Genomic DNA, 144179 nt, shown 5'->3' with positions numbered 1-144179 from the left:
CACAATGTGGTTACCAACTTCGTCTTTGGCTGCGCGGCTCCTGCAAATATATCGTAGTTAGCTCCTTTGTTTGCGTCTCTGCGCACGTAACATTCAGGCAGAGGTCCGCGGCACCCGTCCTCGCCCCAGAGCTCTACAGTGGTCGGTACATGGAGCTGGCTACCATGCCTCCCGGAGTCCAGGCCTCATCACTATCGGCTACAATTGGCGAGACTGCTCCAGTCTTGGAAGTCATTCACATTCACGAGCCTGGTCTGTTTTCAGGCTTGCACTGTTAAAACGCACTGATTGTACACCTTCCTTTTCAATGATAATTGTAACCTTCCAGTCAGGAGCGGACAATGTCTGTCGTATGCGCTCAAACCCATTTTTACTCTGTGAATTTTCTTCTTATGGTCAGGGTTCCATGTGATAAATTGGCCTAGGTAAACGTACTACTTCGCAGACTCTAAATGCTGACTGGGGATGCGGAACTCTTGTTTCCTTGCGCGGCTATTCATGATTATCTTTGTCTTCAGTATATTAATCTTCAACCCCACTTTTACACTCTCTCTGTTAAGTTCCTCAATCATTTGTTGTAACTCGTCTGCAGTGTTGCTGAACAGAACAATGTCATCGGCAAACCGAAAGTTGCTGAGGTATTCGCCGTCGATCCTGACTCCTAAACCTTCCCAGTTTGATAGCTTGAATACTTCTTCCAAGCACGCAGTGAATAGCATTGCAGAGATCGTGTCTCCTTGTCTGACCCCTTTCTACATCCGGTGAACTGGAACAGCCTGCGCGCGAATTCTTTTAAAGACTGACGCGCCGGTAACGGTACACAAGTGTAAATCCAGACGCGGCCATCCGATGCTGCAACCAGAAAGCGATGCGCACGTGTGGGTGTGAGATCCAAAAAGATCGTCTGTTAGACAGTAAGTGTGAGAAGGAGAGCAGACGGGGCCAGTGCAAAAAGTCGTCGTCTGAAGTAGACATGCGTAATCTTCCTTGAATAAAGCCAAGGTTTCTTTACCATTAGTTTGGTCCCCGCGCGAATTATCCGTTTTTATTCGAGCCCTAAGGTTTAAAGTTGTCGCATCATCGTTCAATTCGAAAACTACTACAAGGTCATTTATGTACAAACGCAAAATCGTAGCAGCCGTCATCGCGTTCCATCGTTCCCACGCGCTTCGCCCTTTCTTTCTTAAAAGCAGAATCAAAATGCTGCTTTCGTCTTTTCTTTTCCGTGGTCTTAGACGCGTTATGGCTTCAGCGACGCTCCGCCAACAGCACGAATTTGCTACGTCATGCGATAAGAGCCGCATGCACCGATACCTACACCACGCATAACGCCCTGTCGCGGGCCAGTGGCACTTCAGCCGGCCTTATTCATCCATCGCACGCTTAAGAGCAGCACAATACCACTGCGCAAGTGCCCCGTCCCGTGGTGTCTTTTCATATTTCACGGTCTTTCTTTGGAACGCGTAAAAAAGGACCACGTGAGATATATCGTGTTGGAGACAATTTATTGAGATGTTTATTGAGAGGCTCTACAAGTTTACGTATCGCACTTGAGGTCTGCAGCCAATGCTTAAAAAGCTCATAATTTTTTATAGCGTTTTACGTGTCAAAAGCAGTTTCTGATTATGAGGCACGCCGTAGCGGAGGAATTCGGAAATTTCGACCACCTGAGGTTCTTTAACGTGCACATAAATTTAGGTACACGGGTGTTTTCGCATCTCTCCCCCATGTAAATGCAGCCGCCGAGGCCGAGATTCGATCACGCGACCTCGTGCTCAGCAGCCCAACACCATAAACATTGAGCAACCACGGCAGGTAAACCTTGATCTCTTAAACATAACTAATCCGTTATTTAAGGGGAAAGTAATATATAGCCTGGGTAACGCTAGGCCAGTGCCGACATTATGCATTCAGTTCAACTCGCGTCCGGATTGGCTTTCATTTTTAAAATTTTGGCCAAAGTTATGCTGAACAACTTGTTTAAGTATTTAGCGTGATCTAGAAATTTACTATTTTAATCAGCAAATTCATTACGTGCGCATTTGCTAACTTTTCTTGTACGCGAAAGTTGTAGACATTCAAGTGCAATAGTTCCTGCGCAGTGAACATTCACCTATATAGTTATCTCAGCGCTTTGAATAAAATTAGATCTGTTAACATAAAGTAACAAGCGAATAGTACAAATCAGATGGTTTCTTACGATTTCCGCAAGAGATATTCCATCCTCTACAGTAATAACCAGTTCTTGACATATTGCTTGGGCAGTTTGTAAATGACAGGCATCCAAAGCCTGCTGCATCGCAAGCATTCCAATAAGGATACGCTGAAAGAAAACAGGATGAACAGAAATTAGCAGGCTGAAATTGTTGGTTTCGAAGGCTGAGTAGGAAACACTGTAGAATTCTTTCCAAGTTTATTAAGGCGGATCAGGTATGTTAAGTTTGTTTTTATTGTTTCCTTGGTGACTCGTATATACTGTGTCCCAGATACCATTCATTGCGTTTTTGAAGGAGACGGGCCATTCTACGCTAAGCTAACCAAGCGCGTATAGTTCACACAGAAATTCTGCAGACGTCAGTAACCTTTTGTTGATGCAATTTAGCGTTATAGTTATTATCAATTAGCTAGTTTTTATTTACGACTCTGAATGACTCGGTTTCACTGAAGAATTTGTACCAAAGATAAAAGAAAAACTTTGAACGGGGATGTTTTCAGCTAAGTTCCTTTTGCCCATTTACATTTTCCTTCTTGTAAAGAAACGTTGCGAGAAAAAAAATATCATGGAACTAACCGTTCGCCGTCATCTAAGAGTAGCGCCCTGCCTTTGACATGATTTTCATTCCGCCCAGCGCCGTTGAAATTTGCAAGCTCTGTCGTCATTGTAGAGCGGCACATTCCTAGTGAGGCATACCTGATGGCCCAAGTTGGCGCCAAAGTTGTCCATTGAAGGGCGGCACACACACACTGGCACATGCCCAGTGACCCAGATTGGCATGAAAAGGTTATCTGCCTGATTAGCACATACCCAGTCCTCCAAGTCGCCGTCATAGGCTTTCATGAAACAGCGGTACCTACCCCGTACCCCATCTATAGTGACGCCTGTCGGCGCGAAGGAGGTTTTTTCGAAGGGCGGTACATATATATCAGAATCAGAATCCACTTTATTCCCAACACATTAGTTGGGGGCCCCCAGGCAAAAAGTTGTCGCAGACAGCTTGACGGTACCTGGGGGCCTACAGAGAGCAGCAGGCAGCGGATTTCACAAATTGGAACAATTGTAAATACATACAGACATTATGAAGAAGAAATGAACTTCTTTCATACAGATGCAGCATACGGATTATGACATTGCAGCATACAGATGCAGCATACAGATACAGACATTATGAAGAAGAAATGAACTTGTTTCATACAAATACAGCATAGAAGGTGGACACTATCACAGAATGCATCAAAAGTGCAGGAAATGTCGCAGCCAGGGGAAAAGAGAAAAAGTTAATTGCTTCATCAGGTAATCACGCGCCTCCGATTTAAACGTGCCGAGTGGGGCACTGAAATTAATGTGATCTTTTAAGAGGTTGTATAGTGTTGGTATGCAGTAATCCAGCCTAGATCTACTGTGATTTGTACGTGTATGCGGCACTGGTATTAGCCTGTTACGTATGCCGTAGTCCTACGGGGAATGTTCTGTATAGTGTGGGAGTTTATTTTTATACATATAGAGAGATAGTTTATAGTCATATAACTTAGCCGATTTAAGCATATTATGTTTAATGAATAGGGGACCAGTCGGTAATAGGCTGGGGTGTTCATCAAAGTTCTCAAAGATTCTTAATACCTTCTTTTGGAGCCGCTCCAGTTTATTATAGTTGGTGGTTGTTGTAGTGCCCCAAACTAAAGTGCAATATGAAAGACGTGAGTAAAAATTAGCATAATATATTGCATTCTTTAGTCTAATTGGAATTAATTCCCTCAGTCTGTAGAGGCAACCAACTGCTTTGCCTAATTCAATCGTGAGCTTAGTAACGTGCATGTTCCAAGACATTGTTTCTTCGAACCAAACCCTCAAGAACTTTTCAGATGCAACGCGTTGCAGGGCCATTCCTTGAAAGTGTAGGGTGAGTTCGAAATCGCTTTGTTTGTTGAGAGGTGTAAAACTAATATATTTAGTTTTTTTATTATTTAAGGTTAATCTGTTAGAGTTCAACCACTGTTCAAGGTTAATTACGCAATTGTTCATTGTTGTGTTTAGGTGGGCTAAAGTTCGTGCGGAAAAGAAAATATTATTATCATCACCATACATGACCAGTTTGGTAGAATTGGGCACATCACATAAGTCATTGATATAAAGTATAAACAATAAGGGCCCTAGAATCGACCCCTGAGGCACTCCATGTTTTACCACAGTAGTCGCAGATGACAAGTCATCGACTTTCACACGCTGCTTTCTATTGTAAAGATAGTTCTTTACGAGATCATGGGCGACGCCACGTATGCCGTAGTCATGCAGTTTTGACAGCAGAATATTATGATTTACACGATCAAATGCTTTTTTTTCAATCAATGAACAATCCTACAGTAAAAATCTGTTTTCTATGTTGCTAATAATTTCATTCTTGATTAGTAATAGCGCCATTTCGGTAGATTTCCCTTTCTGGAAGCCGTAATGTGAATCATTCACAACGCGGTATTTAGTGAGAAAGTTTTCGAGCTGTGTATGAATGACATCCTCAAAAACTTTGGACAAGATGGGCAGAACAGATATTGGTCGGTAGTTTGCTATATCACTGACGGCTCCACCTTTGGGAACAGGGGTTATACGTGCCAGTTTAAGGTCAGAGGGAAATATACCAGTGTCTAACATTTGATTAATTATGAATGTCAGCGGTAAGGCTATAATAGACGCCACATGCTTAATAGGGACACCACTCAGGCCATCCAACCCGGCGACGACGTTGTTTTTAATTCTGTAAATGAAATTTGTGACTTCTTGTGCAGTAACCGGTGAAAGAATAATTGAATTAGCCAGTATTGTACGTGCAAACTGTGGTGTTTTAGTACAATTACTATGGCTATTCGGAGACACGTAGTCGCCAACGTTTGAAAAAAATTCGTTCATTTCTGTTAGGGCGTCTTCATCCGTCTTGCCTTGAGCAAAGGCTGCAATATTAATTGAGCACTGAACCTTACAGTTATTAGAAAAATTATGGATTTCCTGCCATAATTTTCTTGGACTGTTGTATATTTTAGCAAACAGGGACTGATAGAAGCAGATCTTAGCCTTTTTTAAATCAGCGTTTAATTAATTACGATATGATTTGAATTCTGTGAGCAAGGCAGTATCACGTGATTGAATGAATCTATGGTACATTTTGTTTTTGGCTTTTATTCTTTTATGCAAGTTGTTTGTAATCCAAGGCTTGAGTATTCTTTTGCTTCGTTTTGTGTTATGTATCAAACGGAAATGTTTTTTATAGCAGGCTATGATTTTTTTGAGAAAGCTACGGTAGGCCTGATCGGGGTCACTTTCGGCGTAAACATTGTCCCATGCTATCATTTCAGTATCAGAATAAAAATTGTTGAGCGAAGCGGAGTTAATGTCGCGATAACTTGGGTTGTTATTTTTGTGCTTTTTGTGAGCTACTGGTATAAACGTGAAAATCGGGAGATGATCACTGATATCAAGGGAAAAACACCTGTTAAGTACTGGTCGCAAGGAAGGCTGGCGATACTGATATCAAGAAGTGTGGCGCTGATTCCAGTAATACGCGTAGGTAACGTAATCAGATTTGCGCAGGCAAAAGTACGAAGGATGTTTTGAAAATGTTCACTGGATGCGTCACCACTGAGCATATTGATGTTCACATCGCCAATTACTAAATAGGATGTGCGCATTGAGTGTAGACTAGGCAGCAAAGTTTCCATGAACTCAAAGGATTCGGACTTAAGTCCTAATGGTGGCCTATAAGCTGCTGCAATAACAACATTCGTAAGTCTTACTACTAGACACTCTACACCGGCTGCAATACAAGTTCATCAACAACATCACAACCAATAAAATTTTTGATGTACAGAGATATACCTCCTCCACGGTTAGTGGACCGCGTAATTCCGTGATAATTATATCCTGATATATTTGGTGGGTTATCGTTTGCAGAAAGCCAGGATTCTGTGAACAATATGGCATCAAATTTTATCGATAGGCTATCGAAAAACATGCGTAAGCTGTTCATTTTATTTTTAATGCTACGAGCGTTTAAATGGAATGCACTGAAGTAAGTAGACGACACGTCAGTGTTGAAGTTTTCAATGTCACAGTATCTACATTCTGCCATGGCAGCCATGACTGTTAGGTTATACCCAAAAAACAAATGTTATATCAACGCCAACCTTAACGTTGCATTTTATCCAGATCTTCTCGGCAAGCAATCTTTAACAGATCTGATGATTCTGATTTCCTTGCTATGCATTGCTATACACTCAGTGGCCTAAGTTGCCCGACGGTAGGTTTCGAGCCCTGTTCCCTCAGCACACCGCATGCTCTAACCATTAAACCACGGACTACACAATGGCCCATGAAACCCAAATATAGGTAGATAGGTAGATTATAGCTTGTCAGCCCGAGAAAGTTCGTGAAGTATGCCCTAGAATGCTAACGCGTTAAAACGATGTGTGTTGCCTTCAAGTGGTGACCCGTGACGCTAAACATTTGGTACATTAGTGGCCTTGGTTTATCACATCGAGGTACTCCGGCTCCATCCACTCTACGTCTACGACCCTGCAGTGCGGTGTCCTCGGAGTGCGTCTTCCGGGCTTATCGCATCACGGCGCTCGCAACACAATTTGTGCGGCAGTTCCTGGCTAGGTTTTCGCAGTTTTCGCGATGATTACCTGGGGTTCCGATGAAGGACAAGCATGCCACCAATCAAGCATGGCGTTTTTACGCATTTTGACATAGCCTCTTCGCGCATCACTCACGAAAACTGCCTTGTGCCGCCTGCCCTCCAATGAACCTTGGCCGTTCCATACTGGACACTGCGTTTCTCCCTGAAAAGTGGAGTTTGTATCGCGTCCTCAATCAACGGTACTGTTAGATCCGGCACAGAAGCCCACTGCAGAACAACACCCAATTTGACAACAACCCAAGTGGTACCAAAATTTTCACCAGCATCAAGAAGTCCTTCCCGCGAACGACATCCTCGCGACTACTTTCCATCTGTCCCACAAGCGGACCACATCCCCGGTCTACTTGCATTACTTTCGCCAGTACCCGTACAGTCGTCTCTAGATCGGTGTTTAACAACCGCGAATGACCAGCGCCCTGTTTATTCTACAAAGCTACAAGAAGCAACTCGTGGGCAGATATCTTTCAGACCAAGTGAGATGTAAACAGCAGTGTCGTACGGAACGACCTATTGGTACACCGAGTTTTTTAGTGCGTCTATACAATTGCGGTGATTTACACAGTTTGCGACCATGGCACCCTCGAGAAGCGACGCGCCTCTGCACTCATGACCTGGTGAAAGCGAAGACACGAACACGCCTCATCCTACGGGACAGAACGATGCAATGTAATAAGGAGACGTCCAAGTAAAATCCATCACCTCACCATGCGCATCGCTGCCGATGTGCTCTATTCTTAATCATCCAGCACCTCTGCCGCTCTTCCAATAGCACTCACTCATCTGTGAATCAGACGATCAAGCAGATTCAGACAGCACGCCACTAAGGGCTCCTAGTCTCGCCGTGTGAGCACGATGACGTCATCAAATAACGTGCCCCCGTTGACAACCGTATCAAATTTCTGAAAATACTGAATTCCACTCGGTACTTTCCATCATCTAGTCCCACACGAAGCACCTCTCCGGCAAGGAGCTCTCCTACAAAATTGTTTCGCGCAATGATCATGAAGAAACATGATGGCGCCCCATCGGTATATCCAACACCCTCAGCACTACGAAACAATGACCCCCAGTCGTAGTCCCACCCGATCTGCTCAGCTCTCCCACACGTACCGAGCTCAAGCACCTCAAGGACATTAGGCGTGCCTTCGGCAGGCGCCGCATCGCTGGCGTCAATAACACAGCCAGCGCCTTCGTCACTGGCTTGTCGCCTTTTAAGCGGCAGCACACCCTGCTAGATGCTATGTTCGTTTGGGAGCGCTACAAGGACAGCGCGCAAGCGGGTATGTCACTTGATATTTTTTTTTGTTATTTCGCGGGCATCCGCAGTAAGCTGAAAAACACTAACACTTACTAGATAGAAAATTAGAAATTGCCTAATTGCACGTTTTATAAAGTGCTCTAAAACTTTCTAATCGGAATTTTTTGCCTTTGTTGTTTCAGTATGGCTAATTTTCGTGACTAATTAATCAATTAAGAAAAATACAAGGATAGCGTGACACATACAAAAGTGAACAACATGCATTTGGTCGCGTCGTCTTACAGTGCATAGGCGTATTTTTAAACTCTGAGTAATGTTCGATGAAACTGCCGGTATAAGAAAGAATGAGCGTGAAAGAGAGAAAGTTGTTTTCCAAGATGTGCATCAACTTTTCACATCGAGCATTGCGGAACCATACATTCCTCTACCTTGAAGTCATATACATACATATGTGTGTGCGTATGTGTGTGTGCGCGCGCAGGGTATTTTACGTAACTTAACATGTCAATGGGAAAATTGTTGAGCAACCTGAAAAAACTTCCGATACAGCTTTCAGTTGCTCAATACGTGCCACATAAAAGTATGTTTCCGAGCGTGAAAGAAACCCGCGAATACACGCAGAGTGCCTCGAGCGACCCGTCGCGCGACAATTTTGCGTGCATTTGCGGGCTACTTTCACGCTCGGAAAAACACTTTTATGTAGCACGTGTTGAGCAACAGAAATCTGTCTCGGAAGTTTTTTCAGGTTGCTCAACAATTTTTCTCATTGGCACTTTTAATCTATAATATTTGAAAAGTCGGACAATTATTGAATACTAATTATCCAAATAGGCTGAATGAAAATAAATCATTGGACTATCACCAAGCGACGGCAAACAAGATTACCTTGGTTCTATCCAGCTACATTGCATTCCCATATTTTAAACTCTGGCTGAAGTTAGCAGGGACACCCGGCATAGCAAACGTGTGTGAATGAGAGTTGTTCAAGAAGTGCATCAACTTTTCAAATAAAACCTTGCGGCAGCCATAGTTGCCTCTATCATGAAGTCATATATATATATATATATATATATATATATATATATATATATATATATATATATATATATATATATATAGATATATATATATATATATATATATATATATATATATATACCTAAAATACGTTCAAGGCGTTTCACGTAAAAACTTAAACCACAGACGTCTCTACTGGGCGGACCGTGAGCGACAACCAGTAACGTGAATGGGGCACATCCCCTCCCCCACTTCAGAGAGAGGGCGAGGGGCCAAGTCACGTAATTTGCACTATAGGCGCATCTACATGGTAGGCAGGGGTCACTGTCCCCCAGCCCACTAGGTAGATAAGTCTATGGTTCAAGGAACGTGAAACGAAAGGAAGCAGTAAAGAATGGACGCAGCATGAGATGAGGGACAAGAGAACTTGACATAGCACAAGGCAAGATGTATCCACTGAAAGATAAGCAGGGTACTGTCGTCAGCAATTTAGATGACATAGTAGAAGCAGCGGAAAATTCTATGCTAACCTGTACAGTCAACAGAGCAGCAACGCTACCTTCATTCGAAGTACTGATGAACAAGATACACAGGCTCCTTCTGTAACTAACGATGAAGTTAGAAGGGCCTTGCAAGACACCGACTGGGGAAAAGAGGCAGGAGAAAATAGAATAACAGTCTATTTATCCAGATGGAAGAGATATCGTTCTTGAAATACTTGCGGCCCTTTATACGCAATGCATGATGGCTTCAAGTATACGAGAGAACTGGAACAATGCAAATATAATACTAATCCATAAGAATGGAGACGTTAAAGAAGTGAATAACTATAGGCCCGTTAGCTTGATTTCAGTATTGTATAAACTATTCATCAAGATAATTTCTAACAGAATCAGGGCAGGAATTCACTCAACAAAGAGAACAGACTGTTTTCATGAAGCGATATTCCACAATGGACTACATTCAAGTCGACAATCAGGTAACTGAGAAATACGTGGAGTACAATGAACCACTCTATACGTCTTTCATAGATTATTATAGATCATAGTATTTCATAGATCATTAGTCGAGATACCAGCAGTCACATTCACATTCAATCAGGGTGTAGATGAGCCATATGTAAAAATACTGGAAGATATCTATAGCGGCTCCACAGCCACCGTAGTCCTCCATAAAGCAAGCAACAAAATCCCAATAAAGAAAGGCGTCAGGCAGGGAGATACAATATCTCCAATGCTATTCACAGCATGTTTACAGGAGGTATTCAGAGACCTGGATTGGGAAGAATTGGGGATAAAAGTTAATGTAGAATACCTTAGTAACTTGCGATTCGCTGATGATATTGCCTTGCTTAGTAACTCAGGGGACCAATTGCAATAATAATAATATTTGGGGTTTTACGTGCCAAAACCACTTTCTGATTATGAGGCACGCCGTAGTGGAGGACTCCGGAAATTTTGACCACCTGGGGTTCTTTAACGTGCACCTAAATCTAAGCACACGGGTGTTTTCGCATTTCGCCCCCATCGAAATGCGGCCGCCGTGGCCGGGAATTCGATCCCGCGACCTCGTGCTCAGCAGCCCAACACCATAGCCACTGAGCAACCACGGCGGGTACCAATTGCAATGCATGCTCACTGACCTGGAGAGGCAAAGCAGAAGAGTGGGTCTAAAAATTAATATGCAGAAAACTAAAGTAATGCTTAACAGTCTCGGGAGAGAACAGCAATTTACAATAGGCAGCGAGGCACTGGAAGTCGTAAGGGAATACATCTACTTAGGGCAGGTAGTGACGGCGGATCCGGATCATGAGACGGAAATAATCAGAAGAATAAGAATGGGCTGGAGTGCGTTTGGCAGGCATTCCCAAATCATGAACAGCAGGTTGCCGTTATCCCTCAAGAGAAAAGTATATAATAGCTGTGTCTTACCAGTACTCACCTACGGGGCAGAAACCTGGAGGCTTACGAAAAGGGTTCTGCTCAAATTGAGGACGACACAACGAGCTATGGAAAGAAGAATGATAGGTGTAACGTTAAGGGATAAGAAAAGGGCAGATTGGGTGAGGGAACAAACGCAAGTTAATGACAACTTAGTTGAAATCAAGAAAAAGAAATGGGCATGGGCAGGACATGTACTGAGGAGGGAAGATAACCGATGGTCATTAAGGGTTACGGACTGGATCCCAAGAGACGGGAATCGTAGCAGGGGGCGGCAGAAAGTCAGGTGGGCGGATGAGATTAAGAAGTTTGCAGGGACGGCATGGCCACAATTAGTACATGACCGGGGTTGTTGGAGAAGTATGGGAGAGGCCTTTGCCCTGCAGTGGGCGTAACCAGGCCGATGATGATGATGATGATGACATTGGTATTGCGTAATAAAGGAGTACAGGAGGCGCACGTGCATATCTGTGGAAACATCTAAAAAAATTTCTTTGCTACCTTGGTACTCCACAAGAAAAGTAGAAACTTACCTCTGAAAAAGGAGATCAGGCAAGGAAACACAATATCTGTACTGCTAGTCACTGCCTTCTTAGAAGTATTTAAGCTATCAGAAGGGGAAGGTTTAGAAATGAGGACAAACGGCCAATATTTCAGCAACTTCCGGTTTGCAGATGGCATTGTCCTGTTGAGCAACACTAGCGACGAATTACAAGTAATTGAGGACCTTAACCAAGTAAGTGTAAAACTGGGGTTGAAGTCGAATATGTAGAATACAAAAATAAGGTTGAATAGCCTGGCAAGGAAAGAAGAATTCGGAATCGCCAGTCAGCCTCTAGTGTCTGTACAGGAGTCTGTTTTTATTTGAATTTTTTACAGGGAGCCATTATGATAAGAAGGAAATGTACAGAAAAATAAAGACAGGTTGGAGTGCATACAGCAGCCATTACCAAATCCTGACTGGGAGCTTGATACTGTCGTTGAAAAGAAAAGTTTGCCATCATTGTATTCTACCGGTGCTAACATATGGGGCGAAGACGGAGGTTAACAAAGAATCTTCAGAACGAGTAAAGGACCGCGCAAGGATCGATGGAACCAAAATGTTATGCGTAAAGTTAAGAGGCAGAAAGAGAGTGGTGCGGATTAGAGAGCAAACATGGATAGACGATATTCTCGTTGACATTAACAGGAAACGACGGAGGCGGGCAGGCCAAGTAATGCGTAGAGTAGCCAGGCGGTGGACCGGAATGGGTGCCAAAGGGAGAGAAGCGCAGTCAAGAACAGCAGAAAACTAGGTAGGGTGATGAAATTAACAAAGCTGCAGGCGCAAGTTGCAGTCAGGTAGCGCAAGACAGGGTTAACCGGACATCGCAGGGAGATGCCTTCGTCCTGCAGTGGACATAAAAATAAGCTGATGATGATGCTGATGATGATGATGATCGAATGATAAAGCCAGGTAAGGCAGACATGCCGACTTCTCAAGGCGGCATCGCGATCGAAAGCAGTGCGATATGAAAAAAACAGTGCTGGACGGCGTAACTCTGGCAAGGAAGTGCATAATTTGGGCCAAATTTCAAAATCAACGCGGCAACATTTGGAAAGTAAATGTATTCAAATTTATTCGGCGGGAAGATGTCGGAGCTATATCGTCTGATGGTGCGGTGCTGTCGGTAGTAAGTTCACGCCGGTTTTAAGATCAAGAGATCAGACGGCACAACTCGAGGTTCTTTTTTTGTGAATAATTTTGATGACATACTGTAAGAAGAGCCTCTGACTGCTTGCAAATGAGGGCACCCGTGTTGTGCCTGAGAAGCAACTGAAAGACAGAACGATGCCACTTCAAACCTGATAGCAAGAACACGCTCGATAACTCGCCACTAGTATAAGTGCTGGTGCGCTTTGGGCCCGTATCAGTAAAATGCAGTGTCGATGCCAAAGCGCCAAATGCCCATCGAGCGAGAAAGACGGCGTCTGGCAACTGTAGTAGCCTGATACCCATTGGCTCCGACGCCACGGCACGAGCGTGCCTCGACGAAGCAGATGGTTCGAAACTGAACACCAGCGCGTCTAAAAGTCGCGACTTTCTCCTCCGCTTTCGCCCCTCCTCGTTTCTCCTCTCTTCAACGCTATTTCCTAAATCGTGGCGCCGGCTACTATGCTTTAGCATAGCAGATGACCTTTCTCAGAGTGAATGCACGCCTTGCTATAGCAAGGCGGTGCCATTTAATCGTCCGCGTTGGCTTTTTAGCTCCGAGTAACTTCTTGTACAGCATAGTATTTCTACAAGGACGGCTATAGAAATTCAATAACTGCACCTTTTTTCATGTTTTGACAACAATGTCAAAAAGTATTTAAATGAGCGCTAACCCCGTCCCCTGACGACTCCGAATGTATCGCGTACGCACAATTAGGTACGCAACATTTGTCAAGCACATGTCGGAAGATATTGTTGCTAATGCTTGAAAAACGATACGGTTTACGATCGTGCGTGCGACCTAGTATGAGCATTCATATCTCGACGTTTATAAATCTGTAGAACCAGCTTCCTGACAAGGTACTTGTTATACCTGATTATGCTTATTTGTACAGTGCTCTTGAACAATACATATTGATGCAATGAATGCTTAAAAACTCGAATTATCATGAAAGATGGTTGTTTTACAATTGTGCTCTTTGCTTTCGATTGGTGTTAGATTTTGGCTTAAGACTGCCCCCCTATGCAATAGTATTTGGAAGTTTAAACTTTCAATAAATGTTGATGAACTAAATCTAACAGCAAGAGCTTTTTTTTTACCTATGACTCCCATCGAAATGTGACTTCCATGGCTGGCAAATCAACCCCTCGTCTTGTGTTAGCCGCAGAAAGATATAGCCAGAGCGACAGGTGAACAATATTTTTGTCTACAGATTTTTTTTTCTTGCCTGTATGTAAGTGACATTTGGAATAAGCTTATCATTGCAAAAAGCAGTTTATTGTTTTTGATTGAATAAACCACATATGGTGTATAGTGGAAATGGAGAGATTTGTTCTAAAATCTCCGGGTGATATGTTCCTGCAAGTAGCATGGAATTTAATTACTTATATGGTAATCACAGCGGATACGATTATTTAAGTTTACACACTAATATATGTGATCACAAACTTATTAAAAACTTATTAGAAACATCGAAGGCATGAATGTTTCTGCACACTTGATCAGCTGTCAACGTGCAAGAAGTGCTTGTATTTCAAAGATATTGAGTTTCAAAGGAAGGGACGCACTGGCTTACTTCCCTCCACAGTTTTGATTTACTTTTCTTTAACGTGTCCTTTTCTACTGTTTATACCCACAAGAACAGGCTGTTTGCCTGCTTTTCGCATTGTTGCACGAGTTTTGCATGGCGCTGCAGGAGGGTACGTTGTCACTCTGCCACTTTAGCAAGCGAATAATTTACTTAATTTAATAGCTGTAGAGTTAATAACCTTTCAAAGCAATTGTTGATACAGGTGCAGTAAGGACGCAAAGTCCGCAACATATTCAATGTTTTTTTGGTTTCTGTGCAAGAAAAAAAAATTCTCGAGAGTACAGATGCAACTTAACGCACTTGTAATATTCGAAAACAAATGAACCACGCTGTTTATTCGAGCCACGGATGCAATGGTATCGTAGAAAATTCCTTACGATAGCCTACACTTTTGCTCTGTGAAATTTAATAAGTTAGGTACGATAACCTTTCAAGATGCATCGGGAAATTCACGCTTGAAAACCGACAAAAAAATGCAACTGAACGGTGCCGCGTTCAGCACAACGTTGAAACTTCGGGTACTTTGCTGTCTTGTCATTTGCTCTCTTGTCGTTGGGCTTGTGAAGGCACAGAGAATTGGGAACAGCCGGCGCCACGTCATGGGTGTATAAAATGAGCGCGTTCATGACATTCGGAAGTCTTCAAACGGTATAATGCTTTCCCATTGCCACAGGTAAGCAATACCAAGTGTCTAAATCGAATATTTTCCCCACTGTGACATTCCTAATGCCAACGTGTTATAAAAGAAAAATATTTTCTACCCCTGACGCACCGTTTTAAGCTTTACTTCGCTCGAACACTCACTCCCTCCTGCCAAGAATCACAGGTACAGTAAATCTACCCAACAATTGCCAATTCTATCACTCAAAGCACAACGCCTTAAAGCCCTCCGTCGCTTCTGGAGGGTCGTCTCCAATATGTTACAGTAAATGCATCATGCCCGAAGTGACTTTAATGGGAGGGGCTACGGCACTTCTGTTCAGATGTGTCAAGCACGAGGTACAGACTCCGACTTCCTTGAAACGCGAGAAGGCGTCCACAACACCAACCTTCGCTCCTTTCCACCTCTGTGACATTGGCGGAGGGTTGGAAGGGCGCAGTCAATTTGGCAGAAGCGTCTCTCGAATGGGTAGAAGGAAGGGGTCATGACAGAGCTTAGGTGACAGCCGAGGGAGGCATTGTGTGCATCTCAAGAAGCTTGGTGTGACGCAAAAGAAGGATGCGGCCGCGTGCACAGGTCGGCATGCCGACTGCCTCTCGAATCTTTCTGTAGGTGACGCCTCCACACCTGAGAACTAGAACAGCCGAGCCGGTACCACATCTAGGCAGACGTTTCGGTACAACTCGGAGTCAGGACTAGCCAAACCGGAAGAAAACACCGTCCCATACACATTCCTTGTATTATAAGATGCGAAGACGACACTGACCAGAGCCAGTCACCAACCTAGCATAGCGTTTTGCCACGCGCTTCTGTGTTGTAGCTCAAACTGAGCGCGATGGTACCTGCGGCCTGAAGAACACGCGCAATCTTTCAGTGCAATTTAGCAGTAGCGTCAAGAGATTTTACAAAATAAATAGGTGCTGTTTTTCTGTAGTTATTCTTCGGTTAGGCGAATTAACTTGAATGAACCATTATTTTATCGCTCTGAAGTTGAACTAGAACTGGGCAGTTCTCGGTGAATGGCAATGAACACAGGAACAATCAAAGAAATGAGATGAGTCACCTTCGCTATCAACGTGTAACATTTTACAGCTGTTGCTCTGTTAGAATCATCCCGATATTTGCTTCTTGTACGTCATAGTTATAACCGTTTTGCGATTGTACCGTTCTCACCAGTGCTATGAGCAACCGCTCACGTAGACGGGCAGGTGCTGGGAGGCGAGGGGTGCTCTCCTTTGCCGATGGTTAAAGTAGTCCAGGTTGATCTCCACGTTTACTACATGGTGCGCAACCACTTTTCTGGTTAAGGCCAATTAAGCACAAACGATATCCGCAGCTGTAATGGCTGGAGCGAATATTATACTGCTCACGGTTTGAAGGTGTTTGCTTCGCACACAGATTGAAGTGCTTATTTGAGTGAATATTGGGTGCTTAACGAATTGGCATCAGGACTGGTTACCATCGTTGTGCTCACTACTACTTGCTTACCCTTAGCATATATTAGGCATCGACGATGTCGAGAAGTAATATAATCTGACCATTCTTGGTGCACGACTATATATCTTCTGTAGGCAACATGTGTAGCCATGCTTTGCCATTTATTTTTAAGTATCAACAACTTTGCTACTGCATTGACAGTTTACGGAGACTCATTTGGGTAGAGGGAAGTTTCTAGATGCATACGTAATAGGAATAAAGTAGGTTTGCTTTTTTGATCGAGTAGGTCGTTCTTCGCAAAGGAGCAATGAAGTGCTATAAATTTCACCATTTGATTTCTGCGCCATTGACGTAATGAAAACTGGTGCGCCCTTATGCGCTCGCGTACCTGTGCTAGGCAATGAAGCATTTATTATACAGACTTGTGCAATTGTGTTTTTTAATTTGTAATTTTAAGTGTACTGGCAGATTCATGGCCAATTCCCGTTGTGGGATGTGTCATAGTATGAAAATCTTAATGCACAAAGTATGCATGGCGTTGTTATGATATGTAACTCCCCCTTTTTCGGCAATTCTCGGTTTTGGCCATGTGCCATTCTAGCGCACGCATCTTGGTTGATCAAAGATGTGGGTATGAGACCTAGTGTGGAAATCACAAAATTATTCAACCCGCGGTCATTATCCCCAAGTTAGTTGGCGTCGGCACGATATATACCACCCGCTTTTACACTTACTGCCCTTGTGGGTATCTGCCATGGTAAGAAACTTATCATCGAATTCAACAAATGAGCATCCTTCTTTACTGATCCCCCACCGTGGGTACATGTCATCGTTGTAGGTATGTGGCATAGTATCGGCATCGTAAACATCAACACCGGCAATAGTCGAAGACTGCTACTTGGTTTTACCACGAGATAAGTGTGTATTTGCACGTGCGGTAGTGGCGTAATACCCAACCTGGTAGTTTCATCCCATAATGCTGCACATCCTTGCATCCGGGGTTTTATTTATGAAGGTTCTTCCGCTCTGCAACTCCTCTTGGATCGGTTTTCTACTGATCACCCCTATACAGTGTCGAGAATCAACTGTATAAAGATTTAGGGCCAAACAATGAAATTTTCCTTACCTCAGTAAGGAAGCCTTCATTGCGGTGAGGCCACCTTATGTCACTCTGAAAGCTTCCTTACTGAGGGACCCTCGGTGAAGGCTTCCTTGATGCTTCCTCAGCGTAAGGGAGCTCCGAAGCTACCTTCATGCGTCCTCACGCCGCTCCTGGTCCTGAACGAACGCTTCACCTCACTGCTTAGCTACGTGACGCTTACTTGCGCATTCGCGCTGTCGCCCACCTGCGGAGAAGCGCGAGCTCTGTACGTCGTGCCAGGCATCTTCGTTTCAGTTACGCGTGTGGCATGATGGCGTTGCTAGGCGTTGCACGACGCCGACGTGCCAGCGTTGCTGAGCACATCAAGTTTTGCACTGTGATGTGGTACTTTTTTGCGTTTAGTGAACAAAACTAGAAGAAAGCGTCCACGCATCTCTATATTAGCTCTTCAATTTAAAAATTGTGCGACGATACAACATTTCTTTATTGAATAATGGTGTTAGCGTAAAGCTTTAAGCCATAATCTCGAACCCAGGCATGCGGCAACCGCTCCTTATGTGAGGACGGGCGAAGGGAGCTTTCAGAGTACGCTTGCTTCCTCCATCGGTCCTTCGCTGTAAGGAGGCCTCACGTAAGGTTAGGAAGCGCTCGAAAGAAAGGAACGTTTCATTGTTTGGGCCTTAATGGCTACGATACTCACACCTCCACTTCACCGCTTTACATTCTCTCCCCTGCAAGGTACCATTATGCGCATCTACAAAAACATTTTAGAGCGTTAGAATTCTTTCGGTAGTTCATGTACTTTCCGCGCGTTATGTATTTCTTTGTATGGTCGTCTCTATGTTTGTACCTACCGTTTCCCGGTCCATTTGGGTTACTAGGTGGCCTGTGTTCGCATGGCTAACCTGGTGAGGTAACGGGCTTTGAAACCAACCATCGGACAAATTTGGATCACGGAGTATGTGCTAATGTGTAGATACGTGCGGCTCTTCACGAAACCTTTTACTTCCGACATGGGTCGACAGTAAAAGGTTGTTGTCATTTGTTGACATCTGTGTGATAAATATAGCGATGTGAAGCCCCACAGTGCAGCTTGAATTGATTAAGTACTCGCGAAGTTGGGCGTTCGGAGGTGACGAAGAACCTTCCATGCGTTGGAAAATAGTTCGGTAGTATGGCTCGATATGTTGGGGGGACACGAGGACAGATGGGCTGTCGGTTCTGAACCAATCGAGGGTTGCGATGGGTAAAGCCAATGTGGAGGACTAGGGACGCACGCTATTGCACGGGTAGGCAATGAAGAATCATCATGATTCGGCAGAGGGCTGCAAGACAGAGCATCGGCGTCTTGATGCTTCTTTCAGCCCTGTAGGTGACATCGAAATCGTACTCCTGTAGGCGAAGCACCCAGCGACCCAGGCGACTTCATAAATTCTTTAGCGATGAAAGCCAGCACAGTGCGTATGTTCGGTAACGACTGTGATATAGAGGGTGTGAAGATATAGGCGAAATGTTTGCACTGCCCAAACAACAGCAAGGCACTCCTGCTCAGTTATGGTGTAATTCTTCTCTGCAGTGGTTAGTCTACCACTAGCGTAAGCAATTACTCGTTCCCGGAAGGTGTTGTCACGTTGCAGGTGAATGGCACCGAGACCATGTTTGCTGGTTTCAGTGTGAAGGATGGTGGGCGCCCGCGGATCGAAGTGGCACAGTGCTGGGTCCGACGTCAGGGCACGATTCAAAGCCAAGAAAGCACGTTCACATTCGTCCGACCAAAGAATTACTACTGGCGAGGAGTTGATGGTTCGGGGACGCAAGCGCAGCGAAGTTGCGTATTAAGCGCTGGAATCAAGAAGCAAGTCCTAGTAAACTGTGCAGGTCTTTTTGACGCCGCGGACGGCAAAATGCTAGGACGGCATCAAGCTTCTCACAGTCCGGTCGAATACCTTATTTGCTGACTTTGTGTACCAGAAATTCGATGGTCTTGCTAATGAAACTGCATTTTTATGTGTTGAGCGGCGGGCCAGCGTTTTCAAGACATGCAAGGACTTCATGAAGACGTTGAAAATGTTCTGAGAACGTGATTGAAAACACTACAGTGTCGTCGAGATGGCACAGACACGTTTTCTATTTGAAAACACGCAAGCCATTATTCATCATGCGTTCGAAGTTGGCAGGCGCATTGCAATGTCCAAAAGACATCACATTAAACACGTAGAGCCCATCAGGGTAGCAAACGCCGTTTTTTATTTGTCGGATTCGGACATCGGTACTTTCCAGTAGCCTGATCTAAGGTAAAGGCTAGAAAAATATACGGCACCGTATAGAGAATCAGCTGCATCGTCGACCCGTGGCTGGGGGTAAACATCTTTGGGCGTGATTATGTTGAGCGCACGCTTACCGACGCAAAAACGCACTGAGCCGCATATCTTCTGCACTAGAGCTAGGGAGGCCGAGGGACTCGAGGAGGGACGTATGATGTTTCCTCTAAGCATGTATGATACATTTCCCTCGATGATCTTGAGCTCTGTAAGAGACACGCGATATCGGCGCCGCTGAACAATGTGGGAGCCATCAGTCTGCATCCGGTGAGTAGCGACGGTAGTAATACCGAGGACGGGCGAATTTACTTCGAACAAGGAACGGTGTTTGTTCAGTAGTGCGAGGAGATCTTCACTCTGGGCAAGCGTTAGGTCAGGGCTCAAGGTTACCATCAGTGGTGTTGAAAAGGCATTACTTGGCGGCGATCTTGATTCGCGTGGGACTGTCGAAAGGGTCACAATAGCAGCAGGATCAGTGTCAGCAACGCAAGTGACAGTTGGTCCACGAGGACAAAGTTGGGGGTTGGGAGTTTGGCTTAGGCTATAAGCAAGGCAGACCCTTGAGAGAAGCGAATAAGGGCTGTGGTAATCAGAATCCCTCGAGATAGGGTATGGCCACAGGGCGGAATGAGTACGTCGCCATTCACAATGTTGCCAGGAGTTGACACTTATAATTCTCTTCTCTAGATGGCCAAAGAACGTAATCAGAGGAGGTGACGAGACGAATTTGTTCCTCCTGGTTAGGAAGAGTATTGCCGGTGGCATCGAGTTGTATGAGGCGCTGACGACAAGAGACATAAGCGGACTCGAAAGATAAGAAGTCCTACGCGAAGATGAGTTCGTGGGTACACTGATGAAATACTGAAAAAACAATGTGGTGGCGAATTCAACAAATTGGACTCTCGCTGCGGAGGAATTCTAGGCTGTCCAGTGGATGCAGTTTCCCCTCCTAAAACTGCATCGGGGAGTTTTCCGAGAGGGCGTTAGTGACATGAAAATCGCGTCAGAGAGGCGCCAACGAACAACGACGTGGAGACGGCGACGTGCGGCGAGATTCATGAGAATTCAGGGTAGTGTAGGAAGGAGAAGGTGACCAGCTATAAGGGGAGCGGTAAGACGTGCGCTGATAGCCCAATGCTGGATGGACACATGTGCATTCCTCGGGAGCGTATATAGCCACGTTGCGCATCCTGTTTACGCCTTCGATAAAATAGGCAGATCTGCCCTCGATAGCCACAGTAGTAGCAAATGGGCCTGGCATGAGGCGGAGTGTAGTAACGCTGTACCCGCACTGGCAGTGACGACGAAGGCACTGGAGGGTGGCCTCCTGGGGAGGTATTCTGTACGAGTCCACCTAGTAGACTGTCCATTTCGGCCTTTCCTCATTGGCTAGGGCCGCTCGTGTCCTCCTCGCTCTTACAGCTGCATCCAATCAGCAGCGGACGAAATGGACAGCCCGCTAGGCGGACTCTGAGAGAATAGCCCCCCCCCCTGGTGTAGGCGTAGGGGTGGTGATGGCTAGAAAGAGCGCTGCAGTGTCGGCCAAAGTTGATACCTGTTGAGTGCAGGGGCCGTCGGAGCACGGCAGACGCGATTCGGACGTGATCACTTGCCGAATGATTTCGCGCAAGCTGGTCGGTGGAGACGGCAAGGTAAATATACCTGGTAGCGAAGCTGCCCAGGTGCCTTAAAGTGCTTTTGGCCTGACCTGTGGGACGGTTTAGAGCCCTAGCATTACAGCTCCTTGCGTCAATGAGAGGACTCAGAATTTTAACTGTGTCTACTCTCTGGGTATGACCCGTCCCGTGTTGTCTGGGATTTTAATTGACATAATTTCTAAAGGCACAAGGGTTCTAACACCTTGTCTGCCCTGTCTAAAGAGCAGCAGCTCAGATTTATTAGGTGATAGCCTTTGTCCGGTGCCCTTAAGGAAGGATTCTGTGGTGTCTACGGCTTCCTGTAGTGTCTTCTCTAGTGCTTCGAGTGACCCCCTGAGGACCCACACTGTGATATCGTCAGCGTATATGACGTGCCCCAAGCTCGGGATTTTGGACAATTCCTCCGAGAGCCTGAGCATGGCAATGTTAAAGAGGACTAGAGAAAATACTGAACCTTGTGGTGTGCCACTTTTGGCTAAATTGTATGGATCGCCCGTGACTACACCGAGCTTCACCCGAGCTGTCCGATTAGCTCGAAAGGACCTCGCATAATTGTAAAAATTGCTTCCCACGTTCAAGGTTGAGATCTGATGTAGGATATGTTTATGTGCCACCGTATCAAATGCTTTGATAAGATCCAGACCCAGGAGGCCTTTTACTTCCCTGCTAGGGTCGTCAATAATAGCACGTTTGATCATGAGCATGGCGTCCTGTGTGGATGATGCCTTCCGAAAGCCTATGAGATTGTGCCTGAAAAGCTCCTGGTTTTCTATGTGTTCTATTATCCTGTTATGAATAGCATATTGTTCCGCTACCTTGCCAATACAGGATGTAAGTGATATGGGCCTGAGGTTTTCCTTTCTTAGTGGTTTGCCGAATTTCGGTATAAACGTTACCCTGGCCTACCTCCATTCTGGTGGGATGGAGCCGGATCTCCAGTGACTAATAATTTTATCGTTATTATGTCCATGACATCATCGTGCAGGTTTCGCAAAAGTTTATTTGTGATGTCATCCGGATACGGGGCAGATCTCCCGTTTAAATTAAAGAGTACAGGGTCGTCCACTCTTAGAATGCCGCTCCGGGCTGCCGGCGGTCCGCGGGGCGCCTCTGTCGGGCGCCGGAGAAAGTATTGCGCAGGTGCAGTGAGAGCAGCAGGCGGGGCTTCGCGCGTCGTCTGCTGCAGTGCTCCCTGTATTGCGGTGAAGTGGGCTTCCAATTTGCACTGCCTCCGCAGAACGCCGATCGGAGAAACGTTTCTGAATAAATAAAAGACTCATTAGAAGCCTATCAGCTGCTTTTATCCCGTTGCAGCAACCGTAGCAAAGTTTCCTGCATGCCTGGTGAAGTTGAAACACACAAATAAGCATACCGGAGAGAAAAGGCGCGCCGCATAATATTCGAAGCTTTATACTACTGCTGCAGCGCTACGATCCGCCAATATTTTAAATTTTTGGCGTCTTGCTGAGTAGCTGGTAATAAGCGTTACCAGACGACTGCTGTTGTCTGCTGAAATCTCGGCGCAACGAAAATTAATCGGAGCGGAATAGTAATAGTGGAGGTTGAGCTACATTTTCAGTCTCCTTTTTTACCTTACCACAGATAGAGGTAGACGGCCAGGTAGACTCATCAGCGTTCGAAAACAATCCCTAAGGTTTACCAGGACTTTAGTCTTCAGCTTTGCATGACTTTAAGTAGTTAATGAGAGGATATTTATTTAGGCGATAGCGTTTAATTGTTCCTGCTAGCGTCCGTCCGTTACATTTTAGGTCACGTGACCTTAATATCACGTGACATCACGCTGCAATTGAGTCGCAAACGGCTTTCGCCTTCCCGCAGTTAATAAACATCTAAGTGCCTCCAACGAATTTTACAGTTCACAGGTGGTCGTAGGAAAATATGCCGTACTGTGTTCCCGCTAAGTTCCAAGTATGTGGCTGGCGTATTGAAAGCAGGACATCTTGATTCGGGTATGTGGACAATTTAGACAGCCGCCTTTCAATCTGCCGCTAACATTTCCTCAGGGCTTTAGGATGAGCGCTAAAAGCATAACCTTTCCTTCGGTTTACCGTGACACTGCAACTTCCCGATTGCGAAATTTCTATGACGAAGGTTATATAAACACGTAAACCGTCAAGTCACCCAACTTTCGGCCGCCGAGTGCAACTGCTTTCGCGCGTCATTCGGCGATTAAGACTACAAGAACGTTGCCGTATCACCACTGCGGCCCGAAGTGTGATTCCCGCCTGTCTAGACCGATAGCGCCGGCGCGTCTGCTCGCTTCAATGTTTTCTGCTTGTGGGCCGCACTAAACCGAAATGTCGAGAGTGCCGGAGGACGAAAGACTTGTAGATTTCTGTGTCACAGAATTCTCACTCGATAAAGAATACTCAGAGATATGTAGTACTGCATCTACGACTACTCTGCAACGAGTCTTCGACTCTACTCAACAACGACCCTTCCGCAACATTTTAAAAATTCGATCCTATTGTATGGGCAGCTAATATTCACCATTGGTAAACGAGTGGTCTCATCTTGTGTGATCTCGGGGGACTGAATATCGGCGCTGAATAGGCATGAAAAACTGCGGAGATATTGTCTGAGTCGAATATGAAAACTGTAGCAAGGTACTCGCGCAATTACAAAAACAAAAAAGAGGCAAAGGTAAATACCAGTATGCTTTACTTCGCAGATATGCACAAAAAGCAACAACATAATAAGCTTATTCCGAACATGAAAACTAAAGAAGTTCCCGAACACAGTTCTCTTGTTAGCTCCGAAGAAAAAGCAATGGCAAAGAAAGAACAACATAAATAAGGCAGTCTGGAACCGACGGTCAAGCGAGGCACGCAACCTTGCAGCGCGTCTCGACGCAAGCGCGACGCTAAGTCGTACCCTTCATGGCCTAGCAGCGCGTAACATCACCGCCGGCATCTACGACAGCTCTCATCCGGCCAGGAAGGGAGTTGTAGAGCGACGTGCAGTGGTCAACATTGGCCCTTAATGTTTCCCAATGCTCTTGGACTGCTCTCCACAATTGGTCTGCCGACAAACCGTGCAGGTTTTGACCCGACAACGCAACTCTAATGTTCCCCCACAGGTTCTCGGTTATGTTGAGGTCTCGTGATTGTGGAGGCCAAACCATGACGGGAATTGCCCGGTTCTGCAAATACGAGGCAACCCTTCTTGGATGTGTGTATTGCGGAGCGGTCGTGTTGAAGAACGAAGTCCATGTCAGGAAACAGGCCGTCTAACAGAAAAGGCAAGGCCACATCATCCAGTATAAAGACAGCAGTAGCCCTCCAATATGAATCGTCCGGGTATTCGGACTAGAGGTCCAGGGCCATCCTTCGTCACGGCGCGCCATACAGTCACAAAACTCCTTGCGCTTGCGGCAACTCGTTGTATGAATTCCGGCATACACCTGCAAGAAAGATGGAGTGCAGGTACTATATTCTTGTTTGCTTTGTTGCCGTGAAGAAAACACTGTGTTCTAGTCTCGTAGAAGAAGTAATTGTCTTTTGTTACAACGCACTTGTTTCATGTAATATCATGAAATTTTGTTATATGCATACGTATGTTATGAGAATTATACACCAGCCATCCGAAACCAATTTTCATGGAAGGGGTGCTTCTGAAGGCATACTATGTATGAATTTTTTTGGGTCTGCAAACGGATCTGGTATTCCTACCAGCTAAGACAATTACCACAAGCAACGGGAAAAAATAATGGCTTGGCTGCTTTTTTAGCGACACCGTCTTTGCGTCAATCGGCTGCGCTGTCAAGTGGCTGAGAAACAATGAAAAAAAGAAAATTCAGAATTGACGTGCATTTAAACAGTTATTTTATTGAAAGTGTCATTAGGAAACTTGGCAAATATCAATTCTGAATGCTGCCTACACGCTTTAACCTGCACATATGCATTTTTGACCTGTAGTTTAGCGTGAGCACCTTGTGCACTGAAAAGTATTGCCCTCTAAGCAGTGCACAATGCACAACACAAATTTTTTACGCTGCCCGCAATCAACGCTTCTTGATAAGACAGTGGTCAAAATCGGAACGAGTTGCGCGAAACTGTATTCAAGCTTTAATTATATATTCAAGCTTGTTTTTACTAGCTTTGCACACATACACCTAAGGGGGACACATCGATCAGTCTTTGCCCGATATGGTTACAAAAAATGAGCTGCGGCGCATTTGAAAACTATATTACGCAAAGTATACACATTGATCAGAACGCTAAACTACAAGCAGAATAATGCTCCTAAAACGTTTTTGAAAGTTTCCACCCATTAATTTATAAGAAAGGTTTAGGAACAATGCCACGTACCTCGTGTTGATGGGGCGCCAGACTCGAGCTCTTTGGTCTCATCTAGTAGAAAAAGCAGACTCGTCTGTGACGACGACGCTCTTCCAGTTCTCAACCGACCAATCTGCATGGTCTTGGGCAAACTGCAGGCGTTCGCCTTGTTTTGAGCACGCAGCAGCGGCTTCTGTGCAGCAGTTCTGCTCTTAAGGCCACCTTCGTAAAGGCGGCGCTTGATTGTAGTGACAGAAACATGTTTCAAACCCAGCTCCACTTGCAGCTCCCGTACAGACGTCTTCGGGTTATCCACCACAGCAGCTACTAGCTGTCTATCTTTTTGATCTGTTGTCACTCTGTGACGAGGCTGCCGAGGGGCATCCTGAAGCCTGCCTTCATTCCGGTATGTATTAATTATTCTATTCATTGTGTGAATTGCTCGAATGGTTTCTGCTGCAATTCGTTTCTGCGAATAGTCCTTCAGACTTAACTCCACAAATAGCCGCCTTTCGTCCTCCGGCACTCTCGACATTTCGGTTTAGTGCGGCCCTAAAGAAGAAAACATTGAAGCGACCAGACGCGCTTGCGCTCTCGGTCTAGACAGGCGGGAATCACATTTTGGGCCGCAGTGGTGACACGGCAATGTTCTTGTAAGCTTAATCGCCGAAAGACTCGCGAAAGCAGTTGCACTCGGCGGCAGATAGTTGGGTGACTTGAAGGTTTACGTCTATAGATAAACTTCGTCATAGAAATTTCGCAACCGGGAAGTTGCAGTGTCACGGTAAACCGAAGAAAATGTTATGTTTTTAGCGCTCATCCGAAGGCCCTGATGGAAGTGTTAGCGGCAGATTGAAAGGCGGCTGACTAAATTGTCCACATACCCGATTCAAGATTTCCTGCTTTCAATACGCCAGCCACATACTTGGAACTTAGCGGGAACACAGTACGGCATATTTTCCTACGGCCACCTGTGAACTGTAAAATTCGTTGGAGGGACTGTGATGTTTAATAACTGCGGGAAGGCGAAAGCCGTTTGCGACTCATTCCACTGAGTTGAATTTGCCGCACTTGAATTCATTTCGTGACAGATGAGAAGAGCAGATAGTGCAAGCGTGGCAGAGGGATCATGTAACATCACGACGCGCTGCACCGTGATGTCCCGTGACCTTGTGATGTCAAGTGATATTAAGGCCACGTGACCTAAAATGTAATGGATGGACGCTAGTAGGGACAATTAAACGCTATCGCCTTAATAAATATCCTCTCAGCAACTACTTAAAGCCATGCAAAGCTGAAGACTGAGGTCCTAATAAACCTTAGGGATTTTTTCATACGCTGATGAGTCTACCTGGCCGTCTACCTCTATCTGTTGGAAGGTAAAATAGGAGACTGAAAATGTAGCTCCACCTCCGCTATTACTATTCCGCTCCGATTAATTTTCATTGCCCCGAGATTTCAGCAGACAACTGCAGTCGTCTGCTAAAACTTATTACCAGCTACTCAGCAAGACGCCAAAAATTTAAAATATTGGCGGATCGTAGTGCTGCAGTAGTAGTATAAAGCTTCGAATATTACGCGGCGCGAATTTTCTCCCCGGTATGCGTATTTGTGTGTTTCAACTTCACCAGGCATGCAGGAAACTTTGCTACGGTTGCTGCAACGGGATAAAAGCAGCTGATTGGCTTCTCAGCAGTCTTTTGTTTATTCAGAATCGTTTCTCCGATCGGCCTTCTGCGGAGGCAGTGCAAATTTCAAGTCCACTTCACCGCAATACAGGGCGCACTGTAGCAGACGACGCGCGAAGCCCCGCCTGCTGCTCTCACTGCACCTGCGCAATAGTTTCTCCGGCGCCCGACAGAGGCGCGCCGCGGAGCCCCGGCATGGTGAGCTTCTAATATGGTGGTGATGCTATAATATGCTGGAATATGGTGAGCTTCTAATTGTAAGAACGACAGAAATACGGAAAGAGAAACGACATGTTCGTTGGAAAGGAAAAAAGAAACCGAAAAGCTGGTGGAACAGGAGATACGAGAAGCGATCGCCGAACGGCCGAAAGCATCTCGAGAGCACAGGCAGGCAAAGAAGGCGCGAGTTGCCACAGGATGAAGTAACCAGTAAATGGGAAATATACCGGGAGAAAAACTCTATTGTTCAAATACTGGTGCAAGCAAAATTAAACGGTGAAAGTGAACGTTGGTTGTCAGAAACACGAGAGAAAAAGAAGGCCGCACCTAGAATATTTTGGAACCACATAAAATTATTAGGCAGGAAGTCAACAACAATACAACAACATATCCTAGACGAAAATGAAAACAGACTGGAAGGAGAAGCGGCAATAAATTACATCCGGAAAGCAACAGCCGAATCTTTCCATGGCAATGACGAGGTTGTACTTGATGAAAAAAAGAGCATGAAAGAGACCCAAGTGGAAAAGGAGCTGGTGCTGACAAATTTAAACTGGAAGAAAGCGGAAGAGAAAAGTCCTAAGCGCACAGCCACAGGGCTAGACGAGGTTCCCGTTTGGCTGATAAATGAACTAGGACCAAAAAGTAAGGAAGCTCTGGTGAAAGCAGTGGAAAAAACTTTAAAAGATAGACGAATACCCGACAGTTGGCGACAAAGTAGAATGAATTTAATTGATAAAGCTAAGGGGGAGAAACACAGAATTCACTCGTATAGACCGTTGGCCATTACATAGGTAATATGCAGGCTAGCAGTGCAGGCAATCAAATTAAAGCTTCAAGCATGGACAGATAGTAGTGGCATTTTGGGAGAGCTTCAGAATGGCTTCAGAATAGGTAGGCGTTAACATAACTCGTTTGTTCTTACTCAGTGTATTGAAATATCAAAAGCAGAAAGCAGACCGTTGTATGTGGCCTTTTTAGACATTAGAGGAGCCAACGACAAAGTAGACCGTAACATTTTGTGGGATATTCTGGAAGGGGAAGGCTTAGGTAACGATTTGATTTACCAAAAAAGATTTACCGAAAAATACCGTTTGCGTTGAATGGAAAGGGATGAGGAGCGAGGAGAAAGTTCATATCAACAAGGGACTGAGGCAGGGGTGCCCTTTATCCCCGCTGCTGTTTATGATGTACATGGTGAGGATGGAGAGGGCGCTAGAAGGAAGTAACATCACGTTTAACCTCTCATACAAACAGGCGGGTACAGCAATAGAGCAGCAACTCCCAAGTTTATTTTATGCGGACGACATTGGGTTGCTAGATAACAAGCAAAGTGATTTGCAACGTCTGGCTAATATCTGTGGGCAGGAAGGCAACAATTTAGGTTTGAAATTTAGTGTTAGAAAATCAGGTGTTATGGTATTCAATGAAAACAGTGAACAGACAGTGGAGATACAAAGCCAAGAAATACCTCGGGTAACAGAATATAAATACCTTGGTATATGAATAGACGAAGGCAATGGATATATGGAAACAGAGGAAAAAACCATACCAGTAAAGGGGAAGAGAAATGCAGCCATAATGAAGCACAAAGCGCTATGGGGATACAGTAGGTACGAGGTCCTCCGAGGTATGTGGAAAGGTGTAATGGTTCCAGGACTTACTTTTGGAAATGCGGTTGTTTGCTATAAATCAGGGGTACAATCAGGACTCGACGGGAACCAAAGGTCAGTGGGTCGCCTTGCACTGGGCGTTCCCGGGAAGACTACAAATGAAGCTGGGCAGGGTGATATCGGCTGGACTAGTTTTAAAGTGACGGAAGCTCGCAGTAAAATTGAGTATGAAGAACGGCTGAGGAATATGGAAGAAAGTAAATGGGCTGGGGAGAGTGTTCAGGTATCTGTACAGGAAAAACATTGATTCACAGTGGAGGAAAAGAACTAGGAAGCTTACAAGCAAGTACGCGGCCTGTAGGGTGGACAACACAGCAACAAAGAAGGTCAAGCGGAAAGTCAGAGAGGCTGAATTAATCTCATGGGTGGCGGCAATGGAAAAGAAACCTGCCATGAGTACCTACTTAAGAGGAAAAAACGAAATCAGGTAAGAAACCATTTATGATAACTCAAAAGGAAGCTCATTACTTTTCGAAGCGAGATCGGGATGCCTTAGAGCACACACCTATAAAGCGAGATATAAGAAGGAAGAATAAGCATGCGCTTGCTGCGGTAAAGCTAGGGAAACTACGGAGCATGTTTCATTAGAATGTGAAGACGTCTACCCAGCGGTCGATTTAGGCACCACTGGCCTCCTTGAAGCCCTTGGGTTCAGAGGGAGCAGTGGTAAAGCAAACATGTCCGCAATAGACATTAGTAAGAGGCGACTGGAGGATTGGGGGAAGAAAAGTAGGGAAACGACAAGAGACGGAGACGTACAAAAGCACAGTTCGCAATAGGGGATCAGAAAATTTGGGCGTGGTAGTTCAGAGTGTTTTTTTTTCTTTTTTCATTGTTTAACCTAGGTAGAATATTAGGCAGTATAGTAGCAAGAGCTTGGTGGCGCAACCAACCGCCCCGTTCCAAAGGGGACGCTGATAATATCCATCCATCCATCCAGCATAGGGTGCCTCGATGCGCGCACTTCCCTCCGACGGCGTGGAAGGTGAAGACATAGAGTTTCTCGCTAAATTACCTAGAGGGCAATCTGACGCTGCTGCGCTGTGGTATGCATGGTAATGCCGGTATATTGTGGATTCGGATTGGCATCGTTCTCGTAGAGACAGGACACCTTGAAGACGCGCTTGGCAAGTACCGTTCCGTCTCTCACAATGATTCATTTTCTACTAGAACAGCACGTGAAAAGCTGTTTTAGCTTTATTATTACGCGAAAACATGTTTTGTTTAACTATGAGAACTAGTTATTGTGTGTACGACTACATGTTACGTAAAAAGTACCAGCGGGCCGCTAAAGTTGGAGGACAGACCACAAGGTTCGCGCTCGCTTTGAAACAGTTGGTCGTCTGTTCTTGCTTTTCTTCGCTTGGTCATGCATCGTGGGTGAGTAAAGATGTAATATGCGTGAATGGAAACATTTTATGAAGATTTTACTTTGAGAACGCGTTATTTGCGTAGCCATATCCACGTTTTAGACGAAGCCTCTTACAACACCAGCCAACACGAGCCTCGCAGACACATATACCGTCATTCCCATGACGGCACGGTGCCCCCTTAAGAAACTCCCATAGACGGTGGCGCCAGATTACCCTCTAGGTGTTATAGTGAGAAACTCTATGGGTGAAGACAACCGCGTCGTCTGCTACGGCGTCCGCCATTATGATGCCCGCTCCGTAGGCAGTCAACGGGCGTCGCTCAGCTGCATGTACAGTTCGCTTTGATAGCGTGTGCTGCTTTAACGATATGTAGAGAACACGAAATTTTCGCATCAGCAGTGTGCAGGCATCAATTTAATATACTGTCATTTTTATTTTTAAAGCGGAATTTCCTACTGGACATGCTGGCTGCAGAAAGCTGCCGTCCACGCCAGCCGCGCAGACCTTAAAGGAACGTCTTGTTGGGCTAGCTGGTGACTGTTCACCTTGGTTAAAGGCACGAATCATACGCAGACACGAGTCCCGCCGTCTTTCGCTGTGTCTGTGTGTGAGTTTCATGCCTTTAACCAAAGCGTAAAGACCGTTGGGCGGCCAGCTGAAATCCGAATTTGTTTAACAAACCGCGTGCCACCACGGGACAAAAGAATAATCGTCATCGCACACCCTACTTTCAAATCTTCTTTTCGAATCCGTCATCAGTTAGCCCTTTTACGGGCTGAATGCTGCAACGCTGAGTAGAAAGCAATGATCAAAAAATCGAATAGCCACTCTGCGGTTGAAACGAAGCCATGTGTTAGTGATGTTCTACCAATGTTGAATGGTTGTTTCGGGGTCACGGAAACTGCAGTGAATGTGGCAACTTTTCATTTGTGTCTGTATTACCTGTCTGTCTTACCTATTTGTGTGTGTGTTACCTGTGCTGACATCTGCGAATTTTTTAACGTCGCATATTTCAACCAATATCACATCCGCGGCCTTTCTTTGTTATTTCGTATCATCGGGTGTGATGGATCCGTAGTAGAGGGCATCGAAAATTTCGACCACCTGAGGTTTTATTAATATGCACCGATACCGAACTAGTACACAGCACCATGCGTTTAACCTCTATAGAAACTCAGCCGCCGCGGCTGGGTGTCTCCCACGTCCTCAGGATCAGCAGTCGAGGGCGATGCCTACGGAGCCTATACGTCTGGGCCGCTTTTATTGCTTCATTGCAGTTCGAAACGCAATTTATATTTGTTCTGTGGGATATTACACACTAATAGTAGGAAATGAACCGTTTCTGGCGCATTTTTATGTTTAGCTTGAGTATATAGCATGCGCTTTCATTGAACGTTTTATTTTATTTTGTGGCCGTATTCTGTTTAGCAGTGCTTCCATAGTTATTCTTAATTTTGTTTTGAATTATTTTACATCACTGTAAATATGCAGATGAGGGTAAACAAATTATTGAATGCATACCAGATTATTTGGAGCCTTACATGTGGCTTATATAGCACTAATCACGACAATCACTTAGTAATTGACTATAAAGCCCTGTTTAGCTTATTTTTTGCACGAATATATTGTCAACTGGTAATTGCTGTAAAGCGGTCATCGATGCTGCTGAAATAAAGTGGCCATACGGCTTCTCAACACTGAGAAAAAGTGCATTCAATAGATAGCAATTTCCGATGTGATAGCTTCTTTATTTGGTCGGGAACCTTAAGGATTTCAAAAACAAGTGCTACAACTCACTGGAAATTAACTGCAGCGCATGTCTTGCTTCCATGCCGACTAATTCTCGCCGCTTCGAGCTGGCGCTGGTGAATGCGTAGCCTTACTCTTGCATAACTTGATACCAGCATGTGTTCCAGAGAATCCTTGTGTCGCTGGCATGCCTCCAGACTGCACTGAGCCCTCTTGATTAAATATTCTGTCAGAGCCTTTAGAGGACACTCTAGCATGGCGCTCTTTGGCCACACCTGGCCCTTGCGCCATTAAACATGATATATTCATTCATTCAGAGAAGACTTCAGGGTGAACAGGTTGCCAGTCCAGGACATGATTCCTTTAAAGTGCTCTTCGCAGGATGTGATCAAGCTCACAACTTCACCGCTCGGATAACAAAAGTTGTTACCATCATGAACACTCTTTTAGTGCTGTTAAATATGCATGCTCATGGCTCGTCGAGCCCAGAATTGCAGCCCTGCACTGCTCGCAGTTCTTCGTTTTTTTCAAAATTCCTTTCACAAGAAAGCCACTAATATGGTGTAAAATGCTGAACTCAACTGAAGTCAGTGCTTCAATGAAAAGAATTTCGCCATCATCAATTTCTTCTTGAACATCTTGAGCACACTCTCTTTTTCCTTGTGAAATCATGTCGACCAGGTACTCAGAATCATCCGTCCCATAGCTTGAGGTCGCTGATGTGTGCAAAAATTGACTGATACACACAAGCTTGAGATCACATTTCATGTCGTACGCGTTTGGAACGGGTTTCCTCTGGCGCACAACAGAAAAAAGATTCTCTAGGCAGTCCTGCAGCAGTCTGCCGGTGAGGAAGAACTTGTAGCCATCCATTTTAAGTACAGCATCTTGCAAACGAAGGACCACTGTCGTTGCTATCATGAGTCCTGCCTGCGAGGACTTCCTGGGACGTGCTGCCCATCTGCATGCCTTGAATTGTCTCTAATGCCAGGCGCAACGTGTCCAGGGCTTCATGGTACTTTGCCATGTCTCGCCAACTAAGTGCAACTGATGAATGTCGCGAGGACATCAGTTCGTACCACTTTGCGATGAGCTCGAGGAACCATGCTGTGGTTTCGGCTTCTGGCTTGAGCACTTTTTCTCTTATTAGGCAACGAATGGCAGCTGGTGATTCCTTGACAAACTGAACTGATATGCCGACCTTCATTTCTGTAAAATGTCCTTTGCTGACATGCACTTCCGAAAGTTTGGGCGCAATTTTAAGTTCTCTGTCACAGTCATATTCCACAACAGCACGCACATGCTCCAGCTTCACTTTGTTGGAGGGTATGCCATTGTGGCTGACAGTTGGATCGCTTAGTGTAAAGTCAATCGAGTTCAAAAGCTGACACCGAATATTTTTTATCACGTGTGCGGCATCCGCTGTGAAAAAGAGTTCCATTCCCTCAAGCACAGCATGGCGGATTGAGCACACCGTTGCAGAATTCCTGTGACTGGAAAAACCTAACTCGCGCCACATCGCTCTGTTGGAGGATCCCATGTCAAAGGTCACCGCAAGAACTCTGAGAGAAATGTCTGCGCAAAGCTGCACGATTGCGAGCACAATATCCTTGAGCAGACAGCCATTGAGAGAGGTTCCTGTAAAATGGTGTGCAATAATCTGCTTCCACCTTGTGTTCAAACCTCCGACCATAAACACTAAGCAATGACAGGCATGTTCATCTGGCTCTGCTGGGAGTGTTTTTCCTCCAACCATGACGTCTTCAGCACGATCGAGCTCATATCCCTGGGCAATTTCCATTTCATCGAGATAAAGTACGCAATCTCTTTCAATGTCTTCCATGCCTTCTGCTTTTACTCTGAGCACGTCTATCACTTCAGTTAAAATCTCTGGCAGGAACTTGAGCCCTTGAAGACGACGGACAAGAGTCCTATTGGAAGGCAGAGGGTGCCCACGTTTTCTCAGGGTTTCATAGCCTGATGTTCCACTCGCGAAATTCATCTGAAGAGCTTGTTTAATTGTTTTGGACGACCACGTGGCACTTTGGTTGCTTTTACGTGATAGGGCTTGCATTTGGTCTTCATTTAGAAACTTCAGTTTTTTTCATAACACCCCGCTGGCATTTTCCAACTTTTGAAGCTTCTTTTTAATTGACTGATTTGTAGCACTTGCCTTGCTATGAACTTCCTGAAGTTTCGCGTACTTTCTCTTCATGTCCTCAAGCTGTTTATTCACTTCAGCACCCGAGCTGTTACTGCACTTCTCTCCCAACCATTCGTCACGGGTTGCACTAAGTGGGCCGGCGACTTGCTGAGAATCTGTGGCAGGAACTGAGGTTTCGGGCGTGGAACTTGGGCGAGGCAAGTTGTTCATCTGACGTTGAGTCATCTCCGTGCCATCACTCGGCACTGGCAGCAATTCTTGATTTGCTGCCTCTGGTATTTCAGCCACGTCGTTGACATGCTGGTCTTGAATGTCTGTCGATGAGGTACCAGAAGCACTGGGTCGATGCTGCAGAGTATGTGTTCCTGCTTCTGCCGCAGGTGCCCCTTGTGGTAAAAGCCTTTCTTTTGGCGGCTTCCTGTAATTAGGCATCGCTGAAAAAAATAGACACCACCGATGCTGCATCTCAGCGGGTACATTCTTTTATCATTATGAACGAACATGTTCCGAGTTATGCTACATATAGAGAGAAATTAAACAAAATACGAAATTGTCAGTAGCATTCCTCTGGATGGCAGGTGCGGTTGATTCATATCTCCATAAAAATATAGGAAACGAGCTATTTCATTGACCGGTGGTATGAAGAGCATCTTGCTGTAATGTGCGTCTTTTCTGTCTCTGAAGAAACACCTGGATAATCGCTCCATGTGACTAAGGATGGCCGGTCATAAGAGTGCTAAGCTTGAGCAACAAACCGGCAAAGACTGCAAGAAGGAACAGGATTAAGAAACAAGCTTCGCAAACTTTAGTTAGTGCAAAAATATGTGGCTTCTTACCTCTGAACGAGAAGAGCGTTGGCACAGCATTGGGCTTCAATTTCTTCCAGCCGTCCGCCCGGTTCTGCTCGAAGGCGCTTTCTTCAAAATGTGCCTGCAGCACGGAAGCACGCAATGGTGACACCAGCTTATCATTGTTTAAATTGAAAAGGCTTCACTAACCTTCTAAACAGCCCAAAATAACTAATACACAGAGGGACTATCACGAACAGCGATAAGTGAAATTTAGGGGCTCGCTAAAATTTAATCAGAAAGAAGCCAAAGGCTGTCGGCTTTCTCTGAACAAACAGGGACAGTGTGAGGAAATTCTACAATATGAACTGAAGGCGTGTGCGCTTTCCAAATTAAAATATTAAAGATTCTTGCTTGTACTGACAGGTGGAACAAGGGTAGTAAGCTAAGAAATCATTTTAAGTATAAAAAGTAGCACCCTGTTATATTATAAGTATGCTCAAAAAGGCAATATTGTAGGTCAACACTGGCGTCATACTGTCCACAAAGTTCGAAGAGCACGAACACAACAGCTCTCTTTTTCGTCTAATTCTGTCACCACCCAAAATAAATTTCTGTCGTTGAATGGACATGTAGCCTTGAAATCCTCATCAATCATCTCTTATACGGTATTCAAATAATTCGCCGATCATCGGGTGGCTAAAAAATAGCGAACGCACAGACAATGCATGATCAAATTACTCATGCCCAAGACACAACTACGTGGCTTCTATACATAACAGTAACCACAAATGGAATGTCACTAAATCAGTCATGATGAGTCGTGACATGACATGCTTGTCATAACCATACATGCGCCATGCGTGGTCATAGGTTTCATCCCCCCCCACACACACACAAACACACGCATGAACACACACACGCACGGACACCAACTACCGCCCAAGTTGGACAGCTGCATAAGAATAACGCCGGGAAAACACGTCAACACGATCCGTATGTCATTACATGAATGGCAAGCTAAAAGCTCACCTTACCTTCTACTGCGCCATGCGTATGCTCTTCCAGCTAAGTACAAAATGAAATTGTACGAGGCGCCGGTCACAAAGAGCGCACAACGTATCCGGAATGTACACCTGGACGCTCTTGCAGCCGGTGTGCAACAAGCGATTAAAAACAAAGCATTTTGTGTTATCCACAAATAAAGAGGTACACACGCACGCATATGTGCCAGATATCAAGAATACAAGACGAATATGCTACGGGAAAAAGCACACAAATGAACGAATAACTACGAATGCAGAAATGGCATAATTTACGCTGCACACACACGACCGGTCCGTGGGTTGGCACTTGTCGCGCTTGACCTTGACCAGCGAGATGAGTCGTCTTTTCGATTCTTTAGGAAATCGGAACATCTTCCAGTTATTCCGTGAGTGGTTCGTGCACTGGGGCACGCTACACCCGGGCATTTCGGACCAGAAAATGTCGTGCACGTGTCTCTCTCGACCGACCGCAATGAAATGTGGGGAGCGCAATGGCGGCCGGCGGTCGGAAGGCGGCACTCATAGAGTTTCTCACTATAACACCTAGAGGGTAATCTGGCGCCACCGTCTATGGGAGTTTCTTAAGGGGGCAGCGTGCCGTCATGGGAATGACGGTATATGTGTCTGCGAGGCTCGTGTTGGCTGGTGTTGTAAGAGGCTTCGTCTAAAACGTGGATATGGCTACGCAAATAACACGTTCTCAAAGTAAAATCTTCATAAAATGTTTCCATTCACGCATATTACATCTTTACTCACCCACGATGCATGACCAAGCGAAGAAAAGCAAGAACAGACGACCAACTGTTTCAAAGCGAGCGCGAACCTTGTCGTCTGTCCTCCAACTTTAGCGGCCCGCTGATACTTTTTACGTAACATGTAGTCGTACACACAATAGCAAGTTCTCATAGTTTACCAAAACATGTTTTCGCGTAATAATAAAGCTAAAACAGCTTTTTACGTGCTGTTTTAGTAGAAAATGAACCATTGTGACAGAGGGAACGGTGCTTGCCAGGCGCGTCTTCAAGGTGTCCTGTCTCTACGAGAACGATGCCAATCCGAATCCACAATATACCGGCATTCCCATGCATACCACAGCGCAGCAGCGCCAGATTTCCCTCTAAGTAATGTAGTGAGAAACTCTATGGCGGCACTGACCCCTTCACAGAATGACTCCACCCTCCAAGAGGGCGCACGCATCGAGGCACCCTACGCCGGCAGCACGGAGCTGCATTCGAACTAAGAGTGGACGACCCTGTACATGCCTTATCTCAACCGCAGTGAAGTCACTGTCCAAGTCCGGTTGCGATCTTCTAGAGTAAGGTTCGCTTATTTCTTCTTCATTCTCATATTCATATTTAAGTGGAAGGTACATTTGTGCGATGTGGTTTGCAACGTCTCTTGCTGTCCGCCCTATAGTTATCTGTTTATTGATGAGTCTGTTTATGGCGAGGTTTGTAGTACCTCCAGGCCCCGCACACTGTCAAGTTCTAGCGATCACCACAGAGGGCGAAAAATCAACCGCGGCGCGTTCCAGCATAAGCGCGCATGTGGTGTTACTGTAATTTGGTCGCATACTTTAATTTTTATTTTTTCTGCTAGGGGCGCTCAATGCAGCTGAATATTTGATCTATAAATGTACGCATAATAAGCGTCAAACATAGTTAACCTGTAACTTTCTGAAAAATAAACAGAAAATTGTTTATTAAACTTTGTTATTAAAGCGTGTGCTTTATTACTTCAATAAAGGTTTTGAGAATTCACTGACGTGTGATAAGCAACAGCTCACTGGCACGGCCGCTCGATGAAAGCGCACAGGTGCGGCCTGCCGTATGCGGCGGAGACGGCGTAGCTCGCCTAGTGTTCCGGGCCACCGCAGCGGCGCCACCAGTAGGGGAGAGCAGCCGGAGATATTTGCGGCGGATCGCAGCGTGACACACTCTAAGAACAGTTTACACCCTTTGGCGTGCCCCTTCTGCCACACAACGATAATCGTCATCTGCCTTGATGCGTTTCCTTTCTTTAACGCTGCGAGCCCGGAACTTTCCGGTAACGAACGACACGTGCGTTATCAGAAGGGGCACTCCAAAGGGTGTAAACTGTTCTATGCTGATAACCCGCGTGCCGTTCGTTACTGGAAAGTTCCGGGCTCGCAGCGTTAAGAAAGGAAACACATCAAGGCAGATGACGATTATCGTTCTGTGGAAGAAGGGGCACGCCAAAGGGTGTAAACTGTTCTTAGAGTGCAGCGCAGCTCGCATGTTCTCGCCGCTATTTAAAGGGCGATAATAAATTTTTTACAGTGTTAACCATATTAGTAAGCGTGACTATCGAATGTACCAGGTCGGCGATGTTTCCATCAAAATATAGCAACTGTTCGTTTGTAACTAAAGCGGTTGCTTGGGCTAGTTCGCATTGTGCGCGTCTCTGTTTCCTCCTTCCTTGCCGTTGCGCTGTACACTCTCGAAGATGTTCGTTTATGCAACAGTTATTTCTGCAACAGCACAGCCGCTTGTTGACAAGTGCGCTTGTATTTACTGAAGCATTGTGTTTTTCACTCTAGAAAAAAGAAGACGAGCGAGAGCAACGCAGAAGTTATAACTGCTTTATTGTCCGTGTAGGAAAAATAATACTCTTTGTTGTAATCACTGGCGCAGTACTTTCCTAGCGAGAGGCTTTTGCGCCAGGCGTAGAAGTCGCTCAACTGACAGGTTAATATCTCCTGCCCAGTTTGCATGGGACCGATCGCAAGAGCTTTCTAAGGAAAACTTTGCACGCTTCCGTGGTACGGACACCTCCGCTCCGCAAGTCAGCTCACGGCACTGCAAAAGGTGCTGAAGAAAAAATTCTATACACCGCCGCTCCTTTATCATCTAAGTGGCGCCAATTTCAACAGTTGAATGGCCAACATATATATCTGTGCAGCGTTGAACGGCAAGGAAGCTTAAAAAGATTTCTGGATCTTACATGGTCATATCCTTTGCTTGAGCAAGCCTTCCAAATTACACATTCCCTTAGAATGACGTTACCACATTTAGGCTTCTTCATGCAGAAACTGCGGACTTGGTTCCTAATGAACTCAGCAGTCGTGTCGCCTTGTGCAGCACCATCGAGTACCTTCGTAAAATAACCAATGTCCTTGTTCTTTTAAAAAAATTGTGCGCGCTCCTCAGCTCCATCGACCTTCTCTTCAAGTGCCCGTAGCGTTCCTTTAACACGCGCGGCCTTCGCTTGTACGCGGCGCGTTCAAGCGAAGGCCGTTTTTTTCAAACTCGACAGAAGTTCGGCATGATGCATCTGCAAATGATGCAATTTCAGCACAGGTTTCAACCACTGGCTCGGTGTTATTAGACATTACGGTTTCATTGCTGTCAGGCAGTGAGCCGGCCATTTTGACTAACAACAGGCTCGTCATGTGAAGCAACAGTGTCCGCGCATTTTGCCCGTGACTGCGGATCATCCTCTCTTCTTTCCAAGCGCGGCCGCTTCTTCCTTGGAGCTGACGTGGTCCTCGTGCTCATGTAGCTGTGATAACTGGGGAACACTGTCGGCACCGCAGTTAGCAAAAGCACCATCAACTTGGCGGTCGCCTTGTAGTGGCGCTCTGTAAAATGCAGAGCACACACCAATGACCTGTCATTTGGCTGCCATATTGTTCCTTTCCCGCCAGGTCCCTCCCGGGAAATGTTTCGCAGCCATGCTGCCCTGCGTTCTGCGTCGCTAGGGAAACTCGTGGTGGCGGATTTGGGTGTTCTTCGAAGCATTCGTCGTACACAGCGGCACGCAACAGTTGCGCGGCATTGTGCCGCAAGCATAAAAGATCACGCAGGCGTGAACTATCTTGAGTGACACTGAACAGTAACGATGCACGCGAATTAAAAAAAAATGAAAACCACTGAGCTGCGCGCACTTTTTAATGCTCGCTCCTTCCCGCCAGTGCCTCGCGCGGGTTCTCCCTGACAACTAGCGCCCTCCTCGCGAAGCGCGGCGACAACTGTAAACTCCGTTTGCACGCTCTCGCCCATCGACGGCGGCGCGACGCGGCAGGTCGCACCTGTGCGTTTTCATCGAGCGGCCGTGTCACTGGTATCGATTGCAGTCCGTGCCGTTTATCGATTCAAATTGTACGGCGGTTATATTTGCGAGCGGGATGGTCGTTTCCTGTGTGCAGCATCACGCAGGTTCGTCTTAATTAGCCAACAATATCTCAGCCAGTTTATGCATCCGACATTCGATAGCCGCTACCAGATGATCGTGTTTAAAGACGGTGAATTTTATCAGCGGCGGCGTGTCACTGGCGTAATGGGTACATACACGGCTTCCGTCGTCAGTGGTCTGCCGCGTCTAGCCGCGTAATGACAGGTTGCTTGAAAAAAAATGTGCTAGCTAGCGTGAAAACTCGTCGCTGGAACCGAGCACAGTCTGTCTGGGCCTACCCAAGAAAGCGGATTAACCTTGTAACTTCTGGGTGTGTGCACCGGTGAGTAAAAAAACACTGCTTCGCATTTTCAACTTTCAATTTCTTCGGGTGCAAGGCGGGTAAAACAGATTGCTGTAGTCATTTCTTTTCAAAGTGGAAAATTATAATAAAGTTATGGCTCTTCAAACGCAATTCAAACAAGGCTCTTATTATTTTGCCACGTTGCTAAAATTCCTAACACGGAGTACAGTATAAAAAACAGATAGTTTTGGCTGTGTCTGCATGAATGACACACTGCGATATATTCGCAGCAAATTAGTGCAAGTGTACTTTCGGTAATACGGTTGGATTAATATCATTTGGTACGCAATAAGATTACTGTGTTTATTGCTTTGTAGCTGGCAAAAAAAAAAATCGAGGCTTCAAAAAGCACAGCCCGCACAAGGACACCATTGAAAGAAATGCACACTCAAAACAGTATTGCATGTGTGTGTTTTCTGTCATGGAGCGTTTTGTGCACTGTTCTTAGTCATACATGAATCACAAACTCACCCACGCTTCCACCATAGTAACTGAGGCTTTCTTCTTTTGCCTCCAGCCTTCAAGATGCTTTTCATATTTGATCAACACTTTGGACTCTATTGTCTCTGGACGTACAAGTCACCAGTGAATGTGTCACCACTGAGGCAGAATTCTCGCAAGGTATGTTTTTGAACCCTTCAACTAGAACTGTGGTTTGTCCATTTATTGGACAAACTTTTGTTTCACCATCCTTTTCTTGCATGTTTGTCATGGTTTCATGATTTTTCTTTTCAGGACGGACAAAAGAGAGATTATTGGTTTGCAAGCTGCCCACGCCAAGCCATAAGAAGCTCAACGGACGCCATAATGACAACAAGTCCTCTTGAACTACGGGCCTGATCATGAAATGTTTGCAAGTTTACCAGATAGAGGGCTGTGAGCCCTATCAGGAAAGCAACAGTCTAGTTTTGTATAGCACCGAGCGGGAATGCTAAAATTTGACATAAAAGCTTGCTTGATTTTAAGGGCATTTTATGACAATCGGAGAAGTAACAAGTTGAGTCCCAACTTGTTTCTTTTCTTGTCATGTAGCAAGCTCCTACTTGGTAATGCACAAATTCTGTCATTTGCTATCTGAAAATCAGATTGACGGGCATAACCAACAAGTATCACATGCTCCTTCATAGTGTTAATTTGTTACATGAAATTGCAAAGAATTTTAAAGCCTTCAAAACCGCTCAGTGCAATATTGAGGAAATTATGCTTCATGTTCACTGAAACTGTGGCAGTCACTCCTCACTTTATTATTCTATTTTTTATTTAAAGTACGATCAGAGCCGTATGCCATTGAAGAGGGCAGTTGTTACAAAGTAGTAGAGTAAAACATACAAACAAGATCAGTGAGTTTTGGTAATACAATGATTCCCTTGATTATACAATGTTAGCTAATGTATTGCAAAAAAAGTTTTTTATCAGTGATGGCTACGACACTTGAGAGAAGGTGGTTCCATTCGTGAGATGTACGGGGGATTAAAGATTGAAAGAAAGGCTTCGTGTAGCAAGAACCAATCCCTGCGTTACTGCGATGATCGATGTAGTTTGAAATGTACTTGAGGCCATGGTATGAAGTCGTCGTGAAGTGTGGTATGACGGAAAATTTAATGAAATAGCGAAACATGGCGACTAGCTAGCGGAATAAGTGCTGGTTAACTTCAGTAAGGTTATACTCGCAATATAGCTATAGTTAGAAAGAATGGTACGAGCAGAGTTATTTTGTAATTGTTCAAGTGAAGTAGTAAGACCAACGCAACTGGGATCCCATATTGCAGATGCATATTCAAGTTTTGACCGCATTAGCGTCTTGTAAAGGAGTAGCTTTAAAGTAGACAGCGCTTTGGAAAAGTTGCACTGTAAGTACACGAGCAGGTGAATTGCATTGTTAATGACACAATCTATAATGGTCCAATTGAATTTATTTGTAATCTGTACACCAATATATTTATAGCACATGATGAAATCTAAGGGAACATTATTAAGATGGTAAGTGATAGGGTTAGAATTAGATCTGAATATTGCATTTTTCATTTGCAAAAATCGGTAACTAGGCTAGCACTGCACCGTAAGAAATGGCTAGAACAGGCAACTTCAAACAACTGGCCTCCTCCACACTTCTCAAACATGACGAACCAATAAAATCAATTTTTCTTTCTCTTCAAACAGCAGATGACATACCTGAGGACAGTGTGTTCACAAAAAGTTTTTGAAATATACTCGAAGTTTGGCTTAACATTCAGCCAATCGACAGTGGACGAGCAAGGGAAGCCTTAGCGTGGGAACTTATCTTCGTCACCGCCCTCACAAATATGTTTCATTTTTGAAACTTTGGCTACAGGCTTAGGCTTCCCTTGCTCACCTCTGTTACTCAACTGACGTGTTCATCTCCTTGCAACATTTTTGCATTGTTTGAACACGCAAACCGAGATGTTTTTTTTTCAACATGAAACCGTAAATTGCATTTTAAAAGGATCCGTGAGCATGAATTGGGCATACTTATATGTTTATTTAGTGTCCTTGTTTGCACACAATATTGGCAGAGGTCCTTGTAAGCACTGTCGTCTCCATTACGTTCCTCGCCCTCCTACGAGTACTCCACTTGTGACAAAGCCTTTACTGCTGCAGCTGAACACTAAATGTGCAGTAGAAATATCAAGAACACACAATATGTGATCTAAAATTTAGCATAACGTTTATTTTTCCCTCTAGACTTCTCGCCTATCGCCTGTGTGTTATGAAAACAATGCGACATTGCGGCTCGAGCTTACCTTACTGACAACACATGTTTGCTGAGCACTTCTTATGTTTCTTGTTTTAATCTAGCTGATATCGTCGAAGGCAGACAACATATATATAGTATGGAACACGTCAAACAGCACTGTATGCAACAGAAGTACTAGTGTAGGCGAGCACGATATCATTGTCCTTGCTTTAGCGGCACGTCAAACGCGATGAGAAAACTTCGCCCGAATTCAGCTTTCAATTTCGTTAAATAGATCACTATCTGTGTTTCTCTATGTTTTAAACTCAGTAACTGACAGCATTAGCTCCACCTGACCTGTACAAAAATTGTGATCATGTTATGCTTGATTCACGATTGACAATAAACGATGTAAGCTTACTTGTCTGACGTGTTTTTTTGCCAGTTGAGGCCTCTCGGTCACCTGGTGATATAATAAAGGTATCGATAGTCATTTTAGAGTATCGTACAAACGAACACCGCTCCGAAAGCGGTCGCAAAACACCCAAAACCAGCGAGCGAGCAGCACAACGAACCCCACCAGCCGCTACCGTAGCGGCCATATTGCTCTCTACGTAATGATGATGATAATAATGCCAGTGCCATCTCTCAGTCGCATACTTTAGTTCGCAACGCCACCGCTACTCTTATTTTCGTTGCAGTGTGGAAGGTCCGGCTTCCCTTCTCTAAGTTTGTATGGGTGTGCTGTGGTACCTCTGGAGAGCTTGTCATTAAATAGGCTCTTCAATAGATTCCATTAGCCTCCTCTGCGCAATCTGCCGTCTGTTTCTCAGCAAGCTTAGCCCATTGTTGATGTGGGAGTTGAGCCGCGTAGGTTTCGATCAAGATTAACTTGGCTGATCTTGGCTCTAAGTCTTCTATTAAGTCTGTGACTTCCATCTGATTAGAAGGTAATTGTTCGCTTCCAGCTAGCTTGGAGTCAATTTTCGGGCCTTCGATTTCTGTTGAGTCTGCTTTAGTAGCTTTCTTATTCGTTGCCTTTAGTTTATCTAAAAGCTCCTCATAAGATTCGCCATCCATTTTGGTTTCCTTACGCAACTTACGAAAGAGATCCCAGTCCACGTACTCATATTTCCTTAGTGGTGGTGGTTGCGTCTGCATGATGACCTCAGTTATGTAATGATCACTTCCTAAATTATCCTGCAGATTGTCCCACGAGCCTTCGATTCCCCGAAGGAATGTTAGATCCGGGGTTATATCTCTGGTAGTGGACGTACAAGTTCTCGTGGGGAAGTTAGCATCTGTAATAAGAGCAAATTTTAACTCACTGGCCGCGGTTGCTAAATTAGTACCCTGGACGCTATGATGTCCATAGCCCTATTCTTTGTTGGAAACGTTGAAGTCCCCAGCCACTACGAGTGTGGCTGTGTCTGCCTTATTAGAAATTCCGCCCAAGAGGCTCTTAAAATCCCTTTTCCTATCTGCCGGAGAGCTATAAATCTTAGCTATATACACGTTAGCTGCTATTTTGTTCTTCATTATGAGTTCGGTCATTTGTAGTTCAAGACCAACCTTGTACTTGGGAAGCTTGTGAGTTTCATAGGAGGTACCCATTCGAACCAAAGTCGCTATTCCCCGACCCCTGGAATGATCAAGGTTTCGGAGTTGTAACCTGCTAGAGAGATATCCTTCTTAGCTAGTGTTTCCTGTAAGAGAATAACCTGCGGCTTAACTTTCGCCGATCTAATGAGCTCCTGCAGGGGAGCCTTGCGCCTTCGGAAACTCGCACAATTCCACTGCCATATTTTAATGTTATTGCTTTTGTTTGCCGCCATTATGATCCGATTGGTTGACCACCCGAAACCCTAGAGTCCGCGCTAGGGCTACTGTTTGTGCCTCCGTGGACTGCCGATGCAGCCGCTGCGCTTGCTTTTGCCTTAAATTTGTACCTTTCTAGTTGACTCACTCGAGCATCTAGATTAGTGATCAGCTCCATGATTTTCGCCAGAGTCCTGTCTATTGTGGCTAACCTAGCGGCTATTCTTACTTTTTTGGGTTTGGCTGGTGCCTCACTCTCCCATTTCCTCTGCCTCAGGGGTTTCTAAATCTTCCTCCTCCGTTTCGCCAAAGGGAACAGGGTGGGGGCCTTACGCTTCGGTTCGCCGGCTAAGAGATTTGGAGCCGTTGTCTCCAGCTGACTACGCGGCGCTGCGGACACTTCTTTAAACGATTTGAAAGCCTCCCTGAGCTCAGACAGTTCTTCGCCGCTGCAGCTGCTCTTGTTCAAGTGGTGTAGACTGTTCAGAAATCCCACATTATCACGTGGATGTGGCATTCCCTGCTACTTGCAGTACGTGAGAGTTTCATGAGCCAGCAAAACCAGCACAGCACTACACGATAACTACTGGAACGTGAAAATTCAGGCAATAGACTGGAGAAAATGAAACCTTTCGACAACTCGCATGGTTGTCACGGTTTTCTTTTTTCTAAATATGAAATAGAACTGGACATTTCTTTCATCGTACACTGCAGTACAATTAGTATCTATTACAAGTGGTTGATATCTAGTGACAGTTATGATGAGTGCCTTTGTCATCAGTCTAGTACTTGAATGTCCTGGGGGAGTCTGATCGTCTCCTGCTCTTACGCAAATTTCTCGATTACTAAAGCTTCGTTCAAGATAATATTGATTATTCGGCACTAATTTATCACTTCAGCTTGGCGTAATATTTGCTGTAGTGTCCTTTAAAGCATGATGCCTATTGACAAAAGTATCCTGTGGTAGTTAGAGGAAATAAACAAAAGCGTTAGGTTTTGGGCGAGTTGGTTGTACATGGTTCTCATTAGCCTTTTTGCGCGCACAAAGACAGGACGTCATATGAAGAAGGGACACACAACATGCGCAAACTTCAACTGGCTTTTATTGTGACAGCGAGATATATATACACTTCCACAATCAGAAAAAAAACGGGATGGCAAGAAAACAAACAAAACTACGTGCAAAACTGCATAGCCACATGTGCCGGCGAAACCAGACGTTGTCACTGTCATACCTTTTCACCGCCCAGAAACCTCACTTCCCTATCACTTAAGGGACACTAAAGTCTAGTACACAGTTGGCGTGGACTGTTTAAATACCATCCCAGAAACCCCGCAGCGCTTGTTTCATGCCAAGAAAAGACTTGGGTTACGAGAAATTTGCGTCTGAAGCGTCCGAATGCCTTTTACGAAGTTCAAATCTCCTGCGAAGTGGTGACGCTGCGCACGACATCACCCTTTGCTGCCTGCCTTCGGTAAGTAAAACGACGCCCGATAGATGGCGGTACCGAGTAAAGAGAGAGCGGTGGGATTCGCCGCTGCAGCTGCTTTTTGCTCAAGTGGTGTGCAGCGTTCCTGTGTCTCGCGACATCACATAGAAGTGGGATTCTATGCTGCTTGCAGTTTTTGCGAGTTTTACGAGCCAGCAAAACCCAGCGCAGCACAACGCAATCAGGAAAATGCTGAAACGCGAAAGCGTGGGCGGCACACAGTCGAGCGCAAAAGAAACATTTCGACTGCGCGCGTCATTGTCAATTTCAATGAATTCCTTTTTCTAAAAATGAAATAGAATTGGACAAGTAGCCTTTTATTTTATCTTATAATACAATAAAGGAATGTTTCTTGCAACGAGTAGTTGAGCACTAGTGACAGAATTTTACTGAGGAGTGCTGTCGTCATCGGGCAAGTGCATGAATGTACAGGGAGAGTCTCCAATCATGTCCTGCATTTGCCTCAATTTCTGGATAATTAAGCCTCTGTTCGCGATAATATTGGCGCCTTAGTGATTCTCGAGCACTAATCTATCACCTTAGCTTGACTCAGTATTTGCGTTTAGTGTTCCTTTAATGCTACAGACGGGGCATTAACACAACTCTGATCATGCCGAAGAATTTCTCTGGCCTCAACTATCTCCTTGGTTAAGCAGTTTATGTGAGAAAATAATATTCTGGATCTGTTAAAGATAGGATAACACCCATTGCATGACTAGCAGTGTTCTGCATGTGGCCTTCGATGCCTTGCTTTACCTTGCGGTGATGTCTGGTAGCCTCTCGTTCACACATCAGCTGGTTTGATAGATATAACACTTCCATTTCATTTCATTTATTTCATTTATTGTACCTTCAAGGTCCGAAGGCGTTACAGAAGGGAATGTAACGAAATACAGAGCATGTGCCGATAACCAGGGTATAATAATTAAAAATATTACAAAGTGCGGATTAACAAAAGTATTCTTCTATAGTAGTTCTAAAAGCAGATGTATCGGTTATGTTAACAATTGAGGCGGCAGATGATTCCATTCAATGGTAGTTTTAGGAATAGATGAAAAAAATAGGTTCGTGCGACAGTGTGGAATGCTCAATTTATGCCGATGGTCACTCAGTAGGAGATCATATACAGTGAACTTCAAGGGACCGAAGGAAATAGTTCACTTAACTGAAAGTTCACTAAACTGAATATTCACTAGACCAACATAAGACATGGCATACAGAGTCAAAAGTTAATAATATTTGGGGTTTTACGTGCCAAAACCACTTTCTGATTATGAGGCACGCCGTAGTGGAGGACTCCGGAAATTTTGACCACCTGGGGTTCTTTAACGTGCACCTAAATCTAAGCACACGGGTGTTTTCGCATCTCGCCCCCATCGAAATGCGGCCGCCGTGGCCGGGATTCGATCCCGCGACCTCGTGCTCAGCAGCCCAACACCATAGCCACTGAGCAACCACGGCGGGTAGTTTGAAGTTCAATTCATGGAGCAAAAGACATGGCATCCATAGTGTTAGAAATGTGTGAAATGGAATTTGTACATATCAATGAAAAACACACCATGTGGGTCGTTTGCGTGCACACGCGGAACCGACGAGACTGGAAAGAAAGAGACGACGACCATTCCGCGACTAGTCGGTCGGAAAAAAAAAACACACCACGTGGTTAGTCGTGTGACAGATCGCCGCTTTGCTCTGGCGGCGTTGTAAGCGCCAGCGATGTTACTGTGTTCATGGCTTCCGAGATTACATGCTTGCTCGTTTTGTGCGGGTGATATCGGAGGCCATGCCTCGTTGCCGCTCGTTTTCCGCGCCACCGCTTTGCCCCAGGGGCGCTGTAGCGCCAGCGACGTTACATTCCCGCTGGAGCGGCGGTTTGATGAGGGCGGCCATCGGTTGCGCCTGCAGCGCAGTGCAGTGCAGTGGAAGCCTTGGTCCTCTGAGCGTGTTCGTTAAACTGAAATATTGACTGTTCCGAAATTCGTTGAAGTGAAACATTTTTGCATAAAAGCTATAAGAAAACTGCCGGGGATATTAAAAAACTTCGTTATTCTGAAATATTTGATAAACCGACATTCGCACAACTGAGAGTTTACTGTATATGCATGTTCGGACAAAAGATCACTTTTTAATTCCGGATTGTAATAATAAATTTTGTGCAGCAGTGATAAGCGTGCTAACTTCCTACGGGATGAGAGGAGAGGGAGGGTTAAAGTAGCCTTCATAGATGTTACGCTTGATGTCCGACAATAGTAAGAATGAAACGCGCGCTACGATTTTGTATAAATTCTATTGCATTTGTTACGTAATCGAAGCCAGGGTCCCATACAGAAGAGGCATATTCAAGCTTAGGACGTATTAGTGTTTTGTATAGAAGTAGCTTTAAGTTAGCGGGCGCCATAGAGAAATTGCGACGTAGGTAACCAAGCGTACGGTTAGCATTGTTAGTGATGTGGTTTATGTGTGTTTGCCAGGAAAAATTAGATGTTATGTGGACGCCTAAGTATTTATAGGAACTGACTTCTTCGAGTACAGATTTCTTCAAGTGATAGTTGGATAGTTTAGACGAAGCAGTATTGCGAAAAATCCTCATTAGTTAGCACTTTTGGCTGTTAAGTCGCATTTTCCATGTGTCGCACCAGTTAGCTACCTTGTCTAGATCAGATTGTAGTTTTAGAGTGTCAGAATTTGATGATATTACTCTGTAAATGACACAATCGTCTGCAAATAACCTTATGGCGGACGCTACACAGTTAGGCAAATGAGAGAAAGCAAAGGTCCGAGAACAGAACCTTGCGGCACCCCGGAACTGACAGGACAACGCGAAGAGTCAAGCTGAGACAAATTGTGTTCTATTGGATAAGTGTTCAACCCATGAGATAATATTACGGTCAATGTTAAGTGTATCTAATTTTAGACAAAGTAATTGGTGAGAGACGGGATCAAATGCTTTAGAAAAGTCAAAGAAGATGGTGTCAATGTGAAATCCATTATCCAACGTGGCACAGATGTCATGTGTAAATGAAATAAGTTGAGTATCACAGGAAAACGATTTACGGAACCCATGCTGACCAGATGAAAACAAAATGAGTTTGTTTCCAGGAAGTTGATGAGATTAGAGTATAATATATGCTCTAGAATTTTGCATGGTACACTTGTTAGATAAATCGGCCTGTAATATAAAAGTGATTGCACGTCGCCAGACTTAAATAATGGCACCACCTTGCCGACTTTAAAGACCTTTGGTAATGAGCACGACAAAATAGATTGCGAAAAGATGTTGCACAAATTTATGGATGAGTACACTTCGGTATTTTTCAAAAATTTATAATTAATATTGTCTATTCGGGACGATGACGAAATTTTTAACTTACGAATCAAGTTCACGACACCATCGTAATCAATTAACAAGGGCTCCATCTGAGGAAAATTCATCTTAACAACTTCAGGTAGAGAAGCACAGGGCAATACTTTATTCAAAAATTATTTAGAAAACACTTCATTGAGTCCAGAACAACAGTCTTCTTGTGGAACAACAGCACCATCTACATCAGTTTACGATATTGCGTTACATTCGGAACCCTTGACAGTTTTCCAAAATTTTTTAGTATTATTAATAAGCGGAGATGGAAGTGTATTGTAAAAGAAAACGCGCTTAGCTTTTTTGACTGCGTTTTTAAACATTGAAGCAACCTGCTGATACGCACGCCAGCTATCAGTTGTGTTCGGTTTTTTAGTTTGGCGAAACAGCCGCTTCTTCCCGTTGAAGGTACGTTTTAGGGATGCATTAAACTATGCTGCTCGATGGCCACACCGGACAACTCGGACGGGTATGTATTTTTCTACTAAATTATTAACTTCATTTTTAAAATGCCACCAGTTCTGTTCAACGCTCCGAGCGTAAAGGTCTGGCATATATTCTTCTACAAAAGCTTCAAGTTGTGTGTTCATTGATGCGTAGTCGGCTTTACTGTAGTCTGGAATGTATTTTTGTTTGCTATTGGGACGGTTGACGTATTCCTTAAGCTGGAAACGAATAAAACAATGATCGCTGAGACCTGGCAAAATAACTAAAGAATTGACAAGCCCCGGAGCGGTAGCCAAACTAAGTCAAGGATGTTAGCACTGGTTGCTGTAGTTAGAGTTGGTCGAGTAATCAGCTGAGTAAGATGTAAATCAAAACACAAATCGAGAAATGCCTTGCTATCACTGGATGAGTCGGATACAGTTGGCGCAGGATAGGACCACAGGGGTGCGATCGCGCAAACAGCTCGCTTTTCCGTTCGTTCGGTCTGGCTGCGACGTCACAAAGTGGGCCATCCGCAAGAGTTGTGAGAACGGGAGCGAGAGCACAGCCAATAAACGAGCGAGCCCAGCCCCGGAAGTTTACGTCACCAATTTGGGCTTCGATCGGGGACGATATATTAAGTGCAGAATGTTTGTGATGCTATAATAATTAAACACGTAATATAAGAAAAGAATTCTTACTGTTACAACATATAACCTGCCTCGGAAATGTCATGCGAGAGAAGAAAACTAATTTAAGCGGCACATATTTTGGTTTAGTCCGCTAGGTGGTATCGCACATGCCAAAACAAATTGGCGGGAGCGCGCAGTTCAATTGGCGTTCATTGCTCATCGACTGCGAATCGTTATGTCGTCGCACAAAAATGTAAGACTTGGCCCGCACGTGTGGCCTCACCAACGCCAACTGTTGCTCGCGTTCATGGAAGGCCACCCGTACCTTCTGCGGACCTCGTGCGCGCTTGCCCAAGAGTGCACGGTCGAGCGTAGGCGTCAGCTCTGGAGCGAGCTTGCCACCCTGCTGAACGCAGAAGGCCCGGCCACGAAGACAGCGAACAATGGCAGGTGTTTCGGCGGAAGGAGGTTTTCTCTCGCGCCGAGATGCCGCCGCCGCTTCCGCAAGTCAAAGGTAAGTGCGAGGAGTGGTTCTGTTGCTCGCTATATTTACAATGCTGTCCGTAATTGCAGCGGCACGGGTGGAGGCCGTGTGTGGCCGTGTCCTCCATTTGGTTGGCACCTCCACGGTGACGGGAGTATTCGAGCCGTTTTTTCAACCGCTCGACGAGGTAAGCCGCTGACAAACGCACCAAAAAACGGGAGGACGCGCCAGCAATTTACTGTAGTTGCGTCGTGTACACTGCGTCGGGTAGGCAGTGTTATACCCCAGTCACGCAGGGCGCTTCATTCGCGATCGCGCCCATTTTGGATAGAATTTCTCGACAACGATTGGCTCCCTTTCTTCATTCCGCGGAAGGGAGGCAATAGAAATCGAGAAGTTTTGCCCCGATCGGGATCGATTCAGATCTAAAGTGCCTGTGTGACACTGGTATAACAGATATAGTTTTTCTCACTTTATGTGCATGTTTTTCTTGCTGGCATGCAGAAGACGGTTTACTACTGGGATTTCACGAGATTTTTTTTTCTGCTGTCATAACTCTACGTTAGTTGCACATTGGGAGGAGCAAATTACGCGAACTTGACAAAACTGCTTCTTCGGGTCTTATAGATAAAGCAGCCTGCCGTGGAGGTGACTGTGGCGACGGAATCTGTGGGCACAACCGCTGGCACAAGCGGCCTTTCACGTGAAGGTAAACGTTTGCTCTTCCCTGTTGCCTTCTTGTTTGTGGAGTCTGTTTCGTCTATAAGGAACGCAAACTCTTTCTACTGTAACCGTTTAGTGAATGTACCCTTTATAACCAGTATAGGAGCACTGTAGCAGCCAGTAGTCTCAGCCGAGCCACTGCCCCGAAGCCCTCCAGCTACAGCACAGCCTGCAGCTGGCCCTAGCGGAGCGAGAACCAGTAAGTGAAAAGGAAATATCCTGCAATGTCACAGCTTGAATGCACTGGACGTAACGTAGTTGTGTGTTTAATTCATTACAAAGTGGTACTTTTTCCAGGCTACCAACCCCGCGTGCAGGGCCGGTCTCGTGGCCCTCGTCGGGTCTCCCACCGGGAGGCCTTGATGCAGCGCTTGGCTGACGATTATGCCAAAAGCGTCGTGCAGAACGACGAGACAAACGAAGTGCGTGTGCCCTTGCCTGCTTTATATGGTGGAGCATAATGGAATGACAGCAGAGAGGTGTAATACTTTTTTTATGAATTTGATGAGCTGCGCAGAGGGACACTAACTCACATACATTGCTAACACATATTTCAATAGCTGAACTGAAAAAAAAAAACGAACAAAGGACTAAGGGAGATGGACGAGAACGTCATCATACATTATGTATATGGTCATAAACGCGGACACTTGCAATCATTAACATGTAGCAGCTTCATCCACCGCCATCACTGCCATTAGCATTTATACAACAGGCAATGATTGGGTGGACTAGACAACAGGGACACTTGCGATTAATCACACAATAACAGCTTCATATATTCCAATTTCCACTAAAGCTCTTCCTTTTGAGCATTTTCACAAACATGGCAAGTTGCCTGTAATTAAATCACGCGTTTCAAAACACTGCCCCATATAACTTACTCGTTTCAAACCTTGGCCGCACACTTTCAAGTATTAGCTAATCAATTCTTTTTTTTGCATATGCTGTAATTGCACCACACACACCGGATTGCGCATGCTGATTGTGATAGTTCTCCTCCTTCACACAAATAATTCATGTCTGAAACTTTTCTCCCAAGGCAGCGGGGTAAATTGAGTGGCATATGTAAAACACACCTAAAATGCTCTGGGCCCGTCATCTTCGTAATTATTTGCAAAGGCTGTAGCTAACTCACAGTTCAAATTTAGCCTGCACATCGCCGTAAAGTTTCCTTTATTTGGCCGCACTTAGAAACACTATCGCTTGCATAGTTCATTGAGGACGATGGAGAACACAAACTCCAACAAACCATTGAAACAAAAAAGGAGACGAGGGTTGATTAATGAGTTGCAATGGTTGTAATTAAGGCAGTAACAGGAAAGCTTTGTCACACAATACACTGAGGACTGTGGCTATTTTCACAAAGTTTGACGTTGCTAACTTGTTGTGGAAGGCTGGGAAACGTCACGCATAATGGCAGTGCGACAGCTTGCAATGTTTGAATAACACTTTATATATACGGTCCAATGCAACAAAATGCAACATAGGGTCTAGCATTCTTTGGTACAGTGATACATGTGATCGTCGCTTGCTCATTCGCAACCCCAAACTCCTTGCTATGCCATCTGTTAACTTTCCAGCGACTCGATGGCTTAAAAGTACAAATGGTATTGATATTTCTTTGAACTACATGAAAAGCGACAACAAAAAACAGATACAATGGTGCAGACTGACAACAACATAGAAAGTGTTTTTCCTTGTCCCCATAACTGATGAACATGTGGTAATCTGAATGAGCATACATGCAGTTGAGCGTCTTTATACCTAAAATGCTTGGGACCACCAAAATCATCTGTTTTACAGCTCACTTCTTTGTAAAGTTCGTGCACAGCACGCCTCACACTAGGAACCGACCGAACATATTTACTTATTCGTTATACAGGTTACTTTTTTTGCTGTAGAGGTGCTTGACCGATTGTGCGGGAATGGATGCTGATGTAATGTTTTTTTTTTCTAACTTCTTCGTGGTATCCGCCAGGGCGTGGACCGGCTGGCTGCTGCTACTGAGCGGGTTGTGGCTGCTGTCGAGCGGCAGGCTGACCAAGTTGCGGAGGCACTGCGGCCAGTGGGCCAGCTTTCGCAGCTCCTGGGCCAGCTTATGCAAGAAGCAGTGGCTGCAAGAAGGCAGCAGCAAATTTGAAGCGCAGTGTATTTCTTGCCATCTTTGTTATTTAGTTCAGTCAAACAAGTACGTTTATTAGGTTTTATCTACTCATTCATTTACATTCATTATAATAACTTTCATCTCAATTTGTACATTTAAATACTTTTTCACTTATCTCTAAAGTTTGAGGTGTTACTCGAAGATAGTAGAAATAGTATGCAATTTCTTGTGCACATAAGGGAAATAAGGTAACTGTTATTCTATTTCTCTAACATTATCGTTAGTACGTTTTACTATTTTTTAGCAAGTGTCATTAATATGTTTATGGTGTTTCAGTCATATGAGTTAGATGGCAGTCATGCTAGTGTTCGCTCTCCCTCTACTTTGCGTTGTTGCATTGAGATCCAATTATTTTTCGCAAGGTTCCAATTCCAGCGTCTAGCGTCTGCGTGAAATCACTAGACGGCTGCTTTAGAATTGTGTTACACATTGCATATAGTGAAGCTCACTCTTGAACGGAAATCTTTATTTGGTGCCTGACGGGGATTCTCCAGCTAACAGCTGATGCCTTGTATGCGGAGAAAAACAGTATTATTCATATTGTTTTCAACTAGATGATGTTATCCCTGCCATTTATATCGAAGTACAGAGTGCTAGTCAGGCTTGCATGATGCTTTTTATTTGCATGCTTATCACTTTGATAATGAGAGGGTAATAAGTGTTGCATGAAGCACTTCTGGCTAGCCACATAGGCTCGTGCTGTGATATTTTTTTGCTACTACTTCCATGTAATTTTATATTTGCTAAGCTGCAGCTATAAAGTGCATTACTGCACTTGATACTGAAGAGTACTTCAAGGAAGGAAGGAAGGAAATCAACTTTAATCAGGTCCTGCAGGCCACGAGAGCTTTGGGCTCTCATGGAGTGGGCGTCTCCCACGACGGAACCGGGAGGTTGAGTTTCCTGGCGGCGTCGTGGACCTGCTGGACGGCCCAGAGTTGGGGAGCGAGTTCTTCGCTTCGGATTGCTTCTTCAAACTTGCGCTTGTCCTGTTCGTAGTTTACGTGAGCTTGCGAGCACGGCCAGAGTAAATGATATACGTTAAGGGATGTGCTGCAATTGGTGCAATGAGACTTGTCGTAGAGCTCAGGCATGTAATGGTGTACTCTGTTTTGAGTGGGGTATGTGTCTGTTTGTAGCATTCTGAGTGTAACCCCTTGAGCTCGAGTGAGCGTGCGGTGTGGCGTGCTATACTGTCTGCGTTGTAGATAGTAGTGTTTAGTGATTTTATTGTATGTAGTGGGCGCGTCCTTATTCTCCGAGTGGTTGGGTGAAGCCGCGCGGTCTGTAAGCGCGCGCGCAGCCTCGTGTGCCGCCTCGTTAAGGTTGGGGACGTCGCCGATCTTTGGTCCTAAGTGTGCCGGGAACCAGAATATGAAGTGGTTCTTAATCTCTTTCTTTGAAACAATTCTGAGAGCCTGTGCGCAGACCGTGCCCTTTTGGAAAGCTCTGATAGCGGCTATGGAGTTGCTGTAGATATGGGAAAGATTGTCTTCGGTGAGCGCAAGAGCGATCGCAACCTGTTCGGCCTGTTCAGGCTTCCTTGCAATGTGCTCTGATATGTGACGTACACACGTCCTGCAGGCTGCCTGCTACAGCCGCACATTAGTCCAGCTCATTGTGACATATTTCATCACTGTTACTACTTCAGAAATGTTGTATGTGGGGTGTATCTGAATGCAGAACATGTAGTGGCCGACATTTATATGTATAATTCTGGGGGTGGCACGAGCATGTATACATAATTGAAGCCATGAAGTACATCAAAGTAATAACATTTTCTTGAGCTACGCCATGTCCTGGCTTTACTGCATGCTCGCTGAATATACTGCATAAACAATGTGCCCATTGCAGTGTGAAAGGAAATGTTCTTCTGAAGTTTCAATATAGTTACCCAGCTGGCTACAGGCATGGACAAAAATGTCGAAATGGCTCGACATGTCTTGATGCAAAACATACCTCTGTGTGTATTGTATTCATCATTCCCTGTTATAACAGGGTGTTGTTTTATATTTTGTGTTTCTAGTTGTTTTAAGAATAAAATTACAAAAGTAAAAAGAACTCGGAAAATAGACGCAGCAGCTCAGGTGCTTGTGCTGTTCTTTGTTTTCTCCTTGAATTTTCGTTCCCATCACGATTCAAGTTGCCCAGCAACACTTGGTTAACGTCTCTCGTCCACTGTTCCTAAGCCTTTTGTTAGTGTGACGCACTCTGAAAATCCGCAATTGAGATTTCAGTATTAATCAAAACAAATATTTTTAAAAATGCCTTGCATCCTTCTGATCGAGGGTAACAATTTCAATTATTCAATAGCATTATGAGATTTGCCTTTCCACGCCTATGTAGGAGAACTCACCTGACTTTATGGTTGAGCCGCGCGACGAGCCTGCTGTTGCTTCCTCAGCTGACGATGCAGCGCACGCAGATGAGTTTTACGCCAGGTAGGGGCCGCAGAGAACAGGTTGACAACCGGGCTCCTCACCTGCTTTGCCCAAATGTGCAGCTCTCTGGGCGTTTCTTGCCGGCAGGTGTGGTGCCCTTCGGACACAGGCAAGCCCTGTTGCAGCGGTGGCTGGTTGTCCTCGGCCTCCTCATCGCTGTCTTGCAGTTCCAGCTCCCCTGCCTTCAGAGCAATGTTGTGGAGAGCGGCGCAGGCTGCCACAATTGTGGCTGCATCCTTGGGCTGATAAAGAAGGGTCGGGTACCTTTGAAGGCACCGGAACCTTGCCTTCAGGACGCCAATCAATACCTTTCTCCACAACGTTCCTCATGGAGGCATGGGCCCGGTTGTAGCGCCCCTCCGGAGTGTCAATGCCTGGATGGGCTGGCACAGGTGTCAGCAGCCATGGCTCAAGAGGATAGCCCGAGTCTCCTGCATGTTGGAAACATAACTGTGTAGTATACTTCACTGACTGCAACATATCTGCAGCACTCACCAAGCACCCATTCTCCACGTCGCAGGTTACTTGTGAGGCGGCCCAACTGTGGTGAGTGCCTCCACACGTAGGAGTCGTGGCAGGATCCAAGGAAACGGGGATCGATGTCCACGATGCGCATGTGGGCATCACACACCTGGAGGACAGAACAAACGAGCAGAAAAAGGTTCAGAATATTCAATTTGAGCTGGAATATTTTCGTTTTTCACGTCATGTTGACAGATAAATAGTTTGAATGAAATGTTATTGCACCAATATGATTTCGTCATTCTTTCCCAGACACAGCTGCATTCTTTCTCGCACTAGTAAAAAGCAATCTCCAAAATATTTCTTTTAATTATTGCAAGAAATGTGCAAGAAGCTATTTTCACGAGAAATTTGTGAATTACCGCTCATCATAGCCGCCTTAGTCGTTCAATACGTACTCTTATACCCGTACCGCAAGGGCACTATCGATCGCGATCGATTTGATTCGGTTCGAAATTATCCACCGCGATTACCTCCCTCCCGCAGGTTAAGCAAATCAGTCATTCTAGACCGAGAAATTCAATTCCGAACAGGCTCGATCACGATCGATATTGCTTTACGTGGTACCGTATTGTACACACTACGACGACATTAAATGAAACCGGTAACCTACTATAAAAGATGAAATCGTGCAAAAAATGGGAGATTGTGAGTACTTACGATCATAGTATTCAATCCATGGAATCCTTTTCTTGGCATGAAGCCCGCAGTCTCGCCCGGACTGAGTCCTTCAGGCTGTTTGATCGCTATGAGCGTCCCGTCTACACGGGCCACTACACCGGGAATGCGGCCGCGATCCGCAAAGGCTGCCTTTGCACTAGCCTTGCCAGCCGTTCTCAACGGGCAGCTCACCCAATCCTGTTGCCGGCCCACCTCGGTTATTCCTTCCGCAACCGCGTGAATGCTCTCGCTCACGGAAGCCTGCCCCATGGAAACGAATTCTTCGCTGCCGCTGGATCTTTGGAAGCTCCCCGTCGCGAAGAAACGGAGACCACAAAGCACCTTGTCTTGCGTCGTGATGCCACCGGTCCGAAGGCTGCCGATGACGTCTTCCATTTGCTCGCATAACCACCGCACAGTGCTCTTCGAGAGCCTGAAGTGTTCGCGAAACGCTTCTTCTGTCAGCTCGTCAAATCCGTCGCGAAAGATGCGTCGCCGAGGCTGTCCGAGAGAGTCTGAAAGCGCGACAATAAGAGCGGCCACCGTGACTCGTGAGCGCCAAACCGCCGAAAGATGAACGCGATTCTCTGAGAACAACGTGAAACGGCGAGCATTCTCGACAAATGCGCTCAGATCACTCAACATTAAAAAATGAACACCATTTTTATTTATCACAGCGCAGGAACAACATTTAATTTCACTGTGATCACAGTTGTTTTTAATAATTACCATCGCTAACGTTCTGCGATGGCGGATCGCGTCTTAATCTCGAAAAAACTGTACCCCTGTAACGGCCATGCCATGTTAGGCGAGCGACGACATTACGAGCAGATGACAGGCGCATCATCTGCTCCTAGCGCTGCTATGGCACGGCCTTTCATTCTTCGAAACGAATGTCCTTGTCGACCGTAACACGCTAGCGGCTGATTCCACGCGGTTTTGAAATGATTCACAGGAGTGTGACGTATGCGCATTTTGTGGTCCCGCCCCGGCGCAATGGCGGCCGTGACGAAAAGCGCGGGCCGCAACGAATCACGAGAGGGCAAGCGAAGGAACGGAAAAGCGAGCTGTTTGCGTGATCGCACCTGGCTCGTCCATGCTTCCCGAGTGGCTCGGTCAGATGGGAACTTGTGCACTCGGGCACTTGGTCCTCCGTCATAAATGGACTTGCAGTTTGGTGCGCAACAACAGCCAGGCATCGCTGCGCTTCCGTGTACGACGAACGACGCACAATCGAAGAAAAGCAATCGCGTTTACGGTGCGGCATGCCCCACCAAACCACCAAAAAAAACGCTCCACGCGTTGCGGCTCTAGCGTTGCAGTCACAGAGAAAATTTGTTTTCCGAACACGCGCAGCGTTGTAAAAACGCAACGTTCCCCCATCCACCGCTACCATGATGATGATAGCAACTTTATTGTACCGCCGGATAAGGAGGCCCCTACTCCCCGTCCCCGGCACACAGGCCTTGGGGACGGGGGCCGGAACCTCCGAGATTAGAAGCAAGCAAAGAGGTCTTCACTCTTCGCGGCTTCTTCCGCCAGGCGGATGGCGTGTTGCTGTGGAGTAGGGTGCTCGCTCCGCAGCAGGGCTTCCCAGGCCTCTCTACAATTTATGTTTGCTTTAGCCCCTGGTGAGCTAGCGCATTCCCAGATTATGTGATCGAGGGTCCCTCTCGCCCCACAGTGTTTGCACTCATCGGTTTCTCTATCATGCATAACATGGTATGCCCAGACCGGGTTTATGAAGTTCCCAGCTTGCAGGCGCCGCCATGCGACTGCCTCTCTATTGTTTAGACTTTTATCCGGTGGTGGCACCAGTCTCCTGCGTAGCCGATAATTTTCGACAATCTCCGTATAATTTTGCAGACGCTCGTCCATGTTCCGGCAGTCGGGCGGTTCCACAGCCACCCGGAAGTAGAGAGCTCGGGCTAACTCGTGTGCCGCCTCGTTGCCAGGAACGGACGTGTGTTCAGGGGTCCAAATTAGGCTAATTTTTCTGTTCAGCCGTCTACTGGCCAGAACCCTTGCCGCTTCCGGCGAGATCCTGCCCTTTCCAAAATTCCAGATGGCCGTTTTGCTATCGCTAATTATGAAATTTGCTTCCGTTCCCACGCAAGCAAGCGCTATCGCAACTTCTTCAGCCGTTTCCGAGTTGCGGCTTCTAATGGTGGCGGCCGATACGGGGGCACCTCGGCCGTCGACCACCGAGGCGACCGCCGCACCCGACTTGCCACTTGCCGCGTCCACGTACGCAACCGACTTACTGTTCATTGAATCAAAGCGTTTGATTAGTGCTTCTGCTCTTTTTTCCCTCCTCTCAGTGTTGAATATGGGATGCATGTTACGAGGAAGGGGGGGAATGATTATATTTTCTCGGCAGTCCAGCGGGATATTTGTCTTGCCTCGTAGTCCCCTATCTGTTTGCAGGCCTACCATGTCGAGGATAGCTCTGCCCGTGGTCGTTCGGCTTAATCTTTCAAGCTGTGAAATTCTGACAGCCTCCGCTATTTCGTCCCAGGTATTGTGCACCCCCATAGAGAGGAGCTTTTCTGTGGAGGTGGTAATTGGTAAGCCTGCGGTCCTCTTTATGCACCGTCGAATGAGCGAGTCGAGTTTCCTCCTCTCCTCTGACCAGATGTTTAAGAAAGGCGTGGCATAGCACACGCGGCTTATTACGTATGCTTGGGTTAGTTTAAGCAAGCTTCTTTCCTTCAGGCCTCGTCCTTTCAGCGCGACCCTTCTAAATATGCCAAGTGCTTGCGCGGCAAAGCCCTCTAGATTTTTGATTGTCCCATCATTATATCCGTTTTCCTGTATGAAAAGTCCTAGGATTCTGATTTGGTTAGCCTTTGGGACTGGTTTCCCCTCTATTTTAATGTCAAATTCCCAGCTACGCTTGCACCGGAGCGACTTTGGGTTGTAGACGAATAACTCCGATTTTTGCGGTGAGCACGACAGACCCCTACCGGCAGCATAGTGCACGACAGTATCCGCAGCCGCCTGCAGGCGCTCCTCGATGCTCGCATCGCTCCCCTGGTTGGTCCAGAGGGTGATGTCATCCGCATAAATAGTGAAATTTAGCCCCTGTATGTTTCTCAGAGCTTCGGGGAGGCCCCTCATTGCCACGTTCAAGAGGAACGGGGAAAGAACCGAGCCCTGCGGCGTGCCCCTGCTTCCTAATTTCAGTGTTGGAGATTCAATATCTTGGAACTTCATGCAGGCAGTTCTGTCTGACAGAAAGTCCTTGACATAGTCGAATGTTCGCGCGCCAACCCCGATTTCTTGGGGACCGTGGAGTATCGCTTCGTGTTTAACATTATCAAAAGCCTTTGTCAAGCCCAGGCCGAGGATTACCTTGGCGTCTCTAGAACGTGAGTCGATTATGTCATGTTTTAGTCGGAGCATCACGTCCTGCGTACACAAGCCCGGTCGGAAGCCGATGATCTCGTGCGGCCACAGGTCGTTCTGTTCCATAAAGTGCGTCAGTCTGGTCTGGACTACGCGCTCCATCAATTTTCCCATGCATGAGGTTAGGGAAATGGGTCTTAGATTTTCTAGTTTAGGGGGTTTGCCCGGCTTTGGAATTAGGATCACGTTTGCTATCTTCCACTGGCGTGGCAGGTGGCCTTTAGTCCAAATTTCTTGCATGTACTCCGTCAGAGCGCTGATGGAGGCATCGTCCAGATTTCTTAGAATTTTGTTTGTTATCCCGTCAGGGCCTGGGGCTGATTTGGTTTTTAGTCCCAATATTACTGCCCTGACCTCCGCCTCCGTGATGGGTGCGTCGAGCTCCTCATTGGGAGCTCCGTCGTATTCCGGGAGGGGGGTGCTATGCGTATCGCCAATGTACATGGTGATCAGTTTGTTCATAAATTCCGCGTCTGTACCCTCATACGCGTGCCTGGCTTTTGATAATCTAATTCCCGATAGGGTTTTCGAATTGGTCGGATCTAATAGGTGTCTCAGCAGACCCCACGTTTTGGAAAGGCTCATGCCCCTCTCCATATCGTCGCATCTGCTGCACCAATTCTGTTCGCATAATTTGATCGCGTAATTTTCAATTTCTTTGTTATGTCTAGCAATCCGCCTTCTAAGATTACGGTTCCATTTTTGCTTCTTTAGTCTGCGCTCCATGCCACGTTTTGCCTCCCACATGTGAAGCAGTGTGCTATCGATTATTTCCGGGGCATCGTCCCCTTGAATCGTCTTGGTTGCCTCTTCAACGTGACGCGCGATGACCTCCGTCCATTTCTCTATGTTTGTGATTTTCCCTAATGCAGCTTTCTCTCGTTTCTCCCTAAATAATCCCCATTCGGTGATCCTCGGTTGACGCACACGACGCGTCTTCACCCCTTTTTTAAGGATCGAGGCCAGAATGAAATGATCACTTCCGAAATTGAGCTCCGAGTTTTTCCAATTCAGATCGGTCATATTTTTTGAGAAGGTCAGGTCAGGGGAGGTGTCTGCGCACACGCTGTTACCCACCCTGGTCGGACAGCTAGGGTCCGTGTGTAGGGTGAGTCCTAGCTCGTGCGCGTCCTCCCATAGCTGCCTACCTTTTGGATCTTGTTTAGCGTAACCCCATTCCGGATGCGCTGCATTAAAGTCACCTACTATTAGTAAGGGATTAATCCCGGCTGCCTGAATAGCTTTGCGAAAGAGGGCCCTGAATCGCACCTTTCTCTGCTGTGGAGTGCTGTACAAGTTTAATAGGAACACGCTCGGTTCCTCTTTTCGTCCCGTAATAATTTCCAGAAGCACTGCCTCAATGTCTCTCGAGTTGATTTCGTGCACGATTGCCGCAATATTCCTCTTAATGAACGTAGTGACGCGAGATTTCTCACCCCTGTCACTTGAAAAAGCTTGGTATCCCGAGAGTTGTGCTGCTTTGCCCGTCTCCTGCAGGGCTATAGCTAGCGGTTTCTCATCTAATAGCGTCAAGTACTGCTGCACTAACGCTCGCTTGCGTTGGAAGCCGCGACAGTTCCACTGCCAGATTAAAGACTCACTTTGCGCGCCTCTGGCCATGTTGGAGGTGGTCGAGTTGTTCCTCTGGTTTTAGTTGCCATTCTCCGATGGCTACTAATTCTGCCCTTTGCTTTTGTACTTCACCCGTAAGGGCTTGGATCTGGCTTTGAGTCTGCTGTATTGCTCCCATAATTTGGGCCATGAAAGAATCAAATTTAGCTTCGATTTTGGCTTCTAATCTTTTCTCTAGTGCCACCAACGGATCAACGTCTTCCCCTTTGCGTTTCATTGGGGGTGGTCTAGCCGATTCGATAATCATATTTTCCTCCTCCGGTGCCGCAGGCTGCGTGGGAGTCACAGCCATAGGGACCGGGCGGATTGGTTTCGATACCAATTTTGGTTGCGTGTTGTGGGTGGAGGGGGACCCCGTACAAGCCTGTGATTTTGGTCTATGCAACTCTTGAGTGAGCTTATTAATGACCTCTTTAAGCTCCCCAACCTCTTTCCGTAATTTATCGATCTCCTCATCCTTCTTATCTTTTGCCTGGGAAACCCCACTGCCAAAGCTTACATTGTTTCGGTCCCTGCTCTGCTTCCGCTTCTTAGTCCATGGGTTCGCCGGGTCCCTGGAGCTTGATCTCCCCCTTTGTCTGGATCCGGAGCGGCCCCTGGTGCGGGACCGCGAACGGCCACGCTGCTGGTGCCCTCCGGTGGTCTCCTCCAGCCTCGGAAAGGAGTCGGTTCTGACGCGAAAGTCCTCGTTTCCGCGCCTGACCTTGGAACGACTCCTGGGATTCACCTCGGCTGTCGCTCCGGCTTGCTGCTGCTTCTGAAGTTGCTGCTGCTGTATCATGTTGGTCTTTCGTTCCCACTGCCTCTTCTTCACCTCGTAAGGAACACGGTAGAGTTCTCTACATTTTCTGTCACCGAGCGGGTGTCCTTTCCCGCACAGTTGGCACTTGGGTTCACATAAATGGTCTTGTGGTGGTTGTTCCATGCCACAGCCACGACACTTCACATTCGCGGGGTCCGGGCAGACGTCCTCGCGGTGTCCGAGCCGCACGCAGGCGTTACAAACTTCGTACTTCTTGCGGTAGATTACGCAGCGTTGCGCCACGGGCGTAAGTCTCACCCACCGCGGCACCTCTTTGTCTTCGAACAGTATAAGAACTGTCCTCGACGTTCTTCCGAGTCGTCGTACTCCCAGGACCGGGGGATTCCCGTAGATTTGCAGCCTTTTCAAGATCTCTGCGTCGGAGAAGGACAAAGGGACTTCATGCACGACGCCTTTTCCGCAGTCCTCCGGCATAGCGACGTACGTAGTCATTTCAATTTTTTCCCCTTCGAAGACGAGGAGCTTCAAGTCCGCGTATTTTCGCTTCCTTTCCGCGCTGACAGTGGCGACGAGAATGGAATGTTGCTTCACATTCATCAAGATGACGTCCTCTCCAGCGGCGTCTGGACTGACGCCAGCCGCCTTAAGTATTACGTCTGCCAAATACGCACTTCCGTATTTCATTAGACGTACGAGACCGCCGTGCGGCCTCATGACTACTTTCTCGGCGCCATCCGGAAGTCGGGCAAATTGCCTCTCAACCGACTTAGCCGCCATCTTCCTCCCTGCGAGCTTCTCGGCGGCTCGCTGCCGTTCCATATGGCGTGCCTCGTTGTTCACTAGGGGGGCCGCTTTTCCTTTCTTCTTTCTAATGTACCATTGCCCCGGCACGTTCAATTCTTCCGGATCGATCTCCGTACCTTCTACGGTCTCCATCATAGTCTTTGAGCTGCGCCTCCACCGCCGCCGCCGCCGGTGGCTTCTCGTCGCTATCTCGAGCCTTAGGCTTAGCTCACCATGCAGCGCGTAGAACGCTTCAAAGTCTCGATATCGTGGGAAAACGAGGGCCCACCTTGCAAAAATTGATATCCTCGGTGTCCGTTCGTCGAGTGCTGTTGATTCCAGCTAGAAACCAAGACCGTCGAATCCAACTTGTGTTCGAGCGGCCGTTGTCGACGGAGCCCATCGCCCGCACGTCTGCTCGAGCGATCGTCGTCGTCTTCCTGTGTCCACGTCCCACCGCTACCATCCGACTCTCGTGACGTATTGACAAGGAGAGGAGGTGATGAGGTGGCCTTACATTTTTTTCTATGTGGCGTTGATCTGGGTCTGAGGACACACGCGCACGGAGTTCCCACTTACGTAGGTTGGCTTTCTACTTCATAATAATAGAAAATTGGAATATTTCCCTCTCCCTCCCCTACCCCTTGCTCCCACCAAAGCATTATAACCTGTGCTCAAATTTCGATTCATTTTGCCGTATATTTCCAATTTCCACTTATTTATTATTTTCTTCATTTCTTTAGCGGACGTTCCTTTATTTTGCTTATTCTTTTCCTTTGAATTTGGATTTTCTCGCTTTGGTAATACTCACTGATAGCGACAATTAAAGGGAATCAGTGATAAAAGCTTTAAATTTTAAGCTTACTACCGATCTGCGATCAGTAGCAATTTTGGCTGCGATCATCATCATCATCATCAAAAAGAGAAGATCAGGAGCCTCGTGGGCATGTGCCCTCGAGCGCAGAAGATGAAAATTCAACGCTGAGAATGGCTGCCGCGTAGGGCCTTCGTCCCTGTCTCCTGGACACCTCAAGGTAAGTCCAATGCCACTAATTTGCCGCCATATTGTTTGTAGTAAAGTTCCTAGATTTTCAGCTCTTGTTTAAGTAGCGGAATCGCCTTTCATACGCAGCCGGCGTCGGCTTCGTGTTGTTCTGAACTTCCTGAAGCGACGCGCCCGCGTAGATCGCACGCGACAGTCAACGGCCGCTGATTCACCGCATGAGTCAAATATAATTTACAGTCACGGTGCCAGACAGTCAATACGAACCGAAATGCGGCTTAGTACTGCACTGGTGAGGCCGAACGCGAAATTTCTCGCAACAATTGTGACCCGTACTTACTGCGCGTCTTCCATTTTTGGAGTTCTAGCAGCCCGCTGGCAGCCAGAATACAGGCAGCTATAGTTCCGGTCTTGATAGGGAATCACGTGGCCTGGAATTCCAAGACAACGCGAAGCTGCCTGCAGTTGACAAAATCGAGTGCCGGGACAGCTACCCAAATGCAAACATGTTACCAGCATGGCCACGCCCGGCGAGACCAGCGCGCGCTCGGCGTAGTCACCCCATTTATGCGTTCCCAGATTGAAAATATACAGTTGCATTTAGGGATACGATAACTTTCGCGAAATCTCGCGCCTGTGGGCACAACATGCGCACTGCGCCAACCTCCCCTTGCACAGTGCAACAGACGGCCCCCAACGCATCGGATGCCAGCACGCGAAATCGCACGTAAGCGATTGCATCCCTGAAAGCGATCGCTCAAATATCCCCGCTCGCAGCGATCACGTCGCCCACCAGCCATATTGATGAGTTGGCGCTCTGTCATCACTTGACTAGACATGCAAAAGGATATCGGGTACGTCTTTATACGCATGGAATTTCGTGCCGACCTGCTTGGGCTTCGATTTGAGAACGTTTGTTTCGGTTGATGGTGCTTCTCATTTTGGCCCTATGGAGCTGGGGATGAGCTGCCGCATGAACACGCACGCCGCCTCTGTGACCAGCGAAATGTTTCACACAAAAACAATATTGGTCGTGATCATGAGAGCAATAAGCTAATGTACATGTGTTTAATGTACTACGTGTGCCTATTAATCTACCAGCGCATTCCTAACATCAACGGCTTGCACTTCGAAAACATCGATTTCGAGCTGCAGCCCAAGCATACGGCGGAGAGAAGCAGTGAACACGGGCTATCTGCAACGTCTTCGCTAACTGCAGAAAAAAAAATATCGCCGCATACATACGCAACATATTTGAAAAGGAATACCGCCAGAGAAATATGAACAGAAATGGTACCGCAATGTGCGAACGAGCTTCTAGAACTTGCGCGGAACGCGATGCAGAGAACATGCGCGAATGAGAGCGCGGAGCAGTTAACACCGCCACGAAGACGCCTTCGTGGGACAAACGTGCACTTATAAACACACAAAATCTTCAAACAGCTCACCACCGCTCGTGTCGCACCGCCTCGCAATGCGGAACGTTGCGTTAGAACCCAAGAAGTTGACGCTAAAATGCTAGAAGTAAGCAAATCCGTCTCCACCCACCTTACGGAGACGCCAGCCACGTTGTATTGTGGCCTCGAGAAACGTCTGGCCGCGTTTCTACGGTCGCGCCGTCGCAGAGAATTCTTCGCTCAAGGAAAAGACAAAAAGGTAAGCGCGCACAGAAACATGGCTCGCTGCGTGCAAGTGACTGTCCCCGCAGTAACTTGCATGACTGCGGGGAGAAACAGCATTAGGAAGAACGTGGCAGCCAGAAATGAGCGCCGCCCAATGTGATTCATCGACGGTGCTTCATAGCTTGTCATTACGTAAAGCGTGGTCACGGTAAGCGCAGAAACTTCATGGGGTCACATATGGGTGCAGTAAAGATGGATTACGTAGGCTTCGTTGTAGTCTGGCACATCGAATCCCTATTAAAGAGCAGGGACTCTGAAGGAAAACATCAGCTGCTTTTAATGTCATAGACTGCTGCCAAGTACCACTGAAGCGTCAGTTTTACGGAGAAGAACGCATTCGTTCAACAATACGGCAAGAAATCGGAACAGAATTGGTGCCGCGATTGCGAAAGCACTGAACTGGGTCCGAACTAAAGAGGAACGGCAGATTGGGTGAATCGATGGTTTTCCATATCATTTAAAAACAGCGCTACCGACACACACACAAAAAAACGAGATGGGGACACATACGGCATGTGTTCCAATCTATTTTCTGTGTCACTAGCGCTCTTTGTTGAATAATATGGGTCCGAACATTGTTCTATGTTTAATTTATAATTGCTAAATTTAGTAGGGCGTCACAGAAACGCGGCCGACGTGTGACCCGAAACGACAGGCCTCGCGGCCGCAGGCATGAAGAGCCTGAGTGAGCTAAAGTACATTTTTTTTGTCGCAAGTTAAAACACGCACAAAAGGAAGACACTGTTGTTGTCAGCACGTGCCAATTTCCGTAAGGTCAATTTCACCGCTTCCTAGCACTGTTGTGAAGTCCGAGGTCCGTGCGGCCAAGAAGGTTTCCATCGATGGTGCCGTGCCAGGTGCCGCGAGAACAGGCTCCGAGCGCCGTTCAAGAGAATGAAGAAGGAATATAAGCAAAAATGGTACATGGTTTAAATTTGCAAAACAGCTCAAACTATCGGAGCACACTATGGTAGCGTCTTAGTATGTCCGATCGTCACACAGTTTCCGAGCGTCATCCTCCTCTCCACAGCCGGCTGAATACGCTTTTAATGCCCAGCGTCGTCATTGTTGATGGTTTGTAACAATCCGGCGTCAGGAGACAGATGGCGTCAAGAGACCACTCCCGGCGTCGGGGAACCGATGGCATCTGGGAACCGGTTGCCCTTTTCGTACGAAGGGGTCACGGTTGGAAACGCGCGCACATTGCTGGGCACAAACAGGGCAAGGGGGAGGGGGGGGCACGCACGCTGACTCTGATCCCCGGCGTGGCCGGGCCAATTTGTGCTGGTGAAAGTGTGAAGAACCGTATCATGAGGCGTGCCAACTGTAACTCAATGGGGCGGCTTCCCCGCTCTGATGGACCGCCGGGAGCCTTCGTGTGCGCGCAGCTGTTGTGTAACAGCCGATGCGCAAGCGGAAAACACAAGTGCAATCAGCACGCGAGAGAGCCCCACGTAGGAGCAGGCGGGGGGGGGGGTTGCGTTCCTGCCGCGAGGCGATGGTCTGGGAGTTGCACAGTGATGCTTCGCGTAACGGCCGTTTTGGTGGCGTTAAAACTCGTCTCCAAGTGGGTGAGGGGGAAGCGCTCACCGTGCGCCTCCTTGGCGAGTCCGCCTCCTGGTTGCCTGGTAGTGGAATGTGTGCTATTCCATGGTGTGCCGGCACCCACTAGAGAACCAAGTCGCAGCTTTGGTTAATGAGGTGTCGCAGCTTGCAGCTCACTCGAAGAACAAGGGGCACTCCGACGTAGTCCCTGGCCAGCATGCAGAGCGTCGCACGAGAGTCACTGACGATAGCCGCCGACGTGACGTCGCGATGCTCGAGAAGGTCGGCAGCGATGTCGATAGCGGCGAGCTAGGCCACCGTGGACGACGCGGCGAAGCCGAGTCGACACTGGCATGTTTACGAGGTGTCCGGTGCAGTGCAAGCCGCAACACCAGTACCGTCAGGCGTCACCGAGCCATTGGTGTAGACGAGCAGGCGGTCTCCCAGTTGCTCGTGGAGTAGGGAGGCCATCTCCTGTGTCATGGCACACACTGCGGTTCGGTGCTTTGACACGACGCCATGTAGGGCACTGCTCATAGCGAGCAGGCTGGAGAGGTACGGGAGGGAGGCTAGCTGTGGCTACTACCAGACGAGCTTAGAGAACCCGGTAGCGCACATCTTCTTACCCGAATTCGGCAGGGAATAGTCTGCTTGCCCGGTGGTGAGAGCCGCAGGCGCTCAATGTGGCGAAGCGCCTACTTTCACGCACGAAGAAATGGCGGACAGTTGCCCACTTCCGCGAGGGTCGCTTCTACTTGGGATGAGCGAGGGAGGACATATAGTTCTCGCACCACATCACGGTGCTCCGTGTGAATAGCTTTCCAGTTCGCAGCTCGGGCGTTAGTGAAAGGGAGGGCGTAGAGTGCCCTTCACGTGGCCACACAGTTGTACACTCGCAGGGCAAGTTGCGGCGTACATCCGTGTCCACGCGCGAGGATAGAGCGCATGGCACTTGCAGCTTTCTTCGATTGCCCGCAGATGTGAGAGACAGCCGCGTCGATGTTGAGGCAGCAGTCAATATGCAGGCCAAGGTAGCGGACGCTCTTGTACCGCGCGAGAAGGCAACACCGCATAGTCAGCGGTGGCGCTTCCTGACACGCTGGCGTGGCTCGTGGGTGTAACAAAAGTGCCTCGGTTTTGTTCGCCGGCAGCTGGAGGCCGATGCTTCCCATGTACTCGTCCACAGCGTTGAAAGCAGGCTGGACAGACGCGCGCAATTGGTAGCCGACATTCGTAGGGTCACACGCAAACAGGGCGAGGTCGTCAGCCTTGATGGCCACCCGTACTTCGTGCGAAGCCGCCTTTGGAATGTAGTCGGGAAGCCGCGCGAGAATAACATCAAACAAAAAGGGGCGCAAAACACTGCCCTGCGGAGCAGCAACAAACATACTGCGCGGTTGGCTGAGCACACCACCGACCCGGTCACGAACCGTGCGATCACTCAAGAAGGCTCAGTCGTAGTCGAGTAGCTGATTCATGATACCTAGATCGTGGAGCGCACTGACGATCGTAGCATGTGGTAGCCCATCGAAGGCGCCCTTTACATCAAGCAGGACGAGGTAGCCGGCCTGAAGACGGCTTCCTCCTCCTCGAGCGTAGCGACAACGTCGGCATGTGCGTCAGCGTGTGTACGCACTGCTCAGAAGCGAATGTGTATAGCGGCGTTGCGATCTATTCCAGACGGCGAAGTGCCACAGCGTCGAGTGTCTTACCGGCGAGAGACCTGAGTAAAACCGAACGGTACGAGCTCACATTGCTTGGGGATTTGCCACTCTTGTGGAATGGTACAACGGTGGCTTCTTTCCAATCAGGAGGGACGACGCCACTGCGCCCGACGCGGTTGTATACCTCCAGCAGCGAAGGGAGCTGCCTGTCGTCGATGTTTCGGAGCGTCTCATAGGTCATTCCATCCGCGCCCGGCGCAGAGCGTCGCCTCCGAGCGTTGAGCACGATGCGAAGCTCGCTCAAGTTGAAGTCCTCCGTGCACAGCGTTTTGCAATTCCGCTCCGTGCAATTCCGTGCAACTCCGTGCAATTCCGCTCGTCTGGAAGTAGTGCAGTGGCTCCAGGAGAGTGGCGGCGTTGGGCTCTGGAAACTCGCAAACTGCGCCGTCAGGATGAAACAACGGCGGCGGCGGCGTAAAGGCAGCAGTGAACACATCCGTGAGCTGCTCTGCGCTCAAGCCCCGTGCCACCGCGATGAAAAGCGAGGGACAGCGAGGGAGCTTCGGTCGAAGAAGGGCGCCTAAAATGCGCCACGGGCGCGACTTGTTGCGCGTGTCGTTCAGCGACACACACAAACTGCTCCAGCACTGGTTGTGCCACTGCCTGGCATTGCGGTGCCAGGCCGCGTCAAGGCGACTGTATAGTGCCCAATCCTCTTTCCTGGCGCTCTTGATGACTCGATGTTCACCACGGCACCGCACAGCTCCAAGGTTAAGAGCTTGATGTCGGGCACCGGCGTTCCCGCAGGCACAGAACAGTATTTCGTTCTGCGAACCTCCCCCCCCCCCCCCACCCGCGCAGTCACAGCCGCGCACTCGATGGCACTGTGCACGATGTCGGCAATATGTACGACGGCGTGCGCGAGACATGAGCGAATGTTAACACCTTTTCACCGGGCGAGAAGGAATCCGCGCGCGGCGAGCCTTTACTTCACTCTGGCTTGGGCGATCCGGCGCTGCGCTGCTGGATGTCGCGTGCTGCGGAACGATTTCGAGATGTTTTATGTCGTACTTTCTGAAATTTACGCAATGTCCGTTCATATACGGTCGTCCGGGAAGGTTTTCGGTGCATCGGTAGCTACAGTACACGGAGATATCTCTTGGAGGCGCCAAAAATGCGACTGGCATTATCAGCCGCGGTGTGTGTATGTGCTGCGAACTATTTTGCGTATGTTGATTTTAATTCAACGAAGAGAAGGGGTGTCTCTGTATTACCAGCATGAAATGGTTAATCTGCTGACTATCTGATCGCTTGGCGCAGGGACTAAAACATGAGCGCATGCTCGTGTACGGTCAACGCAAGGCAGCCACGAAGCATCAAAAGAGTGGGCGACGGTACGGCGCCCTGTCGAATGCCACGTTGGGGAAGGTAGTAGTTTGGGAATGCGACGCCTCCTAAGCTGAGACAGTATGTACAGTTGCGAAGAATGCAAAGGACCTAGTTATATAGCCTGGCTCCACAGTTAGTTGTTTGGAGCTCCTCTAACATGCTTTCATGATGCACGTTATCAAAAGCATTTTCGAGGTCGACTGCAAGAATTGCCTGCAGTTGAGTGGTGCTGGGGGTGGCGAATATTGCTTCCTGGAGTTGGAGAAGCGCATCCTGGATTGAAATACGTTGTCTGTACTCAATAAGGGAGTGGCGAGAGGTGTTGTGTAGTTTCCAGGTTTGTGTGAAATCGGAGGAGGATTACTCGCTCCATAAGCTTACCTGCAGAGGAATTGAGGGAAATGGGTCGAAGATTGTCAATGATATGCTGTTTGCCCGGCTGGGGATAAAGATGATTGTGACCGTCTTGCATTGTCTAGGTAGTGTACCGGAATGTCAAGCACTATTCATCAGTTCAAGTAGGTTATCGTAATCTTGGTCGGCTAGGTTGGGAAGCTGGTGTACAGTGAGTATGTTAGGGCTTGACGCCGTGTTTACAAGGGTTTCTGCCACAGCATGTTTGAGTTCGGCTAGTGTGATGTTCGCAGCCAGGGAGGTGTCGTTAGGTTCGTGCCCAGTGTAGTCCTTGTACGCGGGTTTCGTAGGAGTGGCGGTATATTGTGCCCGCAGGGCACGGTAAAGGTGGTCGGGAGATGCGTATTCGACCAGAATTTTGCTTAGGGTCATGCGAGTGGCGGTTTTAGTTTGAGAAGGATTAAGTAGACCAAGGGCCATACGCCACGCCAACGCAAGGTGCAGGGTGTCGCTGAGTTTATCGCAAATGCTTTACCACTGCTCCGGTGCAAAGTAGTCCTACTAAGTCGCAATTTTATAATTGAGGAGGGAGATGCGTTTGTGCAGGGGGCGTTTGCATTTGCCCACTCTCCACCTTCAATTAGATCTTGCCGTTCAGTGCGGGAGTTGGCCGACGTTGAGGAGGATTTTCAGAACTGAAGGTTTATTTACATTATTTACAGTATTAACACTCATCTGGAGGAGGCGGGTTGTTCTCGAACGACATTCCAGAGCCGCGAAACAGCATTGCTCGGGACCAAGATCAACTACTGGGAACCGTGCCAGCCTCCCGTTGCACTTTCGGGGAGAGTCAAGAAGGTGGGAGGGGGGGGGGGAGAAAATAGCTCTACGTGCGCCGCATGAGGTGGAGGTCGCCAGCCTATATGACGGGTCTGCTAACGTGGTAGACGCGCCCTGGGGCACCATAACCGGAATGCGACGGCGATTGGCTGTGGTCGGGGAACTTGAGAGATGCCAAGAAAAGCGTTCGTCCATATCCAACAGCTTCTCCTCGCCCCGGCAGTTCGAATTAGCCCGTGAACTCAATTCGCTGGCCATGAGGAATGTCAAAATCAACCCTGTTTTCTTTTTGTTTTCCCAATTTTGATAAAGCAGTTCGAACGAGCTTTCTAAACAGCTTCCCATATCTCCCTGATTGCCGACATGGCCAGAGGGATATTCTCGTTGCAAAAAAAAAAAGAAACACGAGAAAGTTAAACAAATAATGAAAACAAATATCATAAATAGACACAAGCAAAGTTTTGAACTACAAGTATGGTTCCTTGCAATCGAATTCAATTTCCTATATTGCACACATGGACGCGGCTCTATCCCGCTCTCCTCTACGAGAATCCTCGGGTAAGCGTAATCAATGTCTACTGGCTCAATGATTCCCAAGTCAAGCATTCGTTTGATCTCTACTTCTTCAGACGCGTTTACCACCATGTTATCAACCTCTTCCCTTCCACAATAAGGTTTCATTGAATTGCAGTGGTAAATCATACCTTTATTCCTTTCTCCGGGAATTTCTCGGGTGTAGTTAGTGTCCGATATGTTCTGGGTAACCTTTACGGGTCCGTCCCACGGTACCTCAAGTTTGTTTTCTCGTAAAGGCCTTAGGATTATGACTCTGTCGCCTACCTTAAATATTCGCCAACGTGCATTTCTGTCATAGTACACCTCGGTTTACTGGGCCTCTTTTAGGTTTTTTTCAACCAGCTCTCGCGAGACACTTAAGCGATCCAGCAATGTTAAAACGTAACACCACAATCTAGCTTTCACCTGTTCCTTCCCACACTTCTCTTAACATTCTGATTGGGGACGCATCGTCCGACCGTACACCAGGTAGGAAGGAGTGAACCCCGTTGCCTTATGTGAGACAGTTCTCAACGCGAACAGGGTTGCGGGTCAACAGTCTTCCCAGTCTGCTTTGTGGTCATGGTACAATGCACGTAACACTCTCTTAAGCACCGAGTGCATCTTCTCAACGCTGTTTGATTTTAGATGGTACACGGAGCTACGTATCAGCCGCGCACCACACCTTTCTAGGAACGTCGTGGTTAAACTAATTGTAAATACTATCCCCTAGACAGGGTGAATGTCTGCAGGAAAACCGATTCGCGCAAACGCCGACAATAGAGTGTCGACTATCTCGGTGGAGCTCAGTTCCTTCAAAGGAATCGCTTCAGGAAACTTTGTCGTGGTACAGAGCATGATCAAAGGTACTTGAGCCCTGGTCGGCTCGGTGGCAAAAAACAGACTGTGCCGATCAGCAACTGACGGAATGGCTCCCTGATTAAGGGAACCAACTTTAATAGTGCCTTGCTTTGCATCTCCCGGCTTCTCAACTTGCTGACACGCGTCACAGGACGGTACATAATTTTCCACATACTTATAGCGTCCTGGCCAGTCATATTCTAACAAAAGCTTCGCCTTCGCTTTGTTCATTCCTAAATGGCCCGAGCAGCCATTTCCGTGACACAAAGTCAGAAGATCCGCCCAATACCTCTCCGGAACGATTAACTGAACGAGGATACGGCCCTTACGATCTCGGCAGTGTCTATACAGCAGTCCTCCCTTTTCGTGGATGGTAACGCTGCGCCTACCTATAACCTCTTTCGCGTTGTAGTATGAACGTGTCAGTCTGGTCCCTCTCTTGCTCTACGCTGAGCGACTCCCATCCAACTGGAGAAGCCTGTCAAGGGCCCTAGAGGCAGGTGAAAGTACAGAGCTTCTCTCCCTTTCTGTTACTTCCACTGACGACCGTTCTTCGCTACGCGAGTTTTCTAGCGAGATCATTTTATTTTGCACCTCTGCTGTCATGCTGTTTTCTTTTTCCTCCGTTGTCCGAGGTTCTACTAGGGAAGGCGCTTCCTGGCGTTCCGCCACCGGTGCACTGGGGTGGTCGTTCAGTTGAGCGCCGATTTGGCATGCTTGCGAGCGGGTTAATACCTGCACCCTGCCTTCCCCGAACTCCTGACCACGATAGAGTAACAAACGCTTCGAACAGTTTGAAAAGAGACATGGGTAGTTCATTGGTAGCGCCTTCGAAACGCCTGCCTCTGTCTCTAGTTCTCCGAAAGGACCGGAAATTGTCACTCGTGCTATTGGCAGACACACGCTGTGTTCCTATACCAATGATTTGATCCAAATTACCTTCCATGTATAGTCCCTGGCGTTTAGAAAAGAAGGGTGATCTAGGCCCATGAATGGTCCACTGTGCCTTAATACCTTACAAATTTTTTCGCTAATCCGTAGCTGCTGGAGGTATGGATGGAGAAGCTCTAAGCTTTCGTCGCTTCCGCCCTCGTAGGAAAGAAGGACTAGGGACGCCGCCCACCTCGGACGATTTTACCGTCGGCTCATTCCAACTAATAAAGTTTATTCCTCCTCCTCCTGCCATACGAGGCATAGTGACTGTAATGTGTGGTGCGTGACATAGTGCAGTGGTCGGGACGGTCAGGAAAAGACGACAAAGAGTGCGCGCGCCGAGACGAATTCCGTGCTGGAAGGAGAAAAACGACAACGCCGAGGAGCGTCTGGCACGTGAACGCGCGGCGCAAGAAAAGCAACTAAAAGAAGAGAAGCCAACCAATTAAGAAAATCCACGGAGCGTCAACCAACCAATGAGAAAACGACCAAACCGCCAGAGAGACGAAAAAGCATGGTGCGCTGGCAGAACGGGGAGACGCGGGGGAGACGCCGGGAGAGTTCCAGGAAGCGACGCCAGGAGAAGGTCGGCCACCGGACCGGGAGTTGAAGACGGGCCGTCGGGTTCCGGACCCGAGCCACCAGGACTTCACTCCACCGGGGCCTCCTGCCAGCCCGTTCCTGTGCGTCGCCCGTCTACCCGAGCGTGCCGCCAGCTGCTCAAGGCCGGTGAGCTTCTGCGCCCGTTGGCAGGACGAGACCAGTCGGGCTACGGACCCGAGTTCTACGCCAGCTGCGCGGCCAGAACGCCGCCCCGTCTGTCGAGCCGCCTGCTGCCCGAGGCCGGCGTTCGAGCGTCTGTGCCCGTGGGCAGGACGAGAGCAGTCGGGCTACGGGCTCGAGCTCTACACCCAGCTGCCCGGCCAGAACGGCGCCGCCGTCTGGTCGTGCCACCCAAGCCGCCTACTTTACCTATCCAAGCCCGAGCTGGCGCGCTCCGGTCGCCCGGACAACCAACTTACACCACAACCTTTGGTGAGACCGGCGAAACTCCTTTCGTCTACTTGTCGCCGCGTCGCCGCGTCGCGACTGTTACGTGTCCCTGCCATCGTGGCTGTCCCGGACTCGCGCACTAGCTAGCTTCATACTAGCCCCAAATGTCTGTCTTACTGCCGTGATGTCTATTTGAGTGTTTATGTTATTCTTTCTATTTCTTTCTATGATTTATTTTACGCTTCTAGTTTGGTTAAAAGTTTTTGTGTGTGTGTTTTTCAAACCAACGGCTTTGTCCTCAATTGGGTTCTCAGAGGCTCCGCCCAAGAGAAGCGTTAAAACCTTTGAGTACACAAACCTTGCATCAGAGTGATCTAGGCCCTGGCAGTGATAACATCGGACCGGTCGCCTCTTATCGACCTCTGGAGTATCAGCGTTCTTTGTCCCCTCCTCATGAGGGCTGCTAACTCCTTTATCGTAGCTCTCTTCCTGAGTTTTTTCATCGACTCGGCTCTCTCGGTAGCTTTTACCTGTGTCTGTTTTTTGTGGTAGGTATACCTTCTCAGATTATCCCTACCATTAGAACGCTCGTCGTCGGTAATGAGTTTCGGTCGCGTCGCGTACTCCTTAGCTAGCCGAGCCGCCTTATCTACAGTGTCTGTGGCATCTCTATCCTGCACCAAAAACTTCACTGATTGTGGAATGCTGCGGAAGAATTGTTCGAGACAAATGCACTCTATAATTTTGTCTCGACTTTCGCATACTTCGGTACCCTTAAGCCATTCAACAAGGTTTGTTTTCAAACAGTACGCAAACTCTTAGTAGCCTTCGTCGCTCTTATTGCTCGCTTCTCTTAATCGTTGCCTGAATGCTTCCGGGAAAATTCGGTACCTTCTCAACAGCGCTGCTTCTGCTTTCCCGTAGTCTTCCGCGTCATTCGCCGTTAATCTTGAGATTGTGTTCGCTGCCTCACCAAGCAGCAAATCCAGCAATCGTTGTGACCAGGTGCCCTGAGCGAAATTACACCTTTCAAAAGTTCTCTCGAAATAATCAAGATTAAGGCAATATCCTCTCCAATCTCGCACGGTTTTATCCACAGTCCGTCCGACATGGCTCAACCTCGATTGACCTGCTACGGGTGTCCTCTTCACTGCCTAGCTAACGTTGGAGGCGGCAACAACGTTGATCCCGCGTGCACACCGTCATTCATGGTGCGGACGGTGATGCGACGTGCACTGTGGAGCTCCATTTCCAGGCGTAATTCGCCACACCTCCCACCAATATGTTACGCGGATGTTAGGAGTATATAAAGACTGCATTTACAATATATATACAGGATGACTGAGCGTAGACAAGATGGCTGGCCACCGACAACATGCAGCAGCCAGCGTCTCGTGGTCTTCTTCCTCTGTCTTCGTTCATCCTTCCGTCACAATATATCATTAAATTCAAACACGAGTTCATCTCAGTACGGCCCTTTGATTGGGATACAACTGTGCCTGCTCTACTAGCTTGTCAATTCTCTCGTGCATTGTCTCGTGCATGTGCAACGCCACGATGGCGGAAACAAGCCGCCGTGGTTGCTCAGTGGCTATGGTGTTGGGCTGCTGAGCACGAGGTCGCGGGATCGAATCCCGGCCGCGGCGGCCGCATTTCGATAAGGGCGAAATGCGAAAACACCCGTGTACTTAGATTTAGGTGCACGTTAAAGAACCCCAGGTGGTCGAAATTTCCGGAGTCCTTCACTACGGCGTGCCTCATAATAAGGAAGCGGTTATGACACGTTAAACCCCATAATTTAATTAATTTAATGGCGGAAAAAGGCCGGCGTTCAGCCTCCCACTGCAGGCAACACTGTTGTGTGCAGTCGTAGTCACCAGCGTTCCTGCTGATGTGTACGCGTCTTGTTCGATCAACAGCGTCTTGTTCGACCGACGGTTCGACGTACTGGCGGACGCGGCCAATGCGCTCCGACGCGCTCCGCGTCTAACGCTTGCCCTTTTACGTACGTAGGCATTTCGCAGTACTAGGCAGTTTTAGTACTGCGTACGTAGCGTACACCAACGGCGTTGCGTACGTAAGATCGCTGCGTTCTGCAAACTGCGCATGTGCAGAACGCAACACAAACGGTACGAGATGCGTACGCGGCCGTTGCGTACGCACGCATCCGATTCTTGCGTGCGTACGTAGGGCGCCTTGCGTGCTGCTCTCGTGGTTCTCGTTTGTTCGGGAGAGCGCGAGACAAAAGAGTTTCCCAAGATGGCAGCGTCAAAGGCGACTCGCGGAAGGCGGTACTTTCAATGGCCTACGATTTGGCTTTGCTGCGTGAAGTGAACGCGCAGAAGGCATTCCCAGACCCTGCACATTGGGAATGCATAGCAAAAATAGGAACTTTGTTTTTGAGGAAGTGTTCAGTGTGTGCTGTTTGCGCGAAAGGCTCGACCTGGTTTTGGCGCTGTTTGTCGCAAATGACCGTGCCAGCCTGAGAAAGCAAGTACTAGTTTTTTTATTTTTCTCGATATGATTCGTGCATTATATCCGCATTAAAAGTAGAGTCTCTTAAAGGCCTAAATATAGTCCGAGGAAGCGGTAACGCGCCCACACGTTACATCACGTTAGCGAGATCAACAGCGTCTAGTTTGGCCGACGGTTCAACGTACTGGCGGACACGGCCATACGCTCCGACGCGCCCGGCGTCTAACGCTCGCCCTCATACGTACGTAGGCATTTCGCAGTACTAAAAGCCCCAACGCGACACGCGCTCCTACGTTCCGCAAAGCCCTTGCGTGCTGCGTACGTATCGTCATGACGCAGTACTAAAACTGTCTACTAAAAGCCCTAACGCGACACGAGCTCCTACGTTCCGCAAAGCACTTGCGTGCTGCGTACGTATCGTCATGACGCAGTACTAAAACTGTCTAATATCTCACTAGCTTCATGCTAATGGCGATGGCAGCGCCTCATCCGGTGCTACATTGAAAAGCGACGCCTGCAACTTTACTGGCGGCACTCCTACCGGTGAGCGTTGTAGGGCGCCTGGTTGCTGCCAGGGTGCGGTTACTTCTGCCCAGCAAGAGTTGGCTTGCCGGCGTTGGCATCCGGTGAGCGAAAAATTGCCGTGTGTATTCTATACAGCAACAAAGTTTTTCTTGTAATACTGAAGTTGATCATACCTTGTGTTACATCCTTTACAAAGGGTTCCCTCAGATTTATCAGAATGCTAGCCAACAAACAAATATTATGAAACAGTACGCCGGCAGTGCATTCCTATTATGTTAAAACTTCTGAGATTGAATTATGAAAAGTGCGAAACAATAAGGAGGATTGGACCCGCAAGAGGCCCTGTTTCTACCAGAAAGCTCGCCTTCGTGCATACCGTTCGCCGCCAGCGTTTTGTGGCGAGCAATGCGGTTACATCAGCTGCAGTCGACGGGAAGCGTGAGAACCAGTCGGGCAAGTTTGAATGCTATCGGCTTCCACTCTTCAAGGTGAAGCTTAAGCGCCCCCCAAATTTTTCATGTGTGGCGCCAGGCTCGAATTGCATCTGCATGCAACGGCGTAAAGCATTTGTACGCAGAGTGCCACAGCAGTTCCGGTCACTGAACAGTTGTATAGCGTGTGATTCAGTTTCCCAACTAATGAGTCAATCTTCGTATGCTCTGAAGTAGACTTCAGGTGTTGCGCTTTTAGTTAAACACAGCATTTGGGAACATGATGAATCCACATGTTGGTGATACTGATCCGTTTTTGCAGATCTTCAGGATGTGGGGATTCGGCGAGTTGAAGATCTTTCTGTTCAGCGTCGATAATTCCCGAAAAGAAGAGTGCAAACAAGTGGAAAGGTATGGACCTCTGAGTAGCTCCGTGATTAGCACAACCAATGCTACTTCCGCCAAGAAGTTACCTGGAAACATGCGGACGAGAGGCAGTATACATAAGATAGACAAAATAATATCAATAAGTGACTAAAAAGCGACATCTCGTGTCAGCTCAGCAACTGCCACCATCTATAGCAGAACCGCTTGGCCTCTTTCTCACCAATTGTGCTGGTCAGTGGCAATATTACCAGCTGTATGTAACGTCAGAAATCTATTAATTTTCATCGGAGGCAGAGCTATCCATTATATTACTGCTAGTTGTTTGACAATGATAAAAAACGTAACATCAAAATAAAACGAAATATTTTTAGCAGATATTTTAAAGCTGCGTTTTCGTCTTGTCAGGCAGTCAGGGTCAGGGGGATACCTTAGGAGAGCGACAGTCGGCACCGGACTTTTTTATTTATTTACACCTTATAAGTGCGTGCAATCCACAAGACCTTTAAAAGGAGGAAAATATTTTGCTTTTCTATCACGACACAACCTTTTCTCTTTTTTTACACGTGGAGAAAAGGCGAGCTGGTTCCAGTGCTATTCCTCTCTTTCGGTAAGATATACTTTGTTACAGGCGTTCCCTTGTCTAGTTGACTAAACTGAGGGCTACAAAACAATTTGAAAATAAATTATCAAGCCTAATATTATCAATGTTGTATGCGTAGCTGTGACCAAGCGAGGTTTTGGTGTTTCAGATGTACCGGGTTTGACGGGAGGTCTCTGATGCACATATGAAAAGACACGGACACACTCTTAAGGTGAAGCTGTATCTCGACATCTCCTATATGTTTACATGATAGCAGAGAATTAAATTTTCTTAGCATCTATGGGACTGACTCTTGAGAGCTCTGTTGCATTAAAAATATATATTAATCTTTATCAGGAAGCTGATCTTAGTTTTAGTAATTTTTTCGTAATTAAACTGTAAAAATGGACGGCCACTCGTCCACCTTTAATACGTTGCAAAACCTCAGTGCCTTCCGAGATCCTTGCAACATTTGCATCTTCAAGGTTGTGTGGAAGCATAATGGGTAATCGCGACATTGCATCCGTGTCTTTCATAAAAGCTCCCGGGCTATGGGCTTATTCAAAATTAAATTGCTGCAGTTGACCCACCCAACGAGCTATCTTTCCTTTCATTTCGGCCATCTTCAATATGTACGTTAGTGCTTCATGGTCTGTGTATACCTTGAACTTTGCACCTTCCGAACATGAACGGAAGTAGCGGATGGCTTTTAAAATGGCGAGCGCTTCTTTATCTGTTGTGATACAGTTCAATTCAGTTTTGTTAAATGTGCAGTTGTAGTATTCAACTGCACGCAGCTGTTGGTTTGCTGGTCGTGATGAGTCTCTGTGATATGAGACTGCTCCCGTTCCATAGTGAGAAGCGTCGGTATTCAATATGAAGGGCAGCGCGAAGTCTAGTAAGCACAACACAGGATCAGAACAAATTATTCCGAACAATTCTTGGTAGGCGTCATCACATTCTTCTGTCCAACAAAAGGGAACATCCTTCTGAGTCAGTCTTGTCATACAGCTACTTTTGAGAGCATAATCTTGAATGAATGCTCAGAAATGGCCCGCCAAGCCTAAAAACACGCGAAGTGAGTGTACATCATAGGGCATTACTTGTTTTGCTATGCGAGCCACTGATTCTTCTTTCGTATTCTTCGTTCTTCCGCCCAAAACTCTGCCAAGAAATGTCTCCTTAGTTTTGCAGAACTCACTCTTATTGAAGTTACCTGTTAGCTTAGCGCCAGATAACGCTCACATAATATGACGCAGGTGTTCCTCATGCAGCTTTTCACTTTAGAGTATATGATAATGTCGTCCACAGTAAACAATTGGCATTTGGGAACCTTGACAATTAAGTTGGCCTCTCGTGAACGACACAACACGGTTCACAAGTGTTGCAAGTGTCCGCCCATGATGAATAAAAGATTGCCATGTCATCGAGATACGGAAGTGCGATGTCCTCCATTCCCCGCAACAGCTAGTCCATAAGGCTAGAGAAATAATAGGGAGCATTCTTCAATTCAAAGCTGAGGAATTTCGGCCCAAAGGTTCACATCGTGCAAATGCACTTTCGGTCAATGGAACCTGCCAGTGCCCTCTGACTAAATCGTGCGTAGAGATGAAATTAGCACTGCTCACTTTCTGAAACCTTTTATGTCAGGTCTTTCGTGATTAAGTTGAGCCGGTGGTAGTCAATACACGGTCGCCGCTCCTTTCCTAGGACCTCAAGCAAGATGAGAAGCGAGGTCTAGTTACTCTCTGTTGGCTCGATTGCACCTAGCTCAAGCATCTTGTTTACTTCAGCGGCCATGACTTTATGTTGACGAGCTGAAACGCGATAAGCTTTCGAACGAACTATGTCCGATGAGGTTAACTTGATATTGTGATCATTCGCAGTGGCCCTGTCAGGTGTGTCTGAAAATATTGTTACGGGTATTTAGGAGTATATAAAGAATATTTACAATATATATACAGGATGAGTCAGCGTAGACAAGATGCCTGACCACCACCAACAAGCAGCAGCCAGCGTCTGCCGATCTTCTTCCTTTGTCTTCTTTCATCCTTACGTAAAAGGACTCCCGGGTGGTAAAGCGCCGTCTCGGTGCACAGTAGGCGAGGAACTGCGATCTAGGTATGGCAACAGCCGCGAAACGTGCACGACGTCAACATGCGTCTGACTTCAGGATGCATCAAACTGTAGCCGCGAAATCTCGTAATTTACGTCGTTAACTTGACGTAGGATTTCATAAGGCCTTGTATAGCTAGAGAAGCTTCTGGGGGAGGTCATTCCGACGACATGGTGACCAAAGTAGCACCTGGCGCGAACTTACCATCGCGATGGCACCGGTGATAACGCTGTTTTTGCATATGCTGCGAGGCTAGTAAGCGAGATCGCGCGAGTTGACGTGCCTTGTGAGCGCGATCGAAGACTTCACAAGCGTACTCAGTTGCAACATGTGGCACAGAAGGAAAGATGGTGTCGAACAGCAATGTGGGGCCGCGACCACAAAAAAGATAAAAGGGTGAATATCTTGTGGTGTCATGTCGGGACGAGTTATACGCGAACGTCACGTAGGACAGCGTGGCGTCCCAGTCACGGTGATCTTTGGAGAGGTACATCGACAGTATGTCTGATTGTTCGGTTGAGAAGTTCCGTAAGATCGTTCGTTTCTGGGCGGTAGGTGGTTTACAGCTTGTGCTCAGTTGCACAAGAGCGGAGGACGTCGCCGAGAACTCGAGACAAGAACGAGCGGCCGCAGTCTGTAACTGTCGAGGCGCACCATGGTGGAGAACGTCATGAAGAAAATCGGCGACGTCGGTTGCACCACTAGTCGGCAACGCCTTTGTTATCACGTAGCGTGTCGCGTAATCAGTAGCGACGGCGATCCACTTATTCTCTCTAGTCGCCGTCGGAAAAGGGCCAAGCAGGTCAAGGCCTACACGAAAGAACGGTTAAGAACTGGGCACGGTGGCACTGCCAGTATGCGGCACGCTAACCCGTTTGCATTCATTGTACAGCTGTCCTTCGGCCTGCTGCTTCATGCCGGGGATGGAGGCACTGCGCAAGCCGGGGCAACCAGGGCGGCGCAGGAGCTCTACGCTACCCAATGCCACGTGCTGGATCCACCGCCATACTCATCGTGGAAATTGCACCGTCAACGCCGGAAGATAGCATGCTCGGAGATCTTGGCCCGTGATCTGCGTTCAGCGCCACTGCTCTCCGCTGCCTTAAATAGCCTGCCTGGGATCGACTCGGCCACTGGGCACGGTGGCACTGCCAGTATGCGGCACGCTAACCCGTTTGCATTCATTGTACAGGAGAGAAAGGATTTTGGATATTGCATCCGCTCAAGCGACCCTTTCTTGCTAGTGCTGCCGTGCCCACCGTTTTGTATCCTGGTTTTTGATGTCGCCTTGGCCTTGACAAAATTGCTGCTATTAGGTGGTGATATAGAAACTAACCCTGGCCCCGATCTAACCCAAATTTCAAAACAGCTGAAGGATATTGCAGCCGACATCAAAGATATTAAAGAAAAACGTTTAGTAGATATAGAAAACAAGCTTGACCTCCTTGCAGTCCTTGAAGATAGAGTCGAATCCTGTCAACAACAAATCGCCTGTATGAGCGAAGTAATAGACATTCTTCAACATAAAATTGACGACCTTGAAAACCGCAGTAGGCGATCTAACCTAATTATCTATGGCCTAAAGGAAAAAAAACGATGAAACTAGCGAGTCGTTAGAGCAAACTGTGAACAAAGACATTATCGAAGACACCCTGGGACTAGAAAAAGTTTCCATCGAGCGTATACATAGGTTGGGGAAACGCGCCACAGATAAAACTCGACCGGTAATAATGAAGTTACTTGACTACAGACAAAAAGTGGCAATCTTAAGCCGATGTTTCAAACTAAAAACAACTGACTACTCAATTGGTGAAGACTTCTCTAAAAGAATAAGAGACATCCGGAAAAAACTTTGGGATGGTGCAAAACCAAACCGTGAAAAAAAAGAAAAAGTATCACTTTCTTTTGACAAACTTTACATTAACAAACGCGCATATATTTGGGACGAAGAGAAGAAGGACAAAGTACCGATGCAAAAAAACGACGCAGAAACAAACCGCCGAATAACCCGCAGAGCCGCACAAGCGGCACAAGCCACACTATCAAAAGATTAACATTGATAAATGTAAACGCCCGCAGTGTCCTAAATAAAACAGAAGCCTTGGAAAGCCTTCTAGTCGATTACGAGCCCGATATTGTGGCCATCACGGAAACGTGGCTATCACCCGCTATATTCGACCACGAGATCGCCCCGCCAAACTACACAATCATCCGAAAAGACCGACCTTCACGAGGTGGAGGAGTGGCCTTACTGATAAAAAACTGTCTTCGCTTTGTCCTTCTTCCCTAGGTAAACAACGCTGAAGCCGTTTTCTGCAAACTTTTGTGCGACGGGACGTCAATCGTAACCGGTTGCGTTTATCGGAGCCCTTCCTCTGACAGTGCATGCCTTTCAGCAATACAAAAATATATGCAGCGTCATGTCCATCAATCCAGGATTATTCTTGCGGGCGACTTTAACCTAGCTGACATAGACTGGTCCACAATGCATCATACGTCAGAAGCCTCCGAAGTGCTAATAGACTTAATGCTAAATTTTAACCTACATCAACTTGTCACTCGTCCTACCCGCGTTCAAGGCTCGACGAAAAATATCCTCGACCTCATATTTCTTAGCAACCATTTTACTACAAGTCAAGCACAAATAGACATTATTGAAGGAATATCTGATCACAGTATACCTATGTGTACATTCCAGCTTGATCATTGTACTACTACCCAGTCTACACTAAAAAGTTTTAACTTTCATAAAGCAGATGACGCCAGCATACTAACTTATCTGTCGCATGAATTCGATTCCTTTTCAGAAAAAGCATCTCGGGAATCTACTGATGTAGATGCATTGTGGCTACATTTTAAGAGCATTGTCCTGCACTGTATAACTAATTATATTCCTATGCAAAAGAAAAAACAGCACCTTAAGAATCCATGGATCACACGCGAAATCATCCATGCTAAACGGCGCGCAAATCGGCTTCGTAAGGCAAACAAGGATAACCCAAAACCATCTACAACCTTGAAGTTAAAACCTGCAGTTATGCATCTCAAGCAGAAACTAAAAGATTCGAAACAATATTACTACAGTGTCACTCTTGCTAACTTCCTAAAAGATAACCCACAAAGATTCTGGAAACATCTGCGCAGTACCGAGCAGACAACAACCAAACTAACTGAAGAAGAAAAAAGTGCAACGGCAAACAAATATAACAATTTCTTCAAATCAGTCTTCGCGGAAGACAATGGTACACTCCCCCCTCTTCCACCATCCTGTACGTCAGTGCTTGATCGGTTAATAATAACGGACGCCGGAATCCACAATCTTCTCCTCAACATTGACCCTAAGAAATCAATCGGGCCTGACGAAATTCCAAACGAATTCCTAAAAAAATATGCTGAGTGGTGCAGTAGATATCTGGGACACATTTTTCGTAAATCACTAGCAACTTCTAATCTACCACATGACTGGAAAAAGGCTAAAATAATACCGATCCACAAGAAAGGAGACAAAAATAATGTTGCCAATTTCAGACCCATATCTCTCACCAGCACTTCATGCAAAATACTAGAACACATCATTCTAAAACACATGACAGTATTTCTAGAACGTGAAAACATCATATCGCCTCACCAGCATGGTTTTAGATCTGGTTTATCAACCATCACTCAACTAACAGAGGTAGTTCATGACCTTGCTCTTAGTATTAATAATCGTTCTCAAATTGACATGATTTTACTTGACTTATCTAAAGCTTTTGATTGCGTGAGTCACACTAAGCTAATTGCAAAAGTGGAGCATGCCATCGGGAAAGGAGAGGTTTCTGCTTGGATAGCAGCTTTTCTAACACACCGCTCACAATTTGTTATGTTTGACCACATGCCATCTAACGTCGTTCCTGTCACATCTGGAGTACCACAAGGCTCGGTACTCGGGCCGCTGTTATTTCTGATCTTCATTAACGATATTACCAATAATATAGGATGCAAAATCAAACTCTTCGCGGATGACTGCGTAATATACAAAGAAATTAACAGCTATAACGACCATCTCGATCTTTCTGATTCCCTTAACACGCTAACCGAGTGGTGTTCCCAGTGGCAAATGTCTATTAACGTCAATAAATCAGTGGCAATGACAATAACAAGAAAAAAGCAACCCTCTCACTTCACCTATATCGTTAATGGCACGCCTCTTTCCATGGTTGAGCAACAGAAATATTTAGGGATAACGCTGACATCAAACCTCAATTGGGAAACACACATTACTAATATTACAACTACTGCACTACGAAAGCTATTTTATCTAAAAAGACGCCTAAAGATCGCTCCAACGAACATTAAGCTTCTGGCCTACAAAACATTTGTGAGACCTATTTTAGAATACGCTAACACAATTTGGTTTCCTTACACAGCAACTAACATAGCTAAACTTGAAGCTGTACAAAGAAAAGCCGCAAGGTTCATTCATAGCAAATATCGTTCTACTGACTCACCTTCACGTCTCTTAGCTTCCTCAGGCCTCAACACATTATCCACGAGAGCGAAACAAGGTCGACTAAAATTTCTGTTTCAAATGCTGCACCGTCACTATAAAATTGATATCACCCGGTACATTTCATATTCGCAATCTAGGATAACACGGCATCAACACGAACATACGCTAACCGAGTATTCCTTTTCTAATGACTCATTCAGGTACTCATTCTTTCCTCGAGTAATCAGAGAATGGAATGAACTTAACTCGTCATTAACAGCGACAAATTCTTTATCCCTGTTCGTTTCACAACTGGAGCTCATCACAAGAGATTATTAACGATTTCTCATCTAACAACTAACAGTGCTTAGAAAAAAAATATGTATACACTTGTTTTTTTCCAAATACTTCACGTTTTTGCTTTGACTATGATATGCCCCGGTTGTTGTTCATTTTATTCTCCTTTTTTTAGTGTTCTGTTGTATAGCTTATCTACCTTATCTTTTGTATTTTTGTTGAATATTGTTGCTTTTTCATTCTTTGTGTAACTCGCACATGTATTTATGTCGGGAAAAGAAATGTTCATGCCCGTCTGCTAGGCTCTCGGCTGAGAGCGGCAGTATTGTAAAATAAATAATAAATAATAAGAGGGAACTTCAATTGGATGGAGTCGTCCGACAGGTGGCAGGGGTGGTTTTTCCGGCGCTGACACAATTCGCGGAGTGCGACACAACAACGCACGGAGCGGCAGAGACCCCGCCAGAAGAAACCGGCGTCGTACGCGATCGTATGTACGCCAAACACCAAGGTTTCCCGCCGTCGGTTCATCGTGCAGTTGTTCTAGAGGGATGGATCGCAGATGACGAGGAAGGACAAGGAGCAACTCAGGGCCGTCAGGGGTCATATTTCGGCGCTAGAGGATGCCGTGGTGCAACACGAACATGCGGCACGTGCCGTCAGTGCTGCCAGATTGCACTCTGGCGATGTTGGACTGTAATGGTTCGACGCGTTGTTGTTCAGCTCGCATGTCAGTCATGTCATTAAAAGCCATCATGCAGGTCACCGGATCATGCGCAGCAGGATCAGGGGATCCACGGGGTGACGAGACAGGCAGTCAGTGTCTTGTGGAGGCTTGCAGTCTCGTAATTGACAATAAATGAAAATTCCTGGAGCCACGAAGCCCACCCATCAAACCGTTGAGTTGGGTCCCGAAGAGAAGACACCCAGCAAAGTGCGTGGTGGTCTGTGACGACCGAAAACGTGCGGCCATACAAATATGGCGGAAACTTGGTGACAGCCCAAATTAAAGCCAAGCACTCCCTCTCACTGATGGAGTAATTTCTCTCGGCAGGTGACAACGGGCGGCTGGCGTAAGCTATCACGCACTCGGTACATTCTGTTGTTGGACGAGAACAGCGCCGATGCCATGGCAGCTTGCGTCAGTGAGGACTTCGGTCGGTGCAGACGAATCATAGTGGGCAATTATGGGATGAGTGGCCTGAAATCCGATGAGGGTGGCGAACGCATGGACCTGCTCCGGGCTCTATGAGAATGGCGTCTTCTTTTTTAGATCTGTCAAAGGCCGAGCAACGTCGGCGAAGTTTTTGACAAAACGGCGAAAGTAAGAACACAGGCCGACGACGCAGCGCACGTCAGAAGCAGAACGTGGCACAGGGAAGCTGAGTACGTCGGAAACTTTTTCCGGGTCTGGTTGAAACCCGGATACGTCAACCAGGTGTAGCAACACCTTAATCTGACGGCGCCCGAATTGACACTTCATGGAGTTCAATTGGATGCCGTCTTTCCGGAAGACCGTAAGAATGGCAGCTAGTCGAGTAATGGGGCTGCCGAATGTGGGAGAAAAAAGAACAGCGTCGTCAAGGTAAAAAAGACAGGTGGTCCATTTATAGCCTTGCAGAAGAGCGCCCAACATAGGTTCAAATGTAGCAGGAGCATTGCATAGGCCAAAGGGCATGACTCCGGCGGGATGAAGGCCGTGTTCTCGGGGTCCATTTCATAAACTGAAATCTGCCAGTAGCCGGATTGAAGATCAACGGACGAGAAGTATTTAGCTTCGTGCAAGCTGCCTAGGGCGTATGTCCGTGGCCTGTGCCGAGGTTAGGTTAGGTGCAATCATTTTCGCGATGTCATCCGTTAATGAACCAAAACTGTGAGCTGCAATTGGCGCTAAGAAACCACTCTCGGCATGCAGACTCTCAATGTAAATTTCGGAACCACTAGAAACGGTGGCCAAGAACATGCCGGCCGGAGTCACTTGAGCACAGAGGCTGAAATTCAGAAGCAGTTGAACAACATCGGTATTGGTAACCGCAACCAGCGTATGCGGAACAGCAACGTTCTGGTTCAAAAGCAGGTCGACGATGGGGCGAAGCACATAGGTGGCTGAGTGGTCAAAGTGACGTAACTGCATCGTGTACCAGACGCACATCGTGAAGCGAGTACAAGTGCGGTGGGGCGGTGCTTGGAGCATCGGCGGGTTGAGGTAGTTCTCACTGAAGAACGCCGGTCCCGCAGTCGATGAGAACAGAAGGAGTGGATAAAAAGTAAAATCGAAGCATAAACGTCATCAGGGCAGTTGTCGATCACAGCAAACAGAAGATAAGTAGGTCGGCCGGCTATACTTAAACGCGCAGCACACATTCCAAGAACAACCTGCACGCCGCCATTGGCCACACGAAGCACTTCGACAGCTGCTAGGGTGAGGACCTTCTTTAAACGTCTACGTAAGCTAGCACTCATCACAAAAACGTGGCTCCAGTGTCGGCGAGTGCTTGGACAAGGACGCAGTCTATTTTAACGTCAATTACGATTCTCCCAGTAGGCACCGACAGAGGATTTGCTGCAGTAGTAGGCAATGCAGCACCACCTCCGAGGTTTTTATTTGTTAGTTTTCCGAAAAGTTGTGGCCAAAAGCCACAGGGGACGAAAGGCGACGTGGCTTCGGCGAACGGGAAGATGGGCGATGTGTTTACGGTGAGCGCGACTGGTGTCCGCACGGCGAGAATTGCGACAGTATCGGGCGACATGGAGAATGCGGCGACAGGTTAAACATATCGGCTGGTCGTCCGCAGTTCTCCACTCATTCGGGTTGCGATAATGCGTAGAGAAGCGTCGGGGTAGAGCGAAAATAGTAGAAGGGCGTTCGTTAGCTCTGGGACTGGCGACAGCACAGGCAGAATGTAATCCATTGTTTTCAAGTTTCTGGTGAAGGTGGATTGTACGAGGGGAACCGAAAAGGGGGTAGCATCAGGGCTACGCAAGCTGAAAGCTGCGGGTGCCATCGCATCCATTTCACGTCGAACGATTCGCACCACGTCCTCTGATGGCGACGCGTGCGGCTGTGTGGGTTGATCTTGACATGTCGACGTTGCGGCAGTATTGGGAAGCCTGGTGAATTTTTGCAAGACGCGTCGGCTTTTGGCCTGCTCGAATTGTCGGCACTCTTTAATGATTGCGTCAACTGTAGAAGAACTCTTGCACATGAGTAGAATAAAGGCGCCGCCAGCAATGCCCTTAAGCACGTGCCCGACATTCTCAGCTTGTGTCATGTCGCGATCGGCTTTACGACAAAGTGCCAGCACGTCCTGGATGTACGAGACATAGGACTCCGTGAGGGATTGGGCACGAGAGGCCAGTTCCTGCTTCGCGGCAATTTTACGGCCGGCTCGTTTTCCAAACAACTCTGTACACTTTTCTTTGCATTGGTCCCAGCTGGTGAGCTCCTCTTCGTGGTTTTCGTACCACACCTTCGCCGTGCCTAGTAGGTATAACCACACGTTGGCTAGCATAATCGTAGTGCCCCATCAGTTGATTCGACCCACGCGTTCATACACAGCCACCCGCTCTTTAACGTCGGAGCCATCGGTCCTGCAGAAAGTTCCTGAATCCTTGGGTTGCACAAACACAACCGAAGGCGACAGCGATGTAGGTGCCGACGGTGACGTTGGAGGCGGCAACAATGTTGATCCCGCGTGCTCACCGTCATTCATGGTGTGGACGGTGATGCGACGTCCACTGCGGAGCTCCGTTTCCAGCCGTGGTACCACATACCTCCCACCAATATATTACGGGGATGTTAGGAGTATATAAAGACTGTATTTACAATATATCTGCAGGATGTGTCAGCGTAGGCAAGATGGCTGACCGCCGACAACACGCAGCAGCCAGCGACTCGTGATCTTCTTCCTCTGTCTTCCTTCATCCTTCCGTAACAATATATCCTTAAATTCAAGCACGGGTTCCCTCAGTACAGCCCTTTGATTGGGATTCAACTGTGCCTGCTCTACTAGCTTGTCAATTGTTTCGTGCATGTCTTTTGCCCCTGATATTCATGTTCGACAGGCATGTCCTCAGGTTGGTAAAGGGACATGTTCACAATAGCCTCCCTCTGCCGGTAGAGTTTAAGTAGATTGCTTTGGTACACTTGTGGTGTTTTTCGCTTTCCCGGTACTGTGAATACGTAGTTTGTTTCAGATAATTTATCCCACTTAAACTGTAGTTTGTTTTTCAATGAAGGTTTCAGGATCATTTTCTTTTCCCCATCTTCTAAGCGTCGCGGTCGAGCCGTCCTGTCATAGTATACCTTAGCATTTCTTTGGGTCCTGCGCATTTTCTGCACTGCTAATCCTTTAGATGTGTGCAGTGGGTCTAACAGCTCTAGCACGTGGGCCACAACCAAAGGATCGTCCGACCAGCCTTCCCAGGCTTCTCAAAAGATGCGAAGAGGGGACCGCAGGCAGCCACTTTAAACGAGCTCTTAAGGTGAAAAACCTGTCGATTCGTGCGGTGGAGTTAAAAGCGCGAACATTGCTGCAGGCAAGCAAACCTCCCAATCGGCTTCGTGTTCAAATCAAAGTGCCCGCAAAAGCAGGTTCTTCACTGAGTGGACTTTCTCTACTACGTTTGACTGCGGGTGGTACACTGGGCTTTGAATTATTTTAATACCGCATCTTTCCAGATACGTCGAGATCAGTGCGCTCGTGAAGGCGGAACCTTGATCTGACTGGATTTCTGCGGAAACCCTACTCGCGCGAAGATAGACAAAAGCGCGTTAAACATCTCCACCGAGCTTAGTTCTTTCAGGGGCACTGCCTCTAGAAATCGCGTTGCGGAGCATAGTACATTAAGAATATGTCGATAGCCAGAGTGCGTTGCAGGAAGTGGTCCCACTGTTTCTATTATGAGCCTGCGAAATGGCTCTGTGATAATGGGAACAAAATTCATTGGCACTTTAGCCTTATCTCTGGGTTTGCCTATGCGTTGACATAGGTCGCAGCTTCTTAAGAATGCTTCTACTTCTCGAAAGCAGCCGGGCCAGAAAAATTCCTGAAGTAAGCGGTTCTTTGTTTTACGAATGCCAAGACGCCCTGTCCAAAAGCCCTCGTGAACCAGGAGCAGCCGTTGCTCACGATAGGGATGCGGCACCACGAGGTTGGGGAATTACATTCCCTTTCGACTAGTGTACTTCCTATAGAGGAGGCCTGCCATCATGACGAACTTTACGTCCAGTTTGGCCACACCGTCTTTAGGGTCTGGCCTTAGGTTGCGCAAGGGGGGAATATTATTCCCGCTCAGCCATAAATGTGGAAGGGCTTACATTCAATAACTTTTGTCTACATTCTGCCTCATGAGACATTTCAGGCTCCGCTACTTCCTTGACCACTTCATTTGCTGGTGTACTTTCCGCATTATCCCCTATGGGGCTACCCTGTGTGAAGCTCGTTCACGAATCCTCCGTCAAACCTGTTGCTTCCACGACTGGATACTCGTACACTGCCTTGGCCGCGAGCTCCCTTGCCTTGGAACTTGTACGGGCTTGCACTATTCCTTCACTAAACCCGAATCCACAGCGTCGCAGCATACCCTCGGATTTGTTAGAAAAGAAATATGGATACTGTGGCGGGAGATGTGCCGAGACGGCGGCTTGAGTGTCCAGTGCTGTAAAAGGGCCCTCAATGCGAAATTTGGCCACAAAGGAGAAAAACACTGGAGGTCTCTACAGCTTGCCGCATCCAATCACATTCTCCCATGAACTGGCCTTCCTCTACGTACGACGGGTGCACCACGTCCATTCTGCTTGCCGAGACGCGAGGCACCCGACACGTATTGCCGTTTACGACGAGGTCTCGAATGTACGGTTCCAACAATTTCAGATTTTCATCGTTGCTGGTTAGTGACCTCAACACCAGTTTGGGATTTCTGCACCGCACGGAGATATGTGCCGTTTTCTGGCAGTTCTAGCAATCTACTGGTTCCTTTGCCTTGAAACCTTTATTTTCCCTTTCTACCCTATCTTTGGGTGACTTCTCCTTTCCCTTATAGTTCTCGTTACTAATTTTCATTGAATCTGACCTTTCCTTGGATTTATACTGACTCGACTGTGACCATCGCGCTGGCTTGCTGGGTCTGTAGTTATTCATCTCCTTTTTAGGAGCTTTGTTGCCTTCGAACGCACGGTGGCTTGGGTACTCCTCAGCGAGATCGGCCGCTCTCGTGATAGTGTCCACGCCTGGCCTATACTGAACCCAATGCTTGATGTTTTCTAGCAGCCGGCGGCAGGACAGTTTCAAAACAACGCACTACATTCTTTCCGGCGTCGCCGAGTGTGCCCATTTCTCTGAGTTAGTCTTTCAGGTTTACCTCCAAGGTGTATGGGGAATGTGAGTATGGCTCACCTTTGGTTTTCTCGACCTCCCTGAATTTTCGCCTGAATATTTCTGCTGATATTCTATAGATACTAAGCTGATTCGCTTTGACGATACCGAAGTCCCCTGCTTGTTCTTTCCCCATCAGGACAATGATATCAGCTACCTCACGTGGCAGTAACGTAAGCCAGCATTGCAACCATGTGCTTCTTGCGAATTATGCCTTCTCACACGTGCGCTAAAATTGCACCAGAAAAAAGATCTATGTCCCCTCCTACTGCGTAAGATGCAATCAAGCCTGTCATTCTGCGCTCCCTTTCTCGTACCTCTTTGCCGGGTCTTTCAGTATTTTGAGCCTTCAGAAACTCAATATCTTGGCGCATCATATGGAGGTCACGCCCTTCTTGGACCTCACGTGCTGCCCGCTCGCGTTAGGCGCTTACACTCTTCGTTTTCTTGTAGGTGCCTACACTCTTCCTCCTTATCCGCTATTCTCTCTGGGCATTCTTTCAGTTCATCGTCGTCTGCCCCGCTCGCTTCGATAGCCTCAATAATGTCTGGCTTTCTCTTTGATTCGGCAATTTGGAGGCCCAATTCTCTGGCCAAACTAAACAACTCCGGCTTCTTTAGTGCCTTCAAATTCATGGCTGCCCTTAGTGCTAATTCTTCACTCTAAAACAACATCGACGTATTCAAAAATTCGGTCAACGGTTAAATAAAAACTACTGCTCCGTACTTCCCCAAAAATACGTAAAGCAAGCGAGATCTTAGTGAAGAGGAAGCCATGCACTCACCATATGCAGTTATGAATCCTGACACCTTCCTTCCGAACGTTGTCGCCAGGACGAAAAGGAGACGATCTCTTAGATGTCGTCCAAAGCTGGGATCACCAGGAGTGTATCCCTCCGTTGGCCATCAGCGCGGCGTTGTTGCAACGCCTGTTTCTCAAACCTCGACCAGCGTTACTATTCGGTAGCGTGGCGTTGTCGGCGTGCTCCAGGCGTCCAGTTTCTCAAATCTCGACCAGCGTTACTACAGTGCTTTAGTTGAGTGTCTTTATGGTACGCTCCGCTCCGAGTTGCCCCGCTAAGCCACAGCGGAGCGGCGGGCGATTTTCACGTTTTAGTTATACGTTTAGCGTAGCCGAGCGGACCTTTCGCAGTTGAAGCGCACCCTGGTCAAATTAAGGTAATGAAAGAAAATAAATACCCCTATTGGTCGCTCTTATAGAGCAAAACGTATATATTTATACGTATAACTTCTTTCTCCATTAAGTTTCTTGACGTGCGCTTGTAATGCGTAACCGGTCCATTTTATCCAATCGAAAATAAAGTGCCGTCTTGCGGAACGCCACGTGATAGCCAGTGCCCTAGCTTTCTGCAACCAATCCAATTCTTTCTGACGCCAACGCTAGCCAACGGGCTGCGTGGCACGCTCCGCTCAGGCAACTTCTTAGCGGACCCGCTAGCCCGTTTACGACTAAGCGGACGGCGCATGCGAATTAGCGCTTGCGCTCCGCTTAGCTGCTCAGCGGAGCGTAAACACGCTCAACTAAAACACTCTGCTATTGGGTAGCGTAGCGTTGTCGGCGGGCTCCAGGCGTCCGGTACACCATGGCAACCAGGCAAGGACGAGATGATTTCTAGTGCGAAACTTGCAGTGTTCATTCAATCGTTGGTGAAGGATAAAAAGGAAAGAATGAAGTGAAAAACTACATTGCGGGGCCCCTTAAGTAGGCGCACTAAAATTGTAGGCGGGGTTTTGCTCACGTCAACGTTATGTGACATGCACTGAGTCTGGTCAGGGATAGGCGGGAGATCCCTTCTCCCAGGTGAGATTGCACGAACCAGCTGCAAATGGGTATCAGCTTGCAAAGGGAAACTCAGATGAATTGTTGTCAAGCAGATAGACTTCTAATTATCATAAGGACATCTTTATTGAAATTCCTTGAAATAAGCATTTAAATGTTCTGTGTTATTAAGACCTCCTGTTAATATAAGGCCGCTGTCTTTTACAGCCTCCTAAAATAAAACATCAGTTATGAAAAATAACTTGTTGCGATAAATGTGTAAACGCAGACGCAAGAAAAGGCCTAGTCCGTTTCCCAGTATTCCCCCCATGGAGATGGCCACGTCTATACTCTCACGTTTGTAGTAATGGGGAGAAAAAGGCAGTTCCAAAAGCGAGTCACGAATCTAACTCATTATGAGGTAAGCTTGCGCTGGAGAAGAACATAACACACAAAGCACAACGGTGGCTGTACGCATAGTAGTGCTTCCTCTGAATCTGATCTATGGATCAAGTCATCCGTTCATCAGATTGGAATGCTCGTGCTCGTTTATGAGCAGAACAACCAGCAACAACGCGTGTCGTGTCACCCACGACATTACAAGCAAATTTCACTTTCAAGACTAAGCACGACCTAACAGCGGAATCGCACAACTTTGCGTGGGAGGCGCCGTCCGTAGCCGGTAAAGAAAGCAAGCCGAGATGCTAGGAAGTCCACATATGGGCCTCGAAAAAAGAAACATTACAGAGAAATTTACGTTCATTCATACACGAAGGAAACTGATTTTTGTTCCCCTCGCAGCGGTTACGGTTGCCATACTCGTGACCCCTACAATTGTGGGAATACCATAAACATGGGCTTACTGCAAAAGTTAGAGGACAGAAATTTTAGAATAGCGTTACTCGCCTTACACATTCTCAAAGAAAGCACCATTGCAGCATGCACGGTGGCCATCCCTTGAAAGGTGAGACGTTAACGCATGCATAAGAACGTGTTAGAAGACAGGGTTCCGTCTTGGGCCTCGTGCCAAACATACAAGGACGTTATATACTTAAACTTCTCGATTACCAGTCCCAGCCGCTGCCTACGGTAGGGCGTCAAGCCGGCGGCGGTCATATTGCTAGTTGAAAAGGAGCAGGGCTAAAACAGTACGTGGCCGCGGTATACGCGCGGCGCTTCCTCCGCTTGCGGCTCGGCCAGGAAACGTAAATTAATACCCTTTAAAGAGTATATCAGTCCACCATTGTTTGTTACCGTTGTAAAAAAAATAAGTGTCGTAGTGACGGGTGCCTTGTGTTTTGTGTATAAATTGCGAGAACGGAACAGTCCTATATCCTGTTTTCATCATTAGGTAATCTTTCGCGTGCATTGGCAGTGTGAAGCCCTTTCGTCGATGCATGGTGTCGGCCCATATTGGCAGCGACTTGACCTGGAAATATTGCGTCCTTATACTCAGAATGACGTCAGCGTTTCGTTCAGCGTTTGTTTCTGAGAAAATGAGTTGAAGTTACGTTTATTTGCATCACAATGGCGGGCTGAATCAGGCACAAATTGAAAGCATTTCATTAGAGCGTGCCCTAGTACTCTGTGGAGATTACGTACAACAATGATGGCAAGAATACGTTATTAGAGAATATAATTCGAAAGCAAGTTGACTTAATAATGGAGTGTAGTAGAAAAGAAGTACCGCCACATTATAGCTGTGGATGGCAAAAATAATGAAGAGGTTAAAAAACAGGCTTGTACGTCTGCAGTAAACTGGATACACCGTTCGCGCCTTGGCAACAGGATAAGGTTGCTCCGGAAGGCAGAAAGTCTAATGCGCGAATAAGTCTGCCTGTTGGCCGTGGTTAAAAATCCCGCAAAGGACGCGATGGAATAAGGACAACTTTTTTTAAAATGAAGCTTCCTTTGTTTTATCCTTCGACTTTTCCACTCGTGCTGTTGCTGTCTCGCACGCCGTGTCGGAGGGAGGTTCAGAGCGTGTATATGCATGGAAGGAACGTGGAAAAAAGAAAAGGCGGGGCAAGAAACTCCTTTGGACCTTCCCATCGCGTCACACGTGCACAGTGCCCTCTGGAACTCCATGGGCGACGTAACATTAGACTCTTGACAGCTGTAATTATCCGTGACCCCCCGCAGAAAGCATTGCAGAAACTGCGACGCTTACACTTATAACATGCAAGCCATGTGGGGAAGTAGACAGAATGGAAGAATGGGGGCAGGGAGAAGAGGCGAACAATGAGTAGAACTGGGGTATTCGCGAAACAGCGAATAACACCCCTGCCATTGTTCGCTCCGAGTTCTCATACAGGGTTGAAGTACTGAATAGGGGAAACACGACGCGAGAAGATCACGAAACTCTGCTACTATAGACACGACAGCGGTGGCGGGCAAACTGAATGCACGGTACTGCACGTTTCTGCTATTTCCAAAAAATAAACCATGAAAATTTGTCAAGTGGACTACTGACGCAGGCCGTGCAGACGCAATGCCCCAATGAAATACCGTTTGTAATTAATTGTGGCTTCGCGCAGCTAAAGTGGTCGCACGTGAAATCAACACTTATTTGCCCGCTGCGGTAGCTTGACTGCTGTGGCATTGCTTGAGGTAGCGGGTTGGATCCCAACCGCGGCAGCCGGATTGCGACGGGAGCGAAATGCAAAAACGGTCGTGCACTTTGACATCGGAGCACGTTAAAGAACACCAGGGTATCAAAGTCAATCCGCAGTACGCCACTACGGCGTGCCTCATAATCCGATAGTGTTTTGGCACGTGGAGCACAATAATTCTGCCAACAGGTCTGCCTCGTTGCGATGTGCCATGTAAACAATGACAATTGTCAACCCTTTCACAAGTTACTAATAATAGCGCTCAACAAATTTAAGGAAAAAACCAGTAAAAAAACACAAAAGACAAGAGGAGAGGTTCACACCACAACGACTGGTGTGAACCTCTCAGTCGTTGTGGTGTGAACCTCTCCTCTTGTCCTCTGTGTTTTTTGACTGGTTTTTTTCCTTAAAGTTGGCCCAAATTTCAACCCTTCCGCTCAACAACGCGTCAAGCAAACACGGCTCGCTGTATGTTGTGTACTACGCAGACAAAGAGCAGTAGTGCACGCAAGGTAACATTTGTCATCAACTCACTGCTGCGGCACTATACATTGAGCATTACCGCTAATTCACGTCAGCGAAAACAAACAACAGAGAAAGCTTCGCTTACATTGATTCGCGCAGTGCGTGGGATCAGCATAATTTTTAGACTATGAATTTATATGCGTAATAATGGCGCTCATTAATGCAATACTGCATCCGCAGTGAGCAAAAGCGGTTGTCGTGTCCACAGTAGAATTGGTTTAAACGGCTTCAAGCACATGGCCGCTATACCGTCGCCAACTTGCGCGGGATTGTAGTAGTCAAAATAGGATACAAGTTACAGAGAAATCAGGAGGTTGATGAACGACAATAAGGGAAAAGCTTGCACAAGATCTCAGGGGAAGAAATTGACTTCTTGAGCAGCGTGATCAGGGGGTCGTGCTATGGTTTCAGCGTATATTAAAAATGCTCTAAAATATGAACAGAAGTCGACAAAAATGCAGGAATTTTAGGAAAGATGAAACCGATGGAAATTATCACGACACCATTAGCATAAATATAAAAGAGGACCTAAAAATGAGAAGCCATAATGTTGATGCTGTGGCCAAATTTCGGCACAAATAAATTGGTTGTTGAAGCAGTTCAGCTGAAACGAATGGTGCGAAATAGGGCGATAATTTCGGCAAGTGTTGAAGAGAGGTCAAGTACGTAGATCCCGTGGCCGACGCCAGCGCCCGGCAGCTGTCAGGCGACGGCACGTATAGGCGAGATGCCTGGTCTTCAGTCGTTACATTGTGATTCGGGTCTGAAATATTGGACGCCGACCCCATCACTTTAAGTACAGTGCATGCTATGGTGTCATTCTTCGGCGGTTGGTACCGATTCTCACGCAATGAGGATGAGAACAAATTCTCTCACGTGCCGGCTGTCACCTTCCTCGAACTGCCAACATTCCTTCCCCTCCGTAGTTGCTTAGTTTCTATGGGGTTCGGCTGCTAATCACGAGGTCCCGGGATCGAATCCTAGCCACGGCAGCCGTATTTCGATGGTGTGAAATGCGAGAACCCCGGAGTACTCAGGGTTAGGCGCACGTTAAAGAACCCCAAGTGTTCTAAGTTATTCCCAAATTCCCCACTATGGTGTAACTACTAATGAGATCGTGCTTTTGGCACGTAAAACCCATAATGTGTTCCGAAACATTTGTTAAGGATGTCCGTGGCAGTCGTACAACTCTTGAATACAAGTATTTGCCAGGAGTTGTGCGCGAGGTCTTTGAGTATAGGCTTTATGGCATTTGATACGTGTTAGTCTACATTGCGGCTATATTATAAAGGCGGAACGGCAACATGATAGACAAGACGGAGAAAAAACAAATCCCGCATAGACAACTACACGCTAAATATATATAGCGGTCTTCCTTCATGCATGTGCATAACTATGACAGGATGCTAGTTTGGGAAGTAACTGCAGGTACTGCATATGTGACACCCAAAAGTATAGCTGGCCGGGCGGCCAGTAAATGTGATGTAATGATACGAGTTCCTTCGGTCATAGCATGCTAACAGACGACGACAGAGAGACTGTTTGCTCAATTCTTGTCTTGACTTTTGCATCAAAGTGCAGAACCAACATACCCGTGTATATATATATATATATATATATATATATATATATATATATATATATATATATATATATATTTATATATATATATATATATATGTGTCTATATCTGTGTATATAACACTTAAGCACATCTATATTCGTAGCTGCTGCGATAGCCCATGCATGCGGATATCAAAGTCACAAGGTAATTAATTGGGGCACCTTAACGAAATCGATTGGTCAAAATAAGAAGCCGTCGACGACGGCGTCTCTCGTAGACGCTGTGCGATGTTCAGACGTGAAGAATGTGTGCCTACTGACGAAAGGCTGCCACGGATTGCTTCTGCCGGTTAACCTAGCTTGTTTACTCCGCAGCATCAAATAGAAAAAAGAAAAACGTAACTGCATCAAAAGCCCAGAATCAATCATCGCCCGACGCGGCTAAACACTCTTAGGATGATAAGTCATTTACAAGCGACAAGCGGCTACGCTTTATCAAAAACATTGATAAGTATGGCTGGACAAGCATTCTGGCGAAGTTCAATGCGCAGGGATAACTGTTAAATTTTTTTTGTTTTGGTGACGTCATCACGCGTCACCGCGGAAAGTTTGAAAAGTTTAAGGTCAGTACGCCACCTGGTGGCACTCACGCGAACTAAACCCTCGTGTCCAGAAAAGCAGGTTACGTTGTATCCGTCAGATACTTTCATAGAGGAAGATTCATTGAAGGACCGGCTGCTGTGTTATGAATAGCACTATTTGAAAATTTACGTAACGGAAACAACCGCTGCTATGAAATTATGTATTAACCTGTAGATATTGTGCGCTTGGAATACTGTGTCCTGTGCACTATTGCGGTCAGGACAAGACAGGGTCCAAAGGTATGAACTCAAAATGTGTTTGCATGTGTGTCGTGCTGTTTGCATATAATTCCATCAAGCATTGTTCCCTCGACAGGTATCGTTATTGCCTTCGCCTTCGGCGACATAGGCAACAGCTATAGGCAACAAAACTGCTCGTGTCAACCACTATTGCTACTACCTGGCTAACTTAAACAAGCTGCTTGCCATAATGTAACCATGCATTTGATCTGCGTATTTTTGCTGCAATAGTATTTATACGAAGGTTTGAAAAGTGCGTTTGCGCGGTTGCCGTTGGGAATGTCACCGTGCTTTCCCGCCATCGACGGCGCTTGCGCCTCTTGCACTCAGGAGGTTACACGACGTCCTGAATGTAGAGTTCGGCTGCAAAAACGACGAAGCGAAGTGGACGCATCGTGAGCGCTCCGCTCAATCGGCATGATGGCGGAAACAGGCCGGCGTTCAGCCTCCCACTGCAGGCAGCACTGTGGTGTGCAGGCGTAGTCACCAGCGTTCCTGCTGATGTGTACGCGTTCGTTTGAGTGGGTCAGTGGACTTGAAGCCAGAGGAGCTGAATATCTCACTGGCTACATGCTAATGGTGATGGCAGCGCCTCATCCCATGCTCCATAAAGAAGCGACGCCTGTAACGGCACTGGCGGCGCTCATACCGGTGAGCGTTGTGAGGCGCCTGGTTGCTGCCTGGGTGCGGTGACTTCTGCCCAGCAAGAGTTGGCTTGCCTGCGTTGGCATCGTGTGAGCGAAAAATTGCCGTCTGTATTCTATACGGCACTAGTTTTTCTTCTAACACTGAAGTTGCTCATACCTTGTGTTACATCCTTTACAAAGGTTTCCCTCGGAATTTTCAGAATGATAGCCAACAAGCAAATATCATGAACCAGAACAACGACAGCGCATTCCTATTATGTTAAATCTTCTCAGATTGAAATATTAAAAGTGCGAAACAATAAGGAGAATTGGCCCCACAAGTGGTCGTGTTTCTACCAGAAAGCTCGCCTCCGTGCATACCGTTCGCCGGCAGCGTTTCGTGGCAAACATTGCTGTTACATAAGCTGCATGTCCGGGAAGCGTGACAACCGGTCGGGCATGTTTGAATGCTATCGGCTTCCACTCTTGAAGGCGAAGCTTAAGCGTCCCCGAAATTTTGTATGTGTGGCGTCAGGCTCAAATTACATCTGCATGCGACGGCGTAAAGCGTTTGTACGCAAAGTGCCGCAGCAGTTCCGGTCACTGAACAGTTGTATAACTTGTGATTCAGTTTCCCAACTAATGAGTCAATCTTCATATGCTCCAAAGTAGACTTCAGGTGTGGAGGTTTTAGTTAAACATAGCATATGGTAACAAGATGAGCCCACCTGCTGGTGATACAGATCCGTTTTTGCAGATCTTCAGCATGTGGGGCTTTGGCGAGTTCAAGGTCTTCTTGTTCAGCGTGGATAACTCGCGAAAAGAAGAGTGCAAGCCGATAGAAAGGTATGGACCTCTGAGTAGCTCCATGATTAGCACAACCAATGATACTTCTGCTAAGAAGTTACCTGGAAACATGCAGACGAGAGACAGTATACATAAAATAGACAAAAGAATATCAATAAGTTACTAAAAAGCGACATCTCGTGTCAGCTCTAACTGCTACGTCATCACAGAACCGCTTCGCCTCTTTCTCACCAATAGTGCTGGTCAGTGGCAATATTACCAGCTGTATGTAACGTCAGAAATCTATTAATTTTCACCGGAGGCTGAGCTATCCATCATTATACCGCTAGTTGTTTAACAATGATAAAAAACCGTAACATTAAAATAAAAAGAATTATTTTTAGCAGGTATTTTAAAGCACCGTTTTCGTCTTGTCAGGCAGTCAGGGTCAGGCGGAGATCTTAGGAGAGTGACAGTCGGCACCGGACCTTTTATTTATTTACACCTAATAAGTACGTGAAATCCACAAAAGGAGGAAAATGCTTTGCTTTTCTATCATGGCACAACCTTTTCTCTTTTTTTTCAGATCACGGAAAGGGGAACTGCTGCCGGTTTTCCTCCTATGTTGTGGTAAGATATACTTTGTTACATGCGTTGCCTTGTCTAGTTGACTGATCTCAGGGCTACAAAACAATCTGAAAATAAATTTTTAAGCCTAATATTATCAACGTTCTACGTATAGCTGTGACCAAGCGATGCTTTGGTGTTTCAGACGTACCGGTTTTGACGGGACGTCTCTCATGGATATATGAAAAGACACGGACACACTCTTAAGATGAAGCTGTATCTCGACACCTCCTGTATGTTTACATGATAGCGGAGAATTAAATTTTCTTAGCATCTATGGGACGGACTCTTAAGAGCTCTGTTGCATTAAAAATATATATTAATCTTTATCAGGAAGCTGATTTTATTTCAGTCATTTTTTGTAATTAAACTGTAAAAATGTACGCCAACTTGTCCATTTTAATACGCTGCAAAACTTCGGTTCTTTCCCATATCTTTGCAACATTTGCCTCTTCAAGGTTGTCTGGAAGCATAATGGCTAATCGCGACATTGCATCCGCGTCCTTCATAGAAGCTCCCGGGCGATGAGCTACTTCATAATCAAATTGCTGCAGTTCACCCACCCAACGAGCTATCTTTCCTTTCAGTTCGGCCATCTTCAATATGTACGTTAGTGCTTTATGGTCTGTGTATAGATTGAGCTTTGCACCTTCCAAATATGAACAGAAGTAGCGGACGGCTTTTAAAACGGCCAGAGCTTCTTTTTCTGTTGTGATGCAGTTCAATTCAGTTTCGTCAAATATGTAGCTGTAGTATTCAACTACACACAGCTGTTGGTTTGCTGGCCGTGATGAGTCTCTCTGATATAAGACTGCTCCCGTTCCATAGTGAGAAGCGTCGGTATTCAATTCGAAGGGCAGCGCAAAGTCTGGTAAGCACAACACAGGATCAGAAGAAATTATTCCGACCAATTCTCGGTAGGCGTCATCACATTCTTCTGTCGAACAAAAGGGAAAATCCTTCTGAGTCGGTCTTGTCATACAGCGACTTTTGCGAGCATAATTTTGAATGAATGCTCAGAAATGGCCCACCAAGCCTAAAGACATGCTAAGTGAGTGTACATCATATGGCTTTGCTTGTTTTGCTATGCGAGCCACTGATTCTTCTTTCGTATTCTTCGTTCTTCCGTCCAAAACTCTGCCAAGAAATGTCTCCTTAGTTTTGCAGAACTCACCCTTCTTGAAAGTAATTGTTAGCTTAGCGTCAGATAACGCTCCGATAATATGACGCAGGTGTTCCTCATTCAGCTTTTCACTTTAGAGTATATGATAATGTCGTCCACGTAAACATTGCAGAAGCGTCCAATGTAGGGATTCAAAACAGTGTTCATCATCTTTTGAAACCAACTAGGTGAGTTTTTCTGCTTTCACGCGGCTTTGTCGTGCCCTCCATTCAATGGCGTCGATCTCTTGATGGGACTCGAGCAAAGCCTTCATAGTTTTTGGTGCTGCAGCTTGAATTTGTCGTTGCAGTTCCCGAGGTAGGCCATGTATTATGAGTGTTATAACGGATTTCAGTGGAAGTTCCGGCTCTGCAAGTTGATGTAGTCGACGCTTTTCGAAGAAATACTCCAGCACTGCGCCGGACCTATAGCGATAAGACATGTCTGGTTCCCATCGCTCAAGTGGCTTGCCACGGAATGTCGAGGCGAAGCTCTCCTTCCACGTGCTCCATGCACCGCTTTGATGTCCCGTGATGCGCAGCTAGTACCATTTCCTTGCGATGCCATTTAGAAAGGGGAGCATATGCTTCACTCTTCTTGCTTATGTGTCCCAGCCATTTTGTCGACAGGCGTATTCAAACAACGCAATCAAAGCTTCTGGATTCCCCGACAAACCAACAAAGGGTTTCACAACCTCTGTAGGAACGCTTTATTTAAGGCTCAGATACGAGACAAGAGTGTGAATCATTTCATTTTGCTGCAAAACTTGCTTTTGTTGAAGTTGAATCGCCTGAAGCATAGGAGAGGTCTCAATGGTAAGTTGTCTCTGATGCGACTGACTTCTTAACTTGCGGTAGCACAAGGCGGTTGAAAAGGGAGACTTCATGGTTTATCTGCACGGACCTTTAGTTCCTCCGAAGACATAGATGCCTATGGAGAACGATAGACACAAGCTTACCTGTCTTTCCGTCGATCAGAAGATCGATCGGGGGGTCTCCAGGGAGGGCGTACTTCGTGAAGACGAGGCTGTCTTCGGCTGGCTGAACGAAGAAGGTTACTCACATCATAGATATTTATGTATAAAGCCGACTGCGCCACAATACGCAATAAAACTGTACTTCGCAGCCTAAAGACGCAGCCTCCATTTTGTTCTATCGAACTTCTTTTTGCAGGCCGTCATATGATTGCATCATTTTTAATTTCAATAAGATTGAATCTTCCGAAACTTGAATAAACTACTCAGGAAGCAATAGAGTTGTTAACCTGCAATTTCGAAATAAAAAACAACATCCAGTTCTGTGAAATTCAGCTGCCACCACAATTAATGCCGACAAAAATGACGTTTCCAATAAACGACTAGTTCGTGAGTAGAACTTTTGCGAAACCCGTGTTAACATTGCAACAAATTTACGTCATCATCATCAGCCTAGTGACGCCCACTGCAGGGCAAAGGCCTCCCCCATACTTCTCCAACTACCCCGGTCATGTACTAATTGTGGCCATGTTGTCCCTGCAAACGTCTTAATGTCATCTGCCCACCTAACTTTCTGCCGCCCCCTGCTGCGCATCCCTTCCCTTGGAATCCAGTCCGTAACCCTTAGTGACCATCGGTTATCTTCCCTCCTCATTACATGTCCGGCCCATGCCCATTTCTTTTTCTTGATTTCAACTAAGATGTGGTTTACCCGCGTTTGTTGCCTCACCCAATCTGCTCTTTTCTTATCCCTTAACGTCACACCCATCATTCTTCTTTCCATAGCTTGTTGCGTTGTCCTCAATTTCAGCAGAACCCTTTTCGTAAGCCTCCAGGTTTCTGCCCCATATGTGAGTACTGGTAACACACAGCAGTTATACACTTTCCTTTTGAGGGATAGTGGCAACCTGCTGTTCATGATTTGAGAATGCCTGCCAAACGCACCCCAGCCCATTCTTATTCTTCTGGTTATTTCAGTCTCATGATCCGGATCCGTGGTCACTACCTGCCCTAAGTACATGTATTCCCTTACCCCTTCCAGTGCTTCGCTACCTATCGTAAACTGCTGTTCTCTTCCGAGCCTGTTAAACAATACTTTAGTTTTCTTCAGATTAATTTTCAGACCCACCCTTCTGCTTTGCCTGTCCAGGTCAGTGAGCATGCATTGCAATTGGTCTCCTGAGTTACTAAGCAAGGCAATATCATCAGCGAATCGCAAGTTGCTAAGGTATTCTCCATCAACTTTTATCCCTAATTCTTCCCACTCCAGGCCTCTGAATACCTCCTGTAAACATGCTGTGAATAGCATTGGAGATATCGTATCTCCCTGTCTGACGCCTTTCTTTATAGGGATTTTGTTGCTTTCTTTGTGGAGGACTACGGTGGCTGTGGAGCCGCTATAGATATCTTCCAGTATCTTTACATATGGCTCATCTACACTCTGATTCCGTAATGCCTCCATGACTGCTGAGGTTTCGACTGAATCAAACGCTTTCTCGTAATCAATGAAAGCTATATATAACGGTTGGTTATATTCTGCACATTTCTCTATCTCTTGATTGATAGTGTGAATATGGTCTATTGTTGAGGAGCCTTTACGGAATCCTGCCTGGTCCTTTGGTTGACAGAAGTCTAAGGTGTTCCTGATTCTATTTGCGATTACCTTAGTAAATACTTTGTAGGCAACGGACAGTAAGCTGATCGGTCTATAATTTTTCAAGTCTTTGGCGTCCCCTTTCTTATGGATTAGGATTATGTTAGCGTTCTTCCAAGATTCCAGATTCCAAGATTTCTTCGGAATCTTGGAAGAAATTTACGTAAACACACATAAATCAAATTTCTGTGTTAAATGTGCTTGACACACGTTTACAAAACTGATGTTTGTTTTTCGTCTAATGTTACGGTTTTGTAAACTTAGTGCTTCAATCCTTTTCTTCAAGTTTTAGAAAAATTTTGCACTTGTATAAAACATCTGGGGAATTTAAACAAAATTCGGCTTTCTACAGTTGCTATAATTTAACAGTCTGTCTAAAATTTAACGGCTTCTATTCTTATCAGGCCAGCGGCTCTCAAGAGGGAATTTCTGCGTTGAGCAAGCATTCTAATATAGGACAAATTCAGTTGGCCCTAGAGCTAAGGCTTCATCGCAATTCTTGATAGTAATGGTAGAAATTCAGAATCAAAACACGATGTACTAAACATTGTGGTGGAGTAGTGGAGCCTTCGGATGATTGTATCTTTTTTTAGCTAAGCTTCTCGTGATGCGCTTGTGTGTCATTACGTGAGACGCCAGAGAATATCTAAGAAGTGATCCCTGCTGTGATTTGGCTGATCTTCAGATAGGCTTTTTCCTCTGCCATGCGAACTTAATGCAGTGGTATGGATTCTAATATGGTTATCACCACCTTCCTATCCTCATCCACGCAACCTCTCGTGTGAACCTTGTTACAGCGTTTCCACGTTACGTCGAAAAAAAAATCTATCGAGACGACTACGTGCGTGCCGCAGCATGCTGTTCTCAAATTTGGCGAAAAAGTCATAAACGTGCTCCATGCTTCCCACAATGGTTCCACCATGGTTGCTTCGCATTTGTGAAAGGTTAATCTTGGTATGTTGGCGAACTTCCTGCTAGCGACGAGATATCGAGATATCGAATATCGAAAATCGCAGAGCACGCTAACCTTGGCCGCGAAGGGCCTATACCGTCAACGACATGAGTGCAGCAGCCACATCGATTACATTGCACGTGTCATATGTATGACATAAATTACTTTTTTAGGACATCTTCTTAACAGCAGTACTGCTGCCTCGCACACCCGAGAATCCGGGTTGGCATTTTTTTACACGAAAGGGTTCTATACACAGAACGCAATTATCATCCCGCAAATTCTCTGGCGTTCCCGCGAAATTACGATACTTTGCAATTTGTGCCTAAATAATGGTCAAGAAAGTAGGCATAGAAAATAGGGAAGGATCTGCTTTAATAAAGAAGTTGTTCTCTATATGATGTATACTTAATTGTAGCAATTAGGATATTTAGGTATCATTTGTTTTACTTTAATTAGGTAGAAAACGAAGCCAGCAGCCGGAACATCTGTAAGCGAAGATGGAATATAGTGCTGTTCTGCGGACGAGCCATTCAGCAAGGCAGCTGCAGGACCAAGCCAGCCAGCAGCCATGGTCGGGCAAATTTGCAAAGAATGTGTCGTTTTAAAAGGAGAGAAGGGTTATTAGGACAAATCCCGTTAATGCACCGGTTCCTGTACAACTTACATATAGGGGTTGCATTTAACAATTATTCACCAATACTCTGAGTCTTTGCACAGGCCCAAACAGCAAGTGAGTTGTGAAAATGGACATGAGTGTGGGAATGACTGGAAGAAAGAAGAAAAAGAACATGAAGAAAGGAAACTTACACAGAACAACACTAGCAAACAACATAACGAGAAACTTACTTTGTTTTCCGTGAATAAAAAAAAGAATACCATGAGATGCTCACAACAATTACAATATCGGTCGTACGATCTCACTGGTTTCAAGGTTCAATGAAACCCCATCGTGAGCACCCTTTAATAACCACATTTAACATCATAATGTAGCATATAATTAGACGTGCCACCTAGTGCAAGCATTCATCCAACACCCTATCTTGTGAACTATGCGCTCAAATGCTATAATGTGGAACAAAAATATGGCTCAAACTTTGGGAAAAGTCATCCAAAGAAACTGATTCAATCGTTTCCTCTGGCAACGCATTCCAGAATTTTTTCTGGCCCACTAAAGAAATGAATACTGGATTGTCTCGCATTGTGTGAGGTACTACCTGATGTGTTTATTATGAAAGGTTCTGGTGGAGCATGGATGGGGTGGCTGCACGTAATATCGCTAATTTATATTAATATTGTCATAATTTACCATAAAAAGGAACTTCACCAGAGCGATGCGACGTTGACAAGCGACAGTAGGCACTACTGCTTGGTTTCTAAGAGTACTTAAGCCCTTGTGTCGATAATGTTTAAAGTATGTAATCGCAGCTGTATATTTTGGATACATTCTAGTTTCTATGCGAGTTCCTTCTTGTACGGGTTCCACTATGGCACCGGTTTAACAACCACTATGCTATCATTCTCAAGAATCGGCCATGCTAGAGATTTATGCGCTGTTAGCATCACATAGAATCATGATACAGTTAGTTTTCTTCGCAAGAAACCGAGTGTCCAGAAAGCATTCTTAGATGCGTTATCTGAGCGTTCCCTTTAAACGCACTTATAAGCCTTACGCGTTATGAGGATGGGTTTGCACAAGGCTCAACCTGCGAGCGACGGTCAGAAAAGGGCACAACGCTCCTCCACTCCTTAACGAACGAAGGCGCTACGGCAGGATTTAAGTGTGTTCTTTTCTCCTTGAAGTCGATCAAATTCCGTTTAAGGTGATTATCAGCGTTAATGGAGCAGGAGGTAGGCTGGAGGTAACAAAACTTAAGATATATTGCAACAAAAATATTTACACAGTCAAATGCAGAGTTAGCAAAAGAACACAGATGCAAAACGCATAAGTAAACAGTGCCTTGCTCTTCGACTTTTTCTTAAGTTAGAGCCTAGGACAACTGTCACTACATACGACAAACCGAGTCTCACAGTTCTACCACTAAGTGGTTACGGCCTTGAGTAGCGTTGCATCGTACGGAGTCTTACTGATCTATCAGGTTTATTGATTACAGCCTGGACTGCGGTACAAGCACTTCGTCTCGGTTGTTATAGGTGAAAGAGACAAAGGGCGGTAGGACCGTTAGCCCATCCCACAGAAGCAGTTGCCAAAGAGAGTTGAAAGTTTGCTTAATCCACAACACAAAGGGCTGGCCTAACTCACAAAAATAAATGTATTGAAAAACACGCCCGCTTTCCTTCTTCTCACAACTTCGTTACCCTCTCCTCTTTTCACGTGGTCAGTGACAGGCTCAGCAAACACGCCAGGCACGCGCGATTTTTTGAGGCTATCTCGAACCTCAGCGGCGTTTCTAGCCAGCAGGGGGCTCGGGCGCTGGTGTCACAACACTGCGTACCGCAGTCCCCCCTCAAGGTTCTTCCGCGTAGAAAAATAATGAGCGTTGGCGGCATCCGGACTCGGTGTGCTCGAGACGACGTTCAGCGAACGTGATCTCCGCATGCCCACCGCGCCACTACCTACGACGCGCACTGCAAGTTGTCACTCGACACCACGCGGGCTTTTCTCAGCGTTCAAAACAAGATACACGTGGTTGCCGCCCGGACGCGTAGGGGAGCGGACCCCCGCTCCGTACGCGCACATGTGGTCAAGATTGCTAGGCCCCTCTAAACCTCGGCGGCGTCTCTAACTAGCCGGGGACTCGGGAGCCGGCGCTGCGACACCGGGTACAGCCGTCCCACTCGAGGTATGTCTGCGTGAACCTATTATGACCATCGGGGGAATGCCAACCCAGTGCGCTTAAGACCGCGTTCTCCGCGTCCGCACCGCGCCCCGTCCCCTCGGCGCGTCCCGCGGCTCGTCATCCGACACCTCGCGGGCCATCAGACCCCTCAAAAACAAAAACGGTTGCTGCCCGGACGCACTGGGGAGTGGACGACTCCCTATTCCTAAGATACGTGGGCAACTCACGGCACTGCCAAAGTATATACAAAACAATCCTGCAGCCCTACACCGCCCATTCTGCATATTCGAGGGATGACCGGTCTAACACATTCCCCCTAAAGAGTTTACTGGGCTGATTTTCACTCAGTGATACGATAAATAAAAGCCGCGATTACATAATCAAACTTTCTAACCACACCATGGCCTAATTACATCAACAACAACAAACCAACCTGCAAAATAACAAAGCAAGAAGAGATGAAAAGAAATACACAATACATGTCACCAAACAAGCGCACGATTGCAGTTCCAAATCATCACAGCACTCTAGTGTCTCTCTAGCGCCGGGTGAGGAGGAACATTCATGCCCCTCCAATTGGCATGGCACTATAGTATTACGATGGCTTCCATGAGTAGTTGTGAAGCCTGTACAATGCATCCGCGTTATCATTGCTGACACACTTCCTATGTTGCACTGCCACGTGATATTGCTGTAAAGCCAGCACCCATCTTGTCCGTTCTGCCCCGCGTGGAGTCGAAGTTGCAAGGTGCAACAACGAATTGTGGTCTCAAAAAAACGTTTAATATGGTACCAAAAATCCAGAAGTCAAACTTTTTTAAGGCTCGTATATTAGCAAACGCTTTCCTCTCAATTACCGACCAATGCATCCTAGTCGGCGTGAAGAGGTGGCTTGCTAAGGCAATAGGCCTCTCCTTTCCCTCGGCTGTCATTTGCGCCAAACAAGCGCCCGCTGCCGTAGCTGATACGTCTGTGAAAAGCCAGTAGGGTTCAGATGGCTCCGGAGTGCTGAGCACCACGACCTCGCACAGGGACTGTTTCAGTGCCTCAAATGCCGTCTGAGCTTGCCCTGGCCAGGGTATGCTATTCGGTAGCGCTTTCTTTCTTAACCGCGTGAGCAGGTTCGCCACCTCTGCATATTCTCTGACGTACTCTCGATAGTAGCGGCACAGTCCTAGCAGGGTGCGTAGCTCCTTTTTAGTGCGTGGTGGCACCAGATTCTCAACTGCAGCTGCTTTCTTAGGATCTGGTGCGTGCGACCCTGAACCGACAATATGCCCGAGGTAATGAATGTGGGATTGTGCAACCTAACACTTTTTCGGACTGGCTTTCAGCCCAGCTTTTCGTAGGACCTGAAGGATAGTGTCCAGATGCTTTAAGTGCACCTTCCATGTGCTAGAGAAAATAGCAATATCATCTTACTATGTCGTGGCGTACATCTGATACTGCGATAAGAGCTTGTTCACCATTCTCTGAAAGCTCGACGCTGAATTTTTAGCCCGAACGGCATCACCTTCCAAGCGCACTGACCTTCATGCGTTGCAAACGCGGTGAAATTCTGACTCTTCTCTTCCATCGGCACCTGCCTGTACCCGCGCCTAAGGTCGATCACCATAATGAACTGTGCTCTTCCCACTCTGAAAATCAATTCTTGAGGATTCATCATAGAGAACGCATCCTCTTTGGAGACGGCATTTAGCTCGCAGTAATCTACACACATGTGGATTGTCCCATCCTTTTTCCCTACGCATACTACCAGGTGCGCAAATTCACTTTCAGTAGGATAGCTGAATTTCTAAGCCAAAAGTTCAATTTGCCGGCTGACTTCCTTTAATAGCTCAGGTATCTGAGAAGGGACCGTCTTCCTTGGCTGGTGCCCTGGTTCTAATTATATCCTATGTTGATCCACATTTGCCGTGCCCGGAATGCCGTCGAAGAGTGCTCGATGCTGTTGCAATACCGCTTCTATTTCCGCCTGCGAATCGGCATCAAGATGAGCAACCTTTTCGCTTGTCAGCACCAACTCTTCGCGCCTTATAGACGTAGGTTGTGGAGCATATTCCACCTCACCAAAGTCGTGGTCTTGATCGAAAACGACCCCGATATGAATGACTCTTGCATAGTATGGTCGAATGTAGTTGGCGTGAACACTTTTCACTTTACCCCCTACTGTTTCAACCCGGTAAGAATGCCTTCGTTCACATCCAAGCACTGTGAGCGGACCCAGCTACTTAGAAGCCATCTTACCTTTCCGATCGCTGTCGAATACCAGCACTTTGTCGCCAAACTTAAAATCTTTGTGTCTAGTGCTGCGATTATAAGCACTAACATTGCTGTATGAGAGCAGCATTCCGGGCAAGTTGATAATCCATTGCCTAAATGATATTGCGCGACATAAAAAAACGACACGGACGTGAAAGAAGACGACACACCAAGCGCAAACTTTTAACGAAGTTTATTGTGCCACTGCGTCATTTTATACATGGCAGGCAACGTAGATCGCGCATGCGCTTACACGGAAATGAAGTGCGAAGTCATGTAACATGGTTACGTGTCATGTGACGCCGCGTCCAAGTAACGTAATTCTTTTTCTGTGAGAGCCAGAGACGGGAAGCTAACACACGCATCACCCAATTTCGCGATCATCTGCGCTTCAGATATCTCACGGATGAGCTGCGTTCTGCCACGGGAAACAATCGTGCATTGATCCTCAAGAGGCTTGCACCCATGATCGCGACAGTGGATCGCCAAGAAACCATCTGAGCCGTTTTTTACATTGTTGCTGTGTTCTCGGAGCCGATCATTGAGGCAACGCCCAGTTTGTCCGATATATTTCTTCCCACATGAAAGCGGGAGGTTGTACACCACCCGGTGTGCACACTCGACAAGCTTTTTTCGGTGATGCTTTCTGCACTTATCGGAAGGGACAGCATTTGGATCAGTCAGCCTGCAAAGCTTGCCGAGCTTGTCGGGAGCAGAAAAAACAGCTCTTACGTTCGCCCTTTGGGCTATCTTGTTCAAGTTGTGGGATATCCCGTGCATGTATGGTATGACACTTACTTTAGGGCGTATACAAGGAGGGGCATCCGCAACTGACTTCTGCGTGGTGGATCGCGTTTCTCTTAAAATGCGTTCCGCGACAGACACTAGCCCCACCCTAGGATATCCAGCCAGGGACAACCGTAAAGTTTGCGCTGCTAAGCTTGCGTCCACAACATGACAGCAAGACTTGGTAAGGGCATTCTTGAAGCACAAACTGATAATAGCCCGCTTAACAAGCTTTAAATGTGCGGACGTATACGGCAGAAGTGGTTTGTTGGCTCGGGGCTCATACGACCAACACGTGCGGCTGTCCTGAAAGTTCAGGCGAAGATCAAGAAAACGAAGAGACCTATCAACCGGCATCTCATGAGTAGTTTGAAGGGGGGCTAAGCACTTCTGAAACGTTTCTAACGCTTTCTTACTTTCCAGAATGAAGGCATCAGAAGAGCAGTCAAGGAAAATTAAAAAGTCATCAACGTATCTAAATGTTTTAAAAACTGCAGTGCCTTGCACTTGTAAAGAAATTTCACGGTCTAAACAGGATAAAAACAAGTCACTAAGAATGGGAGCAATGCAAGAGCCAATACAAACTCCGCTCTTCTGCAAAAAACATTGGTTATCCCAAGTGATAAAGGTGGAATTAAGATAAATCTGTAAAAGTTCTAAAAATTGACTGCAAGACATGCCGGCCTCATTCTGGAAGGAAACAGCACCATACTTATCAATACATTGCTCGACACAGGACAGTACGCTTCTATGCGGCAAGGAATAATAAAGATCCTTTACATCAATAGAAAACGCCTGAAGACCACGGTCAGAATGTGACTTCAAAAAATCAATCACAGTATCTGAGCTCTTAACGAGGAAAGGGTCGCTGACAGGCAGAAGGCCCAACTTTTTTTGTAAAAACACCCCCAACGGCTTTTGCCAAGTATCGATTTCTGACACAATAACCCGTAACGGAACCCCGGGTTTATGCGTTTTGGCACTGAAGAAAACTTGTAGATGATCTCGCTTGCTGTTTTCAAAAGCCTTGGTTAATTTTTGCAGATTAAGTCTGTTGCACATGCGCTTTGCCACAGCCTTCACCTTGGCCAGCGACACCTCCCTATGACAGTTAAACGTGGCACTGATGGCTTCTAGAGCCTTGGCGTTAAAGTCTTCAGCAGGTAACACATCAAAACCGCCTTCTTTATCGGCAGGAATTACACACAGCGAACTGTCCACGAGTGAAGAGGCCACCCGTTTCACCGAAATCCTCGCCTTCGGTTGCTTGCACCTTTGAAGTGCATCCACACCTTCCGATACGATATTGCCCAAAGGGCGAACGTAAGAGTTGTTTTTTCTGCTCCCGACAAGCTCGGCAAGCTTTGCAGGCTGACTGATCCAATTGCTGTACCTTCCGATAAGTGCAGAAAGCATCACCGAAAAAAGTTTGTCGAGTGTGCACACCGGGTGGTGTACAACCTCCCGCTTTCATGTGGGAAGAAATATATCGGACAAACTGGGCGTTGCCTCAATGATCGGCTCCGCGAACACAGCAACAATGTAAAAAACGGCTCAGGTGGTTTCTTGGCGATCCACTGTCGCGATCATGGGTGCAAGCCTCTTAAGGATCAATGCACGATTGTTTCCCGTGGCAGAACGCAGCTCATCCGTGAGATATCTGAAGCGCAGATGATCGCGAAATTGGGTGATGCGTGTGTTAGCTTCCCGTCTCTGGCTCTCACAGAAAAAGAATTACGTTACTTGGACGCGGCGTCACATGACACGTAACCATGTTACATGACTTCGCACTTCATTTCCGTGTAAGCGCATGCGCGATCTACGTTGCCTGCCATGTATAAAATGACGCAGTGGCACAATAAACTTAGTTGAAAGTTTGCGCTTGGTGTGTCGTCTTCTTTCATGTTCGTGTCGTTTTTTTTATGTCGCGCAATATCATTTAAGGAAAACATTGCGGTCATGACGTGTTGTACTAGTTAGCTCACCAATACTAGCAGCGGTCTCAAATTGCCCCCGAAGTTGTTGTAATTACCTAGCGGAGTTCTCCCTTAAAGTTGCAGGTACTGTCAGTTCTCCCGTCCATGTCCGCTGTAGCATTCGAAGCGATACCGTGGGCTTTCTTCCATACAACAAAGGGCACGGAGCTACTCCGGTAGCCTCATGATGAACTTTCCGATAAGCCTACAAAACAAGCGCGATCAATTTGTTCCAATTCTTGGAATCTCTTTGAATGACATGAAACAACATGTTTTTCAAGACCCTGCTCCATCTTTTTACAACTCCTTTACTCTCTGGGTGTTCTGGGGTTGAGAATCTTGGTGCGCAACCTAATTTCTCGAGCATCGAATGTGTGAGCTGTGATTTGCAATTAGTGCCCTAGGCGGAACAGATACTTTCCAGAACGCCAGCACCACTGAAAATTTCAATCAAAGCGTCTTAAGTTGCCTTAGCTGTCAGAGAGCGCAGTGGGACAACCTCTGGCCACCTTGTGCAAATGTTCACAAAGCATAGCGCGTACCTATAGCCTTTCGCTGACGGTGTGTCTAAGGGTCCAATGATGTCTACGTTGACAATTTGAAAAGGGTGCTCTGGCCTAGTGAGAGGAGTTATAGGTACTCCGTCCGTGCGGCGCCTGCCAGAGCGAATTTGACAATCATGGCATCAACGACATACTCTAATACCTCCTTCTCCATGCAAGGCCAAAAAAATTTTACCTAATGCATGCTTTGATTTTCTTTGGCCCTAGGTGCCCTCCGCATAGTTACTGGTAAGCTAAACACATCACCTCACTGCGCTTGTATTTGGGAACAACTAAGTGTCTCACTCGGGTGCCCACTATTGAGTCTCAGTGGTATAAGAGTCCATCAGAGCCGAACATGCCGGAATTCCCACTTCGATCATGGTCCCAACCTTTTTTTAAGGCAGCGTCAGCAAACAGCTCTGTGCGGAACTCTTTTCTCTGGCTTAATGACTCATACCTCTCTTCCTCAATTAGCTCAATTTCACCAGAAACACCTTCTTCCTCCAAAGTAACGTTGCAGGCCACTGCGTCGGTTTTCTCATTTGATCGCTCTATCCTCTGGGCAGGCCCGGCCGGTGCTAGAATTGATGCCAGAGAGCTGATGGCTTTCAACAACTGTTCCTACTCTCCCTTGCTGAACAAACAATCTGTGCCCTCGACGAGCTCCCTAGTCGACGCGCAGACTAGGTCAACGTTCTGAAATTCCGCCGCGATTTCCGGCCTATTTAACTTTACCGGCAACGTTGCTAGCTTTGCCTCGATAGTTTTACCAAATGCAGACACCAATGTTATCGTGCCTGACGGCTCCACGATACTTTGCGGAAGCAGGCTCTCGCGTTTGACATTATTTCACTCCCTGTATCTAGAATCGGATCTGTGGATACGTCTCCGCATGAGATAGGGACCAACTACAGGTTAGTCATGTTCGAATGTGTGTTTCAGGGTTTTTACCTTTGCAGTAAAGACTCCAACCGGTATCTCACTTCCCGTCTCGTGGGCCATCGCCACCCTTTGTGCCCTCAACCTTGGCTCGATAGCCTTCTTTGACTGGTTTTCCTTGTCACTAGACTCCGGGCAGTACTTAGCAAAATAGTCTGAGCTCTGACATACGTGGCACTTGAGGGCGCTCTCCGCTACTCGCGTCGGCTTTTGCCCCATCTCTGCCGCTGATGACTTTGAGGCGTATCCTTTGCCTTTCACTTGTTCTACAGTTAGTAGTACTTTGGCTATCTCAGGTGGCCTAAGTCATCCCTCGCCTTCTCGTAGCCTCACGTACTCAAGACCCTCTATACTAAGGCCCTCTTTTATACGATCTCCAGCCATGAATTCTGCCGTAACTTCTACAATGTCGGCCCCTCTTACTTCAAGGTAGTAGGAGAAATATGTTTTCAATCGCGACGCTCACTGTGATCACGTCTACTCCTTCTGCTTCACTGCTCTCTCAAACCTCTGCAGATACTCCGCCGGAGAAAGCTTCAGTTCCATCAACACTGCCTCTAACTGACTCGTAATCTGTACTCTCTTCCTGGTTGAGATTACGCAGAAGGTAGCGAACGCGTTCCGTTAGCGCCGGCATGACTAGATGCAGGCGACTCTCATACGGTACCCTGTACACAGCAAAACGATTTTCTACTTCCTCAAACCATAAGGGTACATCCGCGCCACACGGCAGGCGGAAACCTTTCAGCACTTTTGCGCATCGATCGATGGAGTCGAATCCTATTCGCCTCCGATCGCCCCGCTCCGACCCAGTACTGGACAACGTGCCATTGAGACGTTCAGCATTTGTCCTTGTCTGCAACAGCCTTTCGTACTCAATCTGAAGTTCTGTAGAAGTAGTCTGAGCACTGAGCCTTTGCATTTCAATTTCGAGCGTTCTTGTATTATTCGGAGTTTGCAAAGGCTCAGATGCCTGCTGCGACAATTACTGGCCCTGATTGGGTGCTCTCAGTTCTTTTGACTTATCGGAATTTAGAATATCGTCATTTCATAACTGCTGATTCCGATCCATTTGCGCTACAGTCACGCCCTCAACTCCATTAGACTCCATTCTCTCCGCGCTCCCGCGTGTCCTCACCATGTGCTCTACACATCAACTGCCATGCCAAGTTCAGAAAGACGCAACAAATCCTGCTCACCCGTTGCTGAATGCACTGTCGTTTCCAGGTCTCCTCCGCGGTGCCGGGCTCGGCTGCTGTGGTATCTTCTCGAAGGTGCAGGAAGTGGTCGTTGAATGACTTGATCTCACCACTGGTCCAGTATTTGATGTTGTAGAGCTCGCTTATCCTCTCGACTGTGCCAGTTAAGTTTGTTCTTTTCTCTTTGGAGTCGATCAAAGTCTCTTCAAGGTGATTATCGGCGTTGATGAAGCAGGAGGCAGGTTGGAGGTACAAAACTTGAATATATATTGCAAACAAAAATATTTACACAGTCAAATGCAAAATTAGCAAAAAAACACAGATTCAAAACACACAAGTAAACAGCGCCTTATTCTTCTATTTTTCTTAAGTTAGAGCCTAGGATAACTGTCACTACATACAACCAACCAAGTCTGACTGTTCTACCACTAAGTGGTTACGGCCCAGACCAGCGCTGCATCGTATGGAGTCTTACTGATCTATCAGGTTTAGTGATTACAATCTAGATTGAGGAGCAAGCACCTCATCTCGATTGTTATAGGTGAAAGAGAGAAATAAAAGGGTGGTACGACCGTTAGCCCATCCCACATAAGCAGTTGCCATTGAGAGTTGAAAGTTTGGTAAGCCACAACACAAAGGGATGTCCTTACTCTCAAAAGTAAATGTATTGGAAAGCAAGCCTGCTTTTCGCCTTCCCACAACTTAGTTTCCCTCTCCTATTTCCGCGTGGTCAGTGACAGCCTCAGCAAACACGCCAGGCACGCGTGATTTATTCAGGCCATCTCGAATCTCAGCCAACCAAACAAACCAAACCAAACCAACCAAACAATAGGCTTCGAGGAACACTTGATAAATATTGAAGGACCACGGGCGATAATGTATCACTACGACTTGCCTGCGAATACTTAAGCTGTTGTGGAAGTCCACTTAATAGTTTGCTGTATAGACTCGAGCACGGAACAGGCACTCGACAGATTTAAGCCCCATCGTTTTTCTTGTTGAACCACCTGTGAACCGGTAGCAGGTGGCGCCGAAATCATAACCAAAAGAAAGAGAGCTTGGTGCTAGAATAATGCACAAACATGGATGCCATGACTTAACGCCATACTGCCAGCGCCGACATTGCCTAAAACACAGCCTTAGAGATTGAATACATGTCTGCAGCAGCAATGAGCTTTGGGTCTTCATATACCGGCGTTCCCAAATTTCGTCAGTGCTGACGCGGTACTCAGCACTTGGAAGCTCTAAAGACAAAAATAGCCAAAATATCGCCATGTGGCCAACTTAGAATTTTCGACGCCAACCCGCATAAAACGTAGCCCAATTTGGCTAGTAATAGCCCAAACGGGCAACCCTGGCGATAAAGCGCTCAGTGGAAGAGAGCTCGGGAAGAGAGAGCGCGCGAGGACCGCCACTCGAGAGTCCAATGAGGGCGCATCCCGGTGACAATTGCTTACACGGTGACTCGACCCCGCGAGGGAGAAGTAAGGTTTGCGCGGGAAATTAGCTCTGGCGCGCTAGCCGTGTCTGCCAATTTGCTGTTATGGCTGCGGTTCCCGGAGACCGAAGTAATCACAACGCGTGAGCTGGGGAACGAGGCGAGCGAAGGGACCTTGTTCCCCACATCCTAAATATTTTATTTTGTGAGTTTCTAACGAATTGTTACCTATTAATATATCATTCAAACTAAATATCGTAGTTCTATGAGTTATTGCCATATAATCTGTTTCCTTCAGATTATATTTTCATTCGCCACATGCAACGGGCTGTATTGTTTAGTGTAGTATTTATTCTAAGCTTATCGTCGATTCCTCGCACGCAAGTGTAAATTGCGAAGTCATCAACGAAAAGACGCAATTTCATTCAATTTTCTGCGCAACATGTGATGTGGTTAACGTACATAAGAAATAATAATGGACCCTATATGGATCCCTGTGGCACCCCTGTATAAACTTCGAGTTGGTGACAGTCATACTATCTTATGGCAACATACAGAGTCCGGTTTGATAGACAGGCTGATATTCATTCTACTACATTGTGTTCAATTCTGATGCATCTGATATCCTCAATTAGTATCGTTTTCAAAACACATTTACTAGATTCTTCACCGCTGGCATCTTCAATGTGTCTATATGCGAAAGCAAGTTTCAAATGCCCGACTCTGTTATCACAATTTCGCCCATGCGATTGTAATCGACTGCCACGGCCGCAGCCGAGGTAGGCGTGCACGTGAAAATATCCACGCGAGGATTGGCAATAGTTGTAAAATGTATTTGCTACAACGTGCATGTCTTCTATGACAAAATCTACCACTTCTATATTACGGCTAGCGCATTCTGGTTTCGACAAGTAGTGCCATACTTTTTGCGGTCGACTTCTTATGATATTCCTTAACGTATCTAAAGAGAAGTCCTTTGTAGCTTTTATTTTAAGCTTAGCTTTGCACTGAGCTCTCTTATCTCTGCAGAATTATCCCATTTTCTCTTGGTATATTTAATTTTTTTGTTCGTGATTTCTGCACGGCATGGTCCACGGTGATTACCACTCAATTCTTTGGAATTTTGCTGGTATGAAGTTACTTTTGCAATGTATTATAGCCTCTTTGGTTAACCCAGAGACCGTTAGCACCTCTGGACAATTCAGCTGAGAAACTATTCAAGCTTTCTTCTAAGTAGTCAATAACACTCTCATCATTAGCTCGCCTATATTCTTTGAAAGCTGTCCGAGATCGTTCGGCCTTGCAGCTAGCGCTCGTACTAGAAATAAAAAATGTTATAACCAGCATCTCACGATCTGAAATCCCCTCTTCAATGCCTATATGTGGTGGTAGCGACTGCGATACTCAAGAAAGATCAAGTACTGTGCAGGCATCTTCTTGGAGATTCACAGGTTCTCTAACGATCTGCGAAGAAGAAAGACCGAACATTATATCAAACAAGTGCAAACAGTTTTTTGCATCTCTGTTGCCGACAAAACTTATCCCAGCCTATTACAGCTAGATTAAAATGACCGGTTAATAAAAAATTCGTCGGTTATTTATACTGTCGTGTAGGTAATTATGCACCTTCAAGAGGTATTTTTCAGGCGCTGAAGGGCCTCTGTATATAGCACCTAATAACAATGACGTATTATCGAACTAGTAGTCGAGCAATCACTTTCTTGGTTGTCTATTCCAGGCGCTTCATGAAATATGTTACGGCGATTTTGGGAGCATATAAAGAGTGTATTTACGATATATATACAAAATGAGTCAGAGTAGTTAAGATGGCTGACCAACTACAACACGCAGTAGCCAGCATCCCACGATCTCTTTCTTCCTCTCTCTTTCATCCTTCCCTAACAGGACCCCCGTGTGGTGAAGCGCCGTCTCGGTGGATGGTAGGCGAAGAATTGCGAGCGAAGTATGACTTAAGTCGCTAAACGTACACGATGTCAACAGGCGTCAGACTTGAAGCTCAATCAAACTGTAGCGGCGAAATCTCGTAATTTACGTCGTTAACTTGGCGTAGGACTTCATAAGGCCCTGTGTAACGAGAGAAGCTTCTGGGAGAGGCCAACCCAACGATATGGGAACCAGATGAGCACCCAAGCACATGGTGCGAACTTAACATCGCGATGGCAGCGGTCGCAACGCTCTTTTTCTATATGCTGCAAGGCTAATAAACGAGATCGGGTGACTTGACGTGCCATGTGAGCGCGATCGATGACTTCACGAACGTACTCAGTGGGAACACGTGGTACAGAAGGGAGGACGGTATCAAACGGCAGCGTGTGCTTGGGACCATACAAAATATAAAAGGGTGAATATCCTGCGGTGTCAAGTCGGGACGAGTTATACCAGAACATCACGCAAGCAAGCGTGGCGTCCCAGTCGCGGTGTTTGTTGGAGACGTACATCGACAGCATCTCTGTGATTGTTAGGTTGAGACGTTCTTTAAGACCGTTCGTTTGTGGGTGCTAGGCGGTGAACAGCCTGTGCTCAGTGGCACAAGAGCGGAGGAGGTCGTCGACAACTCGCACAAGAACGAGCGCCCGTGGTCTGTAACTGTCGAGGCGCACTAGTCGCCAATGCCTTTCTTATGGCGTAGCGTGTCGCGTAATCAGTAGCGACGGCGATCCACTTATTCCCTCTAGTCGTCGTCGGAAAAGGGCCAAGCAGGTCAAGGACTACGCGAAAGAACGGTTAAGAGGGAACTCCAATTGGATGGAGTCGTCTGACAGGTGGCAGGGGTGGTTTTTTATGGCGCTGACACAATTCGCAAGGTGCGACACGGCGACGCACGGAGCGATAGAGACCCGGCCAGAAGTACAGGCGTCGTACGCGGTCGTATGTACGCCAAACTACAAGGTGTATCGCGTCGGTGCATCGTGAAGCAGTTCGAGAGCGATGGATAGCAGATGATGAGGACGGACAAGGAGCAACTCAGGGTTGTCAGGGGTCATAATGCTGCGGTGAAAGATACCGTGGTCAGCGCGAACATGCGGCGCGTGCCGTCAATTCTGGAAGATTGCACTCTGGCGATGATGGACTTCGGGATGACGATGATGGATCCCGGTGACCAGAAGCGGTAACGCACTCCCTTACCAGAGCAGGATTGGCCACCCTGGTGCAGTACTTGGCCACAACCACCTATATGAACACAACAATCAAACCCCGGCCCTCAGTCCCCAGCAGCTGCGAAGCAACTGATCACGGCGGCGGTATGACCTGCGACGCTGCAGAGGGTGCTAAGAATCCCTGGCTCCGGACAGGCCGCCATGGGAATGTGAACCTGGCAACGGTTAACGCTAGAACGTTATCTATTGAGGCGAGTCTAGCAGTGCTATTGGAGGAATTAGAGGGCAGTAAATGGCATATAATAGGGCTCACTGAAGTTAGGAGGCCAAAAGAAGCATATACAGTGCTAAAACGCGGGCACGTCCTGTGCTACCGGGGCTTAGCGGAGAGACGAAAACTAGGAGTCGGATTCCTGATTAATAAAAACATAGCTGGTAACATACAGGAATTCTATAGCTATAACGAGAGGGTGGCAGGTCTTGTTGTGAAACTTAATAAGAGGTACAAAATGAAGGTTGTACAGGTCTACGCCCCTACATCCATTCATGATGACCAGGAAGTCGAAAGTTTCTATGAAGACGTGGAATCGGCGATGGGTAAAGTCAAAACAATATACGGTATACTGACGGGCGACTTCAATGCCAAGGTAGGCAAGAAGCAGGCTGGAGACAAGGCAATGGGGGAATATGGCATAGGTACTAGGAATAGCAGGGGAGAGTTACTAGTAGAGTTTGCGGAACAGAATGATATGCGGATAATGAATACCTTCTTCCGCAAGCGAGATAGCTGAAAGTGGACGTGGAGGAGCCCGAACGGCGAGACTAGAAATGAAATAGACTTCATACTCTGCGCTAACCCTGGCATCATACAAGATGTGGACGTGCTCAGCAAGGTGCGCTGCAGTGACCATAGGATGGTAAGAAGTAGAATTAGCGTAGTCCTGAGGAGGGAACGGAAGCAACTGGTACATGAGAAGCCGATCAATGAGTTAGCGGTAAGAGGGAAAACAGAGGAATTCCAGATCAAGCTACAGAACAGGTATTCGGCTTTAGCTAAGGAAGAGGACCTTAGTGTTGAAGCTATGCACGACAATCTTGTGGGCATCATTAAGGAGTGTGTCATAGAAGTCGGTGGTAACTCCGTTAGACAGGATACCAGTAAGCTATCGCAGGAGACGAAAGATCTGATCAAGAAACGCCAATGTATGAAAGCCTCTAACCCTACAGCTAGAATAGAACTGGCAGAACTTTCGAAGTTAATCAACAAGCGTAAGACAGCTGACATAAGGAAGTATAATTTGGATAGAATTGAACATGCTCTCAGGAACGGAGGAAGCCTGAAATGAGTGAAGAAGAAACTAGGAATTGGCAAGAATCAGATGTATGCGTTAAGAGACAAAGCCGGGAATCTCATTAATAATATGGATGAGATAGTTCAAGTGGCTGAGGAGCTCTATAGAGATTTATACAGTACCAGTGGCACCCACGACGATAATGGAAGAGAGAATAGCCTAGAGGAATTCGAAATCCCACAGGTAACACCGGAAGAAGTAAACAAAGCCTTGGGAGCTATGCAAAGGGGGAAGGCAGCTGCGGAAGATCAGGTAACAGCAGATTTGTTGAAGGATGGTGGGCAGATTGTTCTAGAGAAACTGGCCACCATGCATACGCAATGCCTAATGACTTCGAGCGTACCGGAATCTTGGAAAAAGGCTAACATAATCGTAATCAATAAGAAAGTGGACGCCAAAGACTTGAAAAGTTATAGACCGATCAGTTTACTGTCCGTTGCCTACAAAGTATTTACTAAGGTAATTGCAAATAGAATCAGGAACACCTTAGAGTTCCGTCAATCAAAGGACCCGGCAGGATTCCGTAAAGGCTACTCAACAATAGACCATATTCACACTATCAATCAGGTGATAGAAAAATGTGTGGAATATAACCAACCTTTATAGATAGCTTTCGTTGATTACGAGAAAGCGTTTGATTCAGCGGAAACCTCAGCACTCATGGAGGCATTGCGGAATCAGGGTGTAGACGAACCGTATGTAAAAATACTCAAAGATATCTAAGCGGCTCCACAGCCACCGTAGTCCTCCATAAAGAAAGCAACAAAATATCAATAAAGAAAGGCGTCAGGCCGGGAGATACGATCTCTCCGATGCTATTCACAGCGTGTTTACAGGAGGTATTCAGAGACGTGGATTGGGAAGAATTGTGGATAACAGTTAATGGAGAATACCTTAGTAACTTGCGATTCGCTGATGATATTGCCTTGCTTAGTAACTCAGGGGACCAACTGCTATGCATGCTCACTGAACTGGAGAGGCAACGCGGAAGGGTGGGACTAAAAATAATCTGCAGAAAACTGAAGTAATTTTTAACAGTCTCGGAAGGAAACAGCAGTTTACAATAGGTAGTGAGGCACTGGAAGTGGTAAGGTAACACATCTACTTAGGACAGGTAGTGACTGCGGATCAGGATCATGAGACTGAAATAATCAGAAGAATAAGACTGGGCTGGGGTGCGTTTGGCAGGCCTTCTCAGGACATAAACAGCAGGCTGCCATTATCCCCCAAGAGAAAAGTTCATACCAGCTGTGTCTTACCAGTACTCACGTACTGGTGAGAAATCTGGAGGCTTACGAAAAGGGTTCTACTTAAATTGAGGACGACGCAATGAGCTATGGAATGAAAAATGATAGATGTAACGTTAAGGGATAAGAAAAGAGCAGATTGGGTGAGGGAACAAACGCGAGTTAATGATATCTTAGTTGAAATCAAGAAAAAGAAATGGGGGGCTTGGGCAGGACACGTAATGAGGAGGGAAGATAACCGATGGTCATTAAGAGTTACGGGATGGATTCCAAGGGAAGGAAAGCGTAGCAGAGGTCGGCAGAAAGTTAGTTGGGCGGATAAGATTAAGAAGTTTGCAGGGACAACATGCCCACAATTAGTACATGATCGGGATAGTTGGAGAAGTATGGGAGAGGCCTTTTCCCTGCAGTGGACATAACCAGGCTGATGATGATGATGATGAACTGTAAGTATTCGTCGCGCTGTTGTTCAGCGCGCATGTTGGTCATGTCAGTAAAAGCCATGGCGCAGGTGACCAGATCATGCGCAGCAGGATTAGGGCGATCCACGGGCGATGAGAAAGGCAGTCAGTGTCCTCGAGGAGGCGTCCAGTCTTGTAATTGACAGCAAAAGGAAATTCCTGGATCCGCAAAGCCCAGCGACCAAGCCGCCCTGTCGGGTCTCGGAGGGAAGACAGACAGCAGAGTGCGTCTTGGTATGTAATGACTGCAAACATACGGCCGTACAAACATTGCCGGAACTTGGCGACAGCCCAAACTAAAGCCAAGCACTCCCACTCATTGATGTAGTAATTTCTCTCAGGAGGTCACAGCATGCGGCTGACGTAAGCTATCACTCGCTCGGTACCATTATGGTGTTGGACGAGAACAGCGCCGATGCCATGGCCGTTTCCATCAGTGGTCGGCGCAGATGGATCAAAGTGGGCAAGTATGGGAGGGGTGGTCAGAAATCCGATGAGAGCGGCGAACGCGTGAGCTTGCTGAAGGCGCCGTGAGGACAGAGTGTTCTTCTTTAGTATGTCTGTCAAAGGCTGAGCAACGTAGGCAAAGTTTTTGACGAAGCGGTGAAAGTAAGAACACAGGCCGACGAAGCATCGCACTTCTGAAGCAGAACGTGGCACAAGGAAACTGCGTACGGCGCAAACTTTTTTTGGATCTGGTTGGACACCGTACGTGTCAACCAGGTGCCCCAACACGGTAATCTGAGGGTGCCCGTATTGATACTTCATGGAGTTCAGTTGGAGGTCGACATTTCGGAAGAACGCAAGAATGGCAGCGACTCGGTTAAGGATGCTGCCCAATGTGGGAGGAAAAACAATAACGTCGTCAAGGTAACAGAGACAGGTGGCCCATTTGTAGCCTGACAGAAGAGAGTCCATCATGCGTTCCAATGTCGCAGGAGCATTGCATACGCTAAAGGCCATGACTATGAACTGATACACGTTATCCAGCGTTATGAAGGCCGTCTTCTCGTGGTCAATTTCATCAATTGAAATGTGCCAGTAGCCGGATCGAAGATGGATGGACGAAAAGTATTTAGCTCCGTGAAGGCAGTCCAAGGACGTCATCGATGCGTGGTAGCGGGTGGAGGTCTTTTCCGGTAATCTTCTTTAAATGGCGATAACCGACGCGACAACGCCAGGTACAATTTTTTTCACAAGGACAAGAGGCGAAGCCCAAAGACTGGCTGATAGTTCGGTGACCCCTTAGCGGAGGATTTTGTCCACTTCTCATTGGATGACTCTACGTTCTGCATGCGATACGCGACAGGGATGCGAACAGGATTCGCGTCTGCAATGTTCATAGGGTGGTGAACCGACTTTTGTCCTAAAGTCCTGTCGCCGAAATAAAAGATGTCACGGCACGATTCGAGAAAGAGAAGTATGTGCGTGTCCTGTGCAGACGTGTGGTCACGTGCAATCATGTTCGCGAAGTCATCCGTTAGAGAACCAGAGCTGTGAGCTGCAATTCACTCTAAGAAGCCACTTTCGACATCGAGACTTTCAATTTCAAATTCGGAAGTATTAGAAACGCTGGCCATGAACGTGCCGGCTGGAAGAGCTTGAGGGCACAAGCTGAAATTCAGAGGCGGAAGAAAGACGCCGCTATTTGTAATGGTCAGCAGCGTATGTGGAAGAGCAACGTTCCGGTTCAGAAGCACGTCGATGATGGGACGAAGAACATATTCACCGTCAGAAATCCGTGGCTATGCAGTCAAATAGACGTGACTGCCTTAGGTGACAGACGCACATCGTGAAGCGAACATAAGTGCGGTGGAGCGGTGCGCGGAGCATCGGCGACTTGAGGCAGTTTCAAATGAAGAACGCCGTTTGCGCTGTCCATGAGAGCGGAATGATGGGATAAAAAGTCCAATCCGAGGGTAATGTCATCAGTGCAGTTGTTGATCACTGCAAAGAGAACATAACTAGGGCTGTCGGCTATACTTAAACGCATTCCAAGAACAACCAGCACGCCGCCGTCGGTCACACGAAGCACTCGGGCAGCTGCTGGGGTGAAGACCTTTTTTAAACGTCTGCGCAGGCTAGCACTCATCACCGAACGTGGGAGCCAGTGTGGACGAGCGCTTGGACAGGTACGCCGTGAATTTTACCGTCAAATACACTTTTCTTTGTGGGCACAGACAGAGCATTTGCTGCAGTAGTAGGCAATGCAGCGCCACCCCGAGGGCTGCATCTCTTAGTTTTATGAAAGGGTGGGGCCAAAAGCTACACGGGACAAATGGCGACGTGGCTGCGGCGAACGGGAAGATGGAGGACGCGTTTGTGGTGAACGAGACGGTTGTCCGTGCTCCGATGGTGAGTGACTTTACCATGTGTTGATAGCAGAGTTGTCGGCGCTGTTAGACTCGACGGTGGGTGAAACACTGCGGGTATTTCCATTAAAACGGTTCAGGTTGGTCAGCGTGTGAGGTGTTGAATGCCATGAGTTGCGACAGTATCGGGCGAGATGACCACTGCGGCGACAGGTGAAACATATCGGATGGTTGTCCGCAGTTCTCCACTGAGTCGGGTTGCGATAACGCGAAGAGAAGCGTCAGGGTGGAGCGAAAATAGAGAAGGGCGTTCATTAGCTCTGGCATTGGCGACAGCACGGACAGAATGTAAACCAATGTTTTCAAGTTTTTGGCGAAGGATGGCTTGTACGAAGGGAACTGAAGAAGTGGTAGCATCAGGGCTACACGAACAGAAACCTGCGGGCGCTATTGCATCCAGTTCACGTCGAACGATTCGCACAACGTCTTCTGATGGCGGCGCATACTGCTATGTGGGTTGATCTTCACACGTCGACGTTGCGGCAGCATTTGGAAGTCTGGCGAATGCGTCGAATTTTTGCCTGCTTGAATGGTCGGCACTGTTTGATAATATCACCAACTGTAGAGCAGCTTTTGAACATCAGCAGATTAAACACGTCGTTAGCAATGCCCATAAGCACCTTCCCGACCTTATCATCTTCGGTATTGTCGTGATTGGCTTCACGACAAAGTGCCAGCATGTCCTGGATGTACGAGACGTAGGACTCCGTGGATGACCACACACGGGAAGACAGTTCCTGCTTTGCGGCAATTTTACGGCCGGCTGGTTTGCCAAAAAACTCTGTCAACTTCTGTTTGCATTGGTTCCAGTTGGTTAGCTCCTCTTCGTGGTTTTCGTACCACACCTTTGCCGTGCCTTTTAAGTAGAACAACTGGTTAGCTAGCATAAGCGTAGGATACCACTTGTTGATTCCACTCACGCTTTCGTACATGGCCACCCACTCTTCAACGTCGGCACCATCGGTCCCGCTGACAGTTGCAGGATCCTTGGGTTGCACGACAACCGAAGGTGACAGCGACGTACCTGGCGACGGTGACGTAGGAGGCGGCAACGACATTGATCCCGCGTGTTCACCGGCCTTCATGGCGCGGACAGTGATCCGACGTCCACTGCGGAGCTCCGTATCCAGCCGTGGTACCCCGCACCTTTCAACAATATGTTACGGTGACGTTGTGAGTGTAGAAAGAGTGTATTTACAATATATATACAAAATGAGTCAGAGTAGTTAAGATGGCTGACCACCAACACCACGCAGCCACCAGCGTCCCGCGATCTTCCTCTCTCTTCTTTCATCCTTCCGTAAACATATGATACGGCTTTTTATCAAGATAGCTACGCTGCCTCCACGACCGTCACGATGTGCGCGCATCAATTAATTTGAGGCATGTTTTAATGAAAGAAATAGCATTAAGAAAATATGGACACAACGCTGAACTGATAAATATGTATACATTACCTGGTAAGCTCAAACAGGCTAGGTGGCTATGTGTCACCACCCCTTTCTAGAGAATGTTACTATTTTTAAGATATAAGAAGAGATAAGTGCAGCGCCTTAACTGCCGCTCGTGCGAAAGAGCACAAGAGCACATGCACGGGGAAGGCGAGTGAGGAGAGAAATATGACTAAGAAAGAAACCTGAGGAAGGCGGCAAGTCCTAAAAAAATAAAAAGCCAAAGCGGCGCTTTGAGCCGCGCCTACCCATGAAGATACAGGGCCTCTTGTGCGGCGAGGGCCGCCGCGCACATTTGGCGTGCAGTGTCATCGATGATCGGGGTGATATCCATCGCACCACGTACGGCTGCAGCGATAGGCGCAATCAGCGCAGCCCTTGGGTCGCTGGCCGGGATAGCTACGGGCCGATGAATCGGCGCTGCTTCGGCTCTTTGGGCACTGTGGCCGCGCAGGACGTCGCTAAAGGAGATGTCAGACTGGACTGGACGCTCGCGGACAGGCGAAGAGCGGCTGTCTGCTATTCGTGGAGTTGGGCAGATGCGGCGCGAGCTTTAGCTAACTCGAGGGCCCGCTTGCGCGTGATGGGCTGCTGAGTGAACAACAACATAACTGTCTTTCTCTCCAGCTGCCAGTGAGGGCAGCTGACTTTAATGTAGCGTGGTTGCCACTGCAGTTAACGCAACACGGTCGTTGCGATATGCAATGTTTCACTGCATGCCACTGGCTGCAACGGAGGCAGCGGGCGTCATGCGAACAAGTCGCGCTGGCGTGGTCGCACTGAAGTGGTCGCCGCAGCTTAGAACGGACCGGGTGTCGCTGCTTGAACCGGATCAAGTCCACGGGCACAACGTTGCGGGCGAAAGTGACGCTCACGTCGCCACTACTACGCGAAAGGAAAGGATCGGTACGCCCCGTACCGATCATTCGATGTGGTGGTGCACAGTGTCGGCGTCAAGAGAGAGATGGGTCCACACAGTAAATAATACCTACACGTGTTCTCGCTGAGTGCTTTTGCCCTCATTGGTACGTTGACAGTGGCACGTACTTTGAGGCGGCTGCACAGGTCAATACCGGGTGCAGCATCCAAGGCCGCAACATTGCGGTAGAAGTTAACGCGAACGCGAAGGGATACAAATAAATCATAATTGTGCGAGATGAACGGAGGGTAGTCGGAGAAGGCTGCGTCTACAGCGAGGGGTCCCTGGAGTTAATTCGCCTATGGGAGGATGGGACTGGAGCTGTTGGAAAGAGGAAGCCCCCGGGAAGGGCATGTCCTCCCCTCCGCAGCCTCTCGCCTTTCGGACATGATTGCCTTCACATCAGGCACGCCGATCAACATACGTTCTCCCTAATCGCGCGTGCGCTCACATTTAAATATTTCTATGCAGGTTCGCGCGCGCGATGGCCGCCGGAATTCTAACGACGCTGTTTCGCCATGTGCGTGTGGGATGTGTACGGACGTACGTACCTACGTACTTACGTATTTATGTATGTATGTATGTATGTATGTATGTATGTATGTATGTATGTATGTATGTATGTATGTATGTATGTATGTATGTATGTATGTATGTATGTATGTATGTATGTATGTATGTATGTATGTATGAAGTTCATCATCAGCAGCAGCAGCCTATTTTAGGTCTACTGCAAGACGAAGGCCTCTCCATGCGATCTCCGACTAACCCTGTCTTGCGCCAACTGATTCCAGCTTGTGCGTGGGAATTTCCTAATTTCATCACCCCACCTAGTTTTCTGCAGTCCTGAACTGCGCTTCCATACTCTTATGTAACTCTAATGGTGAACTGGTTACCCCTCCTGCGCATTACATATCCTGCCCAGCTCCAGTTTTTTCTCTAAATGTGAATTAGAATATCGGTTATCCTCGTTTTCTCTATGATCCACACCGCTGTCTTCCTGTCTCTTAGTACAACGCCTGCCAAATTTCCTTTCATCGTTGTCTGCGAGGCCTTCAACTTGTTCTCGATCTCCTTTGTCAACCTTCAAGATTCTTCTCCATATCTTAGGACTAGTAAAATGCACTGATTGCACACCATTCCTTTCAATTATAATTACACGCTACCTGTCAGGAGCTGACAATGTCTGCCGTATGCGGTCCAACCTATTTTTATTCATCTGTAAATTTCCTTCTAGTGATCAGGGTTCCCGGTGAGTAATTAACCGAGGTAAAAAAAAAACTTCTTCACAGACTCTAGAGACTGACTAGTGATGCTGAACTCTTGTTCCCTCGCACAGCTATGGATAATTATCTTTGTCTTCTGGCTATTAATCTTGAACCCCACTCGTACACTTTCTCTGTTAAGTTCCTCAATCATTTGTTGTATTTCGTCCCTAGTGTTGCTGAACTGGACAATGTCAGTTGCAAACCGAAGCTTGCTGAGATATTCGTTGTTGATCCTTACTCCAAAGCATTCCCAGTTTAATATATTGAATACTTCTTCCAAGCGCGCAGTGAATAGCATTAGGGAGATGGCGTCTCCTTGCCTAACCCTTTTCCGTATATGCATCTTTCTACTTCTGGAGAAGTAAGGTAGTTGTGCAAGTTCTGTAGATATTTCTCAAGATATTTACGTGTGCATCTTGTACTCCTTTATTAAGTGATGCTTCTGACCTGCTGGTATCTCTAATTAATCGAATTATTTTTCATAATCTAAGAAAGCCATATAGCGAGGTGTATTGTGCTGGGCAGGTTGTTCTATTGCCTGGTTGATGACATGGATGTGATCCTTTGTAGAGTACCTGTTACTTTGAAGCCAGCCTGTTTCTCGGTTGACTGAAGTCAAGTGTCGCCCTTATTCTATTGCAAATTATCTTCGGGAATACTTTATACAAAACTGAGTGTAGCCTAATAGGCCTATGAGTTTTCATTTTTTAGGCGTCTCCCTTTTAACGAGACAGCGTTAAGGTTCCCGTGTCGCAGGAAATCCGGCATCAACGTCGGCATCACGCGTCGGCATCCAGCGTCGGACGTTGCTTCAGCAAAAATGTTTTCGAACCATCCATACCCAGGCTCTCCATGTGTCGCAAGGAAGCTATTAAACTAATTGAATTTCAGAAGCTAAAGTACGTAGAAAAATCTTAATGTACGACATACACACACCCTTCAGACATGATAGTGTGTGACTAATTTGATTATACGAGAAACCATAATTCTACAAACTCCTTTTCCAGCGTTTCTACCAATCATAGGCAGGCCACAGCGTCCGCCATTTGCGCGCGCCGGCGCGTGAATATTTCGGAGACCACGGTACAGCGCACGCCTTTCCTTGAAACACTACCAGATGGCGCTCGCTTCCGCCGCATCGCTTCCGACTGGACTAGCCCCGCGCTTGGAGAAGGGGGTGGACGACTTGCGTGAGATATCCCGTCAAGTGCAGATCGTGGTGTGCACGGTGCCAGAGGTGCCTGTGTGTGACCGTCATGTACAAAGAGCCGTAGTGGCTGCTAATGAGCCAATATGGAAATTAGCCGAGTGAAAGGCTTCTAGGTTGTCGAAGTAAACAGGGAAGTGAGAAGTTGTGGTGGTTTTAAACGAGAAGGGATCCACTTCAATTACAGGCTAGCACGAGAAGTGGGCTGGCGACTTGGTGGTCGCGCTGTTGCTTTTCTGAAGGCCCGCGGACGCTCAGGAGGTCAGAGTAGATAGTAATGAAGAAGGTCCCCTAGGGGAACACCAGAAGAGCATCGCTGTCGATAACAAAAAAAGGAGGAAAACAAGAAAAAGATCTCACCTTGAAATAGGCTACATAAACATGCAGGGCGGCAGAAGAAAGGAAAAGTGGGAAGAGATTGAGGAGCAGTTACACAGAGAAGAAATAGGGGTGTATGCGGTTGCAGAAACGCACCTTAGAGACTCAGAAGAGCCGCCAGTTATTGAGAATTATGTTTGGGAAGGGTGCAACAGAACTAAGTCGAAAGAAAGGGAGGGGCAGTCGCAACGCTCATCCATCAGGGAGCCAAATGGAAAAGAGTAAACTCACAATGTCAAGAGCATCCTTGGTTATCAGGTACAATGAGTGGGAAAGAAACTTGGGTGGGCGTTGCGTATTTGTGGACCGGACAAAACTTCACATAGAAGAAGAAAGAGTTAGTGGAATGCATAAGCGCTGATAATAATATAATAATATTTGGGGTTTTACGTGCCAAAACCACTTTCTGATTATGAGGCACGCCGTAGTGGAGGACTCCGGAAATTTTGACCACCTGGGGTTCTTTAACGTGCACCTAAATCTAAGCACACGGGTGTTTTCGCATTTCGCCCCCATCGAAATGCGGCCGCCGTGGCCGGGATTCGATCCCGCGACCTCGTGCTCAGCAGCCCAACACCATAGCCACTGACCAACCACGGCGGGTGCTGATATTAAGGGTTTCGTGAGTGGTGTTGAAATTGTCGTATGAAGTGACATGAATGCCCACATACAGGATTTATATGGCTATACCGACAATAACGGGAAGTAAATGCTGGACCTTTGTGAGCAACATAACCTTGTGACCGTGAATACAGGGCCTAAGTGTGAAGGACAGATCACGTGGAAAGTGGAAACCGGCAATCGACCATTGATTACTGTTTGATGACAGAAAGAATTCAATATAAGATAAGAGAAATGGTCATCGATGAGGAAGGGTTTAACAGCATAGGGAGTGACCATAAACGCATCATTTTGAAAATGGGATATGTAGTTGAGAAAGACAGCAAGGAGAGCAAAATGGCCAGTCCAAATTTGACCGCTGAACAAATAGCAAATACAGTCACTAGAGTTGAGGAAGAACTTGGCAAATGGCCAAGTAAAGAGTGGGAATATGGTGAGCTTCTAAGTGTAATAACGACGGAAATACGGAAAGAGAAACATGTTCGTGGAAAGGAACAAAGAAACCGAAAAGCTGGTGGAACAAGGAGATACGAGAAGCGATTGCCGAACGACAGAAAGCATCTAGAGAACACAGGCAGGCAAAGAAGGCGCAGTTGCCACAGGATGAAGTAAGCAGTAAACGGGAAATATACCGGGAGAAAAAGTCTATGGTACAAATACTGGTGCAAGGAAAATTAAAAGGTGAAAGTGAACCTTGGTTGTCAGAAATACGTGAGAAAGAGAAGGCCGCACCTAGAATATTTTTGAACCGCATAAAATTATTAGGCAGGAAGTCAACAATAAAACAACATATTCTAGACGAAGATGAAAACAGACTGGAAGGAGAAGCGGCAATAAATTACATCCGAAAAGCAACAGCCGAATCTCTCCAAGGCGATGATGAGGTTGTACCATGAAAAAGACCCAAGTGGAAAAGGAGGTGGTGCTGACAAATTTAAAATGAAAAAGTAGAAGAGAAAATTCCTAAGCGCACAGCCACAGGGCTAGACGAGGTTCCCGTTAGGCTGATAAATGAACTAGGACCAAAAAGTAAGGAAGCTCTGGTGAAAGCAGTGGAAAAAACTTTAAAAGATAGGCGAATACCAGACAGTTGGCGACAAAGTAGAATGAATTTAATTTGTAAAGGTAAGGGGGAGAAAGACAGAATTCACTCGTATAGACCGTTGACCATTACATCGGTAATATGCAGGCTAGCAATGCAGGCAATCAAATTAAAGCTTCAAGCAAGTGCAGAGAATAATGGCATTTTGGGAGAGCTTCAGAATGGCTTCAGGATAGGTAGGCGTTTGGATGATAACTTGTTTGTTCTTACTCAGTGTATTGAAATATCAAAAGCAGAAAGCAGACTGTTGTATGTGGCCTTTTTGTTGTTGGAGAAGTATGGGAGAGGCCTTTGCCCTGCAGTGGGCGTAACCAGGCTGATGATGATGATGATGAGTTCGTGGGATATTCTGGAAGAGGAAGGCTTAGCTAACGATTGTCTACAGCTTTTGAGAGAGATTTACCTAGAAAATATCGTTTGCGTTGAATGGGAAGGGATGAGGAGCGAGGAGAAAGTTCATATCAACAAGCGACTGATGCAGGGGTGCCATTTAAACCCGCAGCTGTTTATGATGTACATGGTGAGGATGGAGAGGGTGCTAGAAGGAAGTAATATGGCGTTTAATCTCTCATACAAACAGGCGGGTACAGTAATAGAGCAGCAACTTCCAGGTTTATTTTATGCGGACGACATTGTGTTGCTAGTCAACAAGCAAAGAAGCAAGTGATTTGCAACGTCTGGCTGATATCTGTGGACAGGAAGGCAACAATTTAGGTTTGAAATTTAGTGTTAGAAAATCAGGTGTTATGGTATTCAATGAAAACCGTGAACAGGCAGTGGAGATACATGACCAAGAAATACCTCGGGTAACAGCATATAAATACCGTGGTATATGGATAAACGAAGGTAGTGGATACATGGAAACACAGGAAAAAACCATAACAGTAAAGGGGAAGAGAAATGCAGCCATAATGAAGCACAGAGTGCTATGGGGATTGCTATAAAACAGGGCTACAATCAAGACTCGACGGGAACCAAAGGTCAGTGGGTCGCCTCACATTGGGCGCTCACGGGAATACTAGAAATGAAGCTGTGCATGGTGATATGGGCTGGACTAGTTTTGAAGTGAGGGAAGCTTGCAGTAAAATTGAGTACGAAGAACGGCTCAGGAATATGGAAGAACGTAAATGGGCTGGGAGTGTGTTCAGGTATCTGTACAGGAAAAACATTGATTGACAGTGGAGGAAAAGAACTAGGAAGCTTACCTGCAAGTATGCGGCCTGTAGAGTGGACAACACAGCAACGAAGAAGGTCAAGCGGAAAGTCAGAGCGGCTGAATTATTCTCATGGGTGGCGGCAATGAAAAAGAATCTTGCCATGAGTAACTACTTAAGAGGAAAGAACGAAGTCAGGAAAGAAACCATTTATGATAACTCAAAGGGAAGCTCATTATTTTTCGAAGCGTGATCGGGATGCCTTGGAACAGGCACCTATAAAGCGAGATATAAGAAGGAAGAAAAAGCATGTGCTTGCTGCGGTAAAGCTAGGGAAACTACGGAGCGTGATTTATTAGGATGTGAAGACGTCTACCCAGCGGTAGATTTAGGCACCACTGGCCTCCTTGAAGCCCTTGGGTTAAGAGGGAGCAGTGGTAAAGCAAACATGTCCGCAAGAGACATTAGTAAGAGGCGACAGGAGGATTGGTGGAAGAAAAGTAGGGAAACGACAAAAGAGGGAGACGTACAAAAGCACAGTTTGCAATAGGGGATCAGAAAATTTGGGCGTGGTAGTTCAGGGTGTTTTCTTTTTCTTTTTTCACTGTTTAACCTAGGTAGGATATTAGGCAGTATAGTAGGAAGAGCTTGGTGGCGCAACCCACCGCCCCGTTCCAAAGGGGACGCTCATAATATCCATCCATCGATCTATCCATCCATCCAACCATCGCGACCCACGCAAGAGGACGCGTTTCTACGAGAAAGCCCACCTTCGTGCATAGCGTTCAACGCGAGCGTTTCCCGGCAAACATCACGGCTACATAGGTTCCGGTCGCCCGGAAGCACGAGAAACAGTCAGGGAACTTTGTACACAATCGCGTTCCACTCTCAAAGGCGAAGCTGAAGCGTCCTCCAAAACTTTGTGGTTTAGTATAATGTTGGAATTCTTACGATTCTCTGGGAACCTTGAAGTCGTGAGACATTTCTTATAAAGGGCCGTAAGTTTTTCAAGCATGACATCTCCTCTATCTTTGATTAAGTCGATGTTATTAAGGCCTTTCTAACTTCATCCCTAGTTATAGCGAGAGCCTCCGTGGTCTGTTCATTACTACTTCGAATGGCGGTAGTGTGGCTGCCCTGTGTATTGTACAGGTGATTACAGAATTATTCCGCTGCATTTAAAATATCTTCGAAATTGCAAATGATATTACTCTGGGTATGTTTCAGTGCATACAGTCTTCGGTACGTTTTAATTTTGAATATCCCTTACTTTCTCCATGTTACTCAGTCTTGACAGCTCCGCTATTTCTATATGATCTCTTGAGTTAGACACTTTCATCCTTAGTAGTTTCTTCGTCAGCTCCTTTCTAATTTAGGACACCCTACCTACTGGTTGCCTTGTTCCTTACCTCCCACTTCAACTGGTGCTTCTGAAGCCAGCCTGATTACGGTTTCATTAATTCCCTCTATTTCATGTTCTTCTCCATGTTCTAAAGTTAAACATTTGTTTGCAAGCACATGCGTGAATTCGTCTACATTTACATATACTTCGTCTAGGTTTGCCTGTATCTTCTTGTCTAAGTTTACTTTTTCTCCCTTCACGTATTCAGGGAAATCTTAGCCATCACTGCAGATGTTATGAAATCTACTTCATTTCTTGCTTCTTCATTAGCGCTTTTCCAGGTCCCCTTCCTATTACTACGCTTCCTGAAGAAGGTGTTTATTATGGTATTTATTATTCGGAGCTTATTGCTTTCCTTAAGTTCTACCAACATCACTGTTTTAGTGTTCCTAGAATTCATGACATACATGCTGATTCCTTGTTCAGGAGCCTCCCTTTCCCCGCTTTTGAATTGATGTGGCCCATGACTACGGCTTCCATTTTTCTCAGCGTGAATTCAGCATCATAAAACCGTTCTTTTTTTTCCTTATCGTGACTAGAGGTTGGAGCGTAGGTTTATACTGCAGTCACTCTATACCTCCTATTTAGCTTTATTACCATTACTGCTACCCTCTCATTAATGTAGTACAATTCATCAGTTGCCTGCTATGTCCTTATGGATTAGGAATACTCTAGCCCGTATTGTTTTGTATCTGTAATTCATCTGTAGCAGAGGACAGGGATATATATATATATATATATATATATATATATATATATATATTTATATATATATATATATATATATATATATATATATATATATATATGGGATAATATGTATGATTAGTGATGGGTGATACGTAGTCGTATCCAGACTGTGAAAAATTAACGCTTTTGATTTTAATAAAATTTTTGTTCTACACAGTCTATAGTGAGACATTTTTCAGTTAGATTTCAAACAAGTGGCTAAAATATTTAGTGCCTCAGAAAGAAACAAACGCGCATGACAATACTCCTTAATTGGTGGTTGCGGCTCATAACCTGAGTTTACTATCAGCGAAATCGCTATACCAACATGAGCACAAAGTTGCAGTACGGGTAACGCTCCACAAGAAAAAAACAAAATGCATCATTTCCATAAAGTCGTCGCATAGTCACGGTGAAGGCTAACTGCCAAATTGACATGGCGCGTACATAAACCACAGCACCCACATGGTTGTTAAATTTAACAACTGAGCTATCAAACAATTGTTCCAGCAGCATATTTCAGCAATTCTGCAAGAAGCAGAGGTTTTCAGGAACGTCAAAAACAATCATTTCTTTGCATAGTTGTAGAAAAATACAAGCCCTTTTACTCAGGATCTTGAGCGATCCGGGAAAAATGTAACAATTTATTACCTGCAGCACAAAGTAAAAATAAGCATCGTGGCATGGGCATCGCATTCATAAATGGACAACTGAATCATGATTTATGACAAGGTATATGATCCGGGAAATGGTTAAAACAAGACATTCTATATTTTGGTAATGCCAGCCCACTTACGCCAAAAGCGGGCCTCACTGATGTGTAGGAAGTTGTATTTCATGCTCCAGATTCCAGTTCGAATTGACGAAAAAGAAATCAATTACTTCTACGTCATTTTTCGTCCGAATGTTATTAAAGTACACTGTAGAAACGCAATAAATAGAACAAGAAGACCCGCATTTTTCATTGCATGTTCCGCAGCCTTCCACGTGTTACATAGCCTAATGATAACTGCGTTTCAATGTTTCCATTGGTCGAGTATCTTCATTTTCATCTTATGACATCTGCACCAACACTACAACTCGCTGGATGTGCATGCAGAAGCACGGTGTTGTTACCCGGGAACCCTTTGCCCACAAAGCTGTGTTCGGTTATGGCACTGCTGCTGGCAACGCAGCCTTCTACGGAGCGCAGCCATTCAGTGTGGCTGATGCTTCAACAAGGCGCAGCTTGTCGAACAAATGAAACGATAAAAAAATGTTCGTAGACCAGCTCCTGGCATCAGCGTCCGAAGAAATCATCACTATGGAGTCGTAAAAGCGCCGATTTGATTTGGTAGCTCAGATGTGCGGGGGTTGAGAGATTGGTGATATGCAGCTGGGAATGCGTGTAATGTGTAGGGTATGCAACCGGTGGACCATTACAGCTGGCGAATGGGTGTCAAGAGAAGGGAAATGCAGTCGAGGATGGCGGAATATCAGGCGGGGTGCTGAAATTACAAAATTTGCAGGTGCAAGTTGTAAGCAGGTCGCGCGATAAATTTGTAATTTGAGGTTCCAAGGAGAGGCCTTCATCCTGCAGTGGACATCAAAATAGGCTGATGACGATGGGGTGTCCGAGTTCACCTGTGTGACATCCGCATCCTTGAGGCAGCTGCGTGGGGCGACCGTAGGCGTTCTATTCTAGTTCTTTCCAAATGCTAGTGGTCAAAGCTGCTGCAGCACTTATAGTTTGCCTAGTGAATAAAGTAACTGCTTAGGAGGAATCTTTAGCTCGGGCAATCCTATCTAAATACATGTAAAAGGAGAATTCGTTTTTCTGGGCAGCCACGTGATCAAATTTGGCGGAGTGCGTTGCATTTTAAAGAAAACTTAAAATCTAGTGACTATTCGTTTCGAATTTTTGATTAAGATTTTCAATCTTTTATCAAAATTTGGCAAAAATAGCAAATTTTCAGAAAAATAACTATCAAGTTTTAAACTCTAAGTCAGCAATGAAAAATGATATCCGAATTCTGTGAATTGTATCTGATAGTACATCTAAAGTAGACAAAATTTATATGTTGCACATGAATCTGCAAAAATTTAGTAATATGGAAATACAGCTTTCACGTAACCCTTGTACACAACGTAACAAATTCACGTAAGATATAAATTGACAAATAGCATTTGTCCGCTTGGAATGATCTAAAGGTTGCCGTTTCCAGAACCCCGATATCTGTTTATGATGGAGAGCTACTAACTTCTAAACTTTGTGCTTCTACTTTTATTCGCACTTTCGAGTTTTTGAAAATTCTTTTAACAAAATTCAGGCCCTAAATCAAAATTTCGCTTCAAACTGTAAACAGAAATTACCTTTCTCTCTCAAATGAAGCAGATATCATTAGAATCGGTCGAGGGCTTATCTCATAAAAGCATTTCTGCGTTTTACATGTATTTGAATACGCCGCGTTCAGGCCCTAAATCATGATTTCGCTACGAAAAGTAACTAGAATTTAACTTTCTCTCTCGAATGCAACAAATTTCATTAACACAGTTCAAGGATTATCTCACAAAAGCCTTTCTGCATTTTACATGCATTTGAATAGGCCTCGTTGGAGTTGGGCCAGAGCCAAGCTTCCTCTTATATATAATTCTTTAGCGAAAAACGTATTGTAAGTACAGTGAGCAATGTTGAGTAAAAAAGAAATCTTCATTACAACACTGCCAAAATGTAATTGCCTGCAAGTCATTACTCGCTGTCATTCTTGACTAACAATTTTGGTAAGTTTAAAAATAATTGAAAACTTTAAAAATTATTGAAACATTTTGGTATCCACTCTAAATATGTGCTCATGCATCATGTGTCTCCTGACTCCGTGTATGCAACATTATTTTTACTTACACTTGTTTGGAAGTTTTGGTTTTGTAAGCTGCTGAATGAATTTCTTTTGCTGTAATAAACGGGTGTCGAAAATCCTTGTTTTTGAAATCAGATCGTAGTTGACTGAATCCATGGCATACATGTATTATGTCCTAACATTGTGATAAATGCATTGCTTCTGCTTGAATTAAACTTATATATATATATATATATATATATATATATATATATATATATATATATAAAATAACATTTCTAACCTGTTTATCTCATTACAAAGAAGGCGCCAAATAAAAGATGGCCGAAGAAAGACGACACGGGCCAACCACGTAGGCACAACGTCGTTGCGCCTACGTTGTTGTCCCGTGTCGTGTTTCGTCGTCTGTTCTTTTATTTGGCGCCTTCGTTGTAATCATGCATAACCAACTCGCCCACCAGCACGTGCTCAGAAATTGTTTATGAATGGTTAATCAGGTGCACTGTGGTTTTATTATGGGAATCAATCTTGGAAGAAAAAAAAACACTTTTATCCTTACTCCACTATCGAAGATATCGCTAAAAATCTCATTTGCCTACACGCCTGTTTGAAGGTAGCTTATTATTTGCAGAAGCATCCCCCTGTCCTAAACTGGCTGTCTGACTCAAGCGCGCTATAGTGAAAGGCAAATGTCGAGCTGCGAGATAACCAATGCAGCCTATGATATTTAATTTAGCCATTGACGAACGACTTGAGAAATTATTGTGAGCGCCTTTTATTCCCAATTTTGTCCCCATTTAAACAATCTATCATCTAGCACTCGAGATTGGTTGGATGTATTGTGAGTGGCCCCTCGTAATTGCTTCTTTTACACAGATTCAATTTGAGAAAGCTGGCCATGTTGACGCTGTCTTTTTTCTCATTATATGCAGTCGTCACAGTGGCTGTAAGCTGGTTCATCAAATTTCTCCTGCGCAAGTGTGGCTTTGGGCCAAATGGCGTGATCCCTGGTAGCCGGGCAGCCCTCCTGAGAATATGGCTCATCGAATTCCATCAGGGAATGTTCGACATCTTTGCAGCAGTAGAGAATTTCGCCATCCAAGGCTTCACCATTCAACAGACAGCACTCATCATCACGACATTATACTCTTTCATCGTTTCCATTCTTTTTTAGTTTTCCTTGTTTCAATAAATTGTCATTGTGAAATTATCCGTCCCATGGCTCATCTAGCAGAGACAATACGTGAAAAGAGGGGACGAATATTGTCGACCTCTGTCACCTCCCAGGGGGCAAATATAATGAACATATTTAAATACTTTCATTAGTTCCCCCCTCCCCATTAAAATGCTGGATAATTGGGAGTGAAAGCGGTAGGTGGCAGAGTAATTAGCCCCTTTTTAATGAAGCTCGTTAATTCACCTGTTGATGACAACTTTCTGACTGAGAATACTTCACCGGTCATGCACTTTATGCAGATGCATCCTTTAATAACGTACATGTCTTTCGTTGACATTGAGGATTTGTTTTATTGTGTCCCACACAACAAATTGCTTCATTGTGTCTGAAGTTGCATCTAGGAAAGCGGTGCTATTGCCTTCCAAAATGCTTCAGCCGTGTCCATGGATGCTTTTTTATGTCTTCTAGAGTTTTATATTAAAGTCACATTTATCAATTTTAATGACGATTGTTATGTCCAATGACAAGGCATTTGTTCTGTTTCCTATGTTGTTCCTGCACTTTGCAAATAGTTTTTTATCTGCTATAGATCGTTCTTTGCAGCAGCATATTAATGGGGTGGAGGTAATGAAGGTATTTAGATATGCTGATTTTCAAATTCTTTTAAAACGACATTCCGTTGCCTCATATCATCCCACTCTATGCAAACCTTTAGCGAATTTCTACTGTCCGC

The 144179-nt window shown here is 46.5% G+C and overlaps 1 protein-coding gene across 1 annotated transcript; it reads left to right on the top strand.

Annotated features, from left to right (window-relative positions):
- The first annotated feature begins 69796 nt into the window (after positions 1-69796).
- On the top strand, positions 69797-143477 carry LOC142578341 (uncharacterized). The gene is made up of 5 exons (XM_075687739.1): positions 69797-69870; positions 76412-76946; positions 103308-103396; positions 103923-103966; positions 143202-143477. Exons 1-5 carry the CDS (start codon positions 69797-69799, stop codon positions 143441-143443), a joined length of 984 nt encoding a protein of 327 aa, XP_075543854.1. The 3' UTR covers positions 143444-143477.
- Positions 143478-144179: the final 702 nt, after the last annotated feature.

The sequence above is a fragment of the Dermacentor variabilis genome, chromosome 4, assembly GCF_050947875.1.
Source record: "Dermacentor variabilis isolate Ectoservices chromosome 4, ASM5094787v1, whole genome shotgun sequence".
Taxonomy (NCBI): domain Eukaryota; kingdom Metazoa; phylum Arthropoda; class Arachnida; order Ixodida; family Ixodidae; genus Dermacentor; species Dermacentor variabilis.
The sequence above is the reverse complement of the archived record's forward strand: the minus strand, read 5'-3'. Positions and strand labels throughout refer to the sequence as shown.

Excerpts from the sequence above, each read along its gene's own strand:
- LOC142578341 (XM_075687739.1), top strand. The coding sequence starts at position 69,797 with ATGGCACACACTGCGGTTCGGTGCTTTGACACGACGCCATGTAGGGCA. Across the intron at positions 69,871-76,411 it reads ATAGCGAGCAGGCTGGAGAG|AGAGACGAAAAAGCATGGTG; the intron begins GTACGGGAGGGA and ends CCAAACCGCCAG. Across the intron at positions 76,947-103,307 it reads AACTTACACCACAACCTTTG|ATCTTCAGCATGTGGGGCTT; the intron begins GTGAGACCGGCG and ends CCGTTTTTGCAG.